Below are 142,803 nucleotides of genomic sequence, written 5' to 3'. Positions count from 1 at the left end.
CACAGCTTTCTTTCATCAGTGGGAGACAGCCACAGAGCCTTTCTCCATCACTGAGCACTGAAAACCCCCTGATCCCGTAGTCTAGACCCCTATCCACGCTCCACAGTCCCTCTAACTCTGCACATCCAAATAAAATGCCACAGTGACTTTACAGGAAATATAAATCATATTGAACATTTAAGACTGTGTTCACTTTGTTAAACAATTAATCTACAAGCAACACTGAATCCATCATGTTTTTACTCAGATCTGCATGTCAGGATGTCCCACCTGAGTACCAGATTTTCTTGTGCAGTCACCCGAGCCTGAACAGCACACATACACAGACTTCTCCCTGGCCAATGTGTGCTCCATGTTGACTCTGGCTCACAATCTATTTCTAGCTTGCAGGCTTGTCTTGCTAAGCACTGTCACTGCAGCTGTTCAGCTGTCAAAGTGATGCAAGAATAGATTGAAGATTGAATGCAATCGCCAAAATGGTTTACATTAGTTTTTCCTTTCAGCGAAACTTAGATATATGTTGGGGGACCAATTACCCGGCAGTGGGACTCTTGCAAAGGAGCAGCACTTCCATGGCTTTTTATTTTATTTTATTTTTTTAGATATTCATGGGGAAACTGATCTCTTATTTGTAGAGTCTTGTCTTGAATATTAGTGTTTGTTGATATTCCATCAAGACCATTTTAAAAACTGTGGTTGAAAAGAGGCCTGTGCCTCAAAATGACTGGTTGTAACTTTGCAACACATCAGGCCTATAGGGGAAACTGTACTTGTTACAGTTGTTGTATGTTGTAGTATTTTTTTTTAAATTATGGTATAACTTTAACTTATTTGCCCCCAAGGGGAAATATGTTTTGAAGCCAGGTGAAAACCAGAAATATATAGAAAACACAGGCACATAGACTCAGACATTAGAAACAACATAGAAACATAGAGCACATCAAGTGACAATATGTTGAGTATGTACAGTTGCACAGATAAAGGATCACTCTGAGAATACAAGACATGATGTGCTTGCACAAACATGAAAGTGACAAGCATGCAGCCTGTCAAATTGAGGAACACATTAAGGATGACTGACACTGTCACACTCAAAATGAATCCAGTCCTGTGGTGTACAAGTGAGCAGCATTCTGTGATAAGGAGGGTTTTCAAGGGGTTTCCTTTTTCTGTTACGGATGTGCTTTTGCACATGTATACTGCCAAAAGGAGGAGTATTACATTTTTAGCCTGAGATGTTGTCTGTCTTTGTCCTTGTGTCTTTTCCATTTCATTGTGTTTTCTTACTTTAAACTGTCACTGAGGATTGAAGGTGAAAACAGCTCTGCCACAATCGTAATATCCTTCAAAACTGGAACTGTTGTTTTTCTCGAATTATCACCAACAAGGGCCATACTCAGGATCAACATCACAAAATGCATATTTTTGTTGTTTGGATTTGATTTTCAGTATTGGTTGAAGCATTTTGATAAATCATTTTATTGGCTTTTTAAACAGGCTGGGAAATAATAAGTCTATGGAGAGTCCTTGATGTAACCATAACTCGTTTGTGACAAACCATTATAAAGCCTCAAGCTTGGTGTTTCAGCCCCCATATTTAGATTATTGGATCCAGCAGGGTACAGAAGTACAACGGCAGTTTAAAGTACACAAATATTCCAAAATTACAGTTTTTTTTACAATAACAACCATTTCAACTCAAGAAATGAAGAAAGACATGCCTTCTGCTTTCCCCAAACCTTGAATACTTCACCTAAAAGTTTTACTAAATGTTATGCCTCTACTTTCTAACAAGTCATTCTAAATTAATTGTTTATTTGTTATAACTCCTGACTAAATGATTAATAAAGCATTGAATAAAAACAAACAAACTGATATTTCAGTTATAAATGATTTACAAGCAGTTCATTATGCTGTTAGTTCCAAGGTATTAACTATTTATTAAGGGGATTTTTTAAAGGCCTAGCTATAATTGGATTGAATTAAAATCCTCAAAAATAACATCAATGAAAGACACTTTAGACCGTCGCTTTTGATGTTGCTGCCGTACAAACTTAAGTCATTAATTGGTAGATTTTTTTCCTTCACTTCATCAGAGTTGCACATATTTTACAGTCAAAGGCTCCAGATCCCAATCTAGGATAAAAATCTTTGGTTGTATTTTATGAATGGAAACGATGTGGAGCTGTCAGATCACTCAGTGAAGAGAAGAGACTTGACAGCTTCCAGGCCCTAACCCTAAATTTGATTGGAAGTGTTCTGCTTTCATTAAGTCAAAGGTCGGCTGAATTCACTCTCTGAACATCTAGTGGTCTGAACTTATGAATAATTTAACACCAGCTATCACAGTATTTTCTTTCATTCACTCATTTCATTCAGAGATGTTTCGCTTTGTAAAAAAAAAAAAGTAGGAAAACAAACTAAAAAAGGAAAACCAGATGGTAGATTTCAGATTCAGCAGACGAATAATTAGCTAAGGAGTTTGTCAATTTTTTTAAATCAAATAAAACACCAAAAGAAACGAAAAAAACATCTTACTATTAGGAACTATCCTTATCTGAGGGAAGGATCAGATTTTCAAAAAATCAAATTTTTCCTTCACAGTGATCCAACTGGCATGATTAAAGAAGATATCAAAGCTTTATTCAAACCCAACTTTCTTCCATTGATTGTAAAATCCTGCTTAAACTTGATGCTTAAGCTTTTGCTGTGGGAACTGGGCCAAAACCATCTACTTCATCTAAGACAGCTGATAATTGTCTTCTTCAAAGGGACATCATGTAGCATCTACAGTGAGAGGAAGAAAACTACTAGAGAATTAGATGAGCAAATTAGCTTGAACATGTTCATAGCTGTAGAAACAGACACACACTCCAAAGTAATGAAATATTATCTAATTGCACGGAAGGACAATCTTGAGGTGTACTGCTTTCTGCAAACTAAACCAATTTTATAAAAAGAAGAAAGAAAAAACACATTATTAGTCTTTAGTTTAATTCCACTTCTTGACCTCACACTGTGCATACATTGCCACACAAGGTCAACCTCAATTTCTCATTCTCCTCTTTCTATCTAAAATTGTGCTCATCAGCTCACACATTCAGCCCCTCTACAGAGCAGACTCCAAGACTGAGGATGAGTGGATGATAGAAAAAGGCGACACACAGCAAGAAGAGGAGTGAGATATTTTTAATTCACCTTTTTTTTAGGCTCAGTAGAACCAAAATTGGCAAAGCGAAACATTGTGACACCCCAGAGTTTGCAGTAGACACATATTTTTATTTAAGAGTGCATAAAGAACATCTGCAATAGTTTTTTATGTATATATTTAAATGATGCCCTCCATAGTGTCAATCATTGTCCCTGGATGTCACATCTTTACTCCGCTCTCACCAGTCTGGCACCGTTATCACTTTGGAACCATTTTTAGCACACTGTGGGGCAGTAAACACAGTTTCCATGGAAACATCACCCAGACACACATTGATAAGCGGATTGGACCAGCTGTATTTCTCTGACGACGAATGAAACCTCCAAAGCTGAGAGGGTTTCAGCTCGACAACACAATTAAACGCTGCCAATATATACGGGAAGCAGAGGAATCTGTTTGATTTCTCATTATGAGGCAGATAACAAACGACTCTTACCTCCATTTTTTCTTCTTCCCAACACACCCTCCTGTACTCTGACTGCCTGTACCCTAAGAGGTCTGCTTCTGTTTCTGAGAGCAGAGACAAATGGGCAGCAATTTCAAAATAGATTTGAATTTACATATTGATATATTGATCTGCTTGCAGCTGGTCTCATTAAGCTGCAGAGACAATCAGGCACAGTTTAATTAAGCATCAGGTAATACACGGGGGAAGATGAAAAAGAAAACAAAAATAGAACATAATACCAAAGTTCATTCTTTTTTACAAGAATCAAATTCATTTTCGAGCATGAAATGTTTGTCTTTGCTCAATTGAAAGTTGCTCTTAAGAACGAAGAGTACTAAATTGTTCTGTAACAGGCTTTGAAAAATAAGATTACAAGCTTTTTAAAAATGCAATAAAATGTGTAAATTTACATTTTGGTGTTTTTTATTGTATTTTTTGTGAAAAATGATTTTTAAAGAAACATAATCATTCTATATAGTAGCATATACACTACCAGTCAAAAGTTTGGACACACCTGATTGAAATGTATGTTATTATCTTAAAGACATTTTGGTCTAAAGGCTTATGCTTTAATGTTTGACATGTGTTTCCTATATAATTAGAAATAGTGAAGTTGATGTCTCTGTATGCATTTCTTTCCAAAACAAAAACAAAATTCAATGTTTTATTGTTTTAATGTCTAATATTTTTCCAAAAGGTGGAAAATAGTAAAAAAAATATAACAATAATAAATAATAATGAAAACCCCTTCTGGTGTGCCCTAGATCCAGCTTACAGTAGTTGTATTACTATAATATACTGTATTATTGCTAATACTGTTACTGTTGTGTGTCCAAACTTTTGACTGGTAGTGTATAATCTAACCATGTATATAGAATAGAATATAGAATCCAATCATCTCAGAGGTGTTTTTTAATGTGGTACAATAAGTCTGAGGTCTTACCAGAGTAATGTGCTGAGATTTAGCAGTCTGGAGTCAAACTTGACGCAATGTTGGTGACATAAGCTTTGTCTGAGAGCAGCACATCTCCCCTCTGCGGCTTTGTTGGTGCTAAAGGCTAAAGGGTATGGGAGCAATGACATAAAAAACAAACAAACAAAAAATCTCAAAATACACAACTACATCATTTATTTTGGTACATTTTTTCACTGTGTTGCTTTGCTGACTGTGGATCAATGTGAGTGAGGCTCGGTGATGAACTTATTCCCCGCTGGCAGTCGATGGGTCTGTTTTCTAATGAACCAAGGTCTCCAGAGGAAATAATGACACTCCACTGGCCTCTGTAAGTGACTAAAGCCCAGAAATATCTCTCCTTTACAGTGGATCCTAAGAGCAGTAAAACACCAATATTTAACGATACACAGTGAAACACAATGAAAAGCCATTGCATGAATGAGAAAGTTAAGTAAAAATTGGATATTTTTGCTCTGTTGTAAGTCCCTAAAATTCCATATGTAAAGCAAGGAAATTTGGGTCAGAATAGTCAAATATGTGAGATGGTTAAATCAGCGCTTCAATGAGCCATTCCTGAAATAATTGACTATAATAATGATCTGCTATTACCAGGTCAGCAAAAGACATTCAACCGTTATGTTAACAATATAAAAGCCCTATTTCACTGACACAGAGGAGCTGCAGGCAAGAATCGATAAACAGTGACATAAACGGAATATAATGGCAAATAAATTGCTGAGCATTTAGATAAGGGTGCATGCCAACAAATTGATTTAATGTGATCATAAAGAAAAGTGCTTATATGTAACAGAGTTGTCTAAGTCACACTGAAATTCCCACCATCTATTATTCCCCTCATTTGCTCCTTTGAAACAAAGAAGAAGAATGTGACAGCTGCATGGGAGACGTTTTGATACAATCCATTTGGCAAATAAGTAATTACTCGCAAACAATGACAAGTAGCTCACAATCTGTGGACTATTAACACAAAACTTAGAGCGTTTATGGTCTCAGTGTGAGTCCTGTTTACTGAAGTAAGGGCAAAGCCACGTTTAAACACCACTATTACACTGTAAAAAAAAACAACTAGTTGTTATAACTTAAAGAAGTTAGTGTCCGGCTGCCTTACAATTTTAAGTTAACTGAACTTAAAAAGATAAGTTGAGATAAATTTGTGATTATTCCAAAGAAAAACAATTTTCTAGTCAAATAAACTTGACAACAAGTCAGTTGTACTTAAATCTTTAAATTAACAAAACTTTTGACCACAATTCAGTTCCTGTGAAATTATCTAGTTAAGGCAAAACTGTCTATCAATTTCTTTTGACTTGAAATCAAAAATTAAAAATACTTAATCAAAAGTTCAATCCACCTATATTGAGTTAAATGAATATATATTTCTATTTTAGTCAACCAAAATCAGTTTAGTTTATACATTTTTAGTAATTCTCGCTTTTGTGGAAACTTTCAACTTCCTTTAAAATAACAATTAAAAAAATGTATCATCAGGTTATTCGTTTTATCATAGAAACCAACTAGGGATGTTAATGATTAATCGTTAATCGGTTAATAGCCGTTAAGAATTTAACCGATTAAAAATGTCTTAACCGACAAGCCGCCTGTGCGCCTCACGTCCTGGCCAAAAAGTTGCACTTGAACACACCACAAAGACTACAGCCTACCGGCAACCACCACATACATTCTGCGCATGCGTGAGAGGAAACAGCTCTCCATTCCAGGCGGAGTCGACAAATAAGTAGAAACCGCACTAATGAGTGAGAGCATGGATACTACAGCGGCAGGCTCAAGGGGCTTTCCTGAACCTGTGAGAGCTGGAGAGAAATGAAACCTCCGAACGGCTTAATCCGAGAGATTCCTCTCAATGACAACCGACGCCGATTCAACATGTCGAATCGGCCAAAAAAAGGCAGACGGACACACCGCTAAAAACTACAACTAGGACGACGGCTGCTCACCGAGCACGAAGCCGTAGGCTACAGGGAAAATTAAGAGGTCAGCAGAGAGTGTTTTCTACGACGGAGGATTTGGGCCACGTAGAATTTTTTTTATTTTTTTATTTCGAGATTAAACTCGTAAATTTACGAGAATAGAGTTTAATCTCGTAAATTAATGAGTTCGAGACCAGCTTGCGCGAAAATGATGAAAGTAGAAGTCTTAAAGTCTTTAAAGAATAAAAGAATAAAGTGGTTATTTTAGTCTATATCAGAAGAGCAGCAGCATTCTGTTGGAGCATCTTGTCCTAAAGGTTTCACTAATAAGGAAAGAGGCTACTTCCTTGTGTAGTCGGTAAAAACAGTTCAAGAGAAGTTTTCACTTCAACTTGTAAGACCTTGTTTATCTGTAAAATGATGAACAGGAGACAAACTGTCTCTGCACATGAGACACTTTAACAAGACAGACCGATAACAGACACAAATAGTTGTGTTGGAGCTTTACTTATGCAGATATGAAACTACACATGCTTTTGGCACATCATCATCTTCACATTGTCATAAAATATCAGCACCCTGAAAAGATACTGCAAGAAACTGAAGAAAGATCCACACTGACTGGGAGGAGGTTGTCTGCAGAGGAAAATACTTTAAGAGTTCTACTTTCATCATTTTGCGCAGGCTGGTCTTGAATCTCTTTATTCTCGTTAATTTATGACTTTAATCTCGAAATTTAACGCAAAAAAAAAATTAACTTGACCCTAATCCTCCGTCATAGTTTTCTGCAGCTGGACTTACTGTGAATAGACTGTGCACTGGACTCAGCCCTGATCACAGATGTGATCATCTTTCAAAAAATAAATAAATAAAAACAAACACTAGACCGTAGGTTACATAGCTATATTACGGTGAATAGAGTATTTTAATGCGCTCACAACTCCCTCCTGAACGTATAGAAATTCCGAGAAAGAAATTATTATTGGGCAAAAGCAAGAAAGTTGAACACTGATGCTCTCTGGGCTACTTTTAGATGCTTAAGGAATAAATGTACTACCTTAGTCAAGAAAGCCAAATCTAGCTATTATCTTTGCCTTACAACTGAAAATTGAAATAACCCACGGAAATTCTGGCAGACAATCAAATCTCTATCTCCAAATAACTCCTCTAGTCTTCCAACTTGCATTGTGTCAGAGTCTGCCACTATCCATGACAGAGCTGAGATGCTCAATTGTTTTAATAAGTATTTTGTTTCTTCTGGTTTTCTTTCTGATAAAGTAAATACACCCTCTACTGCACTGGCTCCACTTGCTATTGCTGAGCCCCTTTTGGATAATGAATTTAACTTTAGACCCTTCACTGTTGCTGAAGTACATAAAGCTCTTAGATTAGATTCAAAAAAACCACCAGGGCCAGATAATATAGGTGTTTATTTTTTAAAACTCGCCACAGATTTTATTTCAGAGCCACTGACCTACATTTTTAATTTAACTCTAACTAGTAAGAAAATCCCCAAAATATGGAAAACGGCTCACTTTTTTCCCGGTGAAGGTGGTGAATCGTCGAGCCTCAATAACTACAGGCCTATTTCAAATCTGTCTCCTTTAGCCAAGATTTTAGAAAGCCTGGTTAGTGATCAGTTGAAGGATTTCTTGAGTCTTAATGAAATGTTATCTTGTTATCAATCTGGTTTTGAAAATCACACGGTACAGTCACAGCAGCTACTAAAATAGTAAATAATATTTTTATGGCCCTGGATAGCAAACAACACTGTGCTTGTCTTTTTATTGATTTTGATACAGGCCTTCAATACGGTGGACCGTGATGTATTATTGCATAGACTGGCTAATATAGGATTGTCTAATTCTGCTGTTGGTTGGTTTTCTAACTATCTTTCAGACAGGACTCAATGTGTTAAAATTGATGGCTGCTCCTCTGATACGTTGCCTGTCCACAAGGGGGTGCCACAAGGCTCTATATTAGGTCCCTTGTTGTTATAGTAATGATTTGGGGAAATATGTCCAAAATGCAAATGCCCATTTTTATGCTGACGATACTATTATTTATTGTTTTGGAGAGACTGTGTTAAAGGCTGTTGATCGCTTACAAGCTGCTTTTAAAGAAATAGAAGCCCAACTCCTGTCTTTAAGACTGGTACTTAATACAGATAAAACTAAAATGATGATCGTCACTAAATCCAGGGACAAAAGTAACTGTCGGCCCACTCTATTTACATTTCAAGGTACTCTTATTGAGACCGTTTCCACTTTTAAATACCTTGGTATCATCCTTGATGACAATTTGTCTTTGACAATTTGAGAACCTGGCAAAGAAACTAAAGGTGAGATTGGGCTTTTATTTCAGACATAAATCTTGTTTTTCTTTTGTTTCTAAAAAGAGGCTTATTGCTGCTACTTTTATTCCATTATTAGATTATGGTGATGTACTCTACATGACTGCCTGCTCTACCTCACTGCTGGATGCTACTTATCATTGTGCGTTAAGATTCATTACCGGCTGTAAATCACTCACCCATCATTGCACCCTGTACTCTAAAGTAGGCTGGCTGTCCCTGTCAGCTCGTAGGCTTTTTCACTGGTACACCTTCATTTATAAAGCTATTACTGGTCTACTCCCTTCATACCTCTGCACCTACCTCACTTTTAAATCAAATCCATCATACAGTTTGCGCTTTCTGGACTTTCTATCTACATCAGTCCCCAGAACTCGTACTGATTTTGGGAAGAGGGCCTTCATGTACTCTGCTCCCTCTGCATGGAACAGTCTTCAAAAAACACTCAAATTGCAGGAACTCATCACTATTAATGATTTTAAAACTCAGCTCACAAGTTTTTTAATGGCTAATTTTGGAGTGTGTAAATGTTTCACTGCATAGTATTTTATCATCGTCACATAATTGTTATTTTAGTGTGTATTGTGGTGTTGTGTTTTGTTTTTGTTTAATATGATCTTGTCCTCCTTCTCCTCCTCCTCCTCCTCCTCCTCCTCCTTCTTCTTCTTCTTCACCTTCTGGATTGTATTTGTCTCTTTCTCATGTCTGAGCTTTCTTTTTAGGTTTGTCTTATATTTCTTTTTTGCTGCTGCCATTTTGGCCAAGCCTTGCTCGAAAAAGAGGTCATTTGATCTCAAGCAATTCTGCCTGGTAAAATAAAGGTTAAATAAAAATAAAAATAAAATAAATAAAGAAATGTTGATTTGCCTAGAAAACAGAAGAATTAAGTGTATTGGAAAGGCTCAAATGTTTTTATTTTATCTTTATACAGAACTTTATGTTGATTTTAAAAAGGAGTTACATTCGGTCAGCCTTGTTAGAAACGGCAGTAGTGCCCGATGGTATTGTTTTGTTAGCAGCGCCGTTAATTAAGGACAGTCATACATTTAAGAGTTGTTGGTTTAATCACTGTAAATGAATACTCACCTCTTGGAAAAATGTCATCTGCAGAGTTGCCTTTTTACCACCTTCCTAAAAACTAGTGCTAACTACTTAACAAACATTGAGATTGACATTTCTTTCCATGTATCTAGCTCCGTGAAATGGCGATGTGGAGCGCTGTCGAGCTTCTCACCAACGAGGATACCAACACTGTCTGTCTCGATGTTGCGTCAAGGGAGAAGACTGTGAGCGGCATGTACAGGTGGACACACTGGTCAAAATCTCCACTGCCACAGGGGTAATGCATGTCAATATTAACATGACTCGTAGTGAGACTTTATGGGGAAGCTTTTCACTCTGAGTTTAAAATAATACTACTGTAGTACAATACAATGTTACACTCAAATGTTTGATTTACTTTGACATACTCTATTAATCCCCCTGTGTACTTGAGAGACATGCTTCTCACACAGATAGGACCGAATTACACACATGCTCAAACATGATCTATGGGCATGCATTAATGGGAGATGTCAGAGCTGGGCTGATGCCTTGCTCAGAGGCACCTTGGCAGTACTCAGGGAGTAACATGGCAGCTCTCAAAATTCCAAGCTTTGGTTTGCAGGGACTCAGACTTTGTCTGACAATAAAGAGCAATCAATCAATGTGAACACTTGTGTACCAAACTGTAGTAGTGTTGTTGCTGATAAAGCGGTTATCCTGTTTTGATCAGAGTTATCAAACCATCCTGCTGCTTCTTCACTTTGGTCATCTCAGTAAGTTCCTCTCGTCTCTGACTCACTGTTTGCTATCGCCCGTATCAGAAAGAAGGTTCAACAAATTCTCAGGCTGTTTTTGAAACATCTACTGTATTTGAGTACGTACTGATTTCTCTGGCCAAAAATTCAATAGATCATCAGACCAGTCTTCTCTCTGACTGTTTCCCACAATGCAAAGCACCAGGTGAAAGAATTAAAAGACAGACAGCAATGGCTATCTTCCATAGAAAATAAATACACAAAGCTGACGATTTCACCAGACATCGTAATCTCTCCTCCTCTGTATACCTATCGAAATAATTTTATTATTGAAAATAATTAGTTTAACTGATTCTATAGGATTCTGTTAACGATGACTGATGAGTCACATACTTTGCATTTCAGAAACTGATGTTGACACCATTGATGTTGCCTGGACGAACAGTTTCTGGTGGTCTGCGAAAGAAATGGGAGCCTTCATTTGATCTACTATGTCCCAGTGATGGCCAGAGCCACACAGGGGTAATATCACTCACCTCATTAGTTGTTCACCAGCACATGTTTATTTAGCAGTCAACCATACAAACAGCTTACACACTTAGTTTGCTTTATTATATTATTATACCCCCTATATAAGTTCCTTTGTTATCTCATTGTGTTATGTCTGTTTTTTGAATTAATACCTTAGTTTTCACCTTGTTGATTTAAAGTTATATTAAGTTGACCCTTTTTATAGGCCTAGTTCTTGTAATTTTGTTTGTAAACTTGGTTTTCTATTTTTTGGTAAAATAAAAACCCACCTTTTCTTTAAACTTACTCCTGTGTCTCGTGCCTTACTGCTCGATCCCTAACAGTCCGCCACCAGGGTAAGAGTGTTCATAAGGCACACTACAAGTAGAGGCCAAGGATTACCACGACGAGGGCTGCAGTACAGCAATGATGTTCAGTCTGAGCCATGAAATCCACTTGGTGTTCGGGGTCAGTGTCTTTTACAGCCTGTAATTATGATACATTGGGTAAAAGTGAGTTACTGTGTTATTACAGCGCTTGAAAAAGAAATCACACTTTTTCTATATCGCTTCTTCATTAACTCATGTTTAGAAGTTGAATATGCTAATGTTTGGGCGACAGTAGCTCAGTTTGTAGGGACTTTGGCTGGGGACCGGAGGGTCGCCGGTTCCAAAACTGGTGTGGACCTAGTCTGGAAATTGGTCTGGTAGCTGGAGAGGTGCTGTTTCACTTCCTGAGTCTTGCCGAGGTGCCCTTCAGCAAGGCACCAAAACCCCAACTGCTCGGGCACTCTTTCATGTGCAGGCCCTCACTCCAACATCTCTTCATTAGTGCATGCTGTGTGTGTGTATTTCAGCCTATGTGTGTGTAGCATGTCTCAATAATGGAGTGAAAGAGTAATTTCTCCCAGTGGGATTAATAAATGATTTCTTCTTCTTACAATGTTTGTCTATGATAAACATATTATATATTATATAGATATTCCTCAAATCCACACATGTAAGCCAAATTAATGTGTATGCCAACTGAAAGTAACACCACGTTTTGATAAAGGAAGAATGTGCAACATTTTACACATAAATACAGCAGAAATCAAGTATATTTCTATCAAGTCCTGGAGCTGCACAAGAAATACGACTGCAGACTTCCACTTTCAGTCTTTGAGAAGGTGTGTCTTTTATGAAATACCCATTTTACCATATACAAGTGAACGACGGAGGATAAGGGCCACGTAAAAAAAATAATTTAGGTACATTTATGAGAATAAAGTCGTACATTTACAAGAATAAAGTTGTAAATTTACGAGAAACTTTTTTTTAACCTGGCCCTAATCCTCCGTCGTACAAGTGTATAAGATTCAAACAAATATCTGAAAATTCACAGCAAGAAAACAAGGGCTGAAATATTGATAAAATAAAAACAAACATATTTGGTACCACTGTTATTTTAAGTTTTATTTTAAGAGGGATAATGCTTTGTGGTGGTGTATCCATGAATTAAACTGTATTGGAATATATCTTTGCGGCCTCGTCCGTCTTATACGTTTATCACTGATGTTTTTCCAACTGCATTTTAAACTGGTTTTGTCAGTAATCATTCTAATTGAACTGACTTTGACAGGGGAAGTGTACGGCTCATGCTGGACAAAGAGCTGGGTCCACCGTGGAGAGCAGTATCCTGCCTCGTGACGAGCTTCTTCAGTCTCAGGGAGCCTGGTGAGAGACAGGGAGGTCTCGCGTTAAATTCGAGATGGTTGTGTGGTAATCATTGTGAATATGTAGTCAATTTTCAACCCATAGCAGCCCCTCCCTACCTCTTGTATGTTGTTAGTTTCCCTTTGTCTCTCTCATTTATTTTTGTTTTTTGGTCTAAGACAGTCATCCAATGCCACTGTGAATGCAACTCTCACGAGACAGTGCGAGATCCATGATGGCGGCGTCCAGCTGCTAGACGACAACAACAACTCTGATCGCACTTGTAGATTTAAAGTAGAAAACACTCTCCGACAATGATTCAAATGTCAAATTTCTAAAACTGAAACAAGTAGTTATCTTAGATCAATTTGTCTGTCTCTATGTAAATAAATGTTTTCAATTAATTTACTTGTTTTACCTGATTGGCATATTCCTGATCAAAATACTGCATAAAACAGGATTATTATTTCACCATGACAGCAGTGATTTTTTTTACAGATCAAGACAATAACCTCAGTGTGCGTTGTTGGGTAATGTAATCTTACAATGTTACATTTCACTTAGCAGACGCTTTTACCCAAAGTGATGTACATCAGAGAGTAATCCATTTATACACCACCACCAAGGCAGTGGGAGGAATGCGGGGTGAAGTGTCTTGCCAAAGGACACATTGGACATTTTGCTCAGCTGGGGATCGAGCCCTTGACCTTCCGGTTGAGAGGCGACGACTCTACCAACTCAGCCACATCCATCTCATGTTCTTATTACATTTGTAAAGAAAAAAAGTAAGCTGTATTTTTCCAGAAAATATGTTATCACAAAAAGGAGGGTAGCTTGTCTGATCAGTATACTGTTTTCAAGGATTCCTAAATGAACAGTGATTGAATAACAGTCTGATGCATTCATTATTAATGGATGCTTTAGGGGTTTGAGTATTTACTTAGCAGAAAAATCACAGATGGTCCCGGTCCCAGATGACGGTGTGATAGTCAGCAACCAAACACCTACAAAATTAAGTGACCAAAAAAAAGTATCTCTATACCTGAGTATGCATTTCATGTTCTCACACAGTGAACGAGCCAGTGGAAGATATAGCTTTATTTTAAACTGCTGTAGTCCACTAGATGGCAGTAAAGTACAGACTACCACAAAAACAGTTGTTATGGACCCCATCAGTTCAGTCATTCTAAAAACAAATCACATTTTGCATGTAAGCATGAGCCTAAAATGTTGTCATCTGATTGAATGGATTATTTATGGAATGTGGACCCTGCCCATGGCCACTGCTGCCTGCCAATAAATTATGGAAGCGTTTGAGGAACTTGGCAGAAATTTGCACCAGTGTTGGTGAAATGTTTGGACGAAAAGATAAAGTTGAAACTTATTCTGAGTAGAATAAGTTTAAACTTTCTCCCTGTCATAGTTTTGTTACTCCCTTCCATTAACATGCAGGAATGTTTTCTATCACAAGATGTGACATAACTGATGGTTTCTTCATGAAGCATCCTGTATACTCTAGTGTGGAGAGAAACAGAGCTGCTGTGACCCAATTATCTCTGGATGTAGAGTCACAGGGGTGTACATATAGTTGCTTTTTGTTTTTCCATTTCCAGAGTAAAGTCTGTTGAGTCCTCCAAATCTTGCCACGCCCAACACTTTCCAGTCTTAACACCAGCAAAATGAAGGGGAGCAGTTTCAATATCATTTGAAGCATTTAAAAAAGAAAAAAAAAGAAAAAAATTTAAAATTATTTGCAGCATGTATATTCACATTTTTTCCATAGCCTCTCTTTTTTTTTCTTTTTTTTTGCACTTGAGGAGACGACTTGCCTGGATGTTACTTCCTGTTACTTCCCAACCCCCATTCATGATCGTTTGAGTCAGCCCCCTCTGCCTGGATCCTCAGGGTCGATAAATTACATGAGCTCAGAGCTGCTTACATGTTCATCACTCCCCTTGACCTGCTGCACATGTGCTATGACTCACTGGTGACATGTTTTGTGTTTACAGAACCTCCAGAAGAGCCAAAACTCAGATTTGTATCTTATTAAAATGTGTGAAGGACTTTTTAAAGATTCAGTAAAATATGACATAATCAGAAAAACACGGAAAGTGCAGAAAAGCACCAAACAGAAGATTCAGACACAAACATGCTATGTCCATAAGTATCATGTGTTTTCAACTTTCAAAAGCAGACTTTGGTTTTTATATGCAAGTTGAATGGATTGGTGTTATTTGATAGGCCTTTGTGGGTCGTGGTAAACATTATATTTCCACTTTATTTTTCCACGTGATGGCAATGAAACATTATTTTCCATTTCTTCTCAAATACTAAACCAGATGTTGATTCCACACAAGACCTCACATGTTTTTCACTTAAATAAGCTCAGCGTTCAGGCTTATAGCTTACGGAGTCAAATTTCTGAATTCTAAGAGTTCAATGAGATGATTTAACTTTTAAATACAATTTTGTGTTGTTAAACTTACATCTGCATATGTTCATTGAGTTGGTGGTTAAATAAATAGTTTTTGGTGGATTTTAAGGCGTTTATTAATTAAGGTAATAATTGTAATGTAATGTGTCAACAGCACCATGACAGATTACTTGTATTTGTAGACTTACTTTGCATTAAACCACAAGTGTGATTGTGACAACAAAGATGTTGTGAGCAGACTCACTCAAGTGTGGCATTTTTCTCTAAAGTGAAGTTTAACAGAGAATCATGGCATCAGTTACATGCCATCTTTGAGTATACACAATTAATTGACACAAAGTCTGGCAAAAAAAAAAGAGATAAAAGAAAAGCTTAGTAGAGATGTGATGAGTCAATCTGAACCATCGGTTTGAAGAAGCCTTCAAATGTTTCCATGTGTAATGAGCACCTACAGATTTAGCCACAAGCATCCCAGCTGGACAGAGTTTTTCAACGAAAACTTTATAAAGCCATTTTCAGTAGATGTCTGTTGTAACTGGATGTTTGCTGATATTTTTTATTTGTCATCCTCTGTTTACCCAATGAACGAGATGAGGAAAGACTGAAGTAATCAGTACAACAATGTTAAGCAAAAATTTAAAAGCTTGATTGCACGTCACCCAGTTAAGAGATGTGTCATGATGCTATTTTTTTAAAGAACTCTTGTTATTTCATCACTGATATGAGCAGACAATTTTGTCATTCACATTCTGTGTTGCAACAAATTAAGAGACATTTAGCAAGCAAGGATCATCTTGGGAAGTCATGAAACATCTGATCTGTTGCCAACTTCAGTACTTTTTACTCTCTCATTTTGAGCCCATTCAGCCTGAGGTTTGTAACCATGGTGGCTGTTGTGTTTAGCACAACCCTTCAGCAGCTTTTCTTTATTTGCAATTAGGCTCTGCAGAATTACCTCAATTTGCCTCTAATTCCTTCCATCAGCCCTGTTTCACTGTGCTTATGCTTAATGAGAAACAACTTCAATTAGAGGGAGGAAAAATGGATTCAAGAACCGTTTGGTATTTGGCTGGGACTCCTTATATTGTCGCTTTGGTAAGCAAAAACACTCAATTAAGACAGTACTAATGTGTCTTATGGTGTGCCTGTATTGGAGATATTTCAGATATTTGTTTGCACTCATCAAACAATCAATAAATCAGTGGGCTGACAGCTATCAACAAAAAAACTGTCCAGGGCCAGATTTAGTGCTAGACAATGAAATGTGCTGAGGGCCCCTTTTCTTGAAAATGTAATTTAAGGTACCATTTTGATTTGTTTGAATTAAACTATAACACAGATGGTCTTTAACCTAGCACTGATTGCTATAAGGTTTTTTGCAGAATACATCCACAGATAATGTGAAACGTTTTGATTGGTATATATCTGTAAGCGACTCGACCATATATACCATCTTTGTCTGATGTGTTTTGTTTTGCTGTGGTTCACCCTATTAACAGTTGCATGCCTGCCTGCTGTCTGCCAGCTGCTGTGCCTCCTGTAACAGCCAGCCCTGTGCTGGAATGTTCCCATGCAGATCGTCTATTCACACACACACACTGACATAAAGCTCATGTACACACAGAGAAAAGGTCAAAAACTAAACCAAAGAGGAGAAAGATTCAAATAATGTGTACAGGATACATCCTGACTGTATGTGGTTTATAGCAAATGAGAAGAAAATAAATAGCTTTGCATACAAACTGGAAGCTTACAGAGATGAATAACACATATGGAAAATGACAAAAAAGTGTGCATTCATAGGCCAAAAGAGACATCAAGAACAAATATCAAATAATGAATAAATGTGCAAAGTGAATTAGAAATGAACATATTTAGGGAAACATGCAATATTATCATTGTACCGCTGAAGTTGACCAGTTAAATATTTGCCTTTTGGAGGCTTTTGTGTTTGCCATGTTGGGCAGATGCCCTGTTTGGCCATGAAACAGCCCATTGAGAGCTGCCACTTGGCCATCGGTGAAAAGACTGATCTGGATTAGGGGGGACTCAGAACTCCTTGGATACCGGATACCAGCTCACTGGATGGATTGGTGGATGCTGATTGACAATGTTTCTGTAGAGGAATCATTTTTTGTGAGAAGTGAGGTTTATTCTAATCCTCAGAAATCATTTCAAACATCAGACACCTTGGGAATCCATAGTATTGTTTTCATAATATGTTACTTTGGTGCTTTTACAGGCTAAGTAGATTTCTATTCGAGTACTTATTTATGTATGTTTTTCCTGCGGGGGGAAAGGGAAAACATCTGATTTTTAATGTATTCATTCAAAGCATGAATAAGTGTCAAATTCAAGTGATTCTTGAGTCAAAGAGGAAAGCATAATGATTCCAGTCGCAGATTGTCCTTATTGTTCACTGGAATGATACGGTCACTGGACTAAGAATCTGTTTCTCGATTAGATAAAAGTTACCCTTAGAAAGGTTGTTTCTGACTTGTTAGCTGTTCTGAAGGTGTTTCAAGAATTCTTAATGTCTCCTCTAACCATCCAGATTCAAATCCTTCCCATCTGTTATACAGTAAAAAAGATGTGAAACCCATTTCCCATGTTGGAACTTTTGCAAATATGCAGGAAAATGGAATGGTGCCTAAATCCAATGATGTCAAACTTCTTAAAAAACTACTTTACATTCTAATTTCTTTTTATAGTAGATGTTTCACTGTTGTCCGTGTTTCAGTAAAGCCAGCGGTTAAAAATAAAGACATTTCAGTCACCATTTCCTTTTTCTGCAGGTCGCCACTGTTTAAAGTCCAACCACAACCACAGCTGCCAGAATAATCGGTCTCCCCACACCCAACCTAACAGAACTCAATAACAGGGCCATCACACGCATTGCAACCTCAATAGAACAGGACATGACACACCCACTGAACACTCACCTCGCCCCACTTCCCTCAGGACGGAGGTACAGAGCACTAAGGTGCAGAAAGGCTCGCCTCGGGAGGAGCCTGATCCCCGCTGTAATAACGGTCCTGAACAAAAGGCCTCGCTGAACAGGCCAGAAATGGGAACTCTTGACTGTTGTCTAACTCTGTTTGTTTGTGTTATTCTCTGTTTTTTTTGTGTATAAATGTTCTTTAGTGGGACCTGTCTGTTGGACAGTAATGGTGCTGTGAAAAAGAATTTCCCCTCGGGAACAATAAAGTCTAAAGTCTAAAGTCTATATCAATATTGAGAACCGTGAAAAGTTGTGAGTTGAGAAACATCAGAAAGTGGATTGTTTGCTAAAGTTTCATATGCATGTATGTTTATAGAGATTTATTTATGCTAAATCATCATCACATGTCCCCCAACTGGAGCCAGGATTGCATCATGGTATATTTATTGCTGTCTACGCAGACTATTTTTTAGTCTGCAGCCAGAGCCAGCTGAAATGATGGTGGACAATTCTACAGCAAGAACCAGAAGGCTACTGACAGATTAATTTGCCCACAGATTCTGCATTTGGCTACATGATGAATCTCGTTTTAGACATTAGCAGAGATGAGGAAGGGGATTTGACCTGGCAACCTGGGTGAAGAAAATAGATGCAACTTTATTGCAGTCTTTTTATGAGATTTATTGGTTTTACTGTACAAACAAATTCTTTGTCCTTATAACTATAAAAGTGACCTGATAACACTCCACCTTTAACATTGACTTTATGTGTGATTGGGCTAAACAATAGCAGGACACTTCGCTTGAGTATCTTCTTGGTAATGTAATGTTCATGCTAATCCAGGTGTATCTCTACATTAAACATAACTGGGACACTTGTGCATGGGAATGTGCTTCAAGATAAAGTGCTGCGTCCCTAATGCTGACAGGTAGGAGGGGTTGAGGGAGGGGGGGGGCAGCCCAATCCAGCTCCGTCCTCCCATCAGTAATCCCCCTCTGCGGTGACGTCACGCGGGCTGTCGTGTAGTGAGCAGCCAGGCAGTCAGTGTGCATCCCAGGACGCAGCATCAGAGTAGCCAGGGCTCAACTTCCAGCTGATCGAGGAACTTCGGACGCTCTGAGAAACTTAGAAAAATGGGTGAGTGTGACCAAAAAAAAAATCACAGCGAAACCTCGAAGAATGTCGTTTCACGCTTATGATAGACTACTTTGTTTTCGTCGCTTGAACTTTCGGGGCGCGTTGATTGGTTCAACGTAAACTGGACTGATATCAGCTGATGAAATAGGGCTGTTTACCTGACCCGGATCCACGAGATACGGTATTAGAGCAGGCTGCTGAAGAAAGCGATTAGAGAGATTAAGTCTATCAGGAGTTCTGCTGTCCCTCTGTGTGCGGAGGTGTTAGGACCAGATCAACTAGTGTCTCTCTACGGCCTCTCATATCTCTGCCTTTAGAGCTGAACCATTGGAATCAACTGTTTTATTATCAGCCCCCTTTGATCAGAATTAATCAACAGTGTTGATGTCAAGCAGTGTTTGAGTGGTAGGTGAAAGGTTGTTTTCCTGGAGGAGAATGACTAAAAGTTAATGGAAACACTAATAAGCAACACATTGCATTAGTCAGATGCTCCATAGTTGAAGCCTGCTGTGATTTATGCCAAAGCTTGTAATCTCTATCTGAAGGGTTAGAGCTGAGTACCAGGCTATGTTAAAATCAGACCCAAGTGTTGGCCATCTGTGCTCACAAACCTGGGGGGGTTGCATGGTGGGATAGAGGTGCTCATGCCATGGATGTTAAGCAACTTTAAAGTTTAGAACAGATCGGATGATACACACTCAATTTTTCCATTCTAACATTCTTCCTTGGACTTGATATTTTGCAGAGAAGTGAGGTTGAATTGGGCCAGTACTTTAGATTTGCCATTCTAAAATGCTTTGTTGAGTTTTTGTTGGTTTTTAGGCTGCATTTTTTAAGTTGTGTTGTTTGTGATGATGCAGCTGAGGCCAGGGAAGAACACTGTGTGCGAATGTGTATCAATGCTCATTAATTCGCTCTGAAGCTCTCACAGAGGCGTCTTTGTGCTCCTAATTTGGAGCCGCTCCTTTGTGTCACTTCAGTGGCTCTTAATGTAGAGAAAGAGAAGTTCAGTGAATTGTATGTTTCAGAGCAGATACCCTGTGAACCCATTCCCCACAGACCCTCATTGACTGTCTCATAGCGGATATTGGGCTGCATGGCAATCAAGCTTTGTGCATTGTCCACTTGTTGAAGCTCCAGTTTAATATTCAAAGTTTTTTGAAGGCCGCTTTTTGGAGAGTAATTTTTACAATGAAAATCATTGAAAACAAAAGAAATATATTTTCTGTTTGCATGAAACCCCAATTAAACAGGATGTTTTGCAGCTGATTGTGTTGGAAGTTTCAAAGTTAAGATGCCAATCAGGGGTTGTTTAAGTTGAGTCTGAACTAATTTTATGGTGACCTTGATCTCTGCAGGGAAACCTCGTGTTTTTCACACTATTTTCCTGTTGTGTGGTTGAATGCTTTAACAGTGCATTGGCCTCTGTGACGGACGTGGGAGGAAATCTTGGCATGAGCTGAGGAGACAGCAAGTCATTTTCTACAAATATCTTAGTTGCTTTGTGTTAGCCTTGCAACAATTATCCAATAACCCAAGAGCCTTCTTGATAACCAAACACAAGGGGAAAAAATGTGGTTTGAGTTCTACGTAGATATTTTGTCACTGAGCCAAACATCTGAAGGGGAAAATGTTGGCCTGGAGTAACAGCTGTTCTTTTCTTGCATGTGCTGATTACTTTAGCCAGAAAAGAATGACATGCTACATCCGAAGCTTAACAATCTATAATGCAGATTGTCGCCCTCGAGCTATTGAGGAGAAATGTGTCAAACATTAGCAAACTTAATATCAATTTTTTACTAAACCTGTTGGCAGTGCTTTTAGGAAACATGTGGAAAAGCAGTTAAGAGGCTCTAAGTCAGATACAGTCTGGAAAATCAGCCATCTTTTTCAATGTTTTTACAGACACAATTGAATTACGTGCTTAGCACTAAAAAACTGTCCCATGACAGGAGACTCAGCTAATCAGATGTCGCAAATTATGGACACAACTGTGAACACAGTGTCTGTTGTTCCTCTGAGAGCCAGGTCCTGATCGCAAAAAAAGAAGAAAATAAAGAGAGAAAAATGCCTTTCCTCATGGAAACTCATGAACCCGCTTCTCAGATTGTTTTGTATTCAATGTGGTGGTCTTGTGGAAAAGGCCATCAACGCTGGATGCAAACCAAGTTCAATGTTACATCATTGTTTAGAGTAATTCTCAAGACAGAGTTAATCACAGATGATGTTGTGCTTTGATAATAACTTGTCTTGGTTGTACAAGAGGTTATAAATGTGGTGTCAAATGCTAAGTATGTCTTGATTATATTGGAGAACTTCTTATCTGATTGATTCAGTTCTTCTGTGATGTCTGAACACAGGATCATAATTTTTACATGTGTGATTGTGATGTGTATCGGAGATGTAAACTCTTCTTTTTCACTTAGTTCCTTTTTGTATCTGAACTAGGATGTCTGGAAAGTGTCCGATATTTTCTCTCACACATTAGCAGGTCTCACTGTCACACACATGCAGTGGAGTGTGTGTGCTGTGACCCTGCATCCTGAGTCTGAGGGGAGGAAAGACCCCTGACAGCTAATGGAGGTGTTTTTGCGGTCTCAGAATCAACAACTTGTCAGCTAATGACAGAGATATAACAGAAAGCCAGATTAGTTTCCCCTCATTGACTCATGGTGATGTTATCCTCAGAGACAAACTTTAGGTCATGCACATGCTTCTGTGTCCAATTGGGGACGAGAAAAACACAGGAATGTGAGAATGAGTCATCGCAGAGATGATCTCGAGAGAGAGAGAGAAGTTTCTCTTGTGTTTGCTAGTTCGGATCTAAGCTTGTTCACCTCAAGAGATGTCCCCCTTGAATTCCCTGACTCTTTATAGGTGGTTTAATCCAAATAAAGTAAGCGCCAACCTTTGAGAACAGATCCCACATCTTTATGTCACCATCAATAAGTCCGAAATAGTTTTTTTTTCATCTTGCGGATTACGATCATTACCTACAGAGAATATCCCCTCTTAATGAGGTAGTTGCTGTCAGTTACATGATTTCTGGGCTGCTTTCCATTTGGCAAAGGATATGACCGAGCATCTTTTGTAATTATGCTGCAGATGAGGCCCTTGCGGATCTTTTTGCAACCATGCAGCTTGGAAAAACAGACTCCTTTTTCGTAGTCCAATCAAGACTGCATTCATCTCCTGCTTTGCCTTATGGTTTCCTCTTAAAACTCCTTAATCTCTCCTTTCCTCTTTCATCCTCACTTGGTTTGTTTTGCCTTTACAGTCTTCTTTTTGGTCTGTCATCAGCTCTGCAGCTCTGCCAGAATACTCATGATCATTTGTTCAGCTTAATAACTCCTCAGACAACAAAGAGGACCATTGAGTATTGTGAAATGAAACGATAGGAATAGAAGTTCCTGAGTGGGGGTGTTTGTTCAAGTGTGCGTCCTGGCCGTCACATTTACTAAAAGCCCATTCACAGATGAACAGAAGGGATGCAAGTGTGTGCGTTTGAGTGTGTACGTGTGACAGAAAGCGATGACATTTAAATATCTGAAAATACCCTATATGCAAAGACTGCAGGCTCTTAGAACTGCACAGGAAGCCTGGTATGCCAAGGATACAATCTGGCCTTTATTGTAATTGTCAGACCCAAACACCCACGACTTTCAAGGTTAAACTGCCATGATCATGCATAATAAACTCTACATTTTCATTTTTTTCAATATGTTGGACTGTAACTAAGTGGAGAGGGATATTTGCCATCTGTAACAGTGTTTTGTTCACAGTCAGATGATTGTTCCAGAAGGTTTGTGGGAAATAAAAGGTTGGTGAAAGCAACGTTTGCTCACTCATTCAACAGGCATTCAGCCTCACTGCAGGATTTTCTGCTATCTACTGTCAACTACTGTATGACCTTATTTTTTTGCTATGGCACCAAAAGCCCTGCACATGAAAGGGGACATTGATTTGATAGTCAATATTGTTTCCCACCGTGACCTAATTCCCTTTGCTAGGTTCGGGTAAGCAAGTTAATAGATCACAATGCAGTCACCAAACAGTTTGGTTGTGCTACACAAAATGATGCCTGTGGCTGCTTATACACCTCTACTCTGTAATGGCCACCATGTAGGTCAGGCATTGGTTGAAAAACCATGGTCACAAACTGAAACCAGATTCAGAAGTTTCACTAATAGGCCTATGACAGATCTCTAACTCGAACTGGATTTTCTGTGCCTTTTTCCATTTCTAATTGGTAACTGACTTCCCCACCAATGAAACCCATTGCAATGATCCAGTGATTGTGGTCAAATGCCTCAATAGAATATCTTTAAGGGACGGGTTAGGGTTCAGACAAAGTGTTTGACAGATGACCAAACAGCATCTGAAACCAAGGCCTTTCTGTTTACAATTTCCAAAACTGTGTAAAGTTCAACACTTCTAGTTTTAAACTAACCTTCAAGTTCTTTTTATTCTTCTGTTCATACAACTTCATCTGTCACACACAAGTGCAACTTTATAAATACTGATAAAGAAACACTAAAAGTCAAAAGATCAGAGCCCTTGTTCCCATTTGAGTCACTTTCACATCTCATTGCATCTCAATGCTTCCCACTACCTTCACATGTGCCAATGAGAAAGAGCTTTGTCTCTCTTATAGGATGACACATCAAAGTAGTTTGTTTAAAGCACCCTAAGATACATTTTATTTATTTTTTCCACCTCAACATTTTTGCAAAAGATCAGCAATATGCATTTGATATGACACTACTAGCAACTATTCAAATACTCCAATTTTCAACAGACCTTTAAGAATTATGAAGAAGTAATGGGAAAAATCACATATCAATATCATTAACCGGCTAAATTGTGATTTGATGTAACGGTAGCTGCCTTGATTTTCATAATAAGTGCATCTCTGGAGCAAGTAGTAGAACCCAAATTCAGATGGCAGAGTCATCATTCAAAAACCTACAGAAATTTGAATGCCCTTTAATCAGGCTTGATGCAAAAGCTAAGATGGTTGGGAGGAAGTGGACAAGAACTGTGTCTAAGTTTCTGAAACTTCCATGAGGAGAACTATTCAGAAGCTTGATGTGACCACAGTTCGGATGTAAAAGTTGTCAGGTTAAAATGAGAATGGCTAACAGGGCGGCATACAGCTGATTTCCCTGTAAGATGGCCAGGCCTTGCTCGAAAAAGAGGTCATTTGATCTCAAGCAATTCTGCCTGGTAAAATAAAGGTTAAATAAAAAAAAGATCATGTGTGACAAGTGAGAGCAGCATGCATCAGTCTGCTTTTCATTGGTGGGAGCCTGCAGGATTGAGCTGTTGGCTGTGTGCCCACTGAGTGTATTCAGCCCTCCACAGATAGCTCTTTGTCCCCGCAGCTGCTAAACAACCGTAAGACAAAAGCATCTGGGGTACCCCTGCACACCAGTGAGAAATATGAAGAGCCCTGCCAGACAGCCTGAGACCTTTTCCATGCAGCCAAATGGTACGCTTGGGATAAATTAAGCAGCAATTAAGATGGATAGCCTTGTATGACTTTTTCTTTGCCTCTATATTCAGGATTATATGAGAAGATAATGTTTTTTAAGTGGTACGAGGACTTATTTCTTCACAACATGTTGTGTGCTTACTTAAGATGTTTCAGGAAATGCATGACTCCGCCTCTGTGCTTATGATGCTATGATGTGGCACTGCATGTGACACCCTGAAACCAGAGCTAGAGACCACTGGATATAAACACTCTCTCTCTCTCTCCACCCAGCCACTGAATCATTTTCCTATCTAAGAGAAAGAGTTTCCAAGTGAGGGTTTTCATTGTCTACTTATTATTCTCCAGAGAAAGGCTTGATCGGCAGGAAGAGGCACTTCTGCCAAGCAGATGAAAATCTGCATTGCTGCGCTTTAATAAAGCAACAGCTGCAGGAAACCCAATAGCTGAGGGAGGTGTATTTGGGGAGGCTGTTTTCTTTGCAGTCTTATGACTTATTGGGGGTTTGAGAGGATGTATTTTACTTAGACTTTTTATAGGAAAAAAACTTCCTCTGTACCCACAGGACAAAGCCATTTGTATCTGTGACATTTTTATCATTTTCACCATTATCACCACTTTTAAGGCCAATGGGTAACCTCCAGTTGGTTTGCCTCAAAAGCAGGAGAAAATAGCAGATACCGACCTTAAGGGGAGAGGAAATCCCAGATGTTTCTGTCTGAAAAACACATTGACCCCATAACCAGACGCAGACCTGAGCAGAGATCTGTTAGCAGTGTTAATATAACAGCTACACCACTGAGAGGTCTCACAAGTCATCTTAGCTTTTGAACCCTGCCCTCTGAGAAAACAATACTGTAACAATAGAGCACCACAGCTGTAAAATAAAATGTTGTGTTGTGAAGGAATGTGGCAGGGCAATATGTGAAAACTTGTGGATATGTGACTTTCGAGATTTATTATGTTAATGCTTAAAACAGAGCATACTTTTCTTTTTTGTTTTAAAGGTGATTTTCGTTTGTGGTATGGCTTGTCAAGACTTTTCCTGTTCCTTTCTATGCCGACAGATACATTATTTTGAAAAGCAACAACAACAACAACAAATGGTCTACAAAATGAATAGTGTGTTACATGCATCCCCTTAAAGATTGGACATTTTGAAATCTCACATATGGATTGATGTTTTCCAATGCATGACTTGGTCAAAACATGTAAATACAAAAGTCCTGTTTAAATAAATGCACTTCTAGTCCTACAAATTGATAGCAATGTTTGAATGCGAGTTGTATACAGTGTGCATCAAGTGTTTCCATCTACACAAACATCCGCATCATTAGAATGATGGTGTGTGCACTGAATGCATTCCTGGCCGTGTAAATGTTTAGACACTGATAATGAGGAAGTGGCTGCATTTTGACGGTGCCATAAATGGGCTCTACTTTGCGCACTATGCTCCATAATGTTGTTGTTGATAGACAAAATGTCATTACAGTGCTGTTGGAAATCCACCCATCAGTGCTTTAAGCAATACAGTGATATACTGACCCACTGTGGCAGAGGTCAACCAGGGTGGAGTATACACCAACCACTAGAGAGATTAGCCTCTGTCTTTCTCTCAAAGTCAACTGTTTTTGCTACCTATTGTGAATCATTTAGTTTTCACCGTTTTCTCGTGAATAGGAGGAAAAACATCTCTGCAGGGGTGGAGGTGTCAGGTTCAGGTTCCTGCAGACGCTCCCTTCTTCCACAATCTACAAGAGGGAGCCAGGACTTTGAGACACGAGAGGAGAAACTTCTGGAACAATGGCATTAAAGAGATCCCTGTGACCTCTGCTCTGTTGTCATAGTGCTGTCGATGGATCCTTACACCACGGGGTCTGACTGGCTGGTGCTAAAAGAAGAGGGTTTCTGCTCCTTCTAATGAGGGGAGAGCCGGGGGGTTTGAATAAGGGTAAAGTCTTGGGGTCAGGGGTGAGAGGTTGACAGCATGAGGAGGAGGACAATAGGAGCGACAGGGGCAACCCAGAGAAAGAAACCCCAGCAGCTGGGGGAAACAAAGAGGAGAACGGGGGCTGGTCTTCATGGGAAGCAACCCCAAGATTAGCTGGAGAGTCTCGACTGATGTCTCCATGTGTCTGTGCTTCATTATGTCTCTAGTGTGTGTGTGTGTGTGTGTGTGTGTGTGTGTGTGTGTGTGTGTGTGTGTGTGTGTGTGTGTGTGTGTGTGTGTGTGTGTGTGTGTGTGTGTGTGTGTGTGTGTGTGTGTGTGTGTGTGTGTGCAACAAGTGGTAATGCAAGACTGTCTCCAGCAACTTGTTTTTTAAGCACTTCAGCAGCAAGAGTGTGAGAAATGCACATCATTATTCAGACCTTCTGCCAAGAAAACCTCGATTTCTATCATAGCTAATCGATTATACCTTTAAAACTATTTCTCCATTTGAAGTGCCTTAGCATTTGAAAACAAAGACCCTGCTCCACTCTTGTATCATGGTCCATCATACTTTTTAAAAGAATGTCTTTTGGACTCCATGATATTTGCAGCTTTCTAATAATGTATTAAATTAGATATGAAGGCCTGGAACCTCTTTAGAGGCTTGTATCACATTTACATGATGGACCTCTAAAGCAGCTGTAATCAGTAATTGCATCTAATGAAATGAATACTTATATGAGGAAGTTGAGACAAAGGAGTTCCCGCCGTAATTATAGATTGTACTCGCTACAGTGCAAGATAATACTGTAGATGTATTTTGTATAAACTGTATAAAAACCCTTTAAACACATCAACAAACACACATAAGGAGCCGGACGTACTGAACACACATCTGGTGGAATTTAGGGGTGAGCCTGCACATCTCCTTCATTGACATTGTATTTTATAGAGTCTTCAAAATAACACAACTCATGTTTCAAAGTGTCACTCTCGGGATGCCAGTGGGCTAGTGGTTGTTGCACGCATCCGATGTGCAGGGGCTGTAGTCCTCCAGGCGGGCAGCCTGGGTTTGAGTCCGACCTGTGGCTCCTTTTCAGCATGTTGTTTTCGACTCACTCTCTCCCTCTCTCTCTCTCTCTCTCTCTCCCCGATATCTGACTCCACTGTCCTATCTCTAAATGAAGGCATGAAAAGATCCCAAAAAAACCTTTAAAAAAGTTAAACTCTTTCTGTTCTGTTATGACAATTGATCAACATGAGATTAAACATTTCACCTTCTTTTGCTGTTTTAATGATTCGGCAGTTAATTTTCCACTTTCAAATAACTTTCAAAACAAACAACATCAAAGCAATACCAATACCAAATAACATAAAAAAAATACATTACTGCGACTACTCTTCCTCCGTGAAATTCACTTCTGACATAGTTTTGCTCGAGTATGGATATTGTATAACAGTAGAATTGGGTGTATTTACAGGGCCGCTGCTGGGCCATATCCGGCCAGTTGTCAGGGGCCAATGTGGGCCACACTGTCTGGGCAGATTTTTGTCTGGCAAAAGGTGAGTAGCAGGGTACGTGTTTTAAAAAAACAATAAAATATGTAAAATAAAAAATGAATCATGATTAATAACAAAAGATCTCAATATTGATTGAAAATAATCAGGATCAGCATTTTGTGATCTGTGACCTGTGTTTAGGGCAATTTTATTTTACAAAAGTTTTGTTTAAAGTTTTGTTTTTTTGCTAAGTTTAGAAAGCTTGATAGTTTCAGTTCATCTGTATTGCCTCATGACCATCGGTTTGATTCTATCTGGTGACCTTTAGTTGAAAGTTGTATCCAACTTTTGATTCCCTGCATCTCTTACCCAATATAGGTTCAAACAAAAGATAAAACATGAGGCCTCCTGATAAGTGTCTTTTCTTCTAATAAGCAAGGGCGCCTGAGTCCTGTGCATTTGAGAGAAACAATTTTAATATATTTTTTTGCCCATTTTAGAAATCAAATGTGGTTTAAACCCCCTTTTTACAGGCAACAATTCAAAAGGTAGCTGCAGATTTTATTACAGTATGGATTGAAAAGACAAGGGGTCATTATGTAGCATTATTCTAACAGGGTAATGGAGAGGTGTTTGCTTGCAGTACTTCTTGGCATCTTCTTTGGCTCCACAATGTCAGAGTAGCAGACCACAATTACAGCTAAGCTGGTCCCAGACCAGAAGCATCATTAAAATATTTAGTGCACACTGAAAGAAAAACAATTACACAAAGGCCTTTACTTTTCACTGATACAACAGAAGTTCATGTCCTGTTTGTTTCTCTTCCTCATTCCGAGCTCTTCTTTTCTTTCAGTTCCAGCTTTCTGTTTGCTGTTGATTTCCTCTCTCAACTCCAGACTAAAATTACAAAATTCTCAGACACTAGGGTTTGATATCACATGGTTTTTTGTTCGGCCAAGCCATGGTGGCAGTTTCCAAAGTGCTGTAAGCGAGGAGGCCTTGATAATACGAAGCATCTGTGTCTCTCGCTCTCCCTGCAACCACAGTGGCTGCAGAGGTGCCAAAGAGTCAAAGCTGTCAAGTCAATTTTTAGAGGAAAAACATTGGTCTGTGTGAGTGTTGCTCCATTTGCAGACCTAACACGATAGTAACACTAACATACAATTAGTGTTATGCTGAGTCAGATATATCCTGGCCATTGTTTGGTCAAACAGCTGTAATTAGACCCAAGAGAAGAACTCCATATGGAGTACAATGGAACAAATATAATGACATAAATTATACCTCTGCTAGAAATATTTTAGATTAAATGGCAGAGTTGAACTTCTGCAACAAAGGCTTCCTCAGAGAAAACACATTTCTTTCCCATTGGATAAAAAGTTCCACCACAAAGTTAAATAGCGGTCAAATTAAGATTTTATGTTTGTTGTTGGCTGATGGGAGGTTATGCAAATGAGTTATTGTGGAAAAATGTCCTTAAATAGAATCTGGATCAACTCTCAGCTGCGTGAGAACAATGATGTACCCACACCCATTCAGACATTATATATCATTTTAAAATCTGAATCATCCATGTTTTCGATGACAAAGCATGCACATCTTACAATACCATGTGACTCATTCACCAGTATCTTCTTGAGAATTTTCTTAAATTTGTTCTTAAGAAAGTCTATGAAAAAACCTATATCAGATTCATGACATGTTCTTCAACAGCAGATTTGTTCTCACCTGTGTTCTTCAATTTATAAATTCCAATGTACTCATAAACGAGCCGTTCTGCATATTTTTCCTTAATTAGCACAGGAAACACCCCTTTTATGCCCATATAAGGGCATGAGACTGCACACACACACACACACACACACACACACACACACACACACACACACACACACACACACAAAAATCTGTCTGAATCAAAGAGAGAAGTAGAGAGATGTTGGGAATACCCAAATTGAAATATTCAAGTTAAAAATACTGAAGTCGTTCTAAAGTGGATGTAGTGCTGCTCAAAATGAAACCCAAACAGGCTGATATACTAAAATGCTATGTAGTTCCATCAGAAGTGGAGACAAAACATACGCTACTAACAGATACATCAGATTATATCACGGAGGCTGCGTTCCTCTACAAGCCTTAATGCTCAATTTCTGATTGTTCAGATCAGATTTGTTTTGCTTTTTAAATGTGGTTGTGTATGAGACTCCTCATCTTCCTAAAACTCCTAAAAGACTTCTAAAAACAAAAAAAAGTTTTATAAAAGTGAACAGAACAGTTGCTGTTTAAAGTTTGGCAAACTGCCTCAAGTGAAATCTCTATCTTGTTATAGTTGGTGTTTGTTGAGGCTGAAGACTGAAGATCTGAACATTAAAGTCTTGAAGTTTGGAGTTTTGAACTGAACCGATTGAACGAGTTGCATTTTGAGTATTGAAGTTTCCAGGTTCACCTTTGTTCGTGTTGGTAATTTTTATTTTAAACTGTTTATTTCAAGAAGACTCCTAAACCCATAGTGTGCTTAGTGATGGTGTTTAGGCATCTGAACTGTCAAGGTAACCATTCAATACATGAAAAGCCTTTATTTGTGTTTACTTTTGAGGGATAATATACAACATATTAAACACTGATACCATTTTATTCCTTTTTTTTATTGCAATAATGGAGCTTTATTCAAAATAAAAAAAACTTCATGTAAAGCTCTTGATAGAGCCGAGGGGAAAGCACAATCCTCATTATAAGTCAGCCCATTTTGGTTTCCCCTCTCTCCGTCCACATTCTAACAGATGAGGTCAGTTAGCATATTAATTTTTTCCACTGTAGGGAGAGCATTTTTTTTCTTAGGAAACTACTCTATGGCTCAAGTTGCTTGGATTGTTTTTCTAAAACATTATATGGAAGTAATAACTCATCTAGCATGGGAGTCGAGACACATTTTGATACTTTGAAATAAAAATCACATGCTGTGATGTTCAGCAAAAGTCTTCTACAAATTCAAATGCTTTAGTTGTTTTGTCGAGGAAAATAGGTCAGCAAACAACTGAATGGATCTGTATAATGGGTTTGTAGTGAGCTGCTCTCATAAACCAATCAATGACTTGGCTTCAGTACACCAAACATGAAAGCAGATTGACCAATGAAGATGTCCTGTATTTAAATCTAGGCCACCGCAGTAATGCTGCTCACTGAATGCAACGAATAGCCCAAACAGTGTTTACAAGAATCTTGTTCTCAGATATTATAGGCCACTAATCACTGTCAAAGACAAGCAGGGGGATGTAACAGCTTTTTCCATGAGAGCAGGAAAGTATTCAAGGATATTTGGATCATCAGTTTGGCCTCCTTTTTGAAAGACCTTGGCTCTAATAAGCTGACATACCTCATAAGGGCACACACCTTTTTGGCTGCCTCTTTTTGGTGTGGTGACTCTCTTCTTCTTCTTCTGTTTTCTAAGTGGTGCTTGGGCCCAGGCTCAGACCTGCATCCCTGAGAACTCGGGCCTCAGTGTGATTCCATCAGGGTGCAGGTCTTCACGGGTGACTGAACACTGAGGAGCATTCAGGGCCCCCAGTCTCACAGCGTGAAAGGTTGACCCACAATGAAGCCTCCTCCATTTGTATAAGCTTCATCATCATTCAGATTGTGTCCTCGAGAGAGAGGGAGTGGCGCAGTCTCAAGTTTAACATGCAGCACTACAGCTCTACCTCATGAGTCCACATGAGTATTCCCACAGCCACTCAGCCTGTCACAGACTTTCTGCTAAAGTCCACTGCTCTCATTTAATCCGACAATACCTTTTTTTTACTATTCATTTTCACTTACCTTACATGAGATTTGGTCAAAAAAGGACATTAATTTAATGATGAATTTTTATTAAATCAAAATATCCCCTGACATACAGAGGTGAACCCCCAATTCTAGCCATTTCTACTCAACTATTTACAGCCAAAAAAAAACAAACAATACACTATCACACATAATGGTTTAACCACTAAAGACACAGATATGTTCTTTGGAAGTTGATGGAGATCTAAACAGAACTCAAATGGTGATTCTTGGACTCAACAGGTGGCCAACAACTTGCTGGTTTAAAGATTATCTCTCCTCCATAGTTTCCAAACATGTATTTGACATTATACAGCCTTAAACACTTCTTTTTATAGGAATAGTTTGTAACTGTATAAAGTGACAATAGATTTCATTTGTGTTATAGCCCGGAAAATCATTTTAGTTTTGGAGGTACTGGCTTCTGTTGGTAGTCTGACTGTTTCCATGTGTGAAAAAGTCCCTGTAGTAATGCAGAGGCACTGAACACAATCAGCAGTGATCAATATAGCTTTAATATATGTTGATAAAAAAGGGTTATCTACCCTAACCGGTGCAGCTAATAATCTGCTCTTGGATGTTCCCAAGTCTCAAGGAAAAGACAGTCGTGGCCAGAAGTCCTTTATCGCTAACTGTTGGCTACAGCAGAAAATTTTGCAAAGGCTTCCAGAGATACAGTGTCTTCAGACGATAGCCAATGGGTTCCCAGATTGCAGTGAATTAAGATGACATGTTTAGCAGCACAAATCTTACAACAGCCATATTAATTTACACTGTAGTGATGGGGAAGTTGGCCTTGCTTACTGGCATTAGTTTGTGCCGTTCACCAGCTCCTTGACTCAAGCTGACTATAATGTCATGTTGTATACATACAGTTTTTTGTCTTTACAGTTCAGCCATAATAATATGACACTTTGTTCCTTTGCCAATTGTTGCAACACCTTTAATACAAATATCTCCTTTGGTGCCGAATATATAGATTTGTTAACATGTTAATGATTAACAATAATGGGTAAATTTATCACAATGTCATAAATTTAAGCCTAAAAAAACCAACAGGCCGCATGTTTTGAGTTTCTTGTTACATGAGAGCAATAAACTCAAACATTTTGTTGTCCATGCTTTTTTAAGAGGCTGCAGATGGAGTTTGGTCTGTTTTGATTTTGTTGTTCTCAGTAACTTGGAACCAGCTCTGTGCGGTTGCATGTGGTACATTTAGTCTTTTGTATCAACTTCCCGTCTTTTGAGTACAATTAATGGGTAAATTACAAGTACAACTTCCTCTCGATCAGCTGTAAGTTTGTATGTATAGAGTTTGCCATCACTTTACCAGCACACATGTGATTTTGTCTCTGCTGGTGTTTTTCAGGGCTGAGGAGGGTGAAAAAGCTTGAAGATTAGCGCAACATTTGTTGTTGTGGGATCCCTGCTAAGTTCACTTCCCTGACCCCTAAGGCTCCCTTCCCCTGCTGACCCCCCTCCTCTCTGAGGTCTGGTATCCGTGAGAAGTCCCCACTCCAGCACACCCCCCTCACCCCTCACTGCTGAAAGGCCTTTCTCTCATTAGCATGCCCTTTGGGCTCCTCAGCCTGCTGTTGCCAAACAAACACAGCCAAGATCTTCTTTGCTGTCTCTTTTTTTTAAGGTCGTCTGTCCTCTATCTCTATACTTTCAACAGTTTCTTTCTCCCATTACATTTTTTCTTCTTCCTTATCCCTTATCCTTCATCCCTCTTAAAGTATTCATGTTTATGCCCCCTTTAATTTCTCAATCCCCAATTTTCAACTGTTCCTGTTTAGTTTGTATCAATCCGGAAGACTCTGTGTCTTCTTGTTCAGGAAATGTCTGGTGTCTTTTTTTTATGTGCCACCAGATGGGAGGAAATGTTGTTGGTCAGAGGTTGCTAATGTATGCAGCAGAGGCAGAGGGCATATGGTGCAAATCAGAAGATGAAGGGCACACACGCCCCCCCCCCCCCCCTTTCTTGAACTGTGGTCGAAGGTTTTCACCAACTCTGTCAGCTAAAGTTAAGGTCCCCAGTTGACCCTCTCTGATATAACAAACCTGTTCCCACAAAGCATCACTACTCAGAGTTCATTGAGATATTGGACATTTTCAGCTACAACGACTGTATTTTTAACAATAATAATCCACTAGAATCAGAATAGATGCACATTGTGCTCCATCTGAAAACAGAATTTAATTGATTTAAGACACATGGAACAAACTAAAGATCAAACAAATCCCTTCTGTTAAGACCTCTGTAAAAACTGTGATGTACGGTGGAGCAGGGCCTCTAGGAAGCAGGATGACACAAAACAAGCCAAGCAGAGAAGGAGAGGGAGCGAGAGAGGAGAGTGTAAGGGTGGAGAAAAGGAAGAGAGAATCTTGCTGAAAAGAAGCATTTTTGTTGGATGGGAGAAAAACAACCATGGAAACTCCGTCTGAAGAAAACCAAGAGCAGTGGCAAGACAAAAGAGGTACCAATGAGTGCTTACAAAGAGCCGCTTCAGTTCTTTCTTTTCACTGCTTATGTGTACTGGAGCTTTCACCTACTCCAACCTGCCTGCTTTTTACTCCACACAAGTGTTTGGTAGATTTTACTCAGCAGGAAGAATTTTAAATCAGTTCAATCTCCTTATTTCAGCTTTTGTATGCATGTTACTGTTAATACTCCGGTCTAATCTCTGCATCTGTAAAGTTGCAGTGTCTTTCAGGTTTCATGCATTTCCCCATATGTTTTGTTTTATTACCTATATAGTTTAAATATGTAAGATGTGATGGGATGCCTTGCAGCTGCCGGTCATCATCATGCCATTGTCCTTTTTAAGTGAGACTGTAGCAGAATTGACAGCAGATCAGTCAAACGTCAGGGTGCATTTAAGTTGTTCTTAGGGTGAGGGTGGGAAGGGTAGTGATGATTAATGAGGTGGATGAGGGGCTGGAAAGGACTAAGATACATTGACAGCATACATTGAGGAGTGTGCAGACACTTGAGAGAGAAAGAGGGTCATTGATGTCCACCTTCTTGTAGGAATCGACAGGAATCATTGATTTTTCTATTGCTCTTTGATCTTAACAACTAGGTGAAATATTGGGCATTCAGACAAGCTATTTTCCCTGAAAGATGGTGCTATCCCTCTCTATGCATACAACTTTATGTTCTTTATTTGTAGACAGTTGAATTAGAAAATCTTCCAGAAATGTTTCATTATTTAGAGAAAAGGGATTGAAGATATCCATCACAGTTTCTGACAATTTGTCCAAATTTGCTCACCCTATGTACAGAGCTTTTTCAATTGAGTTTTCTGAGTGACACGTAAGTTTCAGTTCTATAAAAGTTCATCAGCAAAATGCTGCTTGATTTTTTCATCTCCTCATCAGAGGGGAGCAGTATGTATATTTACTTATATTTTGTTACTTTGCAGTCATTCAAAAGAGGTGAAAAAGTAAGTACCACCAAATCTGGATTTCTAAAATAACTTCTGTCTTACCAGGCCTATAAAGTCCATTGAGACTCTGTGTACTTGACCTTCCCATAATTTTCTTACCCATCGCACAGCTCATAATCACATATGTACTCCTCTACTGTACCCAAACACATCATTTATCAGCCATTACTGCCTTCTGTTTCTCTCATTGTCACTAAATACACACACGTACAGCTCCCTGAGCTCCTGATGGGTGAGCTGCAGTCAACAGCCATTAGCTGACAGAGTATGAGTTTCCGTTGTTAGAAAGGTAAACAATGAGACCACTTTCGATAAATTTGCAGTCTTAGAGCTCTGCAGTCCCTCGACAGCAGCCATTACCGCCATTATGGTGTTTTTAAGTATCACTCCTCTCAAAGTGTAGTGTGGAAAATGAGACTGTTTCTCATAAATGGTCTTTGGCATCTCGCCTCAATGAAGTAAACAAAAAACAACACTTTAGCATTAGCTGTAAACACACACATCTGTTTGCAATGTGGCTAGATGTTCGATTCAAAGTGGATGGCCGTAAAACAGAGATTATAGTCCTCGGTGTGCAGGATCCAGGGAGGAGAAGGAAGAGTCACCATTCTCCATCATTAATGTGAGGGTCCAAATGTATTTATTTGCGTGTTGACTTAGTTGGTTTATGACACAAATACCTTTCTTAGACGGGTATCATTTGGAGTGCTTAAATGTGTTTGTGTTTCATGTGGATCTGCGTACAAGAGGGTGTGTCTGTGTTTGTGTCTGGTATTGACTTCACATTAAACAATGATTTTCAAAGTATCTGCTGCACACTTGGTCACATCTGGTTGGTATAAGATCGTAACCTTTCCATCGAGGGTCTCAGCTGTTGGAAGAAATCACCTTTGGTGTGTCAACAGGCTGTGTTGATGTGATGGCTGTTGTTGAAGGGTGGATGGTGGTGATGAAGCAGAACCAGCTGCAGGGATTACAGTGACAAGTTTGAGTCAAGCAAGGGCTGGATTAACCTGCTTGATGGCCTTGGGGCAATGATTTACTCAAGTCCTCAATTAAAGCAGCTTGGTCAGTTTTCTACAGCTTAAAAATATATCACCCATAGGAACACCTGAAGTGTGATTTCTGGACACTGTCTCCTTGCCTATTGAATAATATGCTATATTATAAAAAATGTATAAGGCCATCTGTGGTGGTGGTCAGGTGCAAATGGACTGGTCAAACAAACACAGGACTTTAATCCAAGGTAGTAGATTTGATAACTGGGTTATTTAAAGTTTTGTAACATAAAACAGTCTAATCCAATATGGTGTGTATTTTTTGAGGGCTATGTATATAAGCACTTATTTAGACCCACATACAATGTTTTTCCTAACCAACAATACAATCTTTTTAGACCATAAAGAAACCCAAACTGCAAACTTTTGCAACAGTTAATTTTGACTTTTTGTATGGAAAAATAGATTAAACAATTAAATTATCATCAAGCAAGATCAAAATTGCTCATGTTTTTTTTTTTTAGCTAGCAGACTCAAAAGTAATTGATTAAACATTGCAAATGCTAACTCTTCAATTCCAGGTAGTCACGTCTTTTTAAATGAAACTCTGCTTTATTAAGGTAAAAAGCACAATGTGACAGACAAAAAATATCAATTTTAAACTAAAGAGGCCAAAAGCACATCATCAACATCAGTCTGATTTGGGATCTTTGTTGTCATTTCACATTTCTCTTCACCTTCCTTTTCTGTTTAGTATTAACAAGCAAGTTTTAAATGTTAAAAAACAACAAACAACAATGAATAAACACAGGAATTTTGGGGACTCTGGAACTCATAGGTACATTATTTTGTTTGTTAGACTCTAGATTAAGATCAAATATTTCTGTGACTTTGTCCAGCTGTGCCCCTGTCTATTTGTTTCTCTATGAGTCTAAATGCTAGCTTGCATGCATCTCGTGTCAGACTTAATGAGACAACTTTTTTACACACTGTACAATTTGTGTTGATTTGACAAACAGGATCTTGCTGGAGAGTGAAGTGGCTGCTGTGGCCCTTTGTGGCTGAGCTATGTGCAGTGCTGGAGGGGCACACAGGATGGAACTCAGCGGTGGGCTTGTCCTGGGCCTTGAGCCTGCTAGGCCGGAAGAGCCGGCCGTGGTTCACTGCCACTGTGAATGGCCCCTGAGAGTCCAGTGTGATGGACAGTCTGGGGTTGTACACACTGGCTCTTTGTATCCAGGCCTCTTGGACTCTCTCTGTGTCTCTATTATTTCTCCACGTGATTCTACTGTGGTAAATCTAGCTCTGCTGTAAGGCCTCACATTGTCATCACAAACAGTTGCTAACTTGTCTGTGTGTCCTTCCTTTTCCTTCTATCTCTCCTCTCATTCATGTACTGTAGCTATGATGATGCTGGAGAGGCTTGAAGTGGTTAGAGGTCTGACAGGAGTATTATAAGGAGAGCATGTGAATGTCATCAGAAAGGAAAAAAAAGGCCCAACGTGACCCTCATTTATGGCCCTCCACTCAGAACCAGGCAGCAGGATCCATTTAGTACAAGCTTGTTGTTTGGAGAGACTTCACTGTTAAACCCTGTGGAGGATGATTCAGGCGCAAGTCTGACCTGCAATATCCTGTTTGCCATGAAATCCCACATAGTGCACTTAAAGAAAACAGTGTACTTTGTACTTTGCTGCGTGGAAGGTTTCCTGATACTGGCTGGCTTTCGTATAACTCTTAAATACACATGAAAACATCTTGTGTGAAATTTGTTATGTCATTCATCTATGAACTACACTTTTAAAACAGATACAACTTAAAATGTATAGTAGGCTACATCTGATAATGGATGTTTAGTTTTGGGATACATTTTTACACTTCTATAAAAATCAATAGTTCTAGTTTTTGTTAAGTATTGGATCTTGCTTTGCCAAGAATTAGATACGAAGATAGCTACTACTCTCATACTTGTCTGGTAAATACATTATAAATCAGTGACTCCAGGAAGTCAGCAAGCCTGTCCAGGAAGTAGTCCTCAACATAAACCCCATCCACAAATTGTTATACTTGTCTTTATATTCTGCACACACAAAAAAAACGATATGATGTGTCAAGTTCTAAAACTTTAAACCTGCTGTTATCTAGATTTGTTTCCAGCTTTAGATACAGTAGAGCCAGGCTAGCTGTTTCTGTTTGGTTCCAGGCTAAATGCTAAAAAAATAAGCTAACTCCTAGCTTGCTTTTGCTGTGTATTTACAGTAGTATCACTTTCTTATAAACTCAACTCAAATACAAGGAACAATGTAGGAAACTGCTTGCACGGGTTGATTCTGAAATATGAGGCCTTCTATGAAGTTTAATATCTGAAGATGCTGCACTAGCTCTCAGAATCCCACTTTGGCTTTAAATAATGAACTATACAAAACTGATATTACTTTGATGCAGACTACTGTCTTCATGGTACTTTTTGCAGGGCTGCCTAAAAGTTTGGCTTTGTAGTTTTTTTCTGTCTCCCCTGATGTCTAATACCAGGACTTAAGCTTTCACAGAGGCTCTTTGTGAACCGAGTCATATTCTTGAGGTTATAGTTGAACCTTGTCAGTGGGTCTGTCGTTGTTCCAGTGTTTTTCCAGTCAGCCAGAACAGAGTGCTTACCTCCCAACATGTCCAAACCAGCTGTGAAAATACCACCATGGATTTATTGGGTTATTGAGCATAATAACATGAAAGTGACACAAGGTAATAATCTCAGGATAATCTCAGTCTGGATAGATTGATGCTGCAAAAGCAAACCACTCCTGTGGAACTGACACGATTCAAACAGATGGCTCATCGATTGGATTGGTGGTTTTTAAACATAATGTACTTTTTTCCCACTCTTAATGCTCCATGTTAGACGAGCATAGCAGAAACAGACCTGTCAGTCTGACCTTCTCCGCGACAGGCTTGAAGGGGAGGGGGGGTTCATGGTCAATGTGAGGTTTTAAAGCATGTAAAGCATTTCCTATATTTGTTAAGACTAACCAGTTTTCTTTGATGGTTAAACTGACATATCTTCAAGTCAAATTCAGGCAATCAAGGCAGACTGGCTGTCATGACGATATCATAGCATCCAGCACCGTAACAGTTTCGTAGACAGTTGACTTAATGGAAAAAGTGACACATTTTGAGGCATGGTTTGAAATGAAAACGACACATAATCGCCTGAGTAGCAGCCATGCTTATTTCATCCATGACATGTCACAGTTAATTGCAATCAAATAAATTCACAATCAACCAATGTGACTGTTATAGCTGCTTCCTTTGTTTAGTACATGTACTGCAAAGCATATGGAAACAGATACAGAAATGTCTCTTGAGGAGGTTGAACCCTGGGAGAAAGTTGATTCATAACAAAGATATAGTCTGCTACTGGATCATAACTTCCTAATAGTGTCATCCACTACAAGAGACCTTTTAATGGACTGTGTTTACTTTACATCTGGGCTCAATATCCTGTGGACCTCTGCATTCTGACTCCCAGCAGCCCACTCGCCCTCCCCTCCATGCTCATCAGAGAAATGTGGGCTGCGGTAGAAGTTAGCGACTCTGCTGTGGGCACATTCATGAAGTTGTGGTGAGCATGCTGCCATGACAACTCCTATTCAACCAGCATGGGACAAAAATGTTTTTATCTCCCTGTACTACACAAACAGACAGGATGCCCAGCAGCAGCAGTATTTCTGTTTTAATTTGCTGTGTCAAGGCAGAGAGCACAAACACAGATGAACTTTAAAGGTTCTCACCTCGTAGAATGTGGAGCGAAGAGTTTTTAGTTTGTTTCCTCCAAGGAAAACAAATATGTGTTGAGTTTTAATATGCCCTTACCATCTCCAATCCAGTATACATTTTCCTGTTTCCTTTTTTTTTTGCATTAGTTGGCCTCTAATAAACTTGCACTTAACTTCTGCATTTTTTAAAACAGCAAAACATCACAAATGATGCATCAAATGGTCTCTTTTGCTTTTGTAATGTAACAAATTGTGTTCAGATTTTTACGGAAACATTCGAATGATCATTTTTTACCACATTGTAATGGCGCCATTATCCTGTTGAGTAGACTGTGCTTAGCTTAGGTAATGGTGATTCCATTAGTAGATATTGTACTTTTTTTTTAAAGACAGAGCATTATAAGCCTCACTTTCAACAGGAACTAGGGACTTGCATCTGAAATATTTTTTGTTTTGGCAGCAGTGCAGCTAGCTGTAATGTAGAGCTTGATAGTAAGACTTGGTATTTACATGCAGATGCTGTGCAACATTATCATTTATCAGATGATCTGCTTGTGTGCTCCACTTATATGTGTTTGCAATGTATTGCATGTTAAAAAGAAATGTACACAGCCTCTTATTCAAAAGTGGGCCAACGGGGAAGTGCCTTAAGGCTGCACAGTTATTAATGACCAGCAGGTGTGGACTACAGTGGTTATAACAAAAGATGGGAATATAACAGCAAAAAAATGCTTTACTGAGATAATGAGCCACTATCGAGTATAATTGCCACTTTCAAGTGTTCAGCACAATTTTCATTTTGTAAACTTTGGTCTCATTTTGGAGTAAACTTGAAGATAAAGCAGTGGATGCTCTAGAGGCTAGGGTGTGGCTCTGAGGATAGATGTTTATAAAGAGGGATACACTGTCCAAAAAGTTGCTAACGCTTCTTTAATACATTCTAGTCGAATACTCATTCTCTGTCTTCTTCTGTTTTGGTCTTCACTAACTCCTAAATGACAGCTACCTCATCAGCTGTGATCATCCACCATGTTCACCAGCTAGTAAATGTTACTGGGTACACAGCTAACCAGGGGTTTATGAGAGATATGTTTACCGAAAATCGCTGATGGCAGCAATGAGAGTGAACCAAAACAGATTTGCTGTGGGCCTGGAAACCAAAACAAAGAGCTAAAAGAGGCTGAAAAATCTTGAGAGCTGAGAGGAGCTGTTGCTGGTTTGTCACTAACAGAAACATCTGTTGCATCCAAATCATTTGATCCCATTTTAATAAAAGTTATTGATTAAACTAGCATTAAATGCTTTAGTTGCAGTGTGACATGAGGCATATGTGAGGGATTTAAAACATTACCAGCCATTGACCTGGATGTCCTGTGACTAACATCCGGTCATACACGTGTATCTGATTGGAAGCACACAGTGGTTTGTTTGCATGCATCCACAGACAGTGCATTGTAATGACTGGTTGTGTTTGTAGGGTTTAGAAACACATTGGATGAGGCAGATCCATCTGGGTCACTTCATTCCCTCATTGTGAGTTTTATATTGATTTCCATTCCAGCTTGGCAGGCAGACACACATTGCTCTGACCTGCTGGATGGCCATTAGTGCCCTTTAAGTGAAGGGATGAATTGTCAGATGAAACATTATAGGGAGTGAAGACTGAGAAACCTCAGCCTTCTCACACAGGAAACAGTTTCTGATGGTACTAGAGATCTCAGAGGTTTGGAAAGGAAGCACGCTGCATCAAGCCTGGCCCCAGAGGAATTATATGAACTTTACTTTGAACAGACATGTCAGAATATGTTCCTTTGAGGATTTCTTCATATGAGCTTCACCGTTAGTTAGATATGGCCCTGTGAGACTTATATAGTGTATAGTATCTGTGAAATCATCCCAGTGAATAGCTGGAAGTTGAATTCTTTGACAGTTGCACCGCTGGATTGAATCAGAAGGAAAATATCATCTTAAAACCCAAACAGGACAGGCTTTGTGTAGCTTAGCTTCAGTCTCTAATCATTGTCTGGCCAAATAACAGGTCCCGGGAATCACCAGTTTTCCCATTTTCCTTCTGAGGCCCCATGTTTTTGTCCGTTATCCATTTCTATATTTTCATAAGCTCTGTTTTCAGCTCGATGCTCATGAAAACGTGATAGAAAGGCTTAAAGAGTCGTTGTAGGGTTGGGCTATGTTGCTTCATCCGCATCTTGAATATGTTGTGAAAATGACACTGTGACCAGTGGCGATTCTAGAGTCCGTAGGGGCCCCAGGCAAAAACCAACTGAAGGGTCCTCAAACCATCGTGTCTGCCCCAGTGGCCCAATGCATACTCCTCTTCCTCTTTTTTCTCTCCTGTAGATGGGTAATTCCTCTTCAATGACCTCTATTGACCTTCATTTACAAACTTCTGTTTTCACAACATTAATTCGTGGACAGTGAGTGCTGCCAGATGGGGCCCCCTTAGGAAGGTTTTCTACTGTCATTGCAAAATTTGCACATTTAGGGCCACTGCTGTGGTTTAAAGTTTGTCACCCATCAGGGGCCCCCTACTAGTCTGGGGCCCCAAGCAGCTCCTCTGACTGTGACTTTTGCGGCCTCCTTTTTATGTCATGTCCAGCCTTTTTAGACCTGCATATGACCTGGAGAGCCTCTTTAGACCTGCACATGACCTGGAGATGATATTTACATAGAGTGTTATTATGGCCTTTTAAAGGGTTCTAAAGCACTGTGAGGTCAAACAATACTTTTACTGACACTTTTGTTTCTTTCCTCTCCTACAGGGTGCTTCGAGTGCTGCATCAAGTGTTTAGGCGGGGTGCCGTATGCGTCACTGGTGGCTACTATCCTCTGCTTCTCTGGGGTGGCCCTGTTCTGTGGATGTGGCCATGTGGCTCTCACTGGCACAGTCACCATCCTGGAAACTCACTTCTCCAAGGTGACCAGTGATCACGCCATGCTGACTGACATGTAAGTGACCTCGATGAAAAAAAAAAAAAAGATACTGTTGATTACATCCTGGTGAACTGTGTGTGTGTTTGATATGACAGTGGGATCCATCACATAATGTGCTCACCCTGAGATGTTTTTATCACATACCCGTCACTATAAAAAAGGCCTAAACGTAGGATAGATACCACTTTTAATGAAGTTTACTTCATGTAGGGTATTTTTAGGTGATAACAACTCCCACGTTCAGGTTGTTCTGGAGAATAGTCCTAATATGGACCTTTGATGTTTTTACAGTGCATCCATTAGTGCAGACAATAAAAGAGGAATGACAGAGACAGGGCCGCACATATGTTTTATGTTGGGGCAGATTTGGAGTGCTCTGTTTAATTGAAGATGTCTACAGGGGCAGCCTGTCTCTTCGCGGATGGTTTCCAGAGACATGCATCACCTGTTATCTCCACATTTGGGATTAGCGTCTCTCCTCAGGTCTTAGGAAAGCTGGAACACTATTTCAATCATCTGTTCATGATTAAACAGCAAACCCAGGTTACTCATGTTTTAAGACTGCATGAATAAAACAATGATTGTAAGCAGCTATTTTCCACACTGGACAGCGGTACGTCATGCTATTTCTTTACCTGACATTTTTAGTAGGTCTCAGCAGGTGTTATGTCTGGAGGGAGAAACATGTTATGCATTGATTGATAGTCTTTCTGTTTTTTGTGGCTTTACTTGCACAGCTAAGCTTATGTGTGACATTTCTCATTAACAGTATACAGCTGATGCAGTATGTCATCTATGGCATCGCCTCCTTCTTCTTCTTGTACGGGATAATTCTGCTTGCTGAGGGCTTCTACACCACCAGTGCCGTCAAAGAACTGCACAGTGAGTTCAAGACCACCATCTGTGGACGCTGCATCAGTGGAATGGTATGTTAACACAACCACAGAGCTGCTTGTGAGCGTTATTCTTAATCACAGACAGCTTTAAAACCATGTGATTATAATATAGAACAAAAGCAAAGATGAAAATGTTTGTTACAGTAACAAGAAAGTGTATGAGGAGGAGGGTACTATATGTTTTTCAACTTGCTTTGGTTTCTGATGATGCTTGCATTGTGCCATCTGTGTGTCCTCAGTTTGTTTTCCTCACATACATCCTGGGTGTGGCCTGGCTCGGTGTGTTCGGCTTCTCCGCCGTGCCGGTCTTCCTTTTCTACAACATGTGGTCCACCTGTGCCACCATGAAGTCCCCCATGGCCAACCTCACCAACATTGACTCCATCTGTGTGGATGTTCGTCAGTATGGTAAGAGAGTAGATTTTGTCTCGGTCAGCATCATTGGCCTCCACTCAGCAAATAGTTTTTCAAGATGCATGCGTGAGCTGGCTTAGAACCAATATACTGTTTGAAATTAAAGTCTCAATGCATTTAACCCTTGCAAGCCTCATTTCAATTTAAGAAACACCTCACCCAGTCCATTCAGCGTACTGTAATTGTTGTTAAAAAATGTAATATTCAAAAAAATCATAGTGAAATTGGAAAGTCTGTAAAACTACATAATTTTCCAGCCTTCTTAATCCTGTATTAAATATTTTGTAACTTTTGGATCTGGTTGTTACTGAAAACTGAATCAGCTTTCTTTTTTAGCTCGTCCCTCCAGTTCCACTGCTATGTTTAGTCATAATGAAAATAATTAGCTATGAGACCCCCCAAAAAAAACTTTCTTGCATCTTCCAAAAAATCAAAAAACTTAAGGTTGGCGGATTTTTATGAAAAGTTAGAAGAGAGAAGGTTACAAATCTATGCTGCAGAGTCAGAGACATCTTGGGTCAGACTTCAAAAACCTCTCCGTAATCCAACTCCATTGTAGGATTTTTCTCAAGCTCAGTTCATAATGCATGTCTTCAGTCACAGATATGTTGACGACAGACTGATTATAAGTTAGCCAATCCTCATGTGTAATAATTGGCGTGATGCCCCTTTAAATATAAAGTATATATAAAGTTTATAAGAAAATGTGTAAAACAAAACAAAAACCATTTGGTGCTTTGCTTTGTAGTCATCAACTCAGTGGGTTAAAGTCTTTGTTCCTGATCGAGTCATTTAATGGTAACATCTGGATGAATATGAAACCCTTTGAATTTTTACACTGCAGGAATCATCCCTTGGAATGCCACACCGGGCAAGGCGTGTGGATCTACGCTAGGCGACATCTGCAACACCAGTGACGTAAGAGACTCTTTTCTATCCACTGACATTGACAAGTGGTACACACACACACACACACACACACACACATTGAATGGGCAGAGAAACAGGGCATGAAAATCACTTCTATCAACTGAAAGAAAAGCTCACTGTTGCTTGTCATTTTTCCAGTTCTACCTGTCTTATCACCTGTACATCGTGGCGTGCGCTGGGGCTGGAGCCACTGTGATCGCTCTGGTAAGCCTCCCTCCACTCTCTCCATCCTCTCCTTTTAGTCCATCTCTGCACGGTTTGTATCAGCAGATCACGAGTCAAAGTGCTCCTCTTGTCATGTCCATTTGGTTTACCACACTGAGGAAGATTACACTTCTTCAGCACCAATTCCATTCGCTCTTTTACCATCTGCTAAGACGCACACAGCAAGCGTTTTATTCTAGAATGAACGGAAGAGAGAGTAGTTTGGGCTTGATTATTGTTTTTCACAAAATATGTTTTAACTTGTAAAATGATTGGTACATTTACTAACGAGTCACATGACCTGTGACGAGGAGGTCACCAGCATGTTCTCTTACAACCTTTTCTGTTCTTTTCCACCAGCTGATCTACATGATGGCTACCACTTATAACTTTGCTGTTTTGAAGTTTAAGAGTCGAGAAGACTGCTGCACTAAATTTTAAACTGTTTTCAAAGGCGCGGCACTAGATTTGAGGCTGCACTGAGTAAAGACAGTTTACCACAACAACAAATGAACTAAAAAGATGAGACTAGAAGAAAAAAAATCAACATCTCTTGATTAGTGTAAATAGCTGTGTATGCTTCCTTTAGCATTTGGTATCCAGGGATATTGCTGATGAAGGTTGTCTTCAGATTGGGGTGGTGTTTGGTTTGTTCTGCTTTCCTTCGCACTCACTTTTAGAAATGTGTCACCATCAGATTTTATGGAAATGTGCACTGCTCTGCTAGAAATCCACAAAAGTGTTATTTATATTCTTAATGTGTGAGGCCCATTTTGGCCTGCACAGACGCATACATTGCGTTAGTATTTCAGATTTAAAACAAACAGTATTAAGCATGCAGTCTGCCACACTGTATAAGAGGGCGAGCATCAGTCTGCAGTCGGAGCTGAAATGTGATTCTGTACACTGAATCATAAATGTAAGATGCTTATGCAGGTTGCAACTTTAAATTCAGGTTGCAACTTTCAATTCAAATGAGAATATTAAAGCAAGCTAAAACACAGCACCAAGCCTCCAGATGTACAGTATTAAGCTCTCAAACTAGTGGGCATCTCGTGGCAAATAGAAAAGGTGTTCTCAGGCTTTACATTTTGATCGCCACATCAGCATTTTTGGTCTGGATGAATTCTAGTCAAACATTCATAAAAAAAAGGCTAGCTACAGTTGTACAGAAGTGCCTTCTTTCTTTAGCCTTAAGATTTTGGTACCAACCCACAAAAACCACAAAGTGTTACAATGAAAATATTCAGTATTATATATATTTTGTCATAAGTTAACTAAAACAAACTAAAAGCCTTTCATCAACACTGTATTATGCTGGTGAGTATTATGATGAGCAGTGGTGTTAATTGTAGTTTTCAGAGTAACTGCACATACATAGGACAGCACATTCTAAAAAGGTTAGGCCAGTATGAGGGGTTTCCTTCTGCATGAGGCCCTGAGGCTCACTTTGATTTCATGTATATTATAAAAATGAAATAAGAAACTCTCCTCTTTTTAGTGTAGATTAAATGTTTTTTCTATGAGGGTTGACGCTGCTATAGCCTCGGCCATGAAGTTGTTTTGTTCCATACTGTTTCCTTTGATTCTTTCTCAAAATGCCGTTAAAGAGCCATTTGTTGTTACCTTAACACTGAGCCTGCATGCTTCCACTTTGCAGATTCTCTGATCTGTTTAGAGTTACTTATACTCCATATTACATTATATTTAATTTTTCCTCTAAGTTTTTTTCAAGACTGTAGCTTTTACTTTCGTTATTAAATAAACAATCTTTGTTTACAAAAGTACCCTACTTGGTCTATTTCTTATAAATCCATTATAATGCAGAATGGGAAAGGGTCAGGTTTCACAAAGTTGCTTGCTATGCACTAACCACAAGCTTTTACTGCTGCATAAAACTTGCACGCATGACCTCTGGCTGTTCCTCTTTTCATTCTCACTCTCATTTCTGTAGTTTAATGCACCGAAAGAAATAGTAGTGTTAAAATCAAGAATTAGTTCTGATTGTAACAGAGATGTTACAATAATTGTAAGTCTTTTTCAGTGATGTCTTTTTGTGTGTTTTTTAAAAAAAGCTTAACTTTATGTTTACTACGTATTGTAGCTCTGACTCCTGTAGCTTGCTTTGCATCTCTGACATGCTCACCGGCCATCCACCTCACCCTTCTCTTCCAGATCCACTTCCTCATGATTCTCTCTGCAAACTGGGCCTACCTTAAGGATGCCAGTCACATGCATGCCTACCAAGACATCAAAATGAAGGAAGAGCGGGAGCTGCAGGACATCACATCACGCTCAAAGGAATGCCTCAATTCCTACACATAAGGATAAAACACACTTACACACACAGTCCACAGATAAACTTGTACACACTCATGTTAAAAAACAACACACACACACACACACACGCACATACACACTGTGGCCAAACACTGCCGGCCCATTTGGACCAAGACAACGCTCGGCTCAGCTAAAATGACCTGCCAACTGCCTTGATACTGTGCAGTACTAACCAGGCTCTAACAAACTAACGCATCAGTGTTGCTTTCTGCACTAACTCGCTTCTCAAAAGTTTAATTTTTGCTGTTTTCTTTTTTTATGAAGGGAAAAAAAGGAGTTTTGGAATGTGATATTCATGAAGTGTTTGGTTTTCTTCAGCCTCTTTTAACGCCAGTGAAGCTTAAGACATTGCACTATTGTTAAACAATGCATAACAATGAAACGTTGGTTTTCCATTCTTGCTCTGTCTTTCTTGAAGCTGTGTCCTCCAGTTTTCAACATCCTATGTGTTCCATTTATTTTCTCCAATTACAAATGCAGATGAAGATTACACTACATGAAAGGCCTTCTGTCCAGTCTGAGTCTGTCACCTTTAGATCCGCTGACAGTTTGTTTAACCTTACAGAAAGTGATGACTTTTAAGATGCAAACCCAGCTCATACATGTCATTTAAACTTGGTGAAAACTCACATTCTCAACATTCTAATTTCATTGTACTCCTCTCTTTTTAAAAATCACTCGGATCATTCATGGCCTACATCGACACTACCTCAGATATGCACTAGAGCCTACGGATCATTTTTAACAGAAACAAATCAAATGCTTCTCCCACACTTTCTCCCAAAGTGTGTTTTGAAATTTCTGTATTATTGTTGAAACATGGATTTATTAGTGTCACTGCCAAGCCCACAGGTAGCGACATCTTTTAAATCACAGAAAGACAGGGTTGAATTTGTACACATAATGCCATAAGATGAACTTGCTCGGTGAAAATGGACTGCTGCCAACAATAAGGACAAGAAGGTATTAAATACCTTCAACGTTTGGTCCTTTGATACTCATTCATGCCAATGAGAAAGTTCTCTGATCCAACAAAACTGCTTCTTCAGCCAATATCTAATGTAATATCTCATCTTATATTGTTGTTGATTTTTTAAATCGTCCCATAAAACAAGTGTAACTACATTCAATGTGGAATGGTACTGTGGAGAACCCGATGGCTCAAGAGCTACAAGTGTGAAAAATGTTCACTTGCAACAAGTCCAGATATTTTTAGTGTTTTGTTACTGAAACAACTTAAGTTCTTTTTCTTAATTTTCTATAATTGCACCTGTTTTTATGTGCAATTGTTATAATGCTGAAATAATTACTCATGTAATCTTTTTATGACTATTAGTTGAGTTACAGGGATAACTTGATGTTTCTTTGTTGCGTGAACTGTTTCAGTGCAGTGACACGTAATGTACAGAAGTGTATACTGACATCAGTAGTAGGCAGTGTTTGCCTGTTTCCTTTTTTTTTCTCTAACTGAATACAAATTAATCAAGCCTATGTAGCCCATTAGTTCTAGCCGTTTTTTTTTAGGTTCCTTAATTCAAGTCAGAACAAGAGTCTATGATTATTTTGTTGCCTGATAGTAAACCTGTCTTTTTTTCTATGAATGTCAAGGGCTTCCTCATTAGTTATTGAACTTGTAACAGATAATAACTAGCTGCAACACAAGTCATTAAAAAAAAAAAAAAAGTTTAAAAAAATAGTGCAGCAATCTAAATGGTCAATTTAGCCAAAGTATGAATGCCATTGTGAAGAAACTGCCAGGGTTTACAGATGTTAATAATAAGAGTGTCAACATCTGGTCTCTGTATGCTGTGGTTTCTTATTGATGCACCAAAAAGGAAGGAATAAAGGCTACCTAATAATCACCAGGAGGACAACAATCTAGCATCCTGTCTGACTGGAAACCCCCTTTATGACATTATTCAACTGGCCTGTTGACGGTTTTTATGAAAATAAAAAATGTAAACAAACTTCTCTCTCTTGTGGTGGAAGAGTTTTTTCTTATGCATGATATTGTTTGAAGATGTAAAGTCAATCCACTAGAAAAAAAAAATCGATTTATTCATACATATACAGTTGATGTAAAAAGAGTTCATAACACATTTACAATAAATGCTTCACACTTGTGATAAGAGTACAAAAACTACAGAGGCCTGAAATATTCATCGTTTTTTGAGAGCACTCCGGGACCGCCGGTTCACCAGAAATCATCTTCTTCATCTTTGTGGGAATAAGCTGCAATGCTGGGAAAACAAAATTAAGTTTGTTAGGTAAGGCCTCGAGGGACAGAAAAGAAGAAAAAAAACGGCACTAAAAATAGAAAAGTATGTCTCAATGATCTCCTCCTTAAGACAACATAATTCCAGAACACATAATGTAAAACAAAGGCCAGGGGATGAGATGGCAAAAAACAAATGAAATGTTATGGGAAGAAGATTATTAAGGCTTAAATGTTTATTAAACTTTCTGACGCTAATAGCAGAATTTGTATTAATAAGTGGAGCCATTCAACTATGCACCTATTTTGTAAGCGACCTAGTCAACTTTTCTTTTTAGTTACCTGTTGTCTTTCTCCTCCAACAAACTCTTGACCTCTGGGCTCGAATGTCCTGTTTCATCTCTTCCAGGGCTCTATAAAAATAAAAGCTGGATGAACCCACAGGGAAAGTTGATCTGACATGGATCTCAGACTTTATGTGGTATAATCTCACCGGTGCATGCTCCTTCTCTTTTGCTTCCAGGACCATCTTCATGTATTTCTCCAGCGGATTTTCACCTTTAGACTTCTCTTCCTCTTCATTATCTGCCTCTTGATTCTGCTCTCCATCTCCTATTTTCATCTCACTTTTGTCCTCTTTTTCCTCCCTTGTTGTCTCCACCTCCTGCAAAAGCTGGTCAGAAAAAAAGGTTAATATTCATTTGATCATAGACAGATAGGTGTAAAGATTATAAAGGGAAGCTAGAACTCCTCTTTCTGATTTTAGGTTCATCATTACCGTCTGTTCCTCGAGTCTTTTAAGCTCTTGTAACTCCCTCTCTCGTGCTTCTTCTTGCTCCCTTTGCCTTTGTTCTTGTCTGTCCTTTCGTTCTCTTTCCCACCTCTGCTCCTCTTCCTCATCCTCTTCCTCCTTTTCCTGTGCAGATTCCACTGAAGTTTCTGCGACTTTGATAAAACACACAGATTGACATGAGTCAAACTAGTTGTCTCTCATTTTTGTTCAGGAGTGAACCATGCCAGTAAATCAGAGATTCATACAGTCAGACTGTACAGTAGAAGTCGGGTCATTCTAGTCATTTGGGGTCAGAGATGATAAAAGTGGGGGGGACTAACAACTGACCCGCTAGGCCCTGCGAGTCTTTCGGGTCTTCTGGGAGGTCCTGTGGGTGGGAGACAGCGGGGCCATCAGGGGCCTCCTCAGAGAGAGGGACAGCAGTGTCCGGGAGAAGCTCTGGAATGTGGCTGGGCTCTGGAGGGAGACATGCACAAAGAGATCTTTTATTCCTCGCCATAATGCGAAAGGGCCAGAGGACCGGCACAGAATACATAATCAGCTACCCTTCATCTTCACCATTGTGCAGGGCCACTGAAAGGACACTTTGGAGGCCGGTCACACACTCATTAAAAAACAGCCATTCTCAAATCCAAAACCTCCAAACCGGATATACTCATTTTGTATTGTGCAGGGATCCCGATTAAAGAAATAGATTACGGAAAGTGGAAAAAAGCAATAAGTGAGCTGAACTCATTTTGTATTGATGGATAAATAAATTACATGTGAAAATGTATTTTATGAAACACTGACAAAATGCAGAGAAGTCATCAGAGCAGTATCAACAAAGTGCACCTATGTCTGAGGATACAGTGCTTCAGGCTTAACAGGAAAACCTTTAAATTGTCCTTTTGAAAAGGATGCTTAGAGGGCTTGTTGTGTATAATTCATGTCTTACTGACTGTAAAAACAACATGAAACAGAACTGTGAAGTGAACTTTATGTGCCCTAAAGTTCCTGTGCCCTAAAGAGGCCTTCATTACTTAGTATTCAAAGGACTGCAACGCTGAGCTAATAATGACTGAAATGAACAGAGGTGAGGTATTCTAGAGCATTTAAAATGTAAAAAAAAAAAACTATTGCTAACATATTTGCTAAGAGTACCTGATAGACTCTGTCCAAGATCGTCAAGGCTGATTTTCTCTGGCTGTGGGGAAGACTCCAAGCTGGAGATCACAGGCTGTAACTCAGGTGGACTACACAGAAACAGAATCCAATGTGCTGGGCATTAGTATCCACTACTTTGAAACGTGCATTTAAATGATGTCATGTCCTTGCCGAAGTGATGCCAGATGGTACCTGGTCTGGTCTCGTGCTGTGCTCTTGAGCTGTGGACTGCAGGGTGGACTGTGCTCGGAGAAAAAGTCACCTGAGGTGGCCACCTCATCTCGGGGGGCCTGAAGGGGCTGTCTTCCAGATGACAACTCAGGGAACGCCATCGGAGACATAACTGCTTCTATGAGGGTTAAAGACTTTACATTAGCCAAAACGCTCAGAGCAGGAAGATTACAAAACAAGAGACAGATGTGAAAAAGTGTTGGCTGAATGTTTCAAATGTTTCAACATTAATCAAATAAATACAGTCTTATGCAGTCATGTGCAGTTTGCATGTGAAGGCAAATTCATTATTTATTTCTCCACAGGTAAGAGGTTGTTGCATTAAACCCTTTTTTTGAAGTGCTTTCACAGGATGAATCATTTTTGAAAGGTACCTTGTATGATCTCTCTTTGAAGCGTTCTCCTGGAGGATGAGCGTGATGTGGAGGATAGATGTCTGGAAGGAGAGCTGCTTCCATTCTGAGGGGGTTCTTCTGTTAGAGGTTCAGTCAGTAAGTGGAGACTGTGGTCGGGGAGAATTGGGGATTGGGGTTGGTTTTGGTCCTCTGAGAAGGTCACTCGTAATTGTGCAGGAGGAACACTGTTTTTAGTGGTATAGGGTAGTGAGGAGGGGGTTCTGGTAGTTTGTGGTGACAGTGGTCTGTGTGCGACCTTTGACTTGTGTGGTGCGTGGGTGTGTGAGTGGTGAGAAAGTAGTTTCCTATGGAGACAGTCAGGGTGACGTGAAGGATGTGCTTGTTGTGGGGAAAGAGCTCTGGGGGGAAGCATGTGTGAGAGGGTGGAGCACACCGCCCTCTGCTGGTAGCTCCTGTAAGCCTCCTCCAAGATGTCCGCCTCCTTCTGCAGCTCCTGGATCCGAGCCTTGGCATCAGCCACCAGCTCCATGTCGGAGTCTGGAGAGTTGCTCCGAGGCCACTCGTGTCCTCTGGAGGGCCCGCCTGCTTCACAAACACCATCATAAGCCACCTTGGACCTCAGCAGAGCTCTGTCCACATAGACGTCAGGGGGGACCAGCTTGTCAGCACTGAGATCCAGTACTGAGCGATCAACGAGCGAGGGCTTTGGGTTGCGCAGCACTTCATTTTCAAGAGCTGCCATTGTTGATGGAAAGGAAAGGAAAGGCAAACAAGAGTAGAGCTGAACACTAATACTGAAGAACAGCCACCATTAAAGAGTGGAGAGCAGGAAAATAAAGTTTGCTACCACTAATCTTCATAGAACTCATGCATGTACACTCCTACTTGTTACCACTGTAAATACTTTCTTTCTTGTTTCTGCAAATAAATAATCAAATAAATATACAAAAAAGGTTTAGTAATTGAATTTATGCCAGAATTTTAAGTTAATATTTTCCCTTTTACCACATGTAATGGTAGGTAGAATAGCATGGTACAGGAAAGAAAGCCAGTGAATTGAAAGTGGACTTCAAGCTTACTCCACAAGTTGTTTATAGCTTGTATACATAACTGCATACAGAAGCTTACATGATGCTAAAGTGACTAATCCAGACATGCATGCTCAGTCATGGGATACCTCTTTGAGTTTGACGAAGCTGCATCTTAATATCCTCGATGTGGCTACTCATCCACTGTGACTTCTCCTCACACTGTATCAACTGAGCCTTGAGCTGAGCGCTGCGCTCCACCTGCAGAAACAGGACAACCCATAATAACATATTGTGTGTTTACAGAAAAGTTGGATTTTTTTGCAACATAAATGAAAAGTATAGGTCACCCAGAAACTTGGATCTAAGAAAAAAAAGCCAAAGAAATTCCCTTAGGTGAGACAAAAAAACTGTGAGAAAGAAGCATCACCACTTAGTTTCCCACACTCTGTGGGAGGCGAAGAGATGACTGACCTCACTCTGGAGCTGTGCCTGCAGCACCTGTTTCTGGTTGTCAAACTCTTCCTCATCCAGCCTGCGAGCGCTCTGCAGCCTCCGTAGCTCCATCTGCAGGGACATCTGCTCTTTGGATGGCTTGCCCAAATCTAAGACACAGGTTATCAGAGTCAAAGCAGAAAGTAATTGTGCACGGTTTTGCCAGCCTATTGTTCCATCTTTGGGTTTGATCATCACAGTTCCAGCTCATGATTCTTGGCTGTATGGATCTGACCAGTGTTAAGTGTAAAGTGCTTGGGGCTTAACACCATGTCTCTGCCTTTTGATTTCATTGAGGAGAGAGAGGCCCACTGCTCCCCTCCTCATCCTCAAACAAGAAGAATCCTGTATCCCTGAGGGAGAGGTTAACCTTTGGTTCTGTGCCATGGGTAAAGGGCGCCCTCTGTGTCTGCTGCTCTCCTTCACTATCAACCTATTTTCTTCCACTGGTTCTTTTAAAGGAAAGTTGTCTGCAGGGCTACAGACACAGCACAGAGGCCCCACATTGGCAGGCAAGACACATTCAAAAAGACTGCATGGAGCCAGCAGCAGTGGGACTGATGAGCATGAATGCTTCACAGTAGACTGAATCTCCCACAGCTCACAATGAGCCCAGACTCTGAATGCCACAGAGCAACTGAATTTATGTCACTTATATAAAATATTCTTAGGGACACTGACTTCCTAGGTTAACATGTATAAGCAGAAACTCTCAAGACATTAAACCACACAGAAATCAGTTGTACATAAGGAAGTGGCACCATGCTTAAACTCCTGGGAGATTACCTGCATGGAGAAGTCTGTTCTCCTCTTGTGCATCCTCCAGCTGTTTCTTTAGCAGCCGCAGCTGCCCCTGCAGCTCCGCCTTCTCTCTTTTTAAGCTGGGATAGTCACTCGTGTTCTCAAGTCTCTCCCTCAACAACTCCGTCTGTCGAGTCAGGAGGGTAATTTGCTGCTGTGCTGTGTCTAGCTTGGCCTGAAGATTCACATGAGGCTACATTGTTAAAAGTTCTGCCTGAAATAATAAGCCTATCTCCCACTGAAGAGGGAGCAGTGTGTATTGCTAGAAGATGGGGGGCATTTGTTTACCTGCAGCCGTCTCAGCTCTGAACATGCTCTGCTGTGCTCCTCTAGTTTGGAATTAATGACAGCGGACTCCTTTTGGATACGAGCAGTTTCAGCTAAGATACAAAAAAAGTAGAAACAATCAAAACACAGGCCACGGTAAACCAGTCAGTGACTTTGCATTGAAACACTCACCTTTGTTTCTGTTCTCATTCTCAGATAGTTTTTCTGTTCTTTTGGTAAAGTCCTCCTTCAGCTCCAGCTGGTATCTAAATAATAAAACAAGGAATAACAATAAAAAACACACTGAAACAAAATCACAGCAAAATGTTTTTAAAATCAGTCTGCCCCTTAAATAAACCAAGTGATCTAAAAACGTGTTTTAAAGCTTATAGTTGCATTAGACAAAGTTTTCATGTAATAATCAATTATAAGAATATTAACAGGGAGCGTCTCTTTCCTGGACTTTGGGGTTTCTTTTCATTTTCAAATTGACTGAGAGAATAACTCACTCTTAGACCATCTGATAACTTTCAAACACATGGAGGCAAAATATTCAGCAGAATAACAGCATTCAATGATGACAATACATTTAGACTTTCCATTTTTACACTATTTCTACTTTGCACATTCTACAAATCCACAATTCATTTAGCAGATGCTTTTATCCAAAGCGACGAACATCAGAGTAAGTACAACACAAGCAAGGATCTAGAGAGGAGGAGACGTCAGTAAGTGCAAACGGACAGCTTTAAGTCTGATCAGACACACAGGTACTGACAGGAAGTGCATTTCATTTAATCATTTAGGTTAATATATCGTCATCAACAACAACATGGACAGCTGTTCATTAGAGTTCTAATCAGCATCAAAACCATCCTAAATATCATCCTAATCATCATCATCATCAATATTGTTAAGTGTTCATAAAAGAGCTGGGTCTTTCTTTACATACTAAACAGTGACATTCTCAGGTCAATCAATGACAACATCCTTAAATATTATGTCTTTAACTTGAGAGGTAAAGTGAACTTTTATTAAATAAGACTGCACATGTGAACAAATGAGATCTATGAAGTACCTGCAAAGGTCATTTTTCAGCCTCTGGTCGTACGTGTCCTCCATACTCTTCACTGCCAATTCTCTCCTCTTCAGCAGCTCCTCAGTGGTCTTGATCTTGTCCTCTTGAATTTGACAAGTCCTACCATCAAACAAACAGTAAAATTTCCAGATTCAAGTGGTCACAAATAAGAGAGCACATCAGATTTCTGCTAGCATCAATGTTCTTACTTTTCAAAAGCCTCCGTTCTCATCCTCAGCTCATTCTCTCTGTTCCGCTGTGTTTCAATTTCTTTCAGGACCGATTGTCTCTGTATATAAACATTTTTCTCTTCAATCTAAACAAAAGAGAAATTGAAAAAGACAACACTGATTCAAGTCTCTTTACATTAGACAACCGGAGATGATGAGAGAACCAAACAAAGCAAAACATCAAAGCACTTCTCTACCTCTTGTTGTTTTTGTAACCGATCAATTGCGTTTTTCTCCCGCTCCATCAATGCTTTTGCCTTCATTTCATACATCCTCTCCAGGTCTTGCTTCAGTTTATCAAATTCTTTATGAAATGTGGCTTTTTCTTCCATCCTCACCGTGGCGATTTCAACATCTTTAAAATGTTGCATCTTTGATAAAACAAAAGAGACATTGTGAAGCAGCAGGAAAACTCATGCATCATAACATGAAAACCACAGATATGAGTATGCGGCTAAGCTTCACACCTTCCCAGACATTTCTTTAAATTCATTAGGTGTGTAGAAATAAAAATATGCACCTTCATGTTCATTTCTGCTTGCATCTGGGCGTCAGTTTCTTTCCTATATGCAGCCAGTTTTGATTCGATAGAAAACCATTTCTCCCCGCTGTAACTGATGCTTTCATACTCCTTATCAATCATTTTCATCTTGTCAACTGTAGTGTGGAAGAAAGAACATATTACAACTTTTGTCTTTAAAGGACTGTGCAGGGAAAACAATTTAAGACATGTCATTATACCGAGAGACTCTCCGTAAGTTCCTACGCTGGTTGTCTGAGTGTCAGCGTCATGGCAAAGGCCGTGAGTATAAGGCGGAGTAAGCTGTGTGAGAAGGCTGATCAAGAACCCTGCAAGAAAAGAGAAAGGTATGTAAAGAACAGGCATAAAAGGCAAAGGCATTTTAAATCAAAGAACCACCCTGTTTTCACATACCTTTTTCATTGTCATCTTTATTTAAAGACTGTAAAATATTAAAAACAATTACATTATTAATATTATTATTATAGTTATTATATGTATATATTTCAAAAACTTTGTTCAAACTAAAATATATCATTACTTACCAGGGACCTGTAAAGGGCAGATTCAGGACTTATTCTCAGAAGCTGAAGAAGTTCCCCTTTTGTGGAAACCTGTCAAAACAGATAACATACAAACATTTTTGCAATGATGTTCTTTACATTTTAAACTTCAATGTATTAAAGAAAAACTCATGTTGCCATACTCACCTTTTCTTTGCTTAAGCCACTTTCAGGGTAGAATACAGAAAGCGTGTACTCATATCCAGAGGTGCGTAGATGATCTGCCACTATGTTGTTACAGGCTGAAACCAAAAGGGGTTCAGATTTAACAGGTACTGGTCTCGGAACTGGTTCAGCTCCAGTCAAAGATGGGTGTTTTAACTCCCGGATGAGCTGATTCCGTAGCTGTGTCTGAATCAGACCCGAAGAGTGAAAGAGAACAGAAAGGATGAAGATCAAACTGTTTCTAACTCGCAGGGTAGTGTGGTAAAGTCTACAAGAATAGCAACAATAGAATAACAATAGAACTAATCGTATAAAAGTGTGTCTTACTTTGAGGGAATCCAGCACTCCCTTATTTCTAAAAGTTTGATAAAGTCTTCTTCTCAGCTCGTCTGGAGATAACGCATCTTCCTTCGTCGAGGACATGTTTAGTGAGTATTTTGTTGAAACTGACAGAAGAGAAACAAAAGCAGCTAGACAACAGAACGAGCTAGATATGAAAAACTTTGTCTTTCACTGGATTTCAAAGTATTCCTACTTGGTATAAAACGGTTCGTCTTGATACCTGATATCTTAAAAATTAGTAAAATAATTATCTAGTTACCAGCCTAACGACCAGAGAGCATCTCGGCGTCCCTTTCGAGGAGGTGTGCCTGTAACATTGAAATCCGTCAACGGAAATGTTGATTGCGGAGAGGCCCACAGTGATGACGTATACAAAAAATAAGTAAATTGTTTATTTTTATTACATAAACGTCCACATGCGTAATGTATGAAATGAGTGAAGTTAAGTCTATGTAACAATTTTACGTTGAATTATCTGTAGAAGAAAGTTGTATGGAATTTTTGTTTTTTGTATTGTTTTTCACTTGACCATGTCGTCATCTTTTTGCGACCGCTCTTGTTCCTTTCCAGGAAGTTAAATTGAAAGGTAAGAGAAGTCTGTTGTATCAAATCATTAAGCCTGCCTTCTCATCCTTATAGTGTTTTCATGTAAACCTTGTAGCTGCATTATGTTTTCTTTTGTGTCACATGAATCACTCAGAGACTCAAACGGTACTCTGAGCATCCCTACGGCTAACGTTAGCCTGCTAGCTTAAAGTCTCACAATCATTTGGTGAAAAAATCACTGTTACTTGGGGAAGTCTGATTTTGCTATGGTTTTCCTTGGTATTGATTATTTTCAGGAGAGTGTTACTGCTAAGAAGAACGGGACACGATGTCGGGAAGTTTTTATTTCGTCATGGTTGGTCATCATGACAATCCTGTGTTTGAGATGGAGTTTCTGCCAGCTGGGAAGCCTGAATCAAAGGTAACATGGCTTAAGTATATTTTTCAATCCTTATTTTCCTGCCAAATACCAGAGGCAAATAAATACATAATAGTAATAATCATAGACTAATATATACTGCCAGGGTATCGCTGAGTGAAGCAAATGAACATGACATTTACAGTGTTTTATAGGAAATATGCCCCCTCCTCCCCCCTCCCTAACATTTGCTTCCTTTACCACAGGATGACCACCGCCACCTGAACCAGTTTATTGCACATGCAGCACTGGATTTGGTGGATGAAAACATGTGGCTGTCCAACAATATGTATCTGAAGACTGTGGACAAGTTCAACGAGTGGTTTGTGTCTGCCTTTGTCACTGCAGGTCATATCCTTTTCCTACTCCATGTCATCATTCCCTTTTCAGCTACTCAGATAATGCATGTCTGCCTAACTGCTGACTACTTTTACTTACATCATTGTGGTAATTGCAAAAAAATCTCTCAACCAGAAGGTCGGGGGTTTGATCCCCAGCTCCTGCAGCCACATGTCCAATCTGTCCTTGGGCAAGACACTTAACCCCAAGTTGTTCCCGCTGCTTCATTAGCTGAGTGTGAATTTTTCTGCTTTTCCATTCTTCCAAAATGATTTTAAAAGAGAAACCACTGATTAATTGATAGTAAAAATCTATATTTTGGTCTGTGGCGCTTCTTCCATTTTAAATGTGATAATTCTTTGAGCAGGTCGCATTGTGTCCAATAATTTTTCTGGTTTGACGTGACTATTTTCTTTAATTATTTGCTATACATACAAGATTCCTCATGCTGCATGATGTGCGACAAGAAGATGGCATCAAAAACTTCTTCAATGATGTTTATGATTTATACATAAAGGCAAGTTTTCTTCCAAGATTTGATAACTTTGTATGTGGTAACATACGGAGTAATTTTTTTAGTCATTGATTGAATCATGTATTCTCTTTCAGTTTGCAATGAATCCATTCTATGAAATCAACGCACCAATCCGCTCAACAGCTTTTGAGAGGAAAGTACAGTTTCTTGGAAAGAAACATCTCCTGAATTAATCACTCAACATGCACAAAAATGTTGATGCATCGTGTCTGTCTGCTGAGTATATCATTTTATACTTGCTTGTTATGTCTGTCTTTACTGTTTGACAAATGTTGTAAATATTTACCACATGTGAATTTAATATTAAAATTAATCTTTCCTTTAGATCTTAAGTAATATTTGTTTTCTGATTTATTGCATGAAGTTCCTACAGGTTGATTTGAACATTAGACTTTAAGGCTTAAGTTAAGACATAAATACTTGATAAGAAAAACTATTTAAAAGAAATAACCTTTTCCTCAACTAAGTTAGGTGAATTGTTTTATCTACGTTCTTATGGATTCTATTACTGCAGTGCACAGAAAGCAACGCAGAAAGGTAACACTAAGTTCAGTTCAAACTGTGGGTTAATAAAACATACTCACTGGAGTTCTCATGCTACAACAGGCTTAAGGAGACAATTCTCAGGGTTTATTCATCATTTGGCATACCAGTCGTACAGTTTTGAATAGATATGAAATCAAAACAAGAGGCAGTCAAGGTAAATAAATGGTTCACCATGTTAAATATTAAACCATGGGTAGAAACTTCAAACATTTAAAAAAAAAAGTTAATATAGTGCTGTAAAGATCAAAATCATCAATCTAGAAACCAACCCAACAATTAGGACCGCATTTTTCCAATAATGACTTCTATTTGTTGATCGTGTGAACATTGAGTTAAAAATATTTACAAAATAAAAAAGTTTCCAGAAATGTAAGCACTCTGTATGCCATGCATGTTAGCTATGCCCTACTATTTATCTTCTCTTAGGGATCATGTCCTTCAGTGCTTCCAGCATAAAGCCATAAACTATTCACTATGAAGAATGTGCACAAACAAGATCCAAAGGTGCAAAAATCACAACAAGCCTCAATTTGTAAGTTACACAAAGTTGGTCTTAGCTACTTCATTATTTTCAGAAATTATGTTAATGGTGTGTATAAATATTAAATGATGCACTTTCTGAATACAAATAATCACTCTTATCTGCATTATTATAATTGGGAGTTAAGTTCAGAAGCCCTATGAAAATTGCAATACAAAGGTAGTATACATTGAGAAAAAGGAAGGTTTTCAAAAAGATTTTTTTCCCTCATGATTTATTTTTTGTTTTCAAAAGAAGATAACTATGGGGAACTAAATGCTTCTCATGAGTTCCCCTAAAGCTGGACATTAAGTGTGGCAGAACTCAGCCATACTTTTTGGCTGAACTAAATTTAGTGTTTCCCACCCCTTCAAAAGGAACTCCAACTGTTAGCCTTAACAGTACAATAACCCATAAAGCCAGTAGCATTGTTTGTTTAACTAAGATGTTACAATAGCATTGTACACCTACAGCCTCATTACATATCAGGCAGAGACAGCAAAATAATATTAGTGATAACTTCTGAATGTTATGAGCAGCAAGCACCAGCAGAGCGAGGCTTTCTGTGAAGCTTGACAGTGTCTGTGGGGATGAGGTGGTCCGTTCTTTCATCCAATGCCAACACTCGACGCACTGCCTCCTGAAAGGCCACCGCTACATTGGTGGCATCCTTTGCACTGGTCTCATAATAGGGGAAGTCACCATTCTCCTGGCACCATTGCTGAGCCTCCTCAGCAGACACCTGCCTCTCTGTCACATCCAGTTTGTTGCCCAAGACTACAAACGGGAACTTCTCTGGCTCCTTGACATCTGCGTAGTAGATGAACTCCTTCTTCCAGTTGCCTAGGTTGAGGAAACTCTGGTTGTCGTCGACACTGAAGGTGAGCAAGCAGCAGTCGGAGCCACGATAGAAAGGAGTCCTCAGGCTGCGGAAACGCTCCTGACCAGCAGTATCCCAGATCTGTAGGGTAACCTGGTGGCCATCTACCTCCAGTTCCTTGTTGAGGAACTCCACCCCAATAGTATGGAAAAGGTGTGCATCAAACTTGTTAGTAACATAGCGATTCATGATGGAGCTTTTTCCTACGCCACCGTCACCCAGCAGGATGACTTTCAGCAGAGATGTCTTTGTTGTCATGGCTATTCACTCCCAATGGACCCCGTTGAAATAATTTGCCTAATGGAGAGATTTCATGTGCAACAGATATTTTATTAGTTAGTACAAAGTCACAAAAGCAATTTCTGTTTAACTTAAGATTTTTTTCATCGGATGTTTTGTGCCCGTTTGTCTCACCCCTGATTGATGATTTGCCTCATCCACTTGTAAAGATCATGTGCTTTTGTCTCTGGTCCTAGGTCACATGCTCGTTTACTTTTTGTTGACGTGAGCTGCCATGTAGGTAACGTTTAACCAGCTGTGAGACAGAGACAAGCAGTTTCCTTATTAATAAATGACCCGTGAAGGCAGTTACAGTAATGAAACACAAACGACGTTCAATGCACTGAGCACTATGACAGAAAGACTTATCTTCAACATAAACATTACAAAGCAAATGGCTATTACATGCTAGCTCGGTAGTCGTTAATTGCGGTTCCATCAGCTAGCTGTTAGCTAAGCTAGGCTGGCATGAGAAAGAAAACAAGGGAACATAGCTTGAGGTTAATATAAAATGCTAAAATCGCTAGCACGTGTTTATTTGCAAGCAATATTACTAGCAACGTACCTTACATTTAGCCGGACCGTTACAGGATATACGAGGAATGAATCATAAAGTGACTTAAATTATATTTATGTTTGACAGCTGTTCGCCTCTGTGTGGCTCAACACGTCAGGTTGCTTCCTGGTGAGCCCCGAAGGCTAGCTAACACTGCTAGCTGCTAACAAGCTAGCTAATGGTAGCTTACAGCCTCAGATCATGTGACAACAAACGAGCGTGGAGGTAACCTGTCAGATCCTTTAACTTTTTTCAAACAATTATAATAGACAAAACGATTGAAATGTCATACAACTTTTACATTAAAACGAGGTCGACCCTTTCCTGGTGATAATTTATCACAAGTTGTTTGCTGAATAGCTGTCTCCTCTGTTAGCTAAAACACCAGCGTCTTCTACCATCCATGTCTAGCCACCAGATAGCGATATTTAGCTGGGAAATGATATTCACCGCGTGTCGCTGTTGCTTAACAACCTGCAATGTGGACTTATTCATTGAAAGACAAAAAGTAAAAAGAAACCACAAGGTAAAAAAACCCACTTGTTTCTCCTTTAATTTACTTTTCTCAAACAGCATGAACGCATTAAGTACAACGTTCACGAATTTCCTTTTCAATGTTTTCAATTGTGTAGGAGCAAGCACAAGTAAATTAGTTTAAAGCATATAAGCAATGGTACCTTACTGTGAATTATCAGGTAGCCTATCCACTAGTTAACAGCATCTGCAAGCCAAACCTGCACAGTCATTCTTCTGTCTCTTTGGCTCTCAGTCGAAACAATCCCAATCTTTTACATTATTTCAATGTGGTTAGCAGCATTATCATTGAAGTATACTTTTCTCCCTCAAATTGTAGCCCCATGTAATCTAAATACCGCTTATCCATTTTCTGTGAAAAATCAATTACCAGCCCTGGTATCCCAGTATCCCTGGTCAGCAGATTGGAGTTTCTAACAATCACTCCTATATTTTGTCCAAATACATTGGCTCACCCTGTAGTACATTTAATCATGCAATCTATTGGTGAAAAAGGGAAGGGTAGACATAATTAGAAAAAAAACAGATTTATTGTTTTGATACAGTATAATACGAAAGCAAAATGTACAGCAGTTATGCAATGAAATGCATTTAAACTAACCAGCCTTCCAAAAAATTGTCAAATTTTTGTTATAATTCAACTAAGAATTCACATTACGTGTCAAAGATTACTTTCAGTTAACTTCAGAAAAATCATACACACAACAGATGACAAAGCACAATACTGTTCAACCTCACATACGGACACCTTTTCCTGAGATCTGTGTTATCTATATCATAAGAGAATATTATGAATATTACAAAACACAATATGATATTGATGTAGCAGCATGTTCCATAGTGTAAAACATGCATTGTACGTAATATTCCCCAGGGATCGTGGATCTATGATCATGAGGATGTCCTGTGGATAATGTGTGAAAAACAAAACATGGAGAACTTCAAAGGGAAGAAACCAAATGCAGACCGGAAAACTTGAATCTTTGACATGTGTCGCTATGAGCAGATTTTCTTATCCTAAATCCTGTGTGGAGATTCTTAAAAGAAGGGGCTGACATCCTCTTGACAGGGCCCTGAGGTCAAAACAACATTGTCCAGGCCAATCTCTCCTCCAACACCTTTGCCACGCTGAGCTTCAAAGACAATCTGAAAGACAGTCAATGGTACCATTACATCTTAAGGTTGTAGTTTTTGGTATATAGTACAACACATGTCTGTTGTATCTAAAATGTGTTTTTACAGATAGTCACATAAAAACTGCTTGGAGTTACAGTATGATAAATCATCTGTGAGAGTTAGCATCCTTTACTTAGTATACTTGTTTTACAGGTTTTTTGTTACTTGCAGTTACAGCACTGGTTTGACCACCATTTATAAATGATATGATGAAATGTCATTTTAAAACCAGAAAATGACTCACAGACTCTGGGGCCACCTCTTTCCAGGTCACAGTGAGGAGCTCTGTCTGCCAGCCCTGGTCTCTGCTTTGGCTCTGCTCCCACACTGGGTAAGCAATGTTATCCAGGAGGACCCTGAGAGTTCCCACATTATGGCCCGCCACCCGATAGTCAAAGGTGAGGCAGAAGCTGCCCTGCTGGGTCCGGTCACTGAGGAGCAACTTCAGCTTGGCTACATCATCCTGCTCCCCTATGAGCCCACTCATGGTCATGTAGTACTCAGCACCAGCACCTTAGAGTTTGCAGAACGTCTAAGTGAGTGTATCTAAATGCATGAAAATGAATGTATTAATATGTCTCTTACCCTCATTATGGTAGGCTACACTCCAGTCCATGTCGTCATCCTTGTCTTGGACCCACTCACATGCTCCCTGGTCAAAGTTGCAATCCATGATAAACTCTAGTGGGTGGAATCATAGGACCACATTAAAAAATAGTAACACAAACAATTATGCAATAATGGCAGAAATAGTCATTGGATTACCTTCCTGAACTGGGGCTAGTTCGATTTCTTTCACTTCTGTGGCCGGGCCAAACACTGATTCAAAATCCTCTGAAACTGTGTGAGGGAATTAAAGAAACAAAATGTGTGAATTCATTATTTTTAGACAAATGAACACCATCTTGCTTATTAACACGGTACATATATCTTAGACTTTTGTCGTGTAATGCAAGAACCTGCAATAAACTCTACTTTCAAAAATCATACAATGTTTGCTTTCAATCGAAACTGAAACCTGGATTGATCACTTCATTATTTTGAGCAAGGTTTTAAAAAAGAAAAGAATACAGTATTTAGCCAAATTTAATAATCAGTGAGTAAAGAGTAAAGCAGACACAACTCTATATCACAGTTTACAATCTTACAAAAACCCACAAACCTGCCCATTGGCTCATAAAATAAACGCATGTCTTTCAATTTCTCTTAAAACGTCTGATCTTAAAAATAACATTCCCAAAAATATCCTCCAGAGAGATTTAATGAAACAAAGCCAGAAAAAGCCTTTTTAACCAACAGGTGTAGACCTGCCCTGCTGTCACTCATGCCTCAAGATGAAACTACAACTTAAGGCTTCAGCCCCCACAAGTATTTTAAAGCTCTCACAGCAAACCACCCTCATGACAAGCAGCTGTAGACAGCCAGAGGAGTGACAGCTGGGGTTATTGAACCTGCCAGGCCAGAGTGGGGTTAGTGTTAGAGGGGTCTGGAGTCCTGATGACAGACCTTCTTACAAGGAGTCAAGTCTGTTTGCACAACAGCTGTTTTGGGGAAAACATAATAAAAGGCTTGAAGGCTTCGTAACCTCCTTCCTCCTCACTCCCCCCACGCTCCCCCCCTCTCCCTAGAGGTGGGAAGCAGACCCAGGATGAGTTTTATCCCTGGGCTCTCACATGCCGACAGAGTAAAATTCCTTCCCGGAGGTGATGGATGTCTTGGGGCCTGTCTCCTCTTGCTATCTGAGTTCTTACACAGACTCGGGTGTTTCCATAAAGATCAAGATTAGTGGTGAAAGGTAACCTCATTTATGGGTTTTTCTCAATGAGCTGCATACCTCTGCATAAACACATTCTTCTCTTTTTATCCTACCAGGTAATAGTTTAGTAAAGTAATAGTTTACAGGATCTCACAGTATTCACTTTATTTTGGAGACATGACAGCATTACAGCTTCTTTTTTTAGCCCCCTTTTTTGTGCACATAGTCAGTGTGACTTGCCCAACCCTGATCAATTTGATTACATTTTTCTGTCACCAAATTGTTCACTCAAAAGGCTCACATATTCAAGCGCTTTAAATATTGTACGTTTGCATTACTCCATCGTAATTCACATAAAACCTTCAACGATGACTTATGAAGGTCTTAGAGGGTCTTGTGGTCGACAGGGGACATGAACGAACAAGCCCCCTTTCTTCTCCGGTCAGTGTCTTTGACCTGACCTGCAATTGTATACCCTTTGAGTGCTTCAGGAGTCAATCCTAAATGCTGAAAATGACTTAGCATTTTTGAAAAGGTTTGTGTTAGATGCCTGATAAAAAAAGTCTATGGTTAACACAAGCTTAGGAGATTTTAAGATTTAGTTAAGAAACATTATATACATCAGTTAATACCCAATTTTTACTTACTATTTGTCTTAACGACAGAGGTGCTAGCAAGTGGCTAAAATAATCTACCGAAGATGTCAGTGATATTAGAAACTTTATGCAAAAACAGAGACATTTGAGGCTTACCCTAGGGTACATTAAAGTTATACTAGAGGGTGTAGTTCATTTAAATGTAATTTAAGTCTTTTTCTTCCTCTTGCTATTCCATTTAGCCTCCAAAAATCATGGAAGTGTTTTGATTTGTTAAAATTAACATGCAGAACTGAACATGGAAGTATAAGAACAACAAAAAAAAATGTGTCCACAGAACTTATTTTCTTTAATTATCCAAATCATTTGGAAAAATCCTGTCAGTGTTTTGTCAATAGAAACAGGGCCATGTCAGCTTCCTACAAATACATCATCCCTGCATGATTCCATTTCAGCTGCCCTCGGTGATATCAGTATTTGTACCAAGATGCTGCGTAGACACAAGCGCAAAATCTCCTTAAAAAAACCTGAGCTCTGTGTATGTTTAAAACATTGTGGACCACCCAGAATGTCAGAAACAGACTGACTGCCAAACATCAATACACTTACTGAAAACATCTCCTCTAGGATTGAGCTGGTTGTCTTCCACTTCCTCCTCCTCCTCTTCTTCCTCAGGAAATTCTTCCTCCTTTCTCCCTTCAGTCTGAGGTCCGATATAGACCTCTCCTTCGTAGTCGAATGGCTGCTGACGGATTTTAGGAGGCGGTGTGACGACTGGTTCGGGGATTACGTTTCTGATATCTTCAGTCTCCTGCTTTGGCCTCACTTGGGAGTCTGGAATGGCTGCAGGCAGGAAGAGGAATCAGAGAAGACATGTGGAAACACGATCATGAATAGGAAGTACAGTATTTTACCAGGATTCGGATGCGTTTGTTGTTTGTTGCCATGTGTTTTGCAGCTGCTGTTCTTGTTCTACTCCATGCAGATGAAGAATAACAGCAGTGTTCAGTGCACATAACTATCAGTGTGCACAAGCATTTTGTCAAATACATTCTGTATTCAGAGGGTCATGCAGTGGACTCCAGGTGTTATATCAAGCTGTGGACGTACAACATTTCCAGCCATGAGCATGGGAGAGAGTTTGAGGAGTTGGTCTCTAAGTAGCTAAGAAGAGAGAAGGAAATGGGTTGCATGGCAGGTAGTAAACAGCGGAAACGGAAGCTTGGATTCCACACAATCTCACCATTGAGGAAATCATCTGCACTTCCCTTGTCTCCATCCCACGACCTCTGATAAAACGGCTTAACTACAGAAAAATAAAGGCATCTTCATTCACGCAGAAACCTCTAGCTCAGTCTTTATTTAATGTCATTTGGCTATGTGAGGCTTCACCTGTTGTTATCTGGGCCTGGTTCAAAGAGTACATCACAACCTGTCCTTTCCTTCTACTTTAGATAACTGGCTGCCATACAGTGTCATATTTTCACAGGTGGAATTTCAATCTGTTTATCTGTTGTTCTAACATCTACAAAAAAAGGAGTTGAGTCCAGCCTTGGCAGGACTGCTGTTTACTGATGTTTAAGGAGTCCATATGGAATATGTGGCTGTATAACTGACCCAGAATTTGAACTCTGGAGAATGGGCTTAACATGAGTATTTAGAATCAGTTGTAAAAAGTAATCCCTGGAATTTATCAATGATAATTCTGTGTAGCAGTGCTTGGGTCTCACCAGAGCATTCAAAGCCATTGCCTCTGAAGCCAAACTTGCACCTGCACTTGTAGGATCCAGGAGTGTTCAGACAGACTGCAAGGTGGCTGCACTTGTGGGTGCCACTTGCACACTCATCAAGGTCTGGAAATGGAAGAAGCCTATTTGTACCTTCAGGGGAAAAACGTATCTCAAATGTTTCCTCGTAACAAACTGGTATACCTTACCTACACAGTCATATTTGCCGTCGACATATTTCAGATCGTAGCCGTCCTGGCACTTGCAGAAGTAGCTGCCGAAGGTGTTCACACATTGTTTGTTGTACGGGCAGAGGTTCTTTCCTGTTACACATTCATCAATATCTGTAAGGAAAGAAAACAGGGAAGATTAAAGGCCTACAATTCAACATTTTCGAGTGTGGTATATTCACAAGAAAACGTCGTCACATTTATAACAAGTTAAACCTTTATGATGGACCACAGCCCTTTAAGAGAACAACGCATCCAAACAAAGATCATTATGGAATGGCTCAGTTCCAGTCCTTGTTGCTCCCTGACAACACTTGGAGTTATCAAATGTTTTAACATCAACAATAGCTTTACCATCTTTGATATATTGAACGCTGTACATCATCCTGCTGATCATGGTCATAAACATTACTGGCTTACCTCTTTAGCCATCACTGTTTAAAAAATAATAATAAATAAATAATAATAAACGTTCACTTCTCCAAAAAACTCCAATGGACTCTCTTTTAAAAGACAGATGTCGTCAGCATATTCACATAAACCTTTAAACAAAAACATATGTGTGACTTTGACACAAGTTGGTAGTTAGTTGTTCCTTGGCACACAGAGCTTTTGAATGTGAGACAGTGCCAAAAAAGACAAAATAATGTAAGCAATGTAAGTCTGAGCCTGCAGCCAGTTAGGAGTCTGTGGATCTACTGCAGACTTAGATATTGCTGCTCTGTTCAATATTAGAAACTGGAGACAGTAGATGAATCCCTCTTCTAAGGGTTAGATGTTTTGATTGGTACTTCTTTACTTTTTGGTTTATTTAAAGTTAAAAGGGTTCCTCCACTTCTGAAGGTGATGGATTTGACCAGGTTTTTATGCTCCAGAACTATAATATTACTTCCCCCGTGTGATCACTGTGGCATTGTGTGATTGGCTCTGCCTAAGCTCAAGCTGTTAAGCGGAAGAAAATATAATTTAATTGCATCCCATCTGATTTTTTCCGACAAGGCATCTAAAAGCCACATAATAAAGCGAGTAAAGAAATGTTTCTTCCATTACAAAATTCACGAGATGGGTCCCATAGTTGATCTTTTTTCAGTCTGTACTACTGCTTCATCTGTTATTTCACTCTCCTCACATCTTAGGTCTGTTTCTAACAAGGTTTTTGCAACACAGTTTATGCTTACACACTTTAAACCCTTCATGATATATTATCTGTGATTGCAGTTGCTCACCGACACAAGTCCTCTCATCCTGCCCCAGTTGCAGACCTGCAGATGGGCAGAGGCAGCGGATCTCCCCCTCAAAGTTCTCACAGCCGTACTGACAGTGAGCGAGAGAGCAGGTCCTGGAATCTGAAAGTACATAAAAACCCCACACATTTATAAAGATTCAAGCTTGACACCTAGCTACATATGGATGAAAATGTAGCGCAGTCTTACTCACTTGCACAAGATCCATCAGGCATTAATGTGTAACCATTGAGACAGTAGCACTTGTAACTGCCATGGCTGTTCATGCAGCGATGCTCACAGGGACGGGGTTTCAGGCCACACTCATTCAAATCTGGAAATAAGATTCACACTCATTTTGCTTTCTTACACCTAAAACATATGGGACATGAATTGATTTGCTTCAAGTACGAAACACCCCAAAACTTGCTAATGAAGCGCGCGCCCTCAGATAGACATGTGATTGTTCTCAACCCAGGCCGACCCCTGTTTTCCAGATCCTCTCCACCTCAAATACCCACCTTGGTTACACGTCTTTCCGGTGTATCCAGGGAAACACTTGCATTTGTTGGGGCCAACACACTCTCCATGCTTGCAGCCGTGGTCACATTGAGCTGGTAAAACATTCAGCATGAAGAAAATACCATCAGACAAATCAGTGGTTTGAGAATGATGGATTCAAGTCAAACCACATACTTCTATTGTGCAGGCAAGGTTTTTCAATCCAGACTTTTTTTTTTTCCTTTAGTGGATCTGGGTTATAGGAAAAAATCATTCATGAAATGAAAACAATTGTTAGGTAATTTTGGTAGTAAATCTTTCTTAGAATATTTTGCTTATTATGAATCATGAATATTTTAAAGGAACCATTCATTACTCTATATTTAGTACCAATCTTTGAGTGAATCTGGGCTTTTCTTACCCTCACACTGTCCTTTACTGTTTTTCTTCCAGCCGTAGCAGCACTCCAGCCTCCTGCCATAGCGACACACACCTGCTTGGTTTCCAGTAGGGACTTGTCGGTAGTGCCTTTGTAGCAGAAGAGAGGAGCACAGGGTAAGATGTGTAATTTCAGTGTCTTAGGAAAATTTATAGCTCATGCTAGTTAATGCAGCAGCTAGCCAAATTAGCCCTTGAGCAAAATCAAAATAATTACAAATTTTAAAAAAATACCCCAAGACATCCACGGTCTCACTAATATCTGCTGAGTAGACAGATTCTCAGCTCTGATTTTGGTGTCGATCGTGTGAAGAAAAAAAGACAACAACCTAAATGAAGTGCCCTCTCGCAGACTTGCTTAGTGATTAAGTTGTGCTCCCTGTGGAGCCACAGCTAGCTGACAGGATGTAGGCTACAGATGGAGAAAAACACACTAATCATACACTTCCTGCACTGCACATTGTAACCTTCTGAAAAAACACGTCCTCTTTTTTTTTTTTAACCTTACCTTGATCTTCTCCTGACTCCTGTTGCTGGAGTCAGATGAGACTCCAGCATGTTGGTCAGCATGTTGGTATTGCATTCAAAATAACCCACAGGATGTATAGATTAGATTGCATGTGTGTATTTTTAGCCTGTAAATCAGATTAAGATGTTAAGGCGCTATTTGCCATTTCGTCAGTATGTAATTAAATTAATATCAGAATTACACATCCAAAATCAGACTTCATGGCTTTTAGCATCATGACCTCTCATTTTAAGCCCAATGCCAAACTGTTGAAACAGACGGGCTCCTCAGCCTTTCTGCATATACATGCAGAGACTACAGGGCTTCAAGTGGCAACTGTAAAGATTCATTTTGCAAAACATCTTTTGCTCAAACATCTTTTTCTGTGAAAGGAGTAAAGTCATTTAACTTGTTGCCAGTTCACTTTAAACTTACTGCAAACTTCACCTTTAAGAGAGCCACCAAGTCCCGGTTATTTCATCAACAGGCGTGTACTCATGTTTAATTCTTTGTAACTATATCACAGCTAAATGCGTGTCTTATTATATCTTATTGTACCCAGTCTACTCTCTCTTTTCCCTTTTAACTGTTTTAATCTTTTATTGACACAAAAGCCCTTCTAGGGACGGGTGTTGCAAATTAGCATCCACTATAAACACTATGATACTTACATTGGATTGTTGTTTTCAGTGTGTCTATATGTACTATATCCGTCCCTATCAAATAAAACATAAATAACTCTATTAGCCCAGATGTTTATGTGTCAGACGGGTATGGCAGTATAAGCATCCTTGGCTTCACTGGGACCGGAGGAATCTGAGACTTCAACCAGAATAGCACACACGAGAGGGGCTCCTAAGTGTGACAGGTGCTCCTTAGTTTTAGTTGCTGGTCCACATTTAGCTGACACACGGTAGGAGCTTTCATAGTCGTCTGAAGCGTGTACATTCTGAATGAAACAACAGTACTCCTTGTGAAGATTTAAAGCACATAATCTAGCACAAAGTAGTGGGGTTCTTGTTACTCATTAAGCTTCTGTTAAAATACAAACATGTGAAGATTGTAGCACTTAAACATGGTGGCAATCCCCAAATGATTGGCCACAGGAAGAGGGCCAAAAGTGAAGTGACACTAATAGGGAAGAGATGGAGTTTCTGAATTTATCCTGGAAGGTCTTTTTTATACGTGGATGAGTAAACATCAAGTTTACACCTACTGCACCATGCAACTTTAAACGCTTTAGCATGAACTTACCGATGTGTTTCTGTGCTGCTGAAGGAGATGTGGAGCAGGAAGAGAAGAGCACCGACCAAGGTGAAGGGCTGCATGTCTGTGAGCAGCCGGCGAGCTTTGTTTCCCACTGGAGTTGACTTTGGTTGCTTTGAGTCCCGGCTATTCCTCCTGGGGCTTTACGCTCATTCAAGTGCTTAGACAGGAACAGGTCTTAGTGGAGAGACTTTACACAAGGCACACCAGATTTCATGTGTTTCCAGAGCACAAAATCCCTGCAGGGGAAAAAAATCTAAAAATCACTCACTCCCTTCAGTACCGCTGCAGCTTTACTCTATGTCCCATATTATGCCTCCTCTTCTTCTCTCTGAAATTCCAGAGGTGGGTTGACACTCTTTGAAATGACACTGCACTAGGAGGGATAGGTTGTGACTTCTGGAGGTAGGAGTGGGTTTGCAAGGGGGGTGGGGATTAGGTTTAGGGGTGCTCCTCTTTTTCCTGAAACCTTATACACATGAAAGGCTTCCTGAGGATCACCAGGCGGAAAAATAATACAGTTGCAAATTCCAAATGTTCTTATTGTGTGTCTTTACTGAGGAAAAAGATGAGGTTTACATTCATTCATTTGCTTGATGGGGGAGGGGGGGGGGGGGGGGGGGGGGGGAGTCAGACATGCATAGGCTTGTCATTAGGTGCTCCACTGCTCTTTGATGTCTTGCTCACATGCAGCACATAAAGTTGTTCTCTCTCACACACATGCTAATTCCAAGTTCAGCTGTAAAAATGTTTAATGAGTTTTCACGCTTGCAAAGTCAGCACAGACATCTGGTCCTGATCCCCTGAACTTTCAGAATTAGACAGGTGATGTTTGGGTTGGAGAGTCAGGTTTAAGTTTACATTTGTTGTTGAGTCCTCCGTGTTTTGTTGTTGTTTTTGTTTGCTTTGGCTTTTTATTCATTAAAGGATTTGTCTATACCATGTACTGTTGTAGTACTCAAAATCTAAAGAGCTTTTTGAATGTCTCGGTCTCGGACTGGGCGGACTCTGGATTTAAATCAAGACCGGTCGAGACCACCACTGATAGGCAATTTTTCCACATCCTTACATTGATTAAAAGGAAAACACCTCTTTCTAAAAGAACAAATAACTTTAAATCATTCATATTTAGATTTTTATCTCCCGGTTCCGGAGGCAACCTTGCCGGTGTTACAGTCTAAGTGAGTGACACGCCCCCTGCACACAAGTTTGATGATTTTTCAGTGATATTTATGGTCTCAATCTCTCTTGGTCTTGGTCTTGTCTCAGTCTCTCAGGTATGTCTTGGTCTCGGTTAGTGAGGTTTTGACTTCAACACTAATACCTGCTTTCAAATGAGAAGGAAGTCTGCAATTAAAGATTGTAGTTCAGCTTAACATTTAAAGTCATTATTTTGTCAGACATTCAGTAAATGTTGTAGCTTGTTATGAGTTGGTTGTATCTTGTTCGGGGGAGGGGGGGTGGTGGTTAATTGAAGTGTGGCTCCCCCATCACTGCAATCATTTATATACTGTATAATACAAGGAGTGACTCTGAGTTCATACACACACACGCTCACACACACACGCTCACACACACACGCTCACACACACTCACACACACACACACGCTCACACACACTCACACACTCACACACACACACACACACACACACACACACACACACACACACACACACACACACACACACACACACACACACACACACACACACACACACACACATGCTTGTTGAGCCTAACCTCATATTGATGAATCCACATGGAGTAAGTCCTAAACACTTCTCCAGGAGGAGGATTGAGTGGAGGAAGTGTGGTTGCTGGGAGGGATGTTGTGGTTACCACAAATATGCAATATGTAGCACTGAAAAGCACTGTCAGCAGAAAGTTTGCATTATCTGTCACCAGGGACTCAAATATTTGCACAATCCCCTGAAAGGTTTCAATTACAATGATTTTTAAACCTTAACAAAACCTTAACTTTACCAAATATTGCCTGTCCTATACACACTCTTTCTGTCTTATTATGCAAGTAGCACTTTTCACTTTCTTAAATGTAACCATATTTCACCTTCGGCAAGCTAAGTTGGTCACATGGTTCAAAGTGGTTGGTCCCTGAGGACCACCTAGTTGTTTGAGTTAGGTTGTAGTTAGATACAGTCTAATTAAAGGGTGTATTGGAGCATTTGACTAAATCAAGTTTGTGTTTCTGAACTTTATTTTAAGTTCACTCAAAGTGACCAAATGTGGTTGATATTGGTTTGATGAACGCACACGTTGGTATAAGTAGGAATTAACCAACCTTTTTGTTCTTTTTTCATAGCAGGCATTTTGGTTTGTTATAGCAGGAGAAACACGTGTGTTACTAATAACTGACAAAAGCTCTGTTCTACTCAAGGGTACCAGTAAGTCACGACATTCTGACAGTGAGACATTTACACAAACAGACACCATTAGTTTTATTTATAGCACCCCTACTGCTCATACTGTGACATCTTTAAAAGATTACTGAAAACAGTACCTATATTTAAATAAACCTTTTTTTGGGGGGGGGGGGGATTCTCACACCGTTGTTTGCCAATGAGTTTTGCGGAAAGAACCAAATTACCATTACCATACCAAATTCTCACATGACAAATACTAGGTGTGGAATGTGTTCCAGGGAATGACATCGGATCTACATTCTGGAAAAAACAATGTGTAGTTGTGTTGTTGTTGTCTGTATAGTGTCAGTCTCTAGTGTTACTGCATTGAACAAGAAAGTCATTGTTGTTGTACAGTACACTGTAAGACATGATGTACTGTTCAGCAACTGTCTTCTAGCATCATAGTAGACTTTGTAAACTTTAGTACTTGTTTCATTTGATGTCTTTACCATATCTGGTAAGATGTGCTACAAAGAAACACACGCACATACAAACGCCGACACACACATACATACCCCTGTGTGTCCCACAACCTACAACCTGCAACTTGACTCTGTATGACTGACATCTACAGCATGTGGGTGATGTATACTATACAGCAGAGCTGTATATCAGTTACTGTATGTCAAGCTCTGTGCGCAGGTAGCCTTTGGCAGAAGTCTGATAAAGCCATGATTGTCATGACAACAGCTCCATCTTCTGTCCAAGAGAAAGCTTTGTCATTTAGACTGCCGCTCTAACTTAGCTTATTGGCTTTTTAGTGAGCAACTTTGAACTCTAAAAATATCCTCAGCTAAAGTAATAAAATAAAATAAAAGGATAAGCATGTTCAAATGATATTAGCTATGAAGCATCCGATGCTGTTGGTTAGATATTGTTCACAGTTTGAAGAGAAACACATTTTAGTGTTGTTTAAAAAATGACTTAAAATCGACATTGTTTACCATTAGTTTTGTGTAGTTCTGCAGCCTGTGTAAATAAGTTCTTCCTCAAATACTGCATACAGCACATTGCCCCTGACTATACATATCACTTCATTGTCTTTAAACAACGTCTGTAAATTAGCTTTTAGGTTTTGTTTATTCTGTGTACATCTGAACAGAATACTCTATTGCTCTCAAGTGAAATTTTACAAATACAAATTTCCTGTGTGTTCTCCTTTCTGACACTAGAGGGCACTATGTGTCTGCACATATTTTGAGTTGTCAGCGTGTTACTTTTCTGTTTCCAAAAGCTGTTAACATGGAGTTCTGAACAGTTAGGGATCCATTTAAAGTTATTCAAGGTGTTTTGTGTGTTTGTCTGGCAGTAGATATACTTAGCTCTTGAATCTCCGCGTCATTTTAAAAACTTTTGATGCATTACTAATCTTCAGGAAATGTGCCTCCCCACTTCCTGGAATTCATTCAGGCCAATCGTATGCTCTCTCTTTAATGGGCTCCAAGCTTGCAGACATGAGTCGATATATTTATAATTTGATAATATAACTGGTACAACAGTAATTGGATCAACAGACCCAAGTATCCAATATTTTTTGATGCACATTTTTCATGAAATCAATGTGTGGCCCTGCGTGGGCACATATATTCATCCACACAGAGTCACTCACCATGACCCCTGGCACAAAGAGCAAGGCTTTTACTATAAAAGGAGTGACAAGGCTGTTGAGTAGTTATTTTGAAAGATATGTGTGTACACAACCACATCCTGCCCTGAGTGGGAGATGCAATGAGCAATAGATGCTCTGCAGAAAATACAGAGTGCTGTGAAAATGGGCCACTGCTGATCAAAGACAAGAAGGTACATAGTTTTAGGTGATGTGATTAAAAAACTGAACAAAGTTTCAAAAACAAAAATAAAATTGCATATATAGTAGTATCTTTTGTGCACTTTAAATTACATTTTAAACTATTAAACGTTTAACTGTCAGACTTAAAATGTGTGTTGGGTCTTTAAATTACAAAAAAACAACAACACAAACAATAGAAAATGTTCTGTTCCACTGCAGTTTATATTCTTTCTAAAGGGCTTAAACTTTAGTCATTTATGTGACTTTGGGGAAATGTGTGCAACATGTGCAGGAAGGGAGATGTGACTTCCCCTTGCAAAAATAGATGTAACCTTGAGAAATATTTTGCTGGGTGTGTACCGCTGTGACTGGTGCATCATTCAAACCCTTGCTGCTAGTGTTATGTTAATTTGTGTATACAGAGGACAGAAGGAGTGGTTATTTACTTCTGTTGACTTTGTGCATAAGCTTTAATGTTTTATATAATATACAGCGCCCCACCCCCCCTTGAGTGTCTAAATGAAGACCCATCTCTAGGTTTCATTTTGTATCCTTAAAGTTGTAATGTTATGGCTTTGTCCCTTCCCTGACCAAACAGAAACCTCATAATTCAGACATATAATTCCAGGTGCTGGCCCTGCAGCATCTGCTGCCCACAGATTACACAATGACAGGCTGCTGCAAAGTTAGCTTGAAACCCTCTGAAGCCAGAGAGGCAGAACCTTTTGGGAATTCAGGCTGTCTGCCAGATCACACTGACACTTTTGCACCCTAAACATGACAACTGTGACAGGCTAAACGCAGGCAATGGCCTCAGCTGGACACCTCCCACTCTCCTCCCATCAATAATGCAGCAGCAGACAAATATGGCCATGCCGTGAGGGTGTACTTGATGGGGGAAGCACCAGACATCTCAAGAGGGTCGATGCATGGTTGGTCATTATTTATTAATGGGCTCGCCTGGTCAGAGACGTTAAATCTGTCACAGTCTCATACACAGCTTTGATGCTGACCACTCTGCTGCCAAGCTGATGATATAACCATGAAGAGGTAGCATGAGGTGCCACACCCTTCCTACATAAGAGGAGGAGACTGTCCTCTATCTGCTACATTAATGCTGACTTTCTAGTTATTTAAACATGTGTTTCTTGTTGATTCAGTGTATCCTGACTAGACCCCACACACCGTCACTACATTCACCTAAACATGATATAGAGTGTTGTTTTTAAACTTACATTTCTTCAAATAGGTGGTTGCTTGGTGGAACTTCCCCTTTATATTTCCTGCCACATGACTGTATCTAAATCTTTTCCCCTTAAAACATCCTCTTTTATGAACCCTTATTGATGAGACAATAACTCATTTTGAGCTACTTAAAAAAAAACATTTTCTAAGATCCTTTTTTCCCTAATCTTTGGCACTTATAGTTTTTCTTACTGCCATAATTAGTGGCTAATTTATTCTTGAATTCTTGGCAGCCTTTGTATGTTTTGTAGTACAAAGCATACTTTCAAATGTTGTTACAATAAAAGCTACATTTAAAGGGACATGCCGTGGTAAGAAGGCTCTGGTCATAGTGATACATTTTATACTGCAGCTACAACATGCATTGTTCTTTCATGTCTTAACTTTTAACCTTTGGTGGCAAGTGGTGAGACCTCACAGGTCAGAGTTGAAATCAATCCGGCCTTTTATACTATTTAACTTGAGAGGTACATGCTGGGTATAATTACACAACGCACCCCTCGCGGTAGTCCCATTTCACTTTGGTGCGGCGATCATGTAAATGCCTGCCTAACAGGATAAGACATGCTGCAGTATCACTTCTAACTGTGACCCTGTGTATGCACAAGAGGTTTAAGGTACCTGCACTATTGCAGGGATTATAGGCTCTGGAGATTACATATAAAAATGGATTTGCTCTTATTACGGACTTGTGTGGGTATCAGGACAATGAGAACAAGCAGACTTAATTTCCTGTCTCAGGATAGAGAGAGCTTTGTTGTTGTTGCTGCAGAGAGACGCAAAAAAAAGAGGATACACAGAAAACTGTACAGTGATGGTATTTTAACATGTAGCAATGGAGAAGTATAACATGTATCATTAAACTGTCAGATATGAGTGGTTTATTTCCTCACTTCCTTTGTGTAGGTATGATTTATTCCCTTACAATTGTGTAACTTCTCCTGTGTTCGTACTTGCATAATGTTGAGACTGTATGCAAACAGGAATGCAGCTCGTATGCTTCACGTACATGTTCCTCTACGACGGTGCACAGCATGAAGTGGAAACAGCCTGCCACTAAAAAGGAAGAGAGAAAATGTCATAAATAGCAGAAGTCAGAAGTAACAGTTGGAAGACTTTGAGGCTTTGACCCAATTCTTACTGCACACACACACACACACACACAAACATTTTGTTCTCGAGTGCTTATCCACATTAATTAAGAAGAGATCAATCCCCTTCTCAGACCTAATCTGAATGCCATTGCTTTAGTCGCCTTGTTTCACAACCATTTCCAGACAACTGCAAACTGAACCCCCTGAAAATAGCTACAAAGGATCAACAAGTAAATACTTGCATTTGACCTGCTCTCCATCCTTTTGAGACTTGCTACAACATGCAGGACTATCAAAACAGTTGTAGCCGAGCACATTCCTCAAAAGGTTTTCATCATGTTTAAGTGTTTTTTCAGAAGAACTATCTATGTTCAGTTAGTCTTGAATAATGCTAATAATTTTATTTATTTATCTTTTGTCTTTTTTGGTCTTCATTAGATAGAACAGCTGAAGAGAGACATCAAATTCTGGGAGGTGAAAGAGGGGGATGACATGCAGCAAAGGGCCGAGGTCGGATTCAAACCCATGGCCGCTTCGATGAGGACTATCGTCTCAGTACATCGGGTGTGCGACATAAACAATTGGCCATCCGGCGCCCGGCTGCAAAATAATTTCATACAGCCATTTTTCAGGCTTAATACATACAGGCGTATACTCGATACATGCACTTTCAATACACCAGACACACTGAACACATGCTTGATGCAGCATCACACAGATTAAATAAAAGCTACACATGTCATGAGTATATATAAGTATAATTAATCACGCTGTTCTGCACTGTACTTTTATAAATTTGCACAAAATGTTCCCCACAGCTTCCTGACATTTAACAAGAGCAGTCTAGAATCTTGGCGCACACTTACATATTCAGATGACATCATTGTAAGCCATTTTAATGTTTCTGCACAACTCTATACACACTGACACCATATGTGAGCAGGCTAGAGGGGCGTCAGCAGGCCTGAAGAGGTTTTTTTTTGCACCATTGAAACCAACATCATTAGTATATTCATGAGATAAGAAATGTACACATTTCTCTTCTCTGAATGCATTTCTTATAGACAAGTATCACAATTGCTTAAACAGTGCACAAGCTAGATGAATTAGTTAGTTAGGTTTTGCTTCTGCTGTCATGCACCGCTGTTTAAACCACATCCTGATACACACACCTTTGAAACAGATTCAGCTCCTGTAACAGTCAGCTTGAACGGTCAGTGCATGACACACTTTCTTGTCAACACTTGAGAGATAATAATAAATATATATTTTTTCTTGTTTTACCATCTGATGTTTAAAAAGTGTTTACATTATAACAGAAGTGCTTTACAATGTTGAAATGGCACATTGTGCTCAGAAAGTGATTTTATAACATCTCAGAAATATGCTCATACATTAAAGGAAGCCATACTTTAAGTAAGAGAATTATCAGGGAGACTGTGTAAGTAGATGGAGGAGAAGCTGACACACAGAAGCTACAAGGATTTGTCAAAAGCTCTGGTGTGATGATACGAAACCATGAGGACTTAGGGAAACATTATTAGTGGAGCTGTTGTTCTTTATATCAAATTAAAATTATGAAAACATTTTTCCGAGTGTATCAATTCACGGGAGATATTGATTACTTATATCTGTCAGAGAAAGGCATATGTTTCTTTGCACATGCTCAGAGGTGCCTTCTTCAGTAAGTTACCACTAAATTGTTTTCTGGTCACGGCAACCAAACTAATTTCTGTCTGCACTTTGGACACACTAAGACATTTCTTAGAATGAAACATCTCTGTTTCCTCATGCATGTGACCACTTAGACTAAACTTGTCACTGAAACAAAACATCAACCATAAACTTTTGTTGTAAACACGATTCTGGTTAAAAGAAAAAAAACCTCTGCAGAGAGAGCTAGACTAGATGACCTGGCTCCATCTCATCCTTTACTTGCCAATTGTCTTAATAACTGCCCGTCCAAGTCGAGGTCATATTCACTTACTGCCCGTATGGAGAAGTGCTGCCCACATTGCCAAGTGTAAGGAATTCTTACTCAGCAAGAACCAAGACCCAAGAACAAAGTCTGAATTAAGTTAAGGTCAGCATTTTTGCATCATTGTACGCATTTTCCAGTTCTACCTTTCAAATTCATTACATTTCCCCCGGCTCAAACTGTCAAGTAAATGATTCCCAAAATGCTGATTTATCACAGTACTCAACACGGTTTATCATGAAAATGTTCCTAGACATGCATCAGTCACTCTCCTGATCGAACATGTCCCTTAAAGGCTCATTTCAGGAGTCTTAAAAATCTCTGTTGTCACTCTGTAGGAGTTATATACTTTGCTAAAGGGACAGCTTTTAAGAAGGCTTCTTTTAAGTATGACATTTTTCTGCCAGTGTTTCTGTCGAACAACCCTAAAACATTCACTTCCAGTGCTCTTCGTCACATGAGTACTGTCACATAACCTCTGTCTCAACCCTAAAGCTGGCGTCTCACTTCACTCTTATGCCTCTCACTTCCTGTCTTCTTGTCACACATGCTCAGTGTCATCATGCTAGCTTAAATCTTCACTTGTTGTCTGTATTCTGTGTGTGCTGACGGACTTAAAGTATGTAAAGGTGTTAACTCTTCCCGTTTGTACACACACACACACACACACATACTGTCCGTGCATGAGAACCTTGCTGCTAAAAGGGGGGCATTTCTGTTACTGTGCTCACAGCTGGGGAGCTGCTGAGCTCACCAGGGGTTCCTCTTGCAGCTGAAAGGTTGCATGCAAATGTCACATTCAATCCAACTCCTCTTCATCTCCGCCTGTGCACTCTGGTCGCATCTGCCCGGCTAATGAAATTGTAAAAAGAAGAAGAAAAACTAGTTCAGCCTGCTAAAGAAGTAGTAACCTCTTAAAACCAGGGTGCCTTTGTTTAAATAGCTATGTAGCTTTTTTCACTTCCTGGTTTGGTTGTGTCTCCATCCTGTTGTGTGCTCATGTCACAGCTTTTGGTTAGAACTTTTTGAAATGTTCTGAAAAAGCAAATAAATGTGTGAGTGTGATTTACATCCTTACCTTGTGTTAGTTTAGGGATTGATTGAAACAATTTTACAAATAACAAAAAAATAAAGAATATAAAAGTTAGAATCATTAGGTTTTTGGTTTTGTTACATAACCAACCATTTCTTGGCTTGGTTTTGCTCAAGGATTTTGGATTCATGAACTCATTATTTCTTAATTCCTTGCTATTTGCCTGCCTGCAGGTTAGTGTCACCAGCTTTTTTTTTCTTCTTTCCAGAACATTTTGATGTTGTTTTACATTTGTAGTTATTTCTTTTAACGCCTCTTGTTCGGCAGGCTGACTAATTATGCTGTGTGTACGGCCTATACACATCTGGCAAGCCAAGCTGCTGATGGCCAGGCTGCTCTTACAGCTAACACAGCCTGTGGAACAGATATATCATCTGTGTGTGTGATTGTGAACATTGAGAGTTCAAATGCTTCTCTGTGGAGTATTTATTATTTATTTATCTGCCTCCTATGTTCAGAAACACATAATTCTGTCCTTGTGAATTCACTTCTTTAGAACACCTCTGATTTATTTTAACTGGTCTGAGAATGTGTGATGATGATTTGATATTCACATCTTTGTTGCATTCAATCTTTCCTCAATCTGCCTGATCTATTTTTATTTTGGGGGGGTGTGAGTTCCTCTGTTTCAAATAATCACACATAGGCCATTTCTGATGCGTCCCTTGCTTTGTAATTCTAAGACTGACACTGTAAATGCAAGGTACTTTCTCATTACCTTAACTGGAAGGTAAGGAGCCCTGTGGGAGTAGGGAACAGGTCAGGCAACTCAGTCTCGTTATGTACGCTGCCTTATTATCTGCTGTGTTGAGGTCTCAAATAGCAGCTTCAGATTTAAGATAGCTGCTTAGCTTTTTCACATATTCCTATTAAAGTCTTCACAGAGGTAAATATGTGTGTACCTCTGCTGTTAGTTTATCAGCTTGTGAGGCTGATAGATGTATACATCGCTCCTCTGAGACAAAACTCTGGGCTTTTTTTCCCCTGGGGGGTTTTCTTTGTCACACATAGCAACCATCATGGTGCGTCGCTGGATTGGCCAGCTCACACCCTCAGCTTTTGTTATCTAGTACCTATCACACAATAGCTGCACTGGTTTTTCCCACCATGGGTATGATAATGCAAACAAAGATGAATTGTCCTTTCCTTGGTGCACTCTCTGAATTAAGAGCAGACAGACGCTGAACCTCCCCACATGGATGAATACGCATTTTTGTTGTAGCTTCAGCTTTCTTTTTGTAACCCTCACACAGAGATATCATATTTAATCTTGAATATTATTTCTTTGCTCTGTAACAAAGGCAAACAGTTGGTGTTTGGTCCAAACTAAAAAGTACCAAAAACCTTCCTCTTCCTTATGTATCAATGAATATTTGTGTTTATTTTCTCCTTTGCTCTGTTCTTCTATGCCAGATACAAACCAGCTAACATTAGACTCACCCATTTAGTCCTATTATAAGTTTTAAATTCACTCTTTAATAAACACTATGAGTATTTAATCATATCTTGTGTTATATTTCAGGAGTGTCCTTCAGTCTTTGGTCAATGTTGACAAGAAAATGTGGTGGTTACAGTTGCTCTCAAACACAACATAGGAAATAAAGAAATACAAGTGGAATAAGCAGAACTAAGAACAAAAGTGCAGGGTATGAGAAGAAGTAGTACGCTAAAAGAAGAAGTAGTAAGCTACAAAATAAAATAAAGTCCTCAACTGTCTTCTCCTTTCCCATACAAAACCATAAAGAAGCATACATTCTCTTGCCGCGCCTACACATGAGCGCATGTTTGGACAGGTAGACTATTTAAGCAATGTGTCCTGAAAGATTCAACCAAACCCCAACAATAATATAGTTCATCAGGAAGATGAGGTTCTCTTGTGTTACTTCAGCTAGCAGCTTAGCATACAAGCTTTTATTTTCATATTCAAAAACTAGTTTTTCTACTACAGAATCCCACCCTAAAGAAAGCGCCTTTCAATTACCACAAGGAGTTATTTTAACATCTTGTAAAGGGATAAACTAACAGGATGTTTTTTTCCACAAGGTGCCTTTGTGGAGGAACCTTAATGATCATGTGAGCAATAATAACAAAAACATACGTACAGTAAAGCCCCTTGGACTGTTTCAAAGGAGAAGGCTCGTGTTAATTTCTGAAATCTGTTTTCTTTGCACAGATTTTGTGATTCTGGCCACCAGCTCTTTGTTGGATATCAAAAAGCAAATGAAAGGATGTAGGGCTCCGAACAACACAGCACACTCTCTGATCATGTGAAAATATGTGGAAATCTCCTGTCTGCTGCCATGGAAACGGACCACAAGAAAGATGGAGCTGAATTCATTTTTTATCATGAGGAAGGGGTAGAGACACCGAGATGAGTTTCAGCCATGTTGCTGCGTGCAGCTGTGAGATCCTGTCACTTCCTCTTGCATGTAAAATGTAAAACCTGTTGTAACAAGATTTTTTAGTCCACCCCCAAAGAACTTCCTGTAAACCAGAAAACATCAGGGCTTAACATTACATTAATATGCAGCAAATGTGAGGTGGTTTCAGTGCATTTTGTACATCACTTTAAAATGTTGACACTTTCCATACTTCACAGTAACAAAACTTGTAAATGAGCGGCACCGTTCTTAACAGCAAACCTAACATAGCTTTAAGTCTGACCAAAACATGAGTCATGCGACCACTGCACCATATCACAACATAGATCAAATCACAAGCATTAAAAATGACAGTACTTTGTTGTTGTATATTTACAGTATAGGCCGCACATTGAGGAGCAGTGTTCCCAGTATGGTTTCATTCTCAGAGCATGTTACGTATGTAGGCCGTCTCACAGGCTTCTGTGTTCTTGGTAGCGGGTGCTGCAGTCAGTCTGAGCCACACAGGGTGCCCGTCACAACACTGGCAGATGGCCTTTTGGTGCCTGGAGCCAAGTTGATCACAATCAGCCCTTAGTGTCATCTCAGTGTCATTTGCATGACTTTTCATGGACATTCATCAGGTCCCAGTGAAAACATTATTATCAACAGGTCTTCCATTGAAGTGTAGAAAAATGCTGAATCTGTGGGCTGCTTTTGTGTTTTAACGTTGTGGGGACAAATGTGTCCCGAGTCCATATATCTCAATCATCAGTTTTGCCAGGCTTGAGGCGCGAGAGTAATAGGAGATAGCATTGTTGTAATGTGTAGTATTGGCTTCTGTTTTCCCAAAGTAGCACATTGTTATTAGACACTGAGGAGCTCTTGTGTGGCCAGGCTGCACACAAGAATGATGGGAGTGAGTGCGTGGATAAGAAAGAGGGGGGTGGGGGCTGTCATAACAGATATGTGTATACTTTGTGGCCTTTTGTTGCTTCTAAAATAGCAAAAAGAAAGTCAATAAATGTCCCTTTTTTCCCGTACTAAATATGACTAGATTAAATGCGACCTCATGGGAAAGAGGATGGATGTGAATGAGTGCCAATCCCTCAGCAGAACCTATTGTTGTTGTTACAGCACATCTGTTATGATCTACAGCCACATAGCAGTTACATAATCTCTCTCTCTCCCCACATGAGATACAGCTGTTGTCCCTGTGCAGCAGTCTGAGGTAGAACAGGTTCTCTTTTTTCCTTCTTTCAATAGAATTGTTTTTTTCCTGGTTATAGCCTTGAAATAGTGTGCCATCTGTGGTTTACACATCCAATGAGTTCACAAAGATAGATTCTTTAGTTTACTCAAAGCATGCTCTTACAGTGTTGCTCGCCACAGACAGTAAGGATCAGTCTGCATTTAGTCCCTTGAAAGCTCACTGCAAAAGGCTCTTTAGAAAGCCCCTTGTGCAAACAATAGCTCTAGTTTTTAGCAGCTAAAGCTACGGTGCTCCCGTCTGGTTTTACGTACATTAGAACGTATGACGTCAGCTTTTAACCATCAGCCCCCCAAGCTTGTTCAGGTACGGTCTGTTCACTGTGTACAAGTAACTTGTGATTACAGCACAGGACATAAGAGGACACCTAGTAGTAACAAATCAGCAGAAACAAATCACATGCTAATAACAATCTAACCACATCAAGAAGTTGATTTTTAAGTGCTAATTCAGCCCGAGGCCGCTTTAACATGTGTTTACCCGTCCTTTCATGCAGGAGGATTCTCAATAAACTGCCCGTTAGCAGTTTCACAGTAGGAAGCAGCTGTAGTTACAGCTGGAGGCAGAGTGGACTGAAACTGTGCTCTTGCTCAGGCTTGGTGCAGCTGCAGGGAGAAACACACAGGAGCAAACAACTAGAAGGCTGATTGAAGTTAAACATTTAGTTTTCCCCATTTTCAATTAAGCATGATGCAAAGAATGGGTTTGCCTTTGGAGTCATACTATTTCAGTTTTGTAAAGCAAGGCATTGAACCAGTCTTCGACACTTTAAGGGACAGGTTGTTAAGTATGCATTTTGGGTTCGTCAGGGACAATAGCGGAAGGCTTCACATCTCAAAATCTGATTAATTATTTGATGAAAAATCCAGGAATGTAGTTTTACCCATAAGTGCACAAGCAGTCAAGTCCACATGTGCATGAGATTCTAGAACACAGTAGTTTTAACTATCGCCCTCCTTTTTAGGTCACTTGTTAACTTGACAGCATCAAAGACAGATGTACTGCCAGCCGAGAACTACCATGGTTGCTTAAAGTTGAAAGCCAATAAATCTCTTTTGGGTGGGCTGAGAACAAATAAGTATTAAATCACAAAGACACAGGTGAATTTCATTTTTTTTTTTATTTAACAAATTTGCACATTCCAGATGCATTCATTTTTTTACAAAAAGACCACTTCCTTTGTTGGCATTCACAAGTGGCAAAAGCAGGGCTACAAATCACAAAGTGTTGGTCCCCCAGTTGTTTCATGGCACACCCGGTTCAAACAGATGACCAGGAACCCAATGCCGACATCAAGCCACACATTGTAATGCACAAGGGAGAGCCGTTTGGAACCATTGTTTAGGCAATTATTAAAAACTTCAACTTGCATACTTGGTGGTTGAAAAAAAAAAAAAAAGCAAGGCTTGTGGAATGTACAGATATAGGAGGAGCAGTGTTCATGATGAAGACTGACAAGCTGCTGCCTTCTCCTGCTCCACCACTGCAAAGAAAACAAGTTTGAATCGTTAGTCTTAAAGGTTATTCACAACTAAATGTTATGGATAGGGTCATCAAATGCATTACGTACTCTCTTTAGTCGGCAATGTGTTCTTCTCCTCAGTCTCTGTCTTCTTCAGCTTGGTCTTGTCAAATGATGAGACTTCCGTGAGGTCAGGTTTGTCAGACATGTCTGCAGAGGCTCTAAAACACAAGAAATCCAGAGACTTGATACAATCCTCAGTCAAGTCCAATCAGAGAACACCTGAGCATGTAGACAGCCAATTAATGTCAGAATTACAAGATCAGGGTGAGGCACTAGATACATAAAATGTGCATACAACAATTACAAAATAAGGGATGATAGCAATGATTACATTCGATGCAAAAACGCCCGATTTCAAATTTCTCCGAGCCTGACTTCATAGAAGCTTTGTGTCAGTTTGGAACCACCGCCTTTTTAAGCAATCGAGATCAGCAGACTGCCCTCACCGAGGTGTCAACACCCACCTGTACAATGCAACCTGCCATTTAGAAGGCAGAGCTGACATACTGAACGTTATTTGCGTTTTTAACCAAATATAAAGCCAATAAACTGATGCAGTTTGATAGTCAACCCTGAAGCAATCTTTCAGTAACCGACAGGCACATCTCGGTACATTTTAAAAACGTAACATTTCTTTAACTGGGTCTGACTTCCGGTATTTTATGATTACATTCCAGAAGCTTTATTAACATCGTGGTCAGCGGACACAGTTTGATGCTGAAGCCGGACACTTACACTAAACGCTACAAAACTCACAAACGCTAACTAAATCATTGAACAACAAGGCTACGGTAAAAGCAGGCACTCATTTGTTCACATTTTGTTCGACAAACATTTTAACACTCACCAGAGTTTGATTCAGAGAAATCACAGGTTGCACGTCTCGCTGGGACAAGAGCAGAGTGATGTCTCGTGCGTCTGTCTCACTTTATATACTGCGCAGTATGCTAATGTACCCCTGACGTCACGACCACGTCTCGGAAGCCTGCTATCACAATATATATATTTTTTTACTTCAAGTTGAAATAACAGTACTTTAAATATGAGAAGCTGTATATTCAGTTAATAGATTTGTGCATTTATTTTTATTAATTTATTTTAGGTTTAAAAATAATTTAATGCGAACACTTGCAACAAATTAGGTGAGTGAAATCCCCTTTTCTCCTCTTGTCTTCACAGTAAAAGAGAATCATTATGAGGCAGCTCCAGGTGTTCGTTCGTTTGACACAGTGGACACAATGCTGGAGGAGTGAGAAAATGATTAAACTGGTCTACTTTTTAACATTCATGAACTGTTGAGACTGTGTAAGGGGCGACCTCACGTGGGCAAACAAAGCAATAACCCGGATGTTTTGAAATGGAGAAACGAAGAATGGAGTTACAGGAGTAGCTCGGAACGGATCAGTGTGGTTTTGCTAATGTTAACAGACTTTTTTTTTAAACTAATAATTTCATTTGGACCACAAACAACTCTAAAAACTTGTTTTAACAGGGAAGAAGTGTAGTTTGTCCCTAAATTGCCATTTTCTCAGATGAAATTTGGACCTCAGGTGTTTTGTACTTTTTTACAAACAAAGAAAAGTTAGTCGTAATGAAATAGCAGACTAAAATAATACACAGCAAAATCTCGTTAGATTAAAATTGACTGATTTATTTATATACTGTAAAATTTGCACACAGAAAACAAGACATTTATTACAACTGTGTCTGAATCAGCAACTATTATGAAACAATTTTGATAAAAGTTGAGTCCAAAACAGTTCAAAACGATTGAATTTTCCACAAAAAATGTTTTGAATCATTCAAACAGTTGATGTTTGTCCTCGCCTCAGGTGATGGTGAAGTACTTTGAATAAGACTTGCTGTACATCAGTTGATTGTCTACTCTGACCACACTCCTCAGGTTTTGCCAGAACCAGGGCTCTGCGGCAGGTGTTCTCGGCCACTCCACCACGCTTTCCCCACACAGCCGCCTCCTCAGGCGCAGGAAGTGAGAGTGCTGCAGGACAGGCTCCAGCATCAGAAGCACTATCACATCTACATTTTCATCCAGCAGGCGCTGATGGGCCAGATACATTGCCAGTCTAAAAACCCCGGTCTTAACGTAGTTCTCTGTTAAGACGAACAGTGTCTTGCGACTGTATCGGATGCTCTGAGTGAGGTTGTCTACCAGCGGGACTCCTGGGGGCCAATCCCTTTCCTCCAGACACAGAGGAAGATGCTTCTCTCCCTCATCTTCCAGTTTCACTCGCAGGTTCCCCAACACCCACTCAGAGACATGTGGATCGCTGGTGTCGTAAGTCACAAAGACGTCATAAGCACTGTCAGGTGAGTTCAGAGTTCTGTATCCGTTAATCTTAGCTTTCATATAGTGTAGGACGTAGGAGGCATCCCAGTAAAACAAGTGAGCAACTGTTGAGACAAACATGAAAGCCATCACGAAAGAATATGTGAGAATGTAGATAGAAAAAGCCATTGTGTCATTCACACACTGTTGAATATCAAAGTTGATCAAAGCTTGACCCTTGCGGTTTGCTGGTGTGTCACAGGTCACTGCGGTGGTCAGGCTAGGAATCTTTACATCAGTGCTTTCAATCCACATAATGAAATCGAATGAATCACAGGTACACTGGAAGGGGTTTTTCTGCAAGAGCAAAGTCTTAATCTGACTCTCAGGCCAAAGTGAGAAGGTGGATTGATTGATGATGGTCAGTCTGTTGTTTCTAAGACTAAGAGTCTGTAGGCTTTTTGGAACCTGTAGAAATCCGTTGTCCAACTCGAAAATGTGATTATGGCTCAGGTCAAGTAAAGTCAAAGTGTGTGTGACTTTTGCATTAGAACCTGTCACATTAGTTAAATAATTATAGCTCAGGTCTAAAGTTTCAAGTTGAGGGAAACACAGAAGTTTGTCCCAATTGAAGTCAGTAAGACGGTTGTGACTTATGAGTAGGTTTGTGAGGTTACGTGGCAAATATTCATACACATTATCCGGAATATTTGCAATGCTGTTGGAAGATATGTCTAAAATAGTCAAATTTGTAAGATTGGTAAAAAGCGTCTTGTACGAGCCATCGTTTACCTTCCAAATCTTGCCAAGATAGTTATGAGCAAACCGAAGTTCTGTTAAGGATTTGCTGTACATGCGTTTTGTTGTTAACCTGTCGATTAAGTTATTACTCATATTCAGCACTCTTAGAACTGGCAGATTTTGAGTGAAATTCAGATTGTGTGTAACACCAAATGCTGTAAAGTAGTGAGAATTGTGACTAATATCCAGTACTTGTAGTTTTTCCAGTTCTTTAAAGGCGTCGTCAAAGGCCAGATCAATCTTATTGTACGACAAGTCAAGGTATGTCAGATTAGGCAGCAAGGAGAACTCTGTTCCGTTAAGTGCGGCCGAAAATCCATTTCCTGAAAGGTTGAGACATGAAATGTTTCCGTAGTGCTCAAACTGCTGTGGAGTAATGAAGAAGAGATTATTTGAGCTGAGGATAATCACTCTTCCAGAGTCAAAGCACTCTTGTTTGATAAGGCCGTGTTTCAAAATGTAATCACGATCTTGTGGATGTTGTGTGATGAGCGGTGAGATGGAAAGGTCCAGCTCCTGACTGTATCCATCAAGTGGAGATGAAAGACTTCTCACTGGCATTGGATAGAGCCTGTTTTCTGCCAGGTAAATCATTTTCAGGTGTGAAAATTTTTCAAATATTGTGGAACCAGAGTGAATAATGAAGTTGGTCCCTAAGTTTAATGCTGAAAGATTCTTCAGCTCATAGAGAGGACTGAGGGTGTGCGGCCCGATATCCTGGAAGACCAAGCCTTCCATATGCAAAGTCCGAAGTGATGTCAGATTTGAAAACTCCTTGGAAAGGTTTATGGTTTTAGGGTAGCACTTGGAAGCAAAGTTAAATGAAAGGTCCATTTTTTCCAGCTTTTGAAGGGACTTTAGAAATGTTGCTTCTCTGGTTATTGCGTTTAGTAAGAAGTTAAATGACAGGAACAATTCTTTAAGCGCTCTCAAGTTCTCAAACAATGAGGGATTCAGGTAGGTCAGTGAGTTTCCTCCCATGTTCAGTGTCACAAGCTGTGTTAAACTATTAAACGCATTGGGATGGATGGCAATGGAAGTGTTTTGGCAAGGAACACAAGGATATGGAGCATTGTGACATCTTGGACAGTTCCCTTGTATGTGAAGGGATTTTACATTTGTAAGCCCCAAGAAATCCTCTTCAGAGATGTACTGTATTTGGTTAGAACCCAGTTTCAACATGGTTAACGATCTGGGCAATCCTTTTGGAACTTCAGTTAAGTTGTTGTAGGACAAGTCCAGAATCTTAAGTTTGGTCATAATTGCTAAACTTCCGTCAACAACTGTGATGGATTTGTTACAAGGATTCCAGAAGTAGCAGTTTCTGGATAACCATAACTCGGTCAAGTTTGTTAAGCCAGCGAAGCTCCTGTTATCTAACCTCATTATCTTGTTATTGTGTAAATCAAGGATTTCCACACTAACAGGGAGGTTGCCGGGAATTTCAGTCAGGAGATTGCCACTAAGCCTCAGTGAACGTAGTTTTGTTAGGTTTTTGAAAGCCTCCGCAGCGATGATCAGCCCTTTGTTTTTGCTTGCCCAGCCGAGATCGAGACGAGTCAGGTTCTGCAGGTTTGAAAATGAAGCGACAGTAATATTTTTAATGTAGTTTTCTGATAAGATGAGTTCCGTCGCATTGCTTGTTATCCCGTGAGGAACTCCATCCAGGTGGCGCCCTTTACAGTCAAACAGGACACTGGATGTATTGTAGGAGGGTGTGACATCACATGGGAACTGCGGTGTCATCCATGCAGGTTTACAAGCAGCAGGCTCATTGTGGAAACACAGACTGAACAGCAGCAAGTGCATCCAACATTTGAAAGTCTGTGGATAAACAATAACATGGGTCAGGTGAAGTGACTTGGAATTATACAGGTTTATGAACCATTTAATATAAGGCTCCAACAGATTAGACTGACGAAGACGAATCAGATTGTATCTTCCAAAATAAAAGTCTGAAGCATAATATCAGCAGGAAATTGTTCTTAATTATTGCCACCTAACTGTTGTTTGAAGACAGAGTTGACACATTGTGAAACTGTCCTTTAAAGGGACACTTGCAGGTTGGAGACCTCAGAATCTAAATGGTTTGGAAAATATATTCAGAAAAATATAGGAATTAGTACTCTACTGTCTACTGTAACGTCTGGAATCCTTTTTGAAAGCACATACTTTTAATTCCACATCAAAACAGACACCTAATGTGATGTAACATGGGGGAGTCATGCTGAATGTTTAACAATAAGAAACATGGAACTTAATAATAAATTAGATTTTTAATTCTTAATGTCAGTCTTGTCAATGAAGAGGAGACAAACTCTTTATCTGTATGCACAGACATGGGGCAGTTAGATATTGAAGAGACCATGAACAGGGCAAAGTAACAGCCAGAGAAATTGAGTTGTGGTGTGATTTGAACCAGGGGAGAACTGGACAGGTGTACCGGTGAGTGACAGGTGTTAGCTTGGGAAATCTAAAGCTGTGTTCATAACTAAATGTTGTAAAAAAAATTAAAATGAATCACGTATCAAAGGCTGTAACTAATCACGAGGAGGGCAAGTGGGAGATAAATGCTTACTGTGATGCATTATTTCAAATACCTGTAACAGCCTGCGCATCATATCTCTGTAAACTCTCAAAAACTGCTCACCGATCACAGTATGACTCGCCACACACCCTACCTTAGGTTTTTTTCGTCAACAGCCATTTTCTGAAAGGTTGTATAATAAATATTGTAAAACATGTAACCTGGAAGTTGCCCTTGTAGTATTAAAATGTGTATGGTACCACCTTTATCCAGCAGATGGCAGTAGCCTGTAAATATCCTTCCACTTCTAAGTTTTGAGAGCTCTTGGTTTTGCTCAGCAATGTCTGCTATGACCAGAAAATATAATTCTGTGGTGATTGTGTGTGCTAAAAGCTACTTGGCATGTGCATTGCATGTGTTGCAGTACTTAGAGGCTATGTATATTTTAATATCATAGAATGTCTCCTCTTGTATTTGTATTTTATGCTGTAAGCATTTTGTAACTAGTGTTCAAAAAAGTGCTTTATAAATATAGCTAAGTGACAAAGTACACAAAAAGGGAAGAGTCATAAAGTGAGTGAAATGCCTGAGAGGAATCGTCAAAAACCTGACATAATGTTTATTTATCTTATTTATGCTTAATGTATATGGCCTAACAGGATTCTGATCATTCCATTCAGAGCTAAGATTGTTGCAGAAAAACCCGAAGAGGGTACACCACCCTCATTTTGCAACATTCTGTTTCCCATATTTTTCCCCATGAGTTTGTTAAAAGTGTCACATAGATTTCCATAATGTTTCATCTCGACAATGAAGCTATCAGATTTTTTTTTACAGTGAGGGAAATATGGCTTCAACTTTCCATCAAGTGAAAATGTAAATATCCTTGAATTAAGTTTTCATTTCTCCTGAAATAGTCGACCTGACACATGATGTCTTTGGAAACCAGAATGTAGTCAGAACCTCTTGTGCTTGTTTGTATGAATTTGAATAACAGAGGGACACCTGCTCATTGGGTGTGTGTGTATCTGTTGCCACTAAATAAGAAGGTAATACACATTAAATCAATAAAAAGATAGCATTTTTTGTACCACACAGTTGTGGGTGAAATTTAATAGCTGTATATAGTGAACAACCCAATTTCACAAATGCAAAAATAAAATCTTAATGAGTCAATATATGACACATTCAGTTCAAATATTAACTAGTAAGGTTCTAAAAACAAGTGCATCAAACAATTCATGATTATACAAGAGCTATATTCATTTAAAAAGCACACTAACAAAATGTAAATATATAATACATGGCGATGAAGATGTTTTTTAAAAAGTATATACATGTACATCTCTGGTATACACAAAGCAAAGCTTAACATGTATAGATGAACCTGTTTCAATGAAACTCACCATTGTGCATGCACTGTACTGGTTCCTTAACATCCTTGAAAGATTGCCTTGAAAAATGTTTGAATTTCTGGAACTGTAAAATCCCTCAGCTTAATTAACCAACAGTGACATCATACATGTCTTCCATGTCACCAGGTCACCAGAAGTTAAAGTAAGATATGCTTCATTTCTGATCGTCTCCGTTCATGTACAAGATGCATTCATTAAAAGCCCCTGGCCGCTGAAACCAACCATAAAAAGCAATGAGCTGTCTGTTTCTCATAACAAGGTTCTGACACAGAAGAGGCATGTAAGGAAGTGCATCAGTCTCACTTCCCTGTTTTGTTATTTGCTAGCAGTTTCATAGAACACTCAAATGGTATAACCTCTAGAGATGTAAAAGAGCGCCTACCGCTTCTCTGATGAATAATGGTTAACAGGGAATTCAAAGTTTGCACACAATTACTTGTAAATATTCTATTTAGTTCCTTTCATGACGAGCTGTTTACACATTTAAATGCCTCAGAGAAGTACATTGAGAACAATCACAATTTGAAGAAGTAGTATGACAGCATGACAACTTATTTCTAGATTCACAGAGTCTCTTTGAAGAGATTGTTGTATTGTTTGTGACTCTCTGTTGCCAATACACTCCTGAGGGTGAACCAGAAGTATGGCTGAGCTTGAGGGTTTGTTGGCCACTCCAAGACAGACCGCTTGTACAGTCTCTTCCTTAATCTCAAGTACTTTGAATTGCACTGCACTTTCTCTAAGAAGATCAGTATGATAACATCATCCTTTTCATCCATTAGCCTTTGATGGGCCATGTAGAAAGCCGTCTTGAAGTTGCCACTTTTAATGTATCTGCTGGTGAGGATGAAGACGGTCCTCTTGCTCTTGTGAATGCTCTGGGAAAGGTTGTCGATCAAGGGACATCCAGGTATCCAATCCCGGTCTTCCAGACATAGTGTCAGGCAACGATCTCCGCGCTCCTCCAGATGGACGCACATTTCCCTCATCACCCACTCTGACACTGCAGGATCCTCTTTGTCATATATCACAAAGGCATCATAGACAGCGCTTTGGGAATACAGGCGCATGTAGCCTTTAAGCTTGGCTCTACAGAAGTGGTAGATGTACCAAACATCCCACAGGAAGAGGTGGCTGGAGACAGACAAGGTGAGGAAGCTGAGGACAAGGGAAGTCATGAGGATGTAGAGGATGATTGACAAGTAGTGGTGCTGGCAGGCCAGCAGGTCCACAGAGATGACAGGATGTCCTCTTTGTGCCCCTGGACTGTCACAGGTGACATCTGTGGCCAGTCTGGGAATGGACACTGTAGTCCTGTTGAGCCATGAGATGAACCAAGTGGCATTGCAAGTGCACAGGAATTTGTTGTTGTCCAACAGCAACATGGACATCTGATCAACTACATCGTCTGGAAAGCTAGATTTGTCAATGTGCTGTATGCTGTTGAAACTAAGATCCAGATATTTCAAGTTGTATGCATCCTTGAGGAAATCTTGACTGAGCTCTACGATATGATTTTTATGTAAAATGAGCTTCTGGAGAGATTGGCTACAGTTTGACAGCATGCCTGGAACCTTAGTTAAACTGTTCCCACTTAGATCAAGTACTTGCAAAGAATGCAGAAGTTGTAGTTTCTTCCAATCAAACTCTTTTAATATGTTGTTTTTGATGTACAGCTCAGACAGTTTGTCTGGTAAACCATTGAATACTTGTTCGGGAATGAAATTGAGATTGTTATGTGATATGTCGAGCACAGTCAGATTACTTAGTTTCTTGAAATAATTGCAATATCTGGTGTCCCCATCTCTCCACATCAGATCTAACCGATTATCTCTGAACTCTAACCTCTCTAGAGATTGACTCTCCATTTCTGTGTTGGTGGAAGTTGAGATCTTGTTGTGGTTCATCAGCAGTACCTTGAGATATTTCAAATGTCTTGTGAAATTAAGCATGTGAGTCAAGCCTTCTGACTCAAAATAGTGGTTGTTATTACTGATATCCAAGATGACCAGACTTTTCAGCTCTTGAAATGCAGTGGAATAGAGTAGGTCCAGGCGATTTGACGAGAAGTCCAGGTACTTTAAATTAGTCAGATAGGTGAATTCAGAGCCATTCAGACTTTGGCTCATCGCATTCCCAGACAAATTGAGGCATCTCAGCTCCCCAAGATTTAAAAATCTTGAATGCAAGAAGAATATATTGTTTCTGCTCACATCCAGGGTTTTGCCAAACTCACGGCATTGCTTCTTGACAAAGGATGTGACAACCCCGAGTTCTTTGTCTTTGTATTTGCAGCTGCGTGCATATTCATCATATCTGAAGTAATGGATCTCTCTCACTTCCTTACTTTGGTACGGAGCGGAAGCTGGCATGGGAGACCATTGCAAAGGCTCTCCTTCAGAGAAACCAACAACATCCTGGCCATCAGAGGGGGAAGATATTTTGTTGTCAGACAGACTGATTATTTTAAAGCTTTTTAATTCCATTAGAATACTAAGGTTTGCCATTTTAATAAAGTTTGTACCAAGATCCACAACCTCCAAGTTTTTTAGATGTTTTAGAGGAGCAATGCTCTCTGGCTTTAGCTGCTGAAACACAAAGCCCTTTAGTCTGAGAACTCGAAGGGATTTGAGGTTGGCGAAACTGCAGCTCAGTCTCAGTGTTTGGGGGTACTTCTGAAGGTCATAGTTGAATGAAAGGTCAAGTTCTTCTAGTTTGCTCAGGGAAAGTGGGAATCTGGTGACTCCTATGTCTATTGCTAAAAAGTTTGATGAGAGATCAAGCTCTCTCAGCTCTGTTGTGGTGGCAAACCACTCGGGTAGCAGAAATGTCAGGGAGTTACTGTGCAGCCTGAGTGTCTTAAGCTTTGTCAACATTTTAAAAGCTGCCCCGCTGATATTAAGAGGTGAATGATTTGGGCAAGGGATGCATGGGAAAGGAGCATTGTAACACCGAGGACAGTTTCCGCTTATATCTAGAATCTCAAGGTTTGTTAAGTTTTTGAAATCCTCATCAGTGACTTTTGGAATGTTATTGTTGTAGAGATACAACTCCTTCAGACTTGCTGGGAGCTGATGTGGGATAAAGGATAAATTATTTGACTTAAGACATAGCAATGTTAAATTGCTAAGCTGTAAAAATGCATCGGCCTCTATTTTATAGGAATCATTACACGGATTACGATAATAGCAGTTTTGACTCAGATAAAGCATCTGGATATTTCTAATCGCTGTGAGGTTTGCTTTAGAAATCTTAACAATGTGATTGACTTCCAGACTCAGCAGGATCAGATTGGGTGGCAGGCCTTTAGGTATACTGTAGAGCTGATTTCCATCGAGATACAGGGCTTGAAGATTCCTCAGGTTGGTGAAAGTATCTTCCTCTATTGTCACACTCTCGGTGCACACACGGTCCTTGGGACCAATTTTGATGGGCACACAGTTGCACCTCATGTCAATCTCAGTCAGGTTCTCCAGCCCGTGAAAAGAGGTGGAGTTTAATCTAGGTATATGATTGATGGTGAGCGTCAGATTGGTAGTGTCTCTGGGGATGCCAAAGGGGATATCTTTGAGGTTTCTCTCAGTGCAGTCTACCTTCACCACACTCCCGTTGTTGGTCTCATTGACATCACATGGCAGGGTTTTTGGATAAGAAATGGTAGCTGTCGACACAGAGAGATAACTGCACAGGCCCGGCAGCACCGTACAAATCTGTTCAGAAACACATGTGTGTTACCGAAATGCGTGTAGGTAGAATGCTAATTATACACTTCCATTTCTAAGAAAACAGTCATAATCTACATCAGACAGTATCAAAACACTTTTAGTATGTTAAATACATAATACGGTACTTGGAAATATAACTGAAAACTTTTGTTCCCTCTTTAAAATGGATGCCTTTATGGAACTGGTATATGAACAAAATCACTGACACTCACCAGATGGAAGAACATGGTTCATGTGAAGGATTGATGAGTGGTCCTGCTTCGACTTCGGAGTTGCATCAAGTGCTGAACTAAGTGTAACATTGATGATCTGTTCCAAGTTGTTGAGATGAAAGTAACAGATGGCTGGGTGAGCCCATTGTAGGCTATGTATAATTAGCCAGCATCACTTCCCTATTGTCACAAACCACATATATACAAATCTGTCATCCTTTGCAATGTCTGGTTGATAATAGTTAAGGATAGCTTTTGTGATATAACGATGCAAATCTAATACAGTATATGCTTAAGTTTCTATGAAGAGGTTTGCTTTAGAATACAAGGATCAATGACATCAGTCTGCTTCTCTTTAAGGTGTCATATTATAGCACAGGTGGAGGAGTTGTGGGTGATTCAGTGGTCACCAGAAATGGAAAGAGCAGTTTCATTTCTTATTAGCCTGCAGGGGAAAGTGAAACATGTGCATGATTTGAGGTGTGCCAGCTCTTCATGGCAATCATGCTATTTTGGCAACAGGTAGAATCTTTTTCTGTTCTGTGGGTAATGTTTGGCTCTGTGACTAAGTAACATTAATCCTTACTCATTATCTGTCCAGACAGTATGTATGAATAGTTGGTCTTTCCAGTGAAAACCGTAAGCCAGAAATTGGCACTGTTGTTTTAGATGAAGTATTTACCATATCTGCATTATTTAAATGAAAAAAAAAAGACAAAATAGGACATGGGAAGTAGCTTTATAGAAGGTAAAAGCAGCCTATTGTTCCGCTACGATGGTCCAGACTGAAATATATTAACAACTTTTAATGCAATGTAGCACTAACATTCAAGTCCTCCTCAAGATGAATTGTAATTATGTCTTTGATTGTTCATCTACTGCCATCATCTGGTTTTAGCATGATTTGTCAAATACTTTGGTTCAATGGCACATGACTGCTAACAGCTGTACTTTGTGTTTTTTTTTGGGTGTTAATAAGAAAATACTAACAGGCTAAACAAAAATGGCAATTACATTTAACGTTACCTGCTTAACATAGCAAATTATCATTGTCATGTTAATGCTAATATTAGCACTTAGCTAAAAGTGCAGCCTCACGGAGAATGGCTGTTGACTCTGATAAGCATAAACCCCGTGCAGCATGTGCTTGGCTCCTCTCACACATGTCAAGGTGCAAACACTCTCACCAGTGCCCTAAGTGAGATTAGGGACAGTGTACCAAAAAACATTAGTCTCAGAAGAGAAAAGACATTTTGTACCAGATTTAGCTAACTAGCTAATTTTCATCTGTAGTCCCTGGGCAGATGATGGCAACAGTAAAATACAAAATGGACCCTCATCATCATTAATGCAGAGAGCATTACCTCCACCCAGGCTTCAGTAAATTGTAATATCATGAATTCTTAAACATAGTTATAAAACTAAACATGGATCAAGCAGTGTTTCTGTATGAATAATGCATATTTAGGAGAAAACTTGTAAAATCTATTATTCCGCCTTTGTTTTCTGCTTTTAATGATTCATAGGTCAACTGAAAAGGTAATCAGTGATTTTGTATTTACCACAGCAAAATTGAATAAAACACAAGGTATTGGTTTGAGAGGATCCCAATTAACGGCTAACAACACACATGTTTATTAAAACACAGATAGACAAACAATATTTGAGAAAAGAGTTTTTGAAAAGTTTAAATCTTTTAATGATGTTGACAAAAAAAGAAAAGGAAAGTACTCGGTGTTCATGTGTAAAGTATTCATGAAATTAAAGTGAATCCAGCAAATGAAAAGATCATATAGGGTCATGTCTTATCCTGTGCAATGATTTGTCAATAGCTGTATATATATATATCTATATATCTATATATATCTATCTATATATATTTATAGATATATATATATAGTATTCATTTCTTCAACATAAATTATTTTTTTTACAATATAAACAAGGATTTTTCAAGATTTTTATAATCTAGATGCTTAGTCCAATTTATCATTAAAATATTCCCTTTGATATATTAGATAATATACTTGAGAGAAGTGATTTGATCTTCTCCATGAAGGCCTTAATATAATCTATTTAAAACTTGAATGATTCATATCATTTTATATTAACTTTACAAAATTAAATATTGTATACACAAGGCAATTTTTTATTTATTTTCACAGCAGTTCAGATTGGCTGTTAAACCCATGTCTCTTATGTATGGCTTTAAAATCAATCATCAGAACAAAAACATTTACTTTTTGAGCAGTGTTTGCAGCGAGTGAGTTAGTGTGTTTAGAATAGTAGACATGGTGGCAGAGTGATGTGTCAATGCATTCACATTTTGGTCACCGGGGGAGCCTCCTGAAGCCATCTCAGCAGCTTTCAGCAAACACACGTAGTTCATGACTACCTCGTCCACCTTGGCTACCATCTCACGCCGCTCCCTCTCACTGCTCAGGCCTTCTACCAGCGACATGCAGGCCTGAGTTAAGCAGCAGAGCGTGTGAAAGCTGTGCGTCAGAGTCAGAAGTAACTCCTCTGGGCTGCTATACTCCACAGCCATCTGAGTGCAGGCGCTGCCCAGCACTTTGCTCTGCATTAGAAGCAGCTGGGAGTGTGTATCCATGTCAGCCTCGATGATGTCAGGCTTCTCACCTCTGGAAAAGTGGCCAAGGCTGGAACGCAACACAGTGACCATATCTAAGGCATCCTTTCTTGCAAGTGCAAACCCTGTGTGAAGGCTGTAGGTTTTCCCCTTCATTGAATTGACACGAGCCAGCCTTGCTTTAAGACTTGTGTCATTCATAGCTGTAGCTGTACTACTCTGCTCAGCTTTCAATCCTCTTTTCTCTCTGCGACTGGAAGAAGCTGAACTAACAGAGAACAGAGCATGTGAGGGCATCTCTCTGTCTTCATCGTGACCTTCAGCGTTTGACTTTCTCCGCAGGAAGCAGTGACCGAATGGTCCACGACACCTCCGAGTACTTGCCTCCAGCCTTGGTGCTGTAGACTTTGGGAGCGTCAGGAAGGCTCCTCCTACCAGCCTTCTGCCAGATGAGTTCAATGCGACTGAACCCTGGGATAAGCTCTTGGGCAAGGTTTTGGCCAAGAACATCCTCTGTACTTTTGGGGGATCTTGAGATTGGCAACTCTGACCACCACTCTTTCCTTTAAGTGAGGTTTTTGTCTTCTCAAACAGGGCTTCTAAGTTCCTGGAACCCGGCAATATGGTGCTTAAGCTCCTCCTGAGCGTCTGAGCCCTGCATGGCTTCCTGAGGCTGCCTGTTGTAGGGTCACATGAAGATCCACTTAAGGGGAAAGCCACAATGTGTGGGTCAGACTCTGGGATGGCCTGTGTTAGCTCACTAGGCTCTGTGCTACTTCTTAAAGATAATGGTGACATGGTGGTGGTGGTGGTACTGGTCTCATATAGAGCTAAAGATGACTCTTCCCCAGCCTTCTTCAGCTGTGTGCAAGCTACACTAGGGGTAGTAGGGAAACAAAAAGAACTGTTAAGCATCTCTCTTGAGCACATATTCACATAATAGAAATACATATTATGGTTACAGATGATTACCAGACTTTTACTTTAAACAGAAAGTGACTGAACGTGTTCCAACCTATAAATACTTTGGGTTTTTTACTTGAAGAAAATCTGTCTTTCTGTCAACATATCGAGTGATGAACAAAAAACCTGAAGGTGAAATGGGGTTTCTTCTAAAGAAAAAAAAGCAGTTTTTCTTTTATTGCTAGGAAGAAACTCAACCAAGCAACATTTGTAGGAGTGATTGACTATAGTGATATTCTTTATGTGCATGCTACCTCATCCTAACTAGAAAAGTTGGACTGAGTGTACCATGCTGCATTGCCATTTGTCTCTGGTTTGGGTTTTCGTACACATTGTTTGTGTGCAGTATCAGCGAGCAGGTATGTCTTCATAGGTACATTTTTTTCCTTTTAGGTCCATACTACATGAATTGCCTTCCTTTGTATGTTCTCTGCTGATTCCTAAAGCTCTCAGCAGCTGTAGCCTTCCATCTCAAGGACTCATCATTTACGTCATTACATGAACTCCATCTGTCTTTGGTGTAAGTGCTTTTTTTGTGTTTGCTCCATCATCTTGGTATGAAATGCAGAGTCACCTTAAACTAGAGCATTTAGTTGTCTTAGAGGATTTTAAAACCAGGATAAAGGATCATTTGACGACTGTATGCACATGTTACTCTGCTTAATGCTCCCCATTTGTTGCTTGATGTAATATATATTGTATTGACTGTCTTTGCTCTGTCTGAAACTTTTATGCTGCTGTCTTGGCAAGGTCTCTTGAAAAAGAGATTGTGTATTTTACTGGTTAAATGAAGGTTAAAATACATTTATATATGATTTCAAGAAGAAAAACAAAGAATTCCTACCCAATTAAAGTAATATTTTAAACAAAAATGTCTAGCGAGCCCTCAGATTTATTTAGGACCTCTGGGGGTACCAAATGTTTCGTCTCAAAAGTATATGCAGATAGTTTTGCATATTTTCTGGATTTTCTTCCAGATCTGAGATATCCTTTGTAAGATAAAGCAGCAACCTCTGGGGCAGAGAGATGAAGTCTTTGCAAAACTACCAAAATCTGTAGTTCCTCCAGTTGTTGCTTGAGGCCTTCTCTAATAGCAAGTCAATCCCCATTGGGCCCCTTTGTCAAAATTTATCAGTAGATTTTACACTTTGGAAAATCAAAGTGAGGTCTGCACTTTTTATAAAGCTGTATGATGTCTCTGGTGCTTTTTTTGATGTGAGCACTACGAAGAAAATGTTATTCTCCTGCACGATGTACAAGTGATGCAGAAATCTCCGACACATGGGTGCATAAAACAAAGCTTTCTGCATGACTGTACACCGCTGAGAAAATGTGTTTTTGATGTTTGTGTTGGCATTAAGTGACTGAAGTAATTGTCTTTCTATGATGTCATGTACTTACACAGACACACATACGTACAAGAGAGCACCCTTCTGTTTAGTTTTACCTGTGGTTTCTTTTATCTTTGGCATTCTGTGACTGCCTTCCCCTGTCACGCGTAACCCCGGCTCTGCACTGGTAGCTGCATGAATCTTCCTCAGCAGGGTGGGGTCTATGGGATGACCCAGCTTCCCTTGACCCGGGGGCCCGTACGCCCTCTCCTCAGCAGTTCCATAAGTCAGTCCCTTGAGCGATGACTCTAACAGAACGTGCATATTGTCTGTTGCACAAAGGGGAGAATCCATGGGAGTGATGCAGCTGCTGCTGCCTGTGCTACAACCAGCGTCTATAGAGGAACATTGTGAACTTTGGAGAGAATGAACGCCTTCACTCTGTATCGATGACATGCGCTTGCTCAAGTGGTATTCGTGTAGCCGCGTGACGTCTTGCTCCGACGGTTGAGTCTTAATTTGTAGCTGCTCGTTCTCTTGGGAGGCAGCATCCCCCTCTGCAGGCCCCCTGGACGGGGAGCGAGCGTGTGCATCTAACTGTTGGCCTCTTTCATCCGAGTCTTGTTTCTCTCCTTTTACTGTCAACCTTTGTGCGTTGGCAGCTTGTGAGTCATGCACACATTCTGTGGACACATTTTCTGCCATTTTGTTTCCAGGCGCTCTCTGCTGCCATTTTTGATGCCTGTCAAAGTGCGTTCGCCCCAGATCAAGTTGATTCATGTAATAGGAATCCCTCACAGTGAAAGCGTTATACTTCCCCACAAGATGAGGGGGCTCCCCTTTAGCTGAGTCCTGAGACGTCGTGTGAGACCTGTCAGAGGATTCACAGGTTTCTCCTTGGACTCTGCTCTCTGCCTCCCTCTGTTTCCCTCTCTGTCTGCTCATTACTGAGTCCATGTGCATCTTGGTGAAGTATTCACTGACTGATTTGATTTCCATTGTCTCTGGCTCCATTTCCCCGCCGTCTGAGTGAAAGATCTGAGAGGAGGAAACAGCGGATGACTTTGCCTCCTCCTCCTGATGCTCCTGGGGATTGTACTGCATAGCTCCTACACCACCTCCGCTGGCCACAGTGCCCTCTCTCTTGTCATCGTTCACGGCATGGTATCCTTCTGTCATAGCCACATGCAGCCTCAGGTGGTTGTCTGAGTGTCTCTGAGCAGTGGCCAGCTCCGAGCTCTCTGTCATCTCGGAGGAATTTGTCTCGTTGCCAGAATCTGAGGAGTCAGGACTAAATGCTCGTGAGATTTCTACACCTGTGTATCACAGAGAGACAAACAGTCATTAACAGAACAATAGTAAACAATCATTAATTGTAATTGGCTGTAAACAAAGTCTGGTACAATTCATCAAATGGCAACATTTATGTTTAATATTGTACATGACAAATTTTAGTTCCATTAATAACTTGACTAATGGCACATAAAGGCACTAAGATATTGGACTCAGCTATTGGTAATGACAACACTATTTGGCCTAGGAATAAGGAGTGAACACTGTTTTATTAAATTGACAGTAAAAAAAAATCAATATACTCCAAAATAAAATTTAAGTTTAAATATAAAATAGGGAACAAAGCTCAAATACTTAAAATGAACATGTTATAAATGGCTTGAGTATGTGTTGCAGCAGAGATCTAACATTGCAGTGTGCATATGAGAAAACAAACAAAATGAAACACAAAACAACAACAACAAATGAAAATTAAAGTGAATGATGCAGTAATGAACAAATGATTATGTGCTAAAGTGAATGAAGAAATACTCAAACAAATGGAAACATAGAACATAATGGGCTTTATTGCAAAAAATAAAATAAAGAACAACAAATGAAAAATGAATGGCTGGAACACGTGTGGTGTTAATGTATGAACGTTACAATAGTGTAAGGAGAACCTGTGCTACTCTCTGACTGTGCCGGACTCTGTTCCTCCGATGCAGCGAGAGCCTCGAGGGCCTGTAAGGTGGACACCACTGCATCGTTCAGAGGCTCCCCATGGCCCCCTGCTCTGTGCGTGGGCACTGAATCTATAAGAGACACCGGGATGTCATTGCAGGCCCCCTTGGCCCGGGCCCTGGCCCCCTGCTGCTCCTCCTCGTCCGAGCTGTCCCTGAAGCCGGGAGGAGGAGCAGCAATGGCCAGGTTAAGAGAGTGCAGCAGCACGTCATTGTCCTCCTCGTCATTACCCTCCGGCGGGGGAGGGAGGGAGGTCAAGTCAATGATGTCATCGCTGGAACCCGAGAGTGAGAGTAACATGGGCTTGTCAATGTCACTCATCACCATGTCCTCCTCACAGCTGATGTCATCCTCGTCTTCTGCGTCATCGGTCGTCTCGGCGTAGCAGATATCGTGCAGCAGCGGCTCCTCGATGCACTCAGTGGTGCCAAAGATTTTGGTAGAGTAGTGATACCCGTCCCCCTCCTCTATGGCATCCATCATCTTATAGTCCTCCTCCAGTCGCCTGTACATGGGGCTGTGATTGTCTAGAATCTCTGGGCTATCATCCATCAGTCTCTGGTAACCCAGATTCTGGGGGTTTACACCGTCTAAGGGAGGGTCTCCAAATATAAAGGAGACCTTTGCACCCCTGGAAGAGTCTTGGGGTTTGGGCCTTGGGACATTGAGGTAAGTCTGGGTGTAGGGGACCCTGCAGCACTCGGCTCTCTCTGCCATGTGCATCGAGTGCTGGACCTGGTGGATCTCGGTTACATAGACCGGTTGGCTTTCACACCTCCCGTGGTCGAGGTATTCAAACTCTTGGTCAGAGTAATCTTGGCTACACCTCTGGATGTTCCGCTCATCGGGTCCTTTGTGGGGTGTGCTGTATGTACACTCGATGGCCTGGTAGTTCTGCTTTATTCTCGCTGCATGGCCTGCAAAGAGGAAGCAGAAATGTGAAAAATGCACAAACACTTTCTGATGAGTCATCCTGTGTTTCAGATGTATTCTTCTTCATACCATCTGTGTTTTTGGCCACATTGAAGATGGAACGCCGAGAGTCCACCAGTAATCTGTAGTAGCCGGCAGTCAAACAGGCCAGATTCATCGCATCAACGGACTCCATTAAGAGAGTGATGGGCTGTGAAAGAGGAAGATAAGAGGACAATGAGGACAAAGCAAATGGGGAACTGTAGAATGAGGCTGTGATGACTGCTGAACAGACGTGTTGCTGTTAGAAAAATACAGAAAATATGCATAAAACCAGTCAGCATGTGTTATTCCTTTTAAAAAAGTGGAATGATTATTAACCTTTACGTCCAGAACATGTAGTTCCACTCTGACCCTGTTCTCATCTTCTGTGTACATTTCAATCCGGTTCACATGACTGAAATCAGCCAGAAGTGCCACCAGATTTGTTTTGGTATTAATCACATGGCTGATGCCATATTTGGGCCCGACCAGCAACGTCACCTCTGTGTGCTTCTCGCCTTGCTGTGAAGACGAGCAGAGAGTCCAGCATGACAATGAGCATGTGATATTTTTTCAAGTCGCCCTCTACTTATAAAATGTGAGATAGCAAGATGGTTTCACTCACAACAAGTATTGATTTAAACACCCGTCCTCCATACAGCCTCAGATCACTGAGATACTTCAGATAATGGACCTTTGCTTGCAGGGCAGTCAGCTGGAATACGAAGAAGAAGAAGAAAGAGACGTAAGACAGGAGACAAGCTCAAGTAACCTTCAACTGAGATGCAGCAGTTTCTTTTCAAGAAGCCAGCCACAGTTATTTTAAAATGCAACAGTCCACTAGGTGGTAGTCAAGAGTCTTTTCAGATGTTGAGTCAGGCACATAGAGATGGAGAGCCACACAAACACAGAGAGAAGAAGAAAAGAGAAGAAGAAAGAAATAGCTACCTTTTTACCGGGCGGCACCAGGTTCTGGTTGGTTTTGAGGATGTGAGTGAGGGCTTTTTTGATGTTCTTCTCTTTCATGCTGGACAACACGGCAGGCGGCAGGAACAAGGCCAGACCCCACTCCTTCCTGCAGAGGCACAATTCACAAAGATAAGAGAATGTGGCTGGATCACTATGAAAAACAGTCAAGTCATCATTCTTGATCGGTGATCGATTTCCTTCACCCAGAGGTGCTTCATGGATTTTCTGACAGGATACACTAAGAATCATTAACTAACAAGCAGGGATGTATATTCTGTAGTAGAACACAGTGAACTCATTGTTTTTTGAGGATGTTACTCCAGACTCCATAGTGTCCTCTATAGCTGGACCAAGTCATTAGAGGCAACAAAATCTTCAATACTTAGATTCCAGCCTGCATAGCTCAGCCTGAAATTCAATCTACTTACTCAATATACTTGAGGGAAACTTTCTGGGACTGCTTGGTATTGATGGTTAGAATATACATTTGCAGGGCGGCCAGATGGAGAGCCGTGTCGTATTTCAGCTCTGACCCAAATCGCTCCAGTACCACATCATTACAGCTCTGGAGGAGCCAGAGAGAGAGAGGACAGGAGGAGGTTACACTTCAGTTACTTTTCTTATCACAAAACTCAAGACAACTTCACACTTACAGAAACCGCTTGTTAGCTACCGTCATTATGAAAGAGAAAGTCTTCATACTCTGTTTCCTTAAAACTTTTAGCAGAAATGTGCATGCATATTTTATGTATTTCCTGATATCCACCTGGACATAAAGGTACTCAAAAGCCACTGCATCCCTCCTGAGCAGCTCCACGGGGTCCTTTGGGACAAAAGTGATGCGAAAGAAGCACTTCATCTTGTGTGACCCCGGCCTCTGTGTCACCTGAAGATAAGGAGGGTCACATCAGTCAAGCATTCTACTAATTCATTTTTTAGTCCTCACCCATTTCCAAGAATTATTTCTTAAGATGGGCAGGAACAGAGCTTGACATGCTACTTTAGGTATCTTGTCATGATGTACCTCTTTGACAGTTATGGAATAGATAGGCATTGTGGCCAATTAGAGTATTTTTCCTTTTAAGCCAGGAGAAAGATATTTTGCATAAAGCCCTGAAACTAGATAAAGCTAGCATAGCTGTTTCTCCAAGGTATGAAACAATCCAGGTACCAGCCTCTGTAAAATGAACTATCATATTTCATCTCTAGTGACCTAAGCATACAGAAACCGGAGAGTAAAATCAAGCAGTAGTGATTTTCTTGAGGTGTATCAATATTTTATCACTCTTGACAGGAAAGTGGATAAGCACTCTTCCCAAAAGTAAAACTAGGCTTTAACATTCCTCATGTTCTATAAATACACACCGGTATGTATCCTGAAGATAAAAACAGTTTGTACCCCTTTTCTGTTTCTACCATCAAGTCTTATTTGTCTTATTACCATGTATTATTCAAACGCCTCTCCCTCTGTCTTGTAGAAGGCAAAAAGCACGGGCTCACCTGAGTTAGCATCTCCTGCTCATGTAGGAGCATGAGTTTGCTGGCAGATCCCTCTGCTCTTTGTTCCAGCATCAGGGAGAAGTGCTCGATGCTTTTAATGGATAGCTTTTCTTGCAGGGTCAAGATGACATCCTTCCAAAAAGACAAAGTCACAGTTAATCTAACACCAGAAATGTGCACATGCAGCATCCTGCTTGTGCCCGGCTCAATGCCATAACGGTAAATCCTTTCCCACACACGCACACACTATTTAACATATGATCTGAATTTCCACTGCAGAGTTAAAAAATATATAAATAATGTGTATTAAATGTACATAGTAAGCATACTGTAGGTACTGAAGGCCATAGTCAGAAAGTAATTACCACTTTATAATGTATGGTGCAACATTTGGTTACTGTCCACATATAAGTTTAACATCACTTAAAGTATGCAGCTGAATAGTGAAGCACGTTGTTTTAATCACATACCTTTATGGATGTGTTGCTGTCAAATTTAAATGATTTAGTTTGCCCGTTCTCCAGGTACACCTTCAGCACATTTGGCATAAAAAGAAGCGAGTTGTCCTTCACCGTTTCCTTTAGGATGAAACAAAAATCATGTCATTACCAAAATGACTTTTTCTAACTGAGAGTTCATGTACTGTAGTTTTTTATTGAACAAGGCGACAGGAGAAGACATTTAGCAGGTGGAAAAACAGCTAGCCCAGCTCTGCAGGTTACAAAATCCACCTACTAGCGCCTCTATTAGCTACTATTTGACAGGTTGTTGTTGTTTTTTTCCCACAGTGACAGCAGGAGACAGTTACTGCAGGCAGCCAGGAAATAATTTGACACATAAGCGCCCTGTGAAACCACATTTTTGATACTTTAACACTTTTTTTCCCCCCACAATAAAACAACCAGCATATCATGTAAATGAGTGAGCGTTAAGATGCTGTTGGGTGGATCGTATTTAAAGCTCGAGACATGTGGACAGGTTATGCTTCAATTCAACATGCTAAGTGAGGATCTCCTACACGACTAAAGCTTTGATTTAAACAGAGACAGAAACTGTTTAGATATTCTCATCAAACTTAAACATGTTAGTGACCTGTTGTAAGTTTTTAATGTTCAAAAATAGAAGTAAAAAATGCACTCAAAGCCCTTTCTATTCAGAGGATATGACTGCCTGATAGATAGTCCCTCTTCTTTGTTGTAGCTCTGTGTGAGAGAGCCCCTTTTTTTTCTGGCAATCATACTCACATACTCTTACATCCTGATGATGTAAGAGAATAAATAAGAAGAAGGGGGAGGTGCATTTAGTGCTCATGTGTGTCATCATTTTACAGTTCTTGATTTCTGAGTTCCTTGATTTTAGAGCTTTAGGAGTTTAAGCCTGCTGCTGTTGTCTTCTGATCGTAGCCTTGATGTGTACAGAATGAATCAGTGTGTGACTTACGGGAACCTGGCCGTTGATGATGACCTCCTCAGCGAAGCGTACTTTAACAGGATTCGTCTTTAACTTGGCCTTTTTGGCTGCGCTTATGAATGCTGATTTTGGAGACTTTTGAAATGAAAGAAGACAAAAAAAATGGACAATCAGGACAGAGTGATGCTATGTTTCTCTCACCCTCACACATTTCAAGGACATGTTCCCTTTCTGAAAAAAAATAAAATCTCCACTCAGTGCTGATAGAATTAAGGTGGCTCAGTGCAAGGGCATGAGAGGGAGCAACGCCTTACTGCTTTGCTGTGTCATCGAGGCATTGGTAAACAGAGGCAATTACAGGCTGCATCTTATTCCTCTATTGTGGAATACATCAACCTTATTTTATACAAATCAAACCCTTATTCAATTTTGTTTGTGAAGTGGTTTTTTTCAGGTCCACTGAAACACTCTGACATTGAAAAGGTGAATTAAAACACACAATCAACAGATGCATTTACACCTTACATTTTCAAGTTATAGCAAATGTTGCATCATGAAGTAAGACACTTAAATTTCAGTCACTTTGTAGAGAGAATGATCAGATTTCTGTCGCTCCAGAAGCAGTATGTTTGTTGCTTTCTTTTTATTTTCTGCTAAATTATAGTAAGCATATAAAGGCTCCTGGCAGTTTGCATTCATCACATCTGATGCTCTGTGACCCTAAGTGTTGATGGCAGGTTCATCTTAGGTCCTGCGAGGCTCTGACGCTACGACATGAGACGACTTGGAAGGATTGCAGCATGAACTCCCTTCAAGTTAGTGGGGGCTCTTAACACTCAGCTAAGGCACTACTGATACAGTGCCAGCACAAACATATGGCATGATTAATGACTTGCTTTCGTGGAGTCAACAGACTAATCCCCTCCAGAGACACACAAGCATCCTATTGGAATGCACTTTGTTTCATTCATAGAGATGGAGAAACTTACTGGGTATGGCTGAACAACAGTCAACAATATGGACTCTTTGCAGCTCCTGCAAGAAACACACAAAAAAATACTTTTAATTGTAGATTAATTTTTTTGGTGTAAAATGTAAAAAAAAAAAAAGAAAAACCACACTGGTTATGTTTTTTAAAATGCTCATGTGGGACCACAGCAGGAAGAACATAGTGCAGAGATTTCCTGCCGAGACCCATCACAAGGCCACAGGAGCTGTGAAGAAGAGGCCACATGGGCACTTTTCCCTGCACTAATGAATGTTTACAGACTGCAGCACAGGTCACACGAGGACCAGATCTCAACCAGCCACTCAGCTGTGTCACTGATATTAATCTAATGAGACACATGGAGAAGCATCAACAGCAGCATACAGCTAAATTACAGTAAATGGGGTGGGTGGTGACACAAAACAAAAGCAGTAGAAATGTTTGGCTGTACACATAGGACATGGTTCTATTAGTCCAATCCAGCAATCACAAGCCGTACCTATAATAACCTAGCTTTTGCGCCCGCAAAACCCTTACAAATGAGTCAAAAAGACGGTGTTTAATTCACAAACACGCAGAGTTAAATGCTCCATAAATGAGCTGTGGAGTCATGTTTGCACATATTGAAATGAACCATGATGCTGTCAGGAGAAACATTTGCCCCCTTTCTAGGCAAATCAGCCTCTTTGCAAAAAGTGTCTCATAAACACTGGTACCAACAGCCATACGCTGTTAGAGTGAAATAAATGACCGTCTGAGAGTATGTACCTGTGCCATAGTAACATAGTAACCATGTACAGTATTTATTAAAAAAGTGTCCAGTGATCAGGAAAATAATACTACCTCTGTATGACATACACAGAATCTGTAAATAATCTTTAGATTATACATTTACATTATGATTATTAATAGAACCAGTGGTTAAATCTGTCAGCTGCTTGACACTTCATCCACATGTGTGCAGAGGTCTGGAGCCGTTACACATGATGAGCATAAGATTGTTGTTGTTTTTCTTCGTATTGCTCACCCCATTCAGGGAGAAAGCTTTGTTTTAAACTGAGGAACTCATATTCTTTTTTTGAGTTTGGCCTCTGATACTCAAGTTTTCCCTTCCCCCCCTCATCATCATGATGAGGACAAAATGAGAGCAGAGCTCTGTGCTGGGGAAGGAGGCAGACAGCTTCTCTCCATATTCAGACGCAAAGCAAGGAGCAAGCTATTACTGCTATCTATTTCTATTTGTGAAATAGAAGTTTAGAAGTTTAGTTTTAATGAGGCGCAATTTTAGAGCTATTAGCAGCTGCAACTAATTCTTATTAAATCAGGCCTTGGTCTTTTCTGTGAGTCAAAAAAGCAAAGTTAGATCAACTTTGATTGAATGTGGTGAGACAATAAAAAACCCTTTGTCTCATTATAAACAAGAGGAGTAACAGCAGGTAAATGTCATCTCACCTTAGTGTGTTGTCATACCTGACAAGGTCGATGACCCTCTCCCTGGGAGCTGAGCTGACTGGCTCATCATTAATCATGATGATCTCGTCCCCCGGGATCAGCTTCCCTTCTGATGGACCCCCTGCAAACGCACACCAAACACAGGTTAAGTGCTACAAACGTTGCACAGTGACACCATTTTTCTTAGATTTTCTTGACTCCTGTCTAATGGCTTAAGGCTCTAATGAATGCTTACTCATTGAGTGCTGTTAAAATCAATGAATCATCGACGTAAAGCGCAGCCTGAGTGGGTTTTCATGTCTTCTTACGCACTACATTTTAAGGAGGATAACATCTCCTTCGGGGAATGTGTTGATAATGGCCATGGATCGGATGAGTCACTGTGATATTAGAGTTCAGTGCATACAGCTGAGGGGCTCTTTACCTGGTGTGACTGAGCGGACCACAACAGGTTTCTCACTGCCTGCCACGAATCCAAAGCCAAGCACCGGGTCCCGTCTCATCTCCACATTCCGGGGTGCTGGTGGCACAAACTTGTCCCCGTCTAGACGAACCTCCTCCAGGGAGCTGCTCTGGGAGACGTGGCTGTGGGCAAAATGGACATGAAAGATCGAATGGAAATGAGTGCACGGTTTTGCTTATGTTTTCAGTAAACTGGCATGTTTAAGGCATTTAAAAGTGGTATTTGTTTTTATTTATTTATTTATTTGGGAAATTTCAAGAAGATGAAGACATGATGAGTTGTACAACAACGAAAAGTTGGCCAAAAATACACAGAAAATATTTTGATCATTACCTCCAAACCTAAAGGCAAATTAAAGCAAAATCTTCAGTATATCTAAGATATCATTTATTTCACTACTGGAGTCTTTGTTGTTGTTTAAGACGATACATACATCATCAAAGGCACAGGGAACTTGTGATGGATTTGGTTTTTGAAAATATTTTTTGGGGGGCTTTTTGCCTTTCGTTGGATCGGAAAGTTGAAAATGTAGCATCGGAAATCAGGAGAGAGAGTGAGGAATGTCATGTGGGAAAGGAGCGACAGGTCAGACTTGAACCCAGGCCACCCGCTTGGAGGATGATTGTCTCCATACAGTACATGGAGCACGACCTGCTAAGGGGTTTGTAGAGGAATTTATTTAATGATTTACAGAGTGAAAAAAATGTTAATAAGAAGGACAGCACTAACTAAAACTTCTCTGTAAAGAGTTTTGGGTTGTTACCTAAATCCTCAAAATGTTTAGACACAGGATTCCAACTAGTGTTTTGAAATAAGGAACTAGTGCTTCATGTGGGCGATGGTTATCAAGCTCAAATGTTTGTATTGTTCTACCACTACCACAGAAATTCCCTGTGTGCTCTAGCAGGAAGCAGTTACAGTTTTCACTCACACCGTCGTTTTACGGAACAGATGTTTACCCTGCCACATTGATAAACACGTGGACAGATAGAATGCAGAGAGTCGTGTGTCTTTGAAGACACTTGTGACTGAAGTTTAGAAGTTTGAGGTTTCTTTCTGAAAACTTAGAATCCTGAAATCAAAAGCTGGCTGCTAGACTCTGCTGTGAACCATTTCCACCCTGATCAATGTTTTTTTAAAATGTTTTCCTGAGCTGAAAGCCTGTAAACAAAGTGTCGGTGATCAGAGTTTCTGCAGTGTTCCTTCACTCCCTCTGGCTGCAGAAGCAGCAGCAGCAGCAGCAGCTCCGTATGGTGCCAACAATGTTGGTTAATTAAAGCCGTGGGCAGACAGTGTGTAATTCACAGTTACTCCTGACACATGTACTGTTCAACACTAAATACTAACAATTTATCTTTCGTGGCACAAAGACACAGTGAGATCTGTCAATCGCAAGCCTGATGCTATGAAAAAAACAAACAAGATGTTTAAAGATTAGTGACAGTCAACTGATATGTTGGAGGAGGATTCAACAATTCTTTCCCAGAGCTAAAAGCAGGAAGAAAACAAACCATGTGATCTGTCATCGGGATGTTAAATGCAGCTGCTAAACAGACGCAATGAAAGATGACAGGACGGACAGAATGATTATATAGGGTTACTTCAGGCTTTTATGTTTTTGTGCAAATGCCAATGCTGAACTAGAAGTGAACCCACTCTTTGTTAAGCTATTTCATGGAGCTTAACAGAGAACTGAGATTTGAAATGGAGATATTAAATGTTGGAATCGAGTGCTCAGCCTTTTAAAAGTAAAAGACAGGATAACAAGAAAGACAAAGAAACAGCCAGTTTGAAACCACTGACTTTAAATCAACCTGCCAATTCTTGTAGCGCAGCCTTCATTGTTTGGAGAGTGGTTCAGACGTCTACAGCACGAAGCTCGAGTGTGGAACAGACTCAGAACAGAGCCTGTTACTTAAATCCTATGTTTGAACTTAGTTAGTCAATATAAAAAATTATGATCTAAATCCATATTTCTTTCAACATGGCACCTCCATTGAAATCATTTTCAACCATTCTTTAACTTCTTACCGGCACAAAACATTTAGGGTTAAATAAACAAAGCCAGAGAGAAAGAAGTACAATACAGTGCTGAAACATTCTCCCATGTACATAAACCTTGAGACTAAAAACACTTAATAAGGTTGATCAGGCTTCATGCAGTTGTTTGACTATTTCTAACTCTAAATAACCTGCCGGCTAAGGGAGATTTTAAACAAGCATTGAATAACGTAGTGTTTGACAGTATGAAGAGGGGCCAGTTTCAAACCACAAAACCAATTTTATTTTTACTCTTTTTGCAGCAAATCTAATATAAAAGCTGTGACCAGCTAACAACTTAAAGATGACTACACTGCTGTGAGAGTGAGTAGATCATTTAGAACAGTTAAAGGTTGAATTTAAAATAGTTATACAATAGACCAATGAAAATGGACTTCATGAAACGTCTACATTTCTTTTTTACATAAACCCTTTGGAGTATAAATATTTAAGACATTTTATAAGGCTAATATTTTCTAAACTATTTGTATTTCAAAATAAAAGCCCTGCCTCTCTCTTTCTATCTAAGTTTGATGTAAAAGGAGCTTTAGTCATTTCTTAAAGACACAACATGATGATTTGCCTCCTACCAGCTGAAGATTTAAAGCCAGGGCTTGTATTGTATTCGATTTTAAAGCTAAGTTCCATCTTTTGGAAGGTTTCTTTAAAAAAAGACAAAAGACATGAATCCCAGTGCCTCCCATTACTAGGACGATGTTCTTATCCCTCCTCCCACTCGTTTCTTTTTCTCTGTCATAGAGCAGTGAGGGAGGCAGCAAGAGAGACCTTTCTTACAACAAAAAACTGAACTTGCTCTTAGACTAAAGTTATGTTGAACATCAAATCTAGCAAAAGCATTAATGGAACAGCTTTTCTTCATAACCAGTAAAACATATCTTTGTCTTGACTCCAGCAGATATTGTTTGCACAGCAGCTGGCAGGAGATGTTGTTTTTATGGTAATTCAATAAATGCCTCTTTAATTATGTACTGCTGATTCAATTCAAACAATTGCACAAGCTTATGTAATTGATACTATTCATTCACCACATTACATCTATCTGTGATTAAGATACTGTCGTCTTTGTTTCCATCAAAAACAATAAACCGCCCAGAGTCTTCCATTAGTGAGATTGGTAACACATTTAGATCAAGGTGTAATCAAAAGATTAAGACAGCGTCTAGTCTGTTTGCTGCATACAAATATGTTGAAGTGGAATGCATTGAAGCTTTATAGTGAGATATATCTCACTATAATGTTTATATTACAAACTATTTGTGTGCAACTCTACTTCTACACAGTAATATAATAACATCAAGCAAAGTGTGAAAAACAAACTGAAGTGCTGCATATTAAAAAAACAACTGGATTCTTGACACTGGCTGACACTGGTTGATTTACGACATACAGTATATGAAAAAAAACCAACTCAAGGATGATTTAAAGAAAATGGCTCCCAATTAGGTTAAGGCTACATTATCAGACCTTAGCTGATTAATGTCATGTGTGATCACTGGATCTACAATGTCACAAACTAGCCCCAAATTCAAACTGAAGAACCACAAGAACCACTCACTTATTGTCCTTGGTTAGAAATACATCAGAGGAAAAAAAGATGTCTTACATTAATTGTAGTACCAAAGACTAAGCAATTTTTTATTTATTTATCCATTTAAACATTTATTTATTGTCTTTGTGAGAGGTGAAATTTAAACCAATGAGATGAAGGTCTCATACTTATTTATTTAAAATGTCTAAAATGAAACTCAAAATTAATATTTGGTGTTACAACATTTTTAGAAGGCTGTGCAGCTTGCTGTTAATCACCACATCCGACACAGATGCTGCAGAGGTGATAGTCATATCAAATAATTATTTAGAGATCATACTTTTTGGCTTTCGTTTGTATGTCATAAAGAGGCATGTATATTATTTTCAGTCTTTTTCATAACCAGGTAAAGACTCCTGACAGGAGCTCTAAGTAAATCAAGTTCAGGGGCGTATCCATAATATGCCCACGCCCCCTTCTGAAAACCATTTTGCACCTCAGATGTAAATCAATGCAATTCCAATGTGTGCACATATGGACATCATGCTCTCCCAACATGAGTGGGTGCCCTACATGGGTCACCCCAGTAAAAAAATAAATAAATCAGGACGCGCTTCTATTCATGACCAACATTATTTCAGTAGCAAAGCCTGCAAACGAATGAGTGAAAAAGCATCTGCACACAAATTCTGAAATATACTATAATTTACTGAAATGCCTTTTAAAGTCAACCGATTTGTCCACACTCTTGTCAAGTTATGATTCTCAAACCAACCCAACATTTAAACAAAGAATTGCTTCATATAACTTTGATGCAATCATTTTGACAGTCTTTAGACATCAACCAATAACAACGATACCTGCACAGTGAACTTCTGAAACGCATTCTGTTCAGAATGTTTGGGTTAGTTTTATATCTGAAATGACATGACCAAACAGATTGTGCACAAATCCAAACCATATGGACCTGTGCATTCAGGAAGAGGGCTGTCTCCTCCCCTGCAAGGCCACCTGCTAAACATGGCTGCTTTCCCATTGTGCAGACAGCCATGCATCTAATGGTCCCTAATCATACTCATTAGCTGCTACTGTAGCTCCACAACGCTCTGCATGCCAATCAGACGCTGCACTTAGAGCCCTACAGTTAACAAGATGAACCAAAACGAGTGGAAAGAATATCTGGCCTGACTGTTTTTATATTTGGATGAAGTTAGCTCATTCCCAAAAGCAGTATCCTGATACTCTCATTTCAAAAGGCTGCTTTGACATGGCTCACATGTGTTGGTACTACAGAGGCTGTTTTACTTGTTCTTCCAGGAACTAGTGTTTTGGTAAAATTATGCAATCACTGCCAGTTTGTCTTGCCATCTTTTTTTTGCTGTGTCACTCCTCTTGTGATTTTTTTTCAAGCCTGTGTTCTTTGAGTCCTATAAATATTTGATTACGTTATTTGGCATTCTTATGGTTCCAACGATGAGTTTACAATGATATCTTTATGATTTTTTCCTTGACTTTGTAAAGATAAAGCTATTCCGCCCACTCGTGCTCAGTCTTTAACATAAATTCTTGCTCTATCTGCTCTGCATTGATACAGATCTCCTCTGCAGTCTCTAGTGCATCACATCTCTTCTTCTTTTAAAACCTTGTGTCACATTGTAAATATTAAATGGCTCTTGCTTTATTCATGTGCTCCTGTCACGCTGACTAGACATGTGTTCCTTTGAGAAATACGACAATTTAGTGCAAGCCCCCTGAAGCCTTGAGCAACTCAGATGTCCGTGAACAGTCAGAGGAGTGGATGTTTGATTGTTCACCAGTCTTTGTCAAATTTAGAAAGCTGCAGCTTGAGCCAAAACAGCCTCCGTGATCTGCCTCATCCAGGCACGCTCTGCATCCAACACTTTCGCTGCTCCTTACTTCTTATATAACTCCTCTGACATCACGCTTCTCATGCTATAACCCGTGTGTGACAAGTGTTCACCTCCTATCTGCGTGCAAATATACACATATTGTTCACATTACAGAGATGCCTCCACAAAACAGTAAAACACACTGCATGGCATTGAATTCCAATGATATATATATAGGATGGAATATAAGTGTGAACAAATGAAAGGTGCAAAAAAATCTACCAAAAAAACAGTCTCTAGTGGTCACAGGGTTCGTAAACACAGCAATATTTTCAGATCAAGTGAGATTGTAATTTACACATCTCAAGTGTGAAAATTAAAGAAAAGCAAACAATCACTTGTTACATCAGAAAATGCCCACACAAACATTCAGTATATAAAGAGAGAGTTTCCTTTTACCTGCATGTACAGATATCCAGGAGTGCCAATTACAGAGGATCAATTACGCTGCTAACATTATTAGCCCGCATCCTCTGAGGGCTCACGCAGACTCACGCATGAAAACACAGGTGGATTTCTTTCATCAGCTGCAGCAGCAGCGCACACACACTCTCCCAAAAGCTCTCTTCTGCATTTGGGAGACTGCATGAGGAGTGCTGTGGGTGTGTGAGTGTGTGAGAGAGAGCAGAGTGAGAGAAAGAGAGAGAGAGAGAGAGAGGGAGAGAGAGAGAGACAGACAGAGAGAGAGGGGTAGAGTGCGCAGCAGCAGCAGCGGAGGGAACACACAATCAGTATTCTGAGCGCACAGACGGAGACAGTGTGGAGGCAGTGACGTGGCTGGAATAATCACAGGTTGGCAAAACGTCTGAAACATCTGGGATGAAGAAAAGGCCTCCCCCTCTGTTTTCTTTAAACACAGGGCACTCACTTGATGTAGCAGTCACGCCCCTCTCTATTGGTGCCCATGTCCCAGCCATTGGGGGGTCCCTGTGAAGAGCTCCAGGTCCCTGATGGGGGCGGCCAGCCTGAGGATTTGGTCCTGTGGCTTCAGAGGGAGAAAGGGAGGAAACACTTAGCGTGCATCTTTATATTTGAATAACTGGATTCATTCAAACGTACTCCGAGCTCCATTATTGGAAACATCAGTGAATCTGATCTCAAGAGAGTTTTAGAATAATATTGAAATCATGATAGAAATAAAAGAGTTGTTGGCTGATTCCACTCAAGTGATGAGAGATTCCAGCGTGATAAACAATGTCCCATAGCTACAGCTCACTCAGTGGATACAAATCAAATTAATTACATAAGCTGGACACACAGGCGGCGTTGTCATGCCTCACTCTTATGCTTTGAGGGGCATGAAATTGGTTTTATTTCGAGATGTCAGCACATTCTTTATATAAAAAAAAAGAGCTCAGAGGAATTTCCTTATAAAGTGCTTATTTGATTCGCTCAATGCCAGGACAATTTGATAAAGTTTATCAGACGATTCAACCAGCTATAACCACCATTCACACAACAATGACTCCGTGTTTTGTATGAAATGTCCATTTCAGCTGATTTTTCTGATTTTAGCAACAAAACTCGATCGGGGCCACTTTTCCTTTAAACTCTGCTATGTTGCGCTGCAGGTATTCAGAAGAATTGTAATTGGTTAAAACAAGTTCTCGTGTGTGTCTTTGTCCACAGCTCCTTGTCCTCCCTTTATTTCTGTCTTTGTGTCTACACACTGGTGATGCTCTGAAGTAAGTTATGTCACTTCAAAGGCTTGTCTGCCGTGTAACAGGGCTCTTCACATTCATTATTCAAAGCTCCTCTTTCTTTCTCTCTAAATGTTTCCCCAGTTACTGTACCGATGATAATAAATTGTGCGCTTGTATCTCCCTGAGAGTGTGTATGTGTGTTTGGCATGTGGGTGTGCCTGCGCCTCTATGAGCCCACGTGTCCATTCATGAGACATTAATAAAATATTGCCGACTTGTCATCACGATGTAGACGCTGAGAGAAATGTAAGGCACTTGGCTGCAAATGAATGCAACCTAAGCTGAATTGTATTCACCTCCACTAACCAAAGAAACATACCTAAGTGCTACCTGATGCATTGAATCATATTTAATTCAGAAAATAACTGAAAATGTTACTATTCAATACAACATCTGGAAGTTGGTCCCCGAACACAGGATGCAATGGGATTTATTTCCCAATATGCTCGTGTGTTTGGGGGAGATTAGTGTTTCCACATGGATATGGATTTATTTGACCCACAGTACATTAGCTGGGAGCTGGCCTCCATGGAGTATATTTAGAACACATTTCCTGCAGCTCAAATGATGTGTGTGGACACAACTGGATACTGTCTGACACTGTTGGAGCAATGTTCATCCCATTGATGAGTCCTACTTGTGCACTCCATTTCAGCCTCTGGGATAAAGCTAACACCCATGCTAACATGTTTGATGTAGCAGATTTACCCGAATAAGTCAAGAGTTGTTATGCATCAAAGGCGCCAGAATTTTAGCTTAAAAATATGTATTTCTCGATGGTAATCTTTTGTGCATGAAAACACCTTCAGCAAAGACATTATTGCAGAGATTTACAACGTATTAAAGAATTTTGTACTTACAGATTCAGACGCTTCGCCTTCAAAATATGTTTCTGAACTGACACATTGTTCCCCAAAATCCATTTTCTGTCCCTCAGCCTTAGAGTCTCTGTATTAACAGCATAGCCATAGATAATGTGATCTTTGATTTCTTTTGTCTGCAGGCGGGAGCTGCGTTATGCCATTGAGTCGAGGCACTCCGGCACAAAGAGATGCTGAAAAGGTTGAGCCGCTGGTGGACAGTGAAACTGATCTTCCACAGCCTTCATTAATAAATGATGCCTTGCACAGTCACATCGGACTAAGTAATCAAGCGCCAAGTGGGCAAACCACGCTGCACAATTCATGAACAGGTTACCCAAGAGTCAGAGCGAGGACAATTAGGACACAAAGATGCAGGCAAATTATAAAAAGGAGTTCTCCGAGGACAAATTGCACTTAATCTACAAAATGCATGGTGACTTTGTGTGTTTCTCTTTGGATTTGGCTTCCGTTTCTACTCAGTAGTAAGCAAAAAGCTTTCTTTAACAGACAATCACAAGAAAGGGAGTAAATAAAATGACTCATAGTTCATAGAAATGAATGTTCACAACTTCATGCTACCACAGTAACGCACACCATGGACACACCATGGACTCAAAACACGATATTTTCTGCTTCTTCACCTGAAATATTCATTTCAATAGTCAGTGGAAGTTTCTCTCCACTTCTTCAGTGTGACTTTAATTTGAGATATAAGTTTTAATTGTGTCGGAAATGGGTAGAAGATCGCTTTGCAGGCCCTCATAAAAGTTGCATGAACAGTGATCCATGCTTTATCACAGTAGTTCACTTTCCCTCTCGTCTGTCTGAAAACAGGCGAGTTCATGGGGAGTGTTATGATGTGAAGGCTGCAATCCTGTACATGTAGCGACTAACTACGCATTATATACAAGCTGCAATGCTAAACTGGGAAGCAGACATTCCAACATAGACACTCTCTCAGTTTGGTTGAATAATTTACATAGAGAGTCTCCTTTAGGGTCGGCTATATGAAACCGCAGCAGGGCGCCACATTCACCTCACACACTGAGAATTATTAAAGAAGACAAAATGTACCACAAGGTACTCAGAAAAGTATTTCCTCTGAGAAGTGTTGGCATCAATTTAAGTTTTACTAAAATGTATAAAACAAAGATAGATGGATGGATGGATGATGGATAGATGGATGGATGATGGATGGATGATGGATGATGGATGGATGGATGATGATGGATGGATAGATGGATGGATGATGGATAGATGGATGATGGATGGATGGATAGATGATGGATGATGGATGGATGGATAGATGATGGATGATGGATAAATGGATGATGGATGGATGGATAAATAGATGGATTGATGGATGGATGATGGCTAGATGGATGATGGATGGATGGATAGATGGATGGATGATGGATAAATAGATGGATAGACAGATGGATGATGGCTAGATGGATGATGGATGGATGATGGATGGATGATGGATAGATGGATGATGGCTGGATGGATAGATGGATGGATGGATGGATGGATGGATAGATGGATGGATGATGATAGATGGATGGGTGATGGATGGATGGATAGATGATGGATAGATGGATGGATAGATGGATGGATGATGATAGATGGATGGATGGATGGATAGATGATGGATAGATGGATGGATAGATGGATGGATGATGATAGATGGATGGATGGATGGATAGATGGATGGGTGATGGATGGATAGATGATGGATAGATGGATGGATAGATGGATGGATGATGATAGATGGATGGATGGATGGATAGATGGATGGGTGATGGATGGATAGATGATGGATGGATGGATGGTTTGATGGATGGTTTAATGGATGGATGGATGATGGATGGATGGTTTGATGGATGGATAGATGGATTGATGGATAGATGGATAGATGATAGATGGATTGATGGATAAATCATCATCATAGGAGCGTCTATATTAAAATCCTATTTTACGATTGAGCAACATTTAGTTTAATAAATATGAAGATCTTGTTTTATAAATATTTAAAGATATTTCCTTGTTGTTTTTCCATTGTGTACTGAGGCAAGACAAGGAAAATATATTGATGTAGTACATCTCAAAAATAGGTTATTTAAAAGTTATTACAGCAAAATTCAACATATACAGCTAATATATAATAAGACAGGAGCTAAGATATAATGAGATAGATTTAAGATAAAGTGTCAACATTACAGTTCAGTGATACATAGTTAAAGTAGGTATTAAGATAAGATATTTTAATAAAAGGCAGCTGTAAACAGATGAGTCTTCAACCTTGATTTAAAAGAACCGAGAGTTTCAGCAGACCTGCAGTTCTCTGGGAGTTTGATCCAGATATACGGAGCATAGAAACTGAATGCTGATTCTCCATATTTGGTTCTGACTCTGGGGACAGAGAGCAGACCGGTCCTAGACGACCTGAGTGGTCTTGATGGTATATTATGTATCAGAATGCCATGAATGTATTTTGGCCCAAAACCATTCAATGCTTTATAGACCAACAGAACTGTTTAAGATATGTTCTTCATACACATTGGAGCCAGTGTAAAGACCTAATAACTGGGGTGATGTGATCTATTATCTTGGTCTTAGTGATGACTCTAGTGTTCTGGATCAGATGCAGTATCTGATTTATTTTTTTGGCAGACCAAAGACACTGTAACAGTAAAAGTCCACTGAAGATAAACAGACCAGTTTCTCCTGCTGGGACATGAGTCCTTTCATGTTTGATATTCTTCAGGCGATGGTAGGCCAACTTTTCTTAATGTGGCAAGTGGGTTGTAGCTGAGGTAAATTGTCCGCTCCAGACCATGTTTCTTTGCTTCTCTTAACCTCACCGTGAGTGGAGAAGGACAGAGTCATGAGCATACAGAGCATGAAGGGCGGGTGACAAGCATAGACTGTTTAAAACATGAACGTAGTCTCAATGATATCATCCAATGGTTAGGGGAATTTTGAAGCCCAATGATGGTGGTCGCCATATTGAAAATAATGTCTCATCCTAACTCTATGTCAACCTAGAAACAGGAAAGGAAGTGGAGCTGAGGCCGGCCTTAAGCTTCCTGGTGAACAGCTACAACCTGCCTGCTTGTAGTCATATCAGTCAGGCCCCTAGTCAAGCATAACTCTTATCCATCATAAAATCTTAACGGATGAGTTATACAAATATTCACACCCTCATACGGTGTGTGCTGGTACAGACATGAACTATTGAGAACAAAATAGGTTTTTGTACCAGGCAATAAAGAAGTTTAAATTCTGCTGTAAAAATAGGAATTTGAACATGGGGTGTTACAGGCCTTCGGGGGCTTTTGGAGCCAGCCTCAAGTGGACACTCAAGGAACTGCAGTTTTTTTGCACTTTGCATTGGCTTCATTTTTCAACGTGAGAGGTTGCCACTTGGTGATAAGTCAGACTTGTCAAGTCTTTGTTTACATTTTTTTTACCATTATAAGAATAAAATATAATTGTCCCTCTCCATGTGAGACAGGGAGTGAGGTGTTTCAAGTATGTCTTACATATTGAAGAGGCAGTGATGCTGCTTTCTCTGCGCTCTTGAATTAAACAGAGACATTTATGCAGAGCCACACCACTAATGTGATTCTGTTTGGATATGAAATCTGCCGAGTGACAGCAGATGAGGTGTCTACCTCCCGGGAGGAGGCTGGAAGTGGAGTGCAGCGGAGAAGTGGCTCAGGCAGAGACGTACCGCGCTTTTAATCCTTTGGTCAATATGGCAGTTTAATAGAACATAGTACAACCTGCTTTTTTATATTGTGCTCTGCTTTTGATTCTATGCTATCAAGGATTTACAAAAAATACAAAGCAGTGCTGTGCATGCTGAAACAATTTCTCAATGTTATGCTGCTCTACCATTCTATGACTACATGATTTTTTATGCACTTACAGTAACATTGCATCAAACAAAAACCCCTTTCATATGAAGCAAACAAAAACACATTGAGACAACCCAATCAATACTCAGTCTTATTGAGATGTACACAGTAACACTCACTTCAGAATAAGAGTCTATTTCCCATATTATACCAACTGAATATTGCATTTCTGTGTTTGTCTTTGGAAGCACTGATATTGTTGCCATGGGCAACAGCACTATCCTGAGCAGCTCTCTGTTGCCTTTATATAGAAAGGTTTTTTGGTTAGTTAATCTCCTCTGAGTGGGAATAATACTGCATCTGGGAAACAGCCCACCCACTACGATCCTGCTGCTATTTTGCAGAGTGTAACTGAGCCTCACAGTCCCCCTGACTCTAGTTTACCTGTTTAACAGCTGAACACAATTATCTGACTGAAGAAATACTGCTTGATAGTCTGCTGCAGCACTTACAACAAGATATACAGGGAATATATCATACATTTCTCATTACACTAAATGTTAGCTCTTCTTCACTTGAGGCGGAATTTTTCATTTTTATTAGGATTTAGAAAAATAGACCCCCCCCCACCCCCCAAAAAAAGGAAGACATCTGAATTTTCTGTTTTTCATCCTGAGTTCATTATTACTCTGCATTTTCCCGAGGCCTCCTTCGCTCCACATTGCTTTATGTAAAACATTAACCAAATATAGTGATGAACTAAACCCGTGGGCACTGAACTGGACTTTCATTCTCCTTCACCTCATTGTCTTACTCGCTGCCTTTATGCTAAAAGCTCTAAAGGAAAGCACAAAACAAGTGGTTGCCTGAGACCTCGTCCACAAGCCAGCTGGCTCCCGTTTCTGACCCGGAGCCATTTCTGATCCACCAGAGCTTCTGATGCAAACAGCTAAAGAATGACGGATCTTTTGCTCTTTGCCTACTCTGATGAACATTTAGGCTAATCAATTTGTGTCCGGACCAGTGATTTCCTGTGCGAAAACAAAAGTTTGCAGGCAAAATATAACGAACAACTGCTCCCATAATAGATTTTTTTTTAGTAACGCGGTCAGGACTGAAGTCGCGTAGTCCGGCTCGATTTTCTTTAACTGCGAAGAACTCTGTGTTCAACTCTGAGGAAAAATCTCACCATCCAGAAAATCATTTCCACTCATGCATTTAATGAACGCATCTATCCGTTATATAAGGGCGACTAAAAATAGTTGCATACAAGAACAAATCATATAGACCTTTTGTAAATTCTGCTTTAAAATCGCCTACACAAACAAACAGTTTATGAACCTTATTGGGTCAGGCAATCATTACATTCATTCTTTCTCTATTAATACATGATGTTCATGTTCAATCTCTCCACAGTTTTGTTACAGACAGACACATGTGGGATAGAAAGTGTGGCCACTCTTCAAGCTAAAGTGAAAGTTTGACAAGGAAAGCTTTTAACACTGAAACTACTCTGGTCAAAACTTCTAGCTGTTTTTTTGACAATCAAAGAAACAGAGTTAGGGATAACAAAAGAAAAATCTACCGCCCTGAAATGCTTGTTAGATTTAAACCCAACAAAGAATGAAGAAAACAAAAGTCTTTTTCCTCCTACATCAGACACATCTGAGAGTGTATCAAGTCAGGAGGAAGGGACAATTAAGGAAACCTCTTCCTTTTTTTAGTACATCTCTAAAAAAAACACAGAGTCTCTCTCTGTAACATCAGCCTTGGCAAAACAGCATCCTGCTGACTTAAATTCCTGTTGGCAGCTGAGAGGGAGGACACACACATGCTCACACACACACACACACGCACACACACACACACACACACACACACACACAAAACGCCTGTGTAGCAGTGGTAGCTCATAATCAGGGAGAGCACTGTGTGGTGTTATTAACAGTGACAGGAGCAGTGACATTGGGGGTCCAGTGGGAGACGCATCAAAATGCTGCCATGGAGGGACACTAAGTGGCAAACAAGGGTCCTATTATCTGATGAAATGTCACTGCTACCTGCCGACTTTAAAAAGAAACTTTCATTTGCATACAATAAAAAAACGTCATGAAATAAAAAGTTAAATACTTTCAATAAATTAAAATGTCATAATAAATATTACAAATAATATTCTTTAAATGCAGGTGTATTCTATTGATGACTCATGAGTGAATGTTCTAAATGTGTATACCTTCAGCACATACAGTTTCTAATTTCATAATTCCCTTTTATGATCAGCTGTTCCTGTCACCAGTGGTCTGTGGTGTTTCTGATGGAGCCAAATCATCTAGGAGGATTACTGTCCACTGGAGCACACCAACTCAATATAGCAGACTTATGGGTGCATGAGGTGAGGAGTCTGCCCCGGAAATGGACAAATTCCTGGGGAGTGATTAAAAAAAAATATATATGGTTTACATATACTTCACAAAGTTCACATCATTTAGTCTCTTACACTAAAATCCTTCAAATTAAGTCAGTGAGAATGACATTTTAAACTTAGATGATTTGGTTATTTTTCTGTTTTGTTGTTATTTTAATCTTTTTATCCCAAAATTGTCTGACAGTGTTCATTCTTCTGCTGGCCTCATATTGAATAAACACTATATGTAATGATTCAAATAACAGAGACTGATCATGCTCTTTAACTCGTGTAGATTTGGTGTTAGTCCCCCAAAAATAATGTTTCATAATGACTCAAAACTTAACTGTAAATTGGTTCTTGATTCCCCTTTCAGCCTTTAACTGACATGATTTCAAATCAGACCAATGCAGTGGATGTTTGCAGTGTTACACAACATGTACCATCACAAATCATATAAAGCAACAAACGCGTCCGCTGCCGGCAGTGTAAGACATTAGTGAACTTAAATACATGAACCCCGCATCAGCTCCATGCGTACACCCCCTCTCCTTTCTCCCTCACTCGCTTATTCATCTCCCATCATACATGACTGCACAACTTGCTCTCTTGAGCAATCGATAACTCAGCATTTTTAATCAACATGTGATTCCAGTATTCCAACTGAATAGTCGCTTTCGGTGTCGTGCCTGACACACAAGACGCCACCTACATGACACACACTGAGGCAGGCAAACACACGGACTCACCCTGACAGCTTTGGCATCTTCACAAAGCTGAACACATCCATGTGTACAGGAGACAGCAGTCAAGGCTACAAATCTAACATCTACTTCACTCCGGCTCCATTGTCCCAACAGTCTTCGTCTGCGTGGAATAAATAATTCAGGGGGAAAAAAAAGTGGAGCTTCCACAAGTCAGGTGGAGAGATTAGTCCTGTTGTCTGCGCTTCTGCATGGCTGAGTGATTGCTGTGTCCTCGCCTTGGCAGTGCAAATCCACAGCCCATGGAAAAGGATCTGGCAGAGCAGCTTCCCCCCCGGTTACATGCCTGTGTTAGCTGCGTTAAGCCACCTTCATTTAATTTCCATCGCGGTGGAATGATGTGCGGGAAGCAGTAACAACAGCTTTGGAGGGAGGCAGCGAGAGCCCAAGCCAGAGGAAGAGAAGAGCGAGGGAGGAGAGGGAGGGACAGGGGTGGTGGTGGGAGATGAGAGTGGAAGAGAGAGGAATGTGAGAGGATGTTGTGTGTGTGTTTAAGTGTGTACAATATGTGTGTATGATGAGCCAAAAGAATTACTACAGAGGGATGCAGCTCGCTTCCAAGAATTCCCCAAAGGCTAACCTCATCAATCTCCTAACATGAGGAGGGTTGATGGGAGGGATGATATGACAGAGGCACACTGCATGATGTGCTCATCATGGGAGTGCAAAGAGGAGCAGTGGGAGCAGCTGGACAGACAGAGATCAGCCCCCCCCCCCCCCCCCCCCCCCCCAGCTGAGATCTCTGCCTCCCAGCAGCTGCACATTAGGGTTGCCCATACTGTACACTGCATTGGGTTTTAACCTTCTAAAACAGTTGAGCTGCTGAAATGCTCACTCTCAATAAGGCCATTCATTAAAGGCCTGCACCCATTCTTTTGAGGAGTACCAACAACACAAACACACACTGAGCTGATGGACTCGCCATGTGCTCAAATGGAAGCAGATAAAAAGAAGTGGGTTTGTGTGATGAACTGATGCCTGAAGGTAGAAGATGAGAAGATGCTCCTCTGTTTGCTTTTTGTACTCACATTATGTGATTCATCGTGCTTCAAGTCGTGCTTAACAGATGCTTTGAGTTTATTTTCTTTTTTTCTTTTGGGATATTTCTTTTGATTGAACAACATCTCCAGAGATCTTGTCATATCTCTCTCCCAGATGAAAACAGATAATCTTACATTCAGGACTCCCTGCTGCACTTTAATCACGCTTTAAATGCAAAGAAAATTGATACATGAGCAAACGAGTATTGAAATAAAGAAATTCAAATAAATTCGGGCAACATCCCAATCCAGCCCAATCCTGACGTGTCTAGTCCCTTAATAGGAAGAATCATAAATCAAACACCATAGATAAGGCAACTCTGTTGAAAAATACTCCCATGAGGCAATTAGCCTCGCCTCTGATCCGAGGAGGTTTGATATTTCTTCCTGTGTCGCAGACAGCTTTGATAAAAGGAACTTGCCCACAGTAAAACAGAGAATTTACCCTGATTTGTGATGTGCTTACAGGAAACCACAGTTAGACAAAGCTAGTGAAGCCTTTTACATAAAGTAGCATCTCCACATGTTAAAATATAGATTTAAATACAGCTTTTTACTGTCATCGATAAATGAAGCTCAAAATGTCAATTAACTGTAAAACATCCAAAAAACCTCTAGCTTAAAATAATACAAATCAAAGGGCTAAAGGATACCTGCTTATACTCAGCATGAATCTCTGCTAGGCCCTCGACAGAATAATAAACAGAGTAATCAATAAAATGTCAGATGCTAATGGATAAATAAATACAAATGCACAGGTACAAACACTAGTTGGGGAGTTTCAAGCTACAATTTGTTATTGCTTCCCCAGTGGAGTAGCAGCCATCCCATATTAAAATGCCACAACTTATAAGGCTCTGTAGGGTGAGTCAATGTGCCTTTGCTGAGAGTGATACATGCAATAAAGAACGATGTCGCTTCCACTCAGGCTCAGGCCTGTTTTTAGCTGCGGAAAGGATGCAATAGATGGATAAAAAGGTGAGTCTGAGATTGTCCCTGACAGATTTAGGATTTGACTTAAAAATCTCTAAAGGGAAATGGTTTCAAAATGAAGTGAATCATCATTATGTTAATCACTTTCTGAAAAAACAACAGTTTTGTGTGATGACACATCCCTGAGAGGGAACAGGGGGTCTGTTTTTATGGAGTACACACGAGACATGGAGGCTGCAACGATGATGCGAGGAGAACATGTCTGACAAAATGCTTCAAATGCAACCTCTGTGTCCTGTGGCAGGAGGATTGAGAGACTCAGCGTATTCTGGACAGTAATGTTTGTCTGTGTGGGCTTGCGGCCCAGAGGCCAACATGCGTGGCACAGGATATTAGGGTCAAACAGGAGCGAGATCTAAGGAGACTACGACAGAAGCTTTGACCGATAAAACCCTGCTGCCCTGCTGATCCCTAACTCTCCTCTCTTTTAAAACAGCTGATTTCATTCATTCTGGTACACTTGGCCACTTAAAACTCAGCAGTGCTCATATTTTGCAAGTCCTGCCTTTGAATCAGATTGCCTGCCTTAAAAGCAGTGCATCACCAGTACGCTAAAATTGCTTACCATGCTAGATAACAAGGGCATAAATGCATAATGCTAAAACGCGTCAAACAGAGGTTTTAATCAGGGAATGTCCTGACAATGTTCTGCTGAAGATTGAGCAGCATTATGGACAGCCGTGTGCAGTAGAGTGATGTGACTTTGTAGCTTTTACTGCCCTCTGATCCCAACTTAGCATTAATGGCCCCTGGAACTCAACCAGATGTGTGTCAACAACCACAACAGCAAACTGCCCTCAGAAAAATACAAAACACAACCCTCTTATCTGCAGTGTTTGTTCTGTTGGTCTGTCTGCACGCCTCTGCCTATGAGCCACCTCAGTACTTTCACTTTCACAACTTGTTAGTGCGGCACAAATTACGTCTGTGCCACGGCTGATTTATTCAGTGCATTAAACAGCTTTTAGGAGGGAGTTTAAAGATCTGAACGCAGTTTGGCCATGAATATTCAGCGGTGTGACTAATTGGGATTAGTAGTGAAGTGTTACCTGGCAGAGTTATGCTACGCTTTAAAAAGATTACCGATTTGGTTCGCCGGTTTAAATACACCTGCTGATAAAGTTCAAAGTGATACTTGAAGGCTGTAGTCTACCTTGTGTGAGGTAAATGATAAAACATAAAGGGGATACTAAAGATGCTGTAAACCTACAGATCTGTGTGCCTGTGTTTTGTTGAGCCTATAACACTTGCTCCTATAGGTCATTCTCAGGTCATGTTTAATACATCCATTCATCTTGAATATTCCCTAAATCCTGTTCTCTTCAGGCCTCTCCCATCTTTCAGGAGACTGGATGTATCATAAATGTTGAACAGTCTACCTACAACATATTTAGCCTCAAAACCAGACAAAATTTGCAAGCTCATGTTCTATTCACCCTGACAGATGTATCTGGTCTTCTCCCATTCAGACATGTTTCCATCAGTCCTGATTCAGGTCAGGCCAATTACAGCCCTTTATCAAATTTAGAGAGGACCATTAAGGCATTTTTGTAAACAACCAAGATGGCTGCTGCTGCTGCTGACATAACATGTTCTGAATCAGCTACTGCAAAAGTAAAATATATGCTGAATGGAAGTTGAACTTGTGTACAATGGATGAGTGTTAACAATATTGTACATCATGTAATGGCAAAAAAAACTGTGAATCACGTTTTAATTAAAAGCCCTACAGGAGGCTGGATCTAGCCACCTAGCGTAGCATCCTACCACTTATGTTTAGCTGTGCTAAGGTTACATTTTTGGGGCGTTTCAGCCAATTGATAACAACTCTTTATTATAACAATTTAACTAAGGAGCTCAAGACAAAGTTTCATGTGCAAAATGGTCGGGCTTTGAATCAAACTGCAACTGTTTTATTTAACATTCTCATGAACCGTCTTCCTCTTAGTACTAGCTGGGCACGGTCTCACTGGCCATCCGTACCGTGCCCAAGCACGCTTCAATGCTAAAGTCCAGTTCGTTTGACCAGTGTGACCGCTCCGTATCGTGCTCAGGCACGGTACACTTCCTTGGCTTTGGCACACTTGGGAGAGGTGTGCTTCAGCACGGTACACTTCATGCACGAGCACAAGCACGCAGGTACACAACGCTGACAGCCTTCATTATGGAGAAATCCAGAGTTTCATGTCTGTATCTGAATAACATGACTCAATATAAGACACAAAGTAGCTGTCATGTTCTCTGTGTTGTTCTCCGATGTGCGGACTCGGCCGCGCATCTATTTTATCTTTTTATTTATTTATGGCTGTGTCTGATTAAAATGGTTTAAAATAAGCTGTAAAGTAGCTGTCATGCTCTGTGTTGTTCTCTGATGTGCAGACGCGGACTCGACTGTGCGTCTCTTTTTCTCTCTCTCTCTCTCTCTCTCTCTCTCTCTCTCTCTCTCTCTCTCTCTCGTCCGCCTGTTTATAAACTGAGCACGCTTCATAATAACATAAAGTGTGCATGTGTTGTATTAAGACGTTATGTACAAGAGTTAGTTCAGGTCCAGCTAATACTGTATACCTAAGTGAATTATTTATTGTTCTACTAGACAATAACTACTGTACATAGGCCCAGCTGACATTTTAAATTGTCACAATGGTGGGTATAGTATCATTAGTGTCATCTAAACCTTATTTATACTTTGTGTTGAGCCTCCAATTCAATGGTAATCTAGTTAGCTGGGGTGGGGGTGGGGTTGGGGGGGTGCTCTGAAACTGTAATGAGCTCTTTTGACCTATTATGGACTTCAATTTGGCAACCAGAACTGAGAGTGTGATTGGACCTAAAAAGACGTTGATCAGTATTTACTATTTGTACATGTTTACAACTCTATGTGCACATAATTAGCTCTCAAACATTAAGACTGATTTTCATCATTAAAGTTTTAGCACATGGAAGCAAAAAGTTGCCACATGCTTGCCTCAAGCCCAGTGATTGAGCATGCATGACATCTTGAGACTTGATCTGGTTAATTTAAATTTAATTTAGCCACCAAATGATTGCTCATATACTTGAAAGATTTACCTACTGAGACATGTTTAAAAATGCAGCTGGACAAAGGGTAGTCTAAGTAGAAAATTAAATGCTTTTAATTCTCGTTCCATCCACCATCTACAGTATGGTTCATACCCATGCAACACTGAAGGTTCTGTTTAGTTTCTCCATAACAATACATTGTTTTCAGAATGCTGTCGCTCAGGTACAGCCAGGGTACAAAATAATTGTGTTTTCTAAGAAAGCTTCAAGGATTCAATTGAATCTCAGAAGAAAACCTTCCTATTCCCACAGAAACATGCAATAAATGATCCCTTCAATGTAGCGGCAAAGAAAAAGACGAGTAATCCATGACCTTCAGTTAGCCTCTGCATGACATAAATAACGTTAGCTTAATCAATTCCTTGTTTTGCAAAAGCCATGACTGAATGAATCATGAATTCTAATTAATGTAAAGGCTGAATTGGAAAAAAATCAAACACTTTCAAACCTTCTACCTTTACACTGATAGATGGTCTCAGCAATCCAAACTCTTGTTTTGTACAATAAATACCACCAGTGCACTCACAGTTATGACAGCTCTGACTGAATAATAAAGTAAGCACAGCACACTACTCACTGAATGACAGTGAAGATGCCGAGTTCATTGTCGTCTGGGTCCATTGCTGATGACAAGTCTTTAATGCAGTGCTTGTTTCTCTTTTATTCCTGTCCAGGCCTTTCAACACTCATTCACTGATGTGTGCTCCCGTCTTACCTCCTGCCGCCAAACTTTCTCCGTGTTTGATTTGGACTTTCCATAGGCAAGTGAACTTGTCTGACTAAGCCATTCAGTTGTGATCACACACAGCGCCCCTGCCCAAGTAGTGAGTGTCCAGTGCCCTGGGGGAGGAGACCGAGCCCGTCGCTTCTGCCTCAGTAATGAAACAACATCACATTCCGGGCCAGTGCATCAGAAAACACAGAGGGATCAATGCCCGAACAGCTGGACTCCAATGAGTGGCTGCGCTCGTAGAGGCTGCCTCGATGAGCAGGGCCGTCATGACAAACATGCTCTGTTTGGGTGAAGTTCACGCGTGACGTTCGATTCCAATGTTAATAGATGGAATAAGACATGTTTGAGTTTTAGAGAGCTTTGTCTTGATGGTGTCATTTACAACATTTCAGCACACAACCAAATTGCAGTATCTGAAATATGAATCTGATCTCTGTGAGAGGCATTTGGAAATGGCATGTGTTTTAGCATCCATGAGAGCTTAAAAATTAAGCTGCTACCGTAATCCAAACTCTATCACTCTCTGCCTGCCAACTGTCACCCTTATCAGAGCCAAACCTAAATCCTATATAAACCAGGAATTAAATCTTAACCTAAATGTTGCAGGATGGCATCAGGTATTATTATAATATTTGATTACAATTGCTGAGTGTTTTATACATTGAATTCCAGCTCGTCACAGTACATTTGTAATGTTATATCTGCACTAAATTCAATGTATTAAAAGAGTCCTAATGTTTTTTTAGGGAATTTTCTCTGAAATCCAAGGCCCTTTAACATCATGATAGTTCACGCTGGATTATGCCATGCAGACTCTCTCATGCATGAATGGCATACAAAGTCTTCCATTAGTTATGAACTGAGGCACGTGTCTATGCCTCTGCAAGCAAATAGAACTGCTTGCATAACACATCTCCTGCCATGTAAACACAGCAGGCTATGACAAACTCTTAAAGTTTAGCTCGCTATGTTACAACGCCACTGGAAGAGAAAGTCCGATTGTCACAACATTTCTTGCTACAATTTTCCAGTAATAAGTGCACCGTGCAAACGGAGCACACTTTCTTTGATGCACGTACAGTACAGTAGCTCAGCAGGGCCATATGGCCACAATGGTGCAATGCGTGAGGTTAAAGCAGACAAAAGCAGACCTTTCTGTGAGATAAATACTGCACATGAATCCATCCAATCATGTGGCCTGACACCCGCCCCTGGGCCACAGTGCGCTGCATCAGTGGCCTGTTTTTTTCCGTGACACACAGGGCGCATCACTTAGAGCGGGGCTGTTCAGAGTGCAATAACCCTGCACAGTGTATACAAAGTGAGGATCACGTTTAGCATGATGTCTTGGGGTCACAACAGAGATGATTTAAGAGGGTGATGATAGGTCGTGTGTGTTCTGAGACTCATCTGAATTAATGTGCTGTTCACTGTGTGTGGGGGAACAATAAAACAAAGCTGCATGCTCTTTTACAAAAAGCTTTGACAGGTTTTAATACTGCTGAGTACTTTTAAAAAAAATTGGTATGAAACATGGGTGAATGGCACCAAAAAAATCCCACATTTTTTAAACAATAAATAATTAATAATGACTAAAAAAGGAAGCTAAACAGGTTGCAACATTCATTTAGCAAAAGACACTGTTACGTCAGTCAGATTTGTTCCTCACACAACAACAACAAGGAAGTGACTTTTTCATGACTTTATGGAGCAGAACAAACAGAAGATGCACTCATTTGCATAAAATGATGAGAGTCACTCCATGCAGAACAGGAAAACTCATATTAATATAATAAGAGCGGGCCTCACTAAAGGTTACACAAGTATTTGGAAAAAACATTGAGTGCATTTACAGCAATAATGCCAGTTAAACTATTTGACTACACATCTGTGCCAAAATAATTACCTTTACATAAGAATGACGAATAGGCAATTCATCACAATCTATTTAACAAATTAGAAACTGATTAACAAAGTTGGACACAGCAATTGCCCTCATTAAAGTCTGAAAGGTGTTCTGGCTGTTTAAATCATTAACATGAAGGTGCACTATTTAATGAAACTGCTTCTTTCACTGTATCTTTGCTCATTACATTTTCTAGGGCATAATTAACAATCAGCAAAGTGGAACACAAACAAGCCCAACAGGCATAAAAAACAATTGTCCTAATAAACCAGTAAATATACTTATACCCCTAGACAGGAAGTACACAGAAGTCAATGGCAGTCAATGAGATCCCAGGATATCACATTCCTCAAACCAGATAGCCACTCTCGTGTCAACACACTACAGAAGCTCCGCCCTGCTAGCCTGGGAGGATAGGATTCACAGCATCCAGCAATTATCTGTAATGTGGGAGAAAAATCAATGTGCCCATGGAAAGCTGCTAAGGTCACCAAGCCGGCATTGCTGCTTAAATCAGAAGCTCAGTGTTGCTGCAGGCTGAGCTCCGAGCCTATCAGGAGGCATCTGTGAGGACACGCATCACTTGTAATGCCAAAGATTTCTTTAATCATGGACTGACGACGCGGAATAAAGTTTTGCATGTGTTGTCATCTAAGATCATCTATTAATGCAGATGTAAACTTTCATTTTTCAAAGGAATCTTTTCACAGAATGAAATTCTTGGTTTATAGTCTGTACAGTACACTTGCTACAGACAATGCTGACTTTAATGTACTTTTTCTTATAGGTAGTTATGCATATATTTTCAGCTAATTAAATGTATTTTGATTCAAAACAATGTTTTCACACTTAAACCTGAAAATAATTTTACAGACCTTTGCACAGTTAACTTGAAAGAACATACTGTAGGTTCTACAATCTATACAGATGTAGTTACAGATCGGATTTGCTCTACTAGTTTCTCTATGATATAACACAGATGGGTGGGGCTCATGTTCAAGTCCTAAATATCCAAATGGCTCATCGTTGAACATACAGTAACTGTCAATCAATTTTAAATTAAATTAGACTTATAAAAACCACAGACTCACCTCTGTTGCTCTTGTTTTTGGTCCAAACTGGCGACAACATAAATTTCATTTTCGCCTGTATTGTCAGTTTCCATGTCTCCTCTCTCAGGTGGACACACAGCTAATGGCCGGCAAGCTTCAAATATAGCCTCTTTGTGGGTTAGAAGATCCCAGCAGCACTGAAAGGGGAGGGGAGGCCTCCTTGAAACATTGATAGTCTGGTGTAAATTCTATTAACAGCAAAGGGATATTCAGGAGAATGAAAAATCAATACCTTGTGGCCAGTAATGTTTGAAGGATTGGGCTGAGTGGAAATGTGAGATGGCCAGGCCCTGACGCAGAGTCTGCTTCTGTAAGTGGTTAATCAAGTGCTTATCTGACATCCAGATTGCATTTTCCTCTCACCATTCCTCCCATTTTCCCCTTTACTTTAGAGAAGACGTGCTATCAAATTTAAGAGATGGTAATCAGAATAATAATAGCAGTGGACAATCTGATAAACCTGCACTCTAATAAAGGGGTTTGAAAGCAGTGTTCTGTCTTTACATCACAGTTTTCAAAAGACATCCGTTTTACACTTCTAAAACAGGGTGGCACACATGAGCCATACACATGTTTGAATCTTAGACTGTGCACTAGCCTTGAAATGATCGGGTGTCTGCGATGACTCAGAGTTCAAATTTAGTATTTCTGCTGTGTTAAAGTGAACCATACCATTCTGTTGAGATGTCAAATAAGGAGAAGGAGACATACAGCGAAATGATGCAATCAAAACATATCTCCCACCTACACAAAATCTTCTTAAAATTATATAATTACATATAGCTGCCATTGGAGACAGAACTAAGCCATTTACATTATAGCTTATTAGTGTTATTTCTCAACATCTTCACACTAATGCCGGGGAAAAAGGTGTCATAAACAGAATGACATGTGCAACACTTTCAAAGGTGCTGTTTCACTCTCTTTAGCTGGCCCACGAGGACACATTGTCTTTTTAATGTGTATAATCCAAAGTTTAGAACACCAACATGCCATTGGCTTCTTGCACTAAATCTGTGCTCTTGCTCAACAGCTCACCAGCACAGACAAGTGACAGAGATGAGGCACTGCACGGCTGTGCTAAGAACAGTAAGTCTGATAAAGCAGTGTCATGTATGATGTACCAAGCTCTTCGTATGTAGTACTTTGTCTATGTTTTGTTGTACAAAAAAAAAACATCATATGTAGTGCATGTAGTGAAAATCACTTCAAAAAGTTCAGTTTTCAGTTATAAAATTTTGAAAGGCAAATCCTAATCCTTAGGATTGTTGAATTATAGTTTGTATTTGTGAGGGACCAAGGAAAAGGGTGAGGTGTTCAAAAATGAATTGTTTTAATTCAGTTGTGAATAATTGACACACAAAACACAAAAATAGAAAATCAATAAAAATCAAAAGAGGCCAACTTAGCAAGAAGAGCTAAAGCAACAGCATAAAACATAACTTAACTAATGTAAACTGACACAATGATGAACTAGTCCAAGAAATCTGCGTCAGAATGTACTGTAAAAACAAAAAGTCATGCTAACGTAAAATTCTAAGTTAGATTTACTTCAAGTCTATGAAAATGTTATGTTAACTCAATATTGTACGTTTATGTCACCTCAACGTATTGAAAGTTTTACAACTTTGAAAAGTGATTCATATTAACTTAAAAAAGGCGAGCTCTATTTTCGTTTGAGAGGAGTATCTCTCTTACCTCGGTGGTGCAAGGGGGTTTGGGGGATGTGGATGGAGATGGAGATGTACCTGTGCTGGGCAGTGAATCTGAACGTGCTCTTTTGTAATCTGGAGAGTGGCTGGATTTCCCGGTTTTCTTGGTGAGTGAAGTTGCTGCGCTCATGATGCTGGGTCCTTTGGAACAGTGGTCAAAAAAGTCGTTGAGGTCGTCAAAACGAATTTTGATTTGCCCCCGGGGACAAATAAAGTTTTTTGAATTGAATTGAAAAACAATTCTCCAGGGGGTCCAGGTGTACACCAAGAAGTTCAGTCTCTACGCCAAAGCCTTGAATTCAGCCAGGAACAACTTCCCACAGACTCTGTCAACAACATAACTTTCCACCGCATTCAGCGTCTTGGACCGAAAAACAATAACAAGAGAGACAGACAGAGGGAAACTAACAACATACAAGAGGAGAGGGGGGCTGCTATGTGTGAACCATAACCAGTCACCTCCAATTATTATTGGGGAGTTGCAAATTCTTGATATGGATGAAAATAAATTGTGAAAAAATGATGGTTCATCAGAGTTTGGGCCATAGAGATGACCTATTGTTGACAACAAAACGTCCTTCTGGGTATGTGATTGTGGTGTTGTGAACAAAAGACACTGAGTTTGTGTGTGAGTGCAGGTGGGCATGGTTATCTTTACAGGCAGCCCATGCAGAGTCATCCTTGTAGAGCTCAAAGGTCATGCAAGAACCTCTAGAATAACAAGATGTTTACAGGCCAGTTATCCTAAAATCCTCCATTCTTCCATTAAATAGTAACAGCTTGGATGTGGAATCCCACACAACACACATTCATTTATGCACAAGACACATCTAATATTTAGATGAGATGGTCTCTCATCAGCCTCCCTGAGACCGGGGGGAGTCGTTCCCTCTTTCCCTCTTTCCCTCTTTCCCTCTTCTCTACCATCAAAGAGCAGAAATGAACAACAAAATACAAAAGTAAATATTGATGATTTTATTGCAGTGTGTACATTTGGGCCATGAAGGTGTCCAGAGGGTACATAAAAAAGACTAATGCAGTCAAATCAACTTTGTTGTTAGTCTTTCACATTTCCAAGACTCTAATCACCATTCAACTAATAACCTTGCATTTAAAGGATTACAATCCTGAAAATTATTTAATGTTTGGTAGTTTTGAGCAAGTCGGAAATTGTTTATTGTCACAGCAGAAAAATATAAATACATTTGAGGAGGGCACAAGGGTTAATGTTCCAGCAGTGGTGTTGTTTTACCTTGACATACTACATGCTACATGCTACATGCTACACAACTCCTGGTACAGGCTCTTGTGATATCACGCATCGACTATTGCAACTCTCTACTGGCAGGTCTTCCTACATGCACTATCAAACCTCTGCAAATGATACAAAATGCAGCAGCACGACTGGTCTTCAACCTTCCTAAAAGAGCACATGTCACTCCGCTGTTCATCTCCTTACACTGGCTCCCAGTTACTGCTCACATCAAATTTAAAACTCTGCTGCTCGCTTACAAAACAGCGACTAAAACGTCTCCTCCTTACATTAACTCTCTCATCCAGGTCTACACTCCCTCCCGCCCACTACGCTCTGCCAATGAAAGGCGTCTGATCCAACCTTCACAACAGGGTCCTAAGATGCTGACTACACTCTTTCCACAATTTCCCAGTTTGGGATCAATAAAGTAATTCTATTCTATTCTATTCTATTCTATTCTTCTCCTCTGTCGCCCCCCGGTGGTGGAATGAACTTCCAAACTCCATTGGATCTGCAGAGTCCCTCTGCACCTTTAAGAAAAAGCTAAAGACCCAGCTCTTTCATGAATACCTACTAACTTAATGATGATGGTCTCCATATTATTGATGATGATGATGGTAATGACGATGGTTTTTGTTTGATAACGACGACTTATAAGATGGTTTCTATACTGATTAGAGCTCTCAAGAACTGCCCTCAATGTTGTGCTTTGCCTCTGGTCACTTCCTGTCAGCACCTGTGTGTCCAATCAGACTCAAAGCTGATCGTTTGCTCTTACTGACATTGTTCCCTTTTTTCTAGATCCTTGCTTGTGTTGTACTTACTCTCTGATGTACGTCGCTTTGGATAAAAGCGTCTGCTAAGTGAATTATAGAATTGTAGAATATACTTTAGAAGAAGCTCGTCATGAGGCAGGATATTGCTCTCCACTGTGGAGGTGATCAGCTCTGGAGCATGAAGAACTCCACACTCCATGCACTTCCCTGTAAAAGTCAGTTCAATTAGAATGATTACAGCCAAAACCATCTTAAAATAAGTGTATTTTGCGTATTATGTGGTCTGTAAGTTATAGACGCAGAGCCGGCCCTAACCATTTTGGTGCTCTAGGCAAGATTTCAGCCATTGCCCCTTAAATTGCAGACAGTTTGACCACCAAAGACTATATTCATCAACTTAAAGAAAACTGGCATACAGCTTTATATTTAATATTATTATTATTATTATTATTATTATTATTATTTTAAATACTTCTAAACAAACATGAATAAAATGGTAATAACTCTAAGGTTTCTTAAAAATAAATACAAATAACTAGTGTAAAAGAACAAACAATATCAAACAGTGCAGGGAGCAGAAGTGCTCACAGATGGCCCAGGGATGGATTTAAATGTTTCTGATTGCATCTGGAGAGAGAAGATGAGCATTTGTGAAACAATGGACATTTTATTATATAGTGTGAACACAAAATATTATTTTCTCTTCAGAGCAGTACAGAAACCTCAGCATAGTATCTCATGTGAGCCCAAACGTTTTCCTTAAAGCCAGACCTACAGTATGCACAACTATCTATTCAGTGAGGACTTCTAGCACAAAATGCATTCATGCTCTCAGACATCAATACTCTAAAGGCAAGAGCTTAAAACTATTGACAACTATGACAACAGGAGGTGGAAAATAAACATTTTAATCGACTAGGGTGAAAGCTAACTAAGTACACAAAGATGTCAATAAATATAAAAGTAAGTTTTGTGTCCATAACATAGACTACTTCAGAAAAGAATCTGATCACAGGTCTAAGATTTCATGTTCTCAAAGCGGAAACATAATCTTTTTTTGCTTTCATCTAAGATCCCCCTCACTATATAATGACACTGGAGAATAGGCCTAATAAATCACTCTGAAAAATTACCTCCCACATACATCCCCAGAAACCAGCAAGGTTCCAGAGAGACAAAAATCTTAACACCATAACTGCCAGCAGCTAGGCTGCAAACTGCTCATTATATTCTTGTATAACTGCAGGTTGAATATAAAAACACTTTTCAGCAGATCAAGTAAAATCTGCAGTAATGTGAATATTTTTGATATTAGAAATATCAAATAACTTTCCCTTAAAAGTATGTATGTAATTATCTGTCACAAAGCATTCATTTATGAGATATCATATGTAAGCTTGTAAGGCTGCACTTATTCCTCTGAGAAATGAAACAACAGGAAGTCTGATGAGAATCTGCTAGGAGTCGTACTCCAAATCTCACCACCGCCAAATAAGTGAATCAAAAGCAATGGCAGCCATCTTATCACGACTTCCCCTGTCTGTTTGGTGGACCCTGGTATCTGATGAATCCTTATCGTGGCCATACAGTGCTGGTTCACATGTCATGTTATCACACAGGTCCCTTCCCCAGGGCTCCCACAGGAAAGGTCTTTTCCCAGGACACTACATGCCAAGTATCCCAACTGCCTTATGGTGAGGGAAAAAATGCAGAGTGGTCAAGAGAGGCCTGTGAATTTAAGCAATCAAATGTTTCTGATACTATGAGGGATGGCTATGACTAA

General features: G+C 39.9%; 9 protein-coding genes and 1 long non-coding RNA gene across 24 annotated transcripts; 3 read left to right on the top strand and 7 right to left on the bottom strand.

Annotated features, from left to right (window-relative positions):
- Positions 1-19,272: 19,272 nt before the first annotated feature.
- Positions 19,273-50,100, top strand: gpm6bb (glycoprotein M6Bb). 3 transcript variants are annotated; one of them, XM_061054601.1, is made up of 7 exons: positions 19,273-19,431; positions 43,175-43,361; positions 44,116-44,272; positions 44,482-44,650; positions 45,501-45,574; positions 45,725-45,790; positions 47,966-50,100. In XM_061054601.1, exons 1-7 carry the CDS (start codon positions 19,428-19,430, stop codon positions 48,113-48,115), a joined length of 807 nt encoding a protein of 268 aa, XP_060910584.1. In that variant the 5' UTR covers positions 19,273-19,427; the 3' UTR covers positions 48,116-50,100. The 3 variants fall into 3 exon arrangements, with proteins under 3 accessions (XP_060910584.1, XP_060910583.1, XP_060910585.1); XM_061054600.1 differs by lacking the exon at positions 19,273-19,431 and adding an exon at positions 34,349-34,654; XM_061054602.1 differs by lacking the exons at positions 19,273-19,431; positions 47,966-50,100 and adding exons at positions 34,430-34,654; positions 46,151-47,577.
- A 67-nt stretch (positions 50,101-50,167) lies between these two features.
- On the bottom strand, positions 50,168-58,725 carry ofd1 (OFD1 centriole and centriolar satellite protein). Its single transcript, XM_061054599.1, has 23 exons — positions 58,620-58,725; positions 58,346-58,464; positions 58,001-58,204; positions 57,836-57,904; positions 57,705-57,732; positions 57,512-57,619; positions 57,291-57,427; positions 56,968-57,141; positions 56,750-56,856; positions 56,541-56,660; positions 55,655-55,728; positions 55,484-55,575; positions 55,181-55,370; positions 54,374-54,504; positions 54,049-54,160; positions 52,890-53,606; positions 52,477-52,633; positions 52,282-52,373; positions 51,466-51,594; positions 51,124-51,290; positions 50,839-51,018; positions 50,688-50,758; positions 50,168-50,370 (listed from the first exon to the last, which is right to left on the bottom strand). The coding sequence occupies exons 2-23, from the start codon at positions 58,439-58,441 to the stop codon at positions 50,325-50,327; spliced, it is 3,201 nt and encodes a 1,066-aa protein (XP_060910582.1). The 5' UTR covers positions 58,442-58,464; positions 58,620-58,725; the 3' UTR covers positions 50,168-50,324.
- A 73-nt stretch (positions 58,726-58,798) lies between these two features.
- On the top strand, positions 58,799-60,530 carry trappc2 (trafficking protein particle complex subunit 2). Of its 3 annotated transcripts, XM_061054609.1 has the most exons (5): positions 58,799-58,946; positions 59,203-59,327; positions 59,531-59,675; positions 60,095-60,180; positions 60,273-60,530. In XM_061054609.1, exons 2-5 carry the CDS (start codon positions 59,235-59,237, stop codon positions 60,369-60,371), a joined length of 423 nt encoding a protein of 140 aa, XP_060910592.1. In that variant the 5' UTR covers positions 58,799-58,946; positions 59,203-59,234; the 3' UTR covers positions 60,372-60,530. The 3 variants fall into 3 exon arrangements, with proteins under 3 accessions (XP_060910592.1, XP_060910591.1, XP_060910589.1); XM_061054608.1 differs by having other exon boundaries at positions 59,531-59,678; positions 60,098-60,530; XM_061054606.1 differs by lacking the exons at positions 60,095-60,180; positions 60,273-60,530 and having other exon boundaries at positions 59,531-60,091.
- Positions 60,531-60,806: 276 nt separating this feature from the next.
- On the bottom strand, positions 60,807-63,413 carry rab9a (RAB9A, member RAS oncogene family). 3 transcript variants are annotated; one of them, XM_061054605.1, is made up of 3 exons: positions 63,281-63,413; positions 62,559-62,679; positions 60,807-62,441 (listed from the first exon to the last, which is right to left on the bottom strand). In XM_061054605.1, exon 3 carries the CDS (start codon positions 62,400-62,402, stop codon positions 61,794-61,796), a length of 609 nt encoding a protein of 202 aa, XP_060910588.1. In that variant the 5' UTR covers positions 62,403-62,441; positions 62,559-62,679; positions 63,281-63,413; the 3' UTR covers positions 60,807-61,793. The 3 variants fall into 3 exon arrangements, with proteins under 3 accessions (XP_060910588.1, XP_060910586.1, XP_060910587.1); XM_061054603.1 differs by lacking the exon at positions 63,281-63,413 and adding an exon at positions 62,989-63,272; XM_061054604.1 differs by lacking the exon at positions 63,281-63,413 and adding an exon at positions 62,994-63,272.
- A 1,085-nt stretch (positions 63,414-64,498) lies between these two features.
- Positions 64,499-73,318, bottom strand: egfl6 (EGF-like-domain, multiple 6). 5 transcript variants are annotated; one of them, XM_061054594.1, is made up of 14 exons: positions 72,923-73,318; positions 71,669-71,795; positions 71,144-71,250; positions 70,743-70,835; positions 70,436-70,555; positions 70,225-70,344; positions 68,978-69,112; positions 68,776-68,894; positions 68,285-68,354; positions 67,651-67,884; positions 65,455-65,529; positions 65,275-65,370; positions 64,934-65,202; positions 64,499-64,659 (listed from the first exon to the last, which is right to left on the bottom strand). In XM_061054594.1, the coding sequence occupies exons 2-14, from the start codon at positions 71,728-71,730 to the stop codon at positions 64,552-64,554; spliced, it is 1,608 nt and encodes a 535-aa protein (XP_060910577.1). In that variant the 5' UTR covers positions 71,731-71,795; positions 72,923-73,318; the 3' UTR covers positions 64,499-64,551. The 5 variants fall into 5 exon arrangements, with proteins under 5 accessions (XP_060910577.1, XP_060910576.1, XP_060910575.1 ...); XM_061054593.1 differs by lacking the exon at positions 71,669-71,795 and having other exon boundaries at positions 68,285-68,347; positions 68,772-68,894; positions 72,923-73,316; XM_061054592.1 differs by lacking the exon at positions 71,669-71,795 and having other exon boundaries at positions 72,923-73,316.
- Positions 73,319-87,534: 14,216 nt separating this feature from the next.
- tmsb4x (thymosin beta 4 X-linked) lies at positions 87,535-88,702 on the bottom strand. Its single transcript, XM_061054597.1, has 3 exons — positions 88,561-88,702; positions 87,759-87,871; positions 87,535-87,671 (listed from the first exon to the last, which is right to left on the bottom strand). Exons 2-3 carry the CDS (start codon positions 87,856-87,858, stop codon positions 87,628-87,630), a joined length of 144 nt encoding a protein of 47 aa, XP_060910580.1. The 5' UTR covers positions 87,859-87,871; positions 88,561-88,702; the 3' UTR covers positions 87,535-87,627.
- Positions 88,703-89,343: 641 nt separating this feature from the next.
- On the bottom strand, positions 89,344-95,123 carry LOC132987485 (toll-like receptor 7). Its single transcript, XM_061054591.1, has 2 exons — positions 94,735-95,123; positions 89,344-92,625 (listed from the first exon to the last, which is right to left on the bottom strand). Exons 1-2 carry the CDS (start codon positions 94,765-94,767, stop codon positions 89,542-89,544), a joined length of 3,117 nt encoding a protein of 1,038 aa, XP_060910574.1. The 5' UTR covers positions 94,768-95,123; the 3' UTR covers positions 89,344-89,541.
- On the top strand, positions 89,903-137,766 carry LOC132987488 (uncharacterized). Its single transcript, XR_009675620.1, has 2 exons — positions 89,903-90,041; positions 134,201-137,766. It is a non-coding gene; the product is annotated as an uncharacterized LOC132987488 (long non-coding RNA).
- On the bottom strand, positions 95,280-98,970 carry tlr7 (toll-like receptor 7). Its single transcript, XM_061054590.1, has 2 exons — positions 98,681-98,970; positions 95,280-98,453 (listed from the first exon to the last, which is right to left on the bottom strand). Exons 1-2 carry the CDS (start codon positions 98,693-98,695, stop codon positions 95,307-95,309), a joined length of 3,162 nt encoding a protein of 1,053 aa, XP_060910573.1. The 5' UTR covers positions 98,696-98,970; the 3' UTR covers positions 95,280-95,306.
- frmpd4 (FERM and PDZ domain containing 4) lies at positions 100,272-134,235 on the bottom strand. 5 transcript variants are annotated; one of them, XM_061054584.1, is made up of 17 exons: positions 134,104-134,235; positions 119,684-119,800; positions 113,278-113,438; positions 112,854-112,974; positions 111,403-111,448; positions 110,444-110,548; positions 109,474-109,581; positions 109,004-109,135; positions 108,270-108,389; positions 107,932-108,068; positions 107,483-107,609; positions 107,160-107,249; positions 106,874-107,056; positions 106,583-106,703; positions 105,520-106,497; positions 103,681-104,880; positions 100,272-102,142 (listed from the first exon to the last, which is right to left on the bottom strand). In XM_061054584.1, the coding sequence occupies exons 1-17, from the start codon at positions 134,145-134,147 to the stop codon at positions 100,917-100,919; spliced, it is 5,016 nt and encodes a 1,671-aa protein (XP_060910567.1). In that variant the 5' UTR covers positions 134,148-134,235; the 3' UTR covers positions 100,272-100,916. The 5 variants fall into 5 exon arrangements, with proteins under 5 accessions (XP_060910567.1, XP_060910569.1, XP_060910568.1 ...); XM_061054586.1 differs by having other exon boundaries at positions 112,872-112,974; XM_061054585.1 differs by lacking the exon at positions 134,104-134,235 and adding an exon at positions 128,398-128,673.
- Positions 137,767-142,803: the final 5,037 nt, after the last annotated feature.

This window comes from Labrus mixtus, chromosome 13 (genome assembly GCF_963584025.1).
Source record: "Labrus mixtus chromosome 13, fLabMix1.1, whole genome shotgun sequence".
Taxonomy (NCBI): Eukaryota; Metazoa; Chordata; class Actinopteri; order Labriformes; family Labridae; genus Labrus; species Labrus mixtus.
The sequence above is the reverse complement of the archived record's forward strand: the minus strand, read 5'-3'. Positions and strand labels throughout refer to the sequence as shown.

Bases quoted from the DNA above. Each gene is read 5' to 3' on its own strand.
- gpm6bb (XM_061054600.1), top strand. From the start codon at position 34,606: ATGGAAACTCCGTCTGAAGAAAACCAAGAGCAGTGGCAAGACAAAAGA. The intron at 44,273-44,481 runs GTATGTTAACAC...GTGTGTCCTCAG, and splicing joins GACGCTGCATCAGTGGAATG to TTTGTTTTCCTCACATACAT. The intron at 45,575-45,724 runs GTAAGAGACTCT...TCATTTTTCCAG, and splicing joins ACATCTGCAACACCAGTGAC to TTCTACCTGTCTTATCACCT.
- ofd1 (XM_061054599.1), bottom strand. From the start codon at position 58,441: ATGTCCTCGACGAAGGAAGATGCGTTATCTCCAGACGAGCTGAGAAGA. The intron at 57,428-57,511 runs GTATAATGACAT...TCCACACTACAG, and splicing joins AACTTACGGAGAGTCTCTCG to TTGACAAGATGAAAATGATT. The intron at 51,595-52,281 runs GTACTCTTAGCA...GTCTCCCTCCAG, and splicing joins TCTTGGACAGAGTCTATCAG to AGCCCAGCCACATTCCAGAG.
- trappc2 (XM_061054606.1), top strand. From the start codon at position 59,235: ATGTCGGGAAGTTTTTATTTCGTCATGGTTGGTCATCATGACAATCCT. The intron at 59,328-59,530 runs GTAACATGGCTT...CCTTTACCACAG, and splicing joins CTGGGAAGCCTGAATCAAAG to GATGACCACCGCCACCTGAA.
- rab9a (XM_061054605.1), bottom strand. From the start codon at position 62,402: ATGACAACAAAGACATCTCTGCTGAAAGTCATCCTGCTGGGTGACGGT.
- egfl6 (XM_061054592.1), bottom strand. From the start codon at position 72,996: ATGCAGCCCTTCACCTTGGTCGGTGCTCTTCTCTTCCTGCTCCACATC. The intron at 70,345-70,435 runs GTGAGTAAGACT...ATGTACTTTCAG, and splicing joins GCCTGATGGATCTTGTGCAA to ATTCCAGGACCTGCTCTCTC. The intron at 65,203-65,274 runs GTAAGAGACATA...GCAAACTCTAAG, and splicing joins TGTAGCCTACCATAATGAGG to GTGCTGGTGCTGAGTACTAC.
- tmsb4x (XM_061054597.1), bottom strand. From the start codon at position 87,858: ATGTCTGACAAACCTGACCTCACGGAAGTCTCATCATTTGACAAGACC. The intron at 87,672-87,758 runs GTACGTAATGCA...TTTTCTTTGCAG, and splicing joins CACATTGCCGACTAAAGAGA to TGGTGGAGCAGGAGAAGGCA.
- LOC132987485 (XM_061054591.1), bottom strand. From the start codon at position 94,767: ATGTTAAGGAACCAGTACAGTGCATGCACAATG. The intron at 92,626-94,734 runs GTGAGTTTCATT...GTTTATCCACAG, and splicing joins AGTACAGTGCATGCACAATG to ACTTTCAAATGTTGGATGCA.
- frmpd4 (XM_061054584.1), bottom strand. From the start codon at position 134,147: ATGGACCCAGACGACAATGAACTCGGCATCTTCACTGTCATTCA. The intron at 109,582-110,443 runs GTAAGTCACACA...TTCATCCTAAAG, and splicing joins TCATCAACGGCCAGGTTCCC to GAAACGGTGAAGGACAACTC. The intron at 107,057-107,159 runs GTGAGTGAAACC...TCGTCTTCACAG, and splicing joins TGTTTAAATCAATACTTGTT to CAAGGCGAGAAGCACACAGA.